Source organism: Cyprinodon tularosa, unplaced genomic scaffold, assembly GCF_016077235.1.
Source record: "Cyprinodon tularosa strain WSP-4 unplaced genomic scaffold, ASM1607723v1 ctg267, whole genome shotgun sequence".
Lineage (NCBI taxonomy): Eukaryota > Metazoa > Chordata > Actinopteri > Cyprinodontiformes > Cyprinodontidae > Cyprinodon > Cyprinodon tularosa.
In genome coordinates, this window is record NW_024038971.1 from 72,738 (window position 1) to 216,916 (window position 144,179).

The 144,179-nt window shown below is 38.1% G+C and overlaps 2 protein-coding genes across 5 annotated transcripts; both read right to left on the reverse strand.

Annotated features, from left to right (window-relative positions):
- Positions 1-3,148: 3,148 nt before the first annotated feature.
- On the reverse strand, positions 3,149-16,666 carry prtfdc1b (phosphoribosyl transferase domain containing 1b). The gene is made up of 9 exons (XM_038289348.1): positions 16,510-16,666; positions 16,181-16,287; positions 13,047-13,230; positions 12,518-12,583; positions 10,133-10,150; positions 6,425-6,507; positions 3,730-3,776; positions 3,539-3,615; positions 3,149-3,366 (listed from the first exon to the last, which is right to left on the reverse strand). Exons 1-9 carry the CDS (start codon positions 16,555-16,557, stop codon positions 3,319-3,321), a joined length of 678 nt encoding a protein of 225 aa, XP_038145276.1. The 5' UTR covers positions 16,558-16,666; the 3' UTR covers positions 3,149-3,318.
- Positions 16,667-32,212: 15,546 nt separating this feature from the next.
- On the reverse strand, positions 32,213-101,387 carry pbx1a (pre-B-cell leukemia homeobox 1a). Of its 4 annotated transcripts, none has more exons than XM_038289268.1 (9): positions 100,665-101,387; positions 98,692-98,765; positions 47,823-48,067; positions 45,631-45,821; positions 44,847-44,982; positions 43,705-43,864; positions 42,035-42,147; positions 39,584-39,682; positions 32,213-32,996 (listed from the first exon to the last, which is right to left on the reverse strand). In XM_038289268.1, the coding sequence occupies exons 1-9, from the start codon at positions 100,847-100,849 to the stop codon at positions 32,904-32,906; spliced, it is 1,296 nt and encodes a 431-aa protein (XP_038145196.1). In that variant the 5' UTR covers positions 100,850-101,387; the 3' UTR covers positions 32,213-32,903. The 4 variants fall into 4 exon arrangements, 3 of the variants coding, with proteins under 3 accessions (XP_038145196.1, XP_038145197.1, XP_038145198.1); XM_038289269.1 differs by having other exon boundaries at positions 39,593-39,682; positions 100,665-101,386; XR_005281153.1 differs by lacking the exon at positions 42,035-42,147 and having other exon boundaries at positions 100,665-101,386.
- Between the last annotated feature and the right edge of the window lie 42,792 nt (positions 101,388-144,179).

Sequence of the window (144,179 nt, forward strand, 5' to 3'; positions counted from 1 at the left end):
ATTGATATGTATTTATATTAATTACCACCAAATGACAGAACTGGAGTATATGTTTAAATTCATTATCTCAGGGTTAAAAGAAAATAACGAATACATTTAAACATAAAAAGAATAATCAAGTAATTTTTTTTTAGGTATGGATAAGTGTCTGTAGACTATTTCATTTTTAAAAGTGCAGCCTTGATAAAGGTAAGCAGCAGTGATAAAAACATTGTGATGAAAAAAAAGATACTGTATAGTTACAGTCCATTTATCCACACTCCCATTCCTCTGTAATCCATCCATTCATTCTTTCATTTTAAAATCCTGAGTTGTGACGTAATGACCGTTATAAATTGTTCATTAACTTTTGCATTAAACTATATAGTACTTTCAATTTTCTATTATACTGGTTACAGTACAAAAATGATAAAACAGAATAAAAATGGAAGTTTGAGCAAAAAAAGGGGGGAATTTTCTGCTGTTAATATACTATAAACAGTTTTGCAGGTTACTTTTGTTTCATTACAACTTCATATTGCCCAAACAATAATTGTAGACACAAAGCTAAAGCTGCTGTCATTCTTTCTTTTGCAGTTTGATATATAGAAAAATAAAGAAGTCACTATTATTAATAGTATTAAACTAACTATAGCATCTTATCTGAAAGGTTTTTAGATTTGCAATCAACATGATTCATTTTGGTCTGGCTCCACAGTTAAATAGATCCCGATTGTCATGATAGAAACAAAAATATTCAATCAGTACCAACACAAATATTTGGACCACAGTTTGAGAACTCTGTGCAAAGAGAATTTTAGTAATAGCATTTTTTTAGGGATTGAATCAAGACATTATTGTGTTGGAGCTCAGTTCTGTTGAAAGGTCAGAGACAATTATCTGTAATCCCCTAAAGACCTTCAGAGCCAAAAGGAAAACCGTTTCGTCCTCTCGGCACTCTATGTTCCCAGCTTTGACGGCCAGCGTCGAATGTCAGGTATAAACAATGAGCAAAGTGCCCGAAACATCAAACCCACTTTTGTTCCTTTATTTGCCCATATTGGGGTCACCTCTTTTTTTTTCACTTATCAAGGCTTTTAACTTAAGGTTTTATATTCTCACTGTAGCCAAAGATTACAATCAAGGCTTTTCTTTTAACTCATGTTTTCTTCGGGTGACAGGTTTAAGGCTACATTAAAGTCCCTGATTTCAAGTCAATCCTCTTTATATTATACAATTTCCCCATCAGGAAGGAGCTTTTCAGTGGTTGGGGGGGGGGGGGGGGGGGGGGGGGGGTTATTTCTGGGAAAACAGATTTTCTGCATCCTGTGCTGTGTTGTTTTGTCAAAACATAATTCCAACAATTTTTTTTTTTTTATAGGAATTCATATTATTATACCAATATATATTGATGGGACTTAAAAATTGACTAAATTATTCGCTGCAAATGATTAAAATACAAGCATTGAAATGAAAACCTATTATTGGAAATCTAGACCAGTTATGGCTTTAGAATCGGAGTGTCTGAAATAAGCTTCCACTTGGTCATCTCTACCAAATGGAGCTCTAGAGGCGTCTCCGTTTGGAGGATTTCTCCAGAACATCCAACTGATAAAATGTCTGGCCTGATCCATAATTTGCTAAATGACTGTATATATATTAACCCATAGTATCATGAAAAAAATAATTAAATCCTCTTGATTCTTTCAAAACAGCCTTTAAAGATGACAGATTAATTAATATCCAAACCAGTTTGAGCCCATGTGAAATGTTTTTAACCTTTTTTTGGCATGTTCAAAAACTTTATCCTTTGTTATTTTACAAATCAATTCTGACACTAACATTTCTTGGTTCAGTTTCCCTATGAACACCAGGCCTGATTACTGGAAGACATTTATTATCAAGAAATACCATAAATGACCCTGTCTGACAACAAGAAGCAGATATGAAGATCTAAAAAATGACAAGACCAAAAACATACTTTATGCCTTATTTTAAGAATTAATCATAAAGTCATGACTTAAACAGACCAAAATTAATGCAAGAATGCATTGAGGGCCCATCAGCGAGGACCCAGAAAATTTAAAAGCCTTACAGAACAGACTTGTTACCATTTAGTTCAGTGATTATATTCAATAAAAACAGAATGGATAAACAATGGTGCCCATATGAGAGCCCCGAGGCCAAAAACCACAGTTAAGAAAATAAAAAATCAGAAACATAAGACCTCAGAAAAACAACATATTTTCAAAAAGAGAAATGTAAAAGACTCCAATAGATATCCTAAGCTCTTGATGGCAGCCGTTCAGTGTTTAGGGTGGCATTGGCTCAGATTGGTTTTGATAACTTTTCTTTTTTTTTACCTTAATGAACCTAGTCAATTTTTAAAACTGAATTTTAAAATTAGTCAGATCATTTAATTCGTTATGTTTGTTTGATGATCTAACCCATTTAAGGTACGCCTTGTGATGCACACTAGTGACTGATAAGAGGGATGTCTAGGTTTCATTTCTAGACTTCAAACCTCCGTCACTCGGTCTTAAATAAGTGGGAGGAAATTATGGATCATCTTCTGAGACCTTAAATCAATTAACCTTGTTTAGTGGCAGAACGCAGAAATGCTCAAATTAACTCATCTTAAAATAGATCCAACTTTCCTTGAGTTGTTAAAAAATTAGCCATCTTAGAATCTGTTTTTATATCCCTTTGTTTTTGTTAACATTAAATCATTCCACACAGAAAATATCACATTCCAAATATTTTTATTTTTTTCCCCGCTCGAATTAAAAAAAAGAAAGAAAAAAAAAAAACAGTGAAGAGAAGCAGACAAAAACAACCCAACTCATATACTGGGGAAAAGGAAGAGAGAAATTCAGACAGTACCCTGTGCGCTGTGTTTTCCTGTGCATAGATGGGATAAGAAAGAATGAAAAAATAAAGCTGTTAAAAACAGAAAAGTGAAAGAAAAATATTTATCTGTGTATACTTTACTAACACTTAAAAGCTTTAATTATAAAAGTATGTATTTTTTTTCCCACAGGCAATATCACAGTATAAAAATGACTATAATCAAGGCCTTTTTTTAAATAGCAGCTTTTTTTGTACATGTAAACAGAGTGTGACTATTTATTTGCTCCCAAAAACCTTTATCACAGATACTTGTGGTATGTAGGCCTACTCAACTAAAAACATAATAGTTCGAAGAAATGTTACTTCAGCTATGCTTAGAAATGAGATGCTATCACAGCCACATGCCAGAGAATGGCATCTCCGTGGAAATGTCTGGGCTTGCTGTTTAAAGGACATCCGGATGACGGCCCCTTCTGTTGCCGCTTGGCTTCAGACTTTATATTTCTTCTTTCCACTTTCACTGATAACACATATATGCTTTAAAAAAAAAAGGAAAAAGCACAGTCAAACTCCAGAATGTAAGCGGGCCGCAGTAGATTGAGAACAAAAGCGTATTTAGCTGATTCATGTGTGACAGTCGGAGCAACTCGGCTATTATTCCGGGGCCCCCTGCTAAACAGAGTCTTTGTTGTGTAAATTGAAGACTTACATTGAGGTCCCTAAAATACTCATTGTAGTCCAAAGCATAGCCAACCACAAAACGGTCGGGTATCTCAAAGCCCACATCTGAAAGAAGAGCAGGAAAAAAGATGAATGTTAGCAGAAAATCTTTTCTAATCAGCCTTAATATGAACAAAGCAGAGACTTATTGCTTTAGTAAATCAGTTATCAGTTCCTTACAGTCAGGGACGCAGGCTAAGCTATGCTGCACTCTCTTCACCAGTAACCTGGGGAAATGAAAGCATATATTCAACATCATCTTAAGACTGTTTACTAGCCATAGTCAGTAGTCTAGTTGTAATTTAAAAAAAAAAAAAAAAAAAAAGAGGGACGTGGAATTCTTTTTTGGAAGCATACCTATCCTGATTAATATAGTCTATCAACTTAAAGCAGTATGCATGGTTGTTACATGTCAGGTACACCTGTCATTGACCTTGACCAAGGCACCTTACAGTAGAACTGCAGTCAGTCCCTGGACTAGCATGGCAATCACTGCATAGATAACTGCATATCACATAGTTAGGGACAAATTAAGGGAACAAATTTCCCACTTGGATCAGCTTCATAGTCATGGTAGGTCACTTCTTTGATTTTATTTATTTTGCTCAGGCTCCTCGTAAGCCTATAGCCAGCAAAATGTTGAAAGGGCAATATTATTGCCATTAATGTTAATATATACAGGTGCTGGTCATAAAATTAGAATATCATGAAAAAGTAGATTGATTTCAGTAATTCCATTTAAAAAGTGAAACTTGTATATTATATTCATACATTACATACAAACTCATATATTTCCGATGTTTATTTTGTTTAATTTTGATGATTACAAATGACAACAAATGAAAATCTCAAATTCATCATATCAGAAAATTAGAATATTACTGAAGACCAATAAAAACAAAGGATTTATAGAAATGTTGGCCAACTGAAAAGTATGAACATGAAAAGTATGAGCATGTACAGCACTCAGTATTTAGTTGGGCCTCCTTTGGCCTGTATTACTGCAGCAATGCGGCGTGGCATGGAGTCGATCAGTCTGTGGCACTGCTCAGGTGTTATGATAGCCCAGGTTGCTCTAATAGTGGCTTTTAGCTCTTCTGAATTGTTGGGTCTGGTGTATTGCATCTTCTTCTTCACAATACCCCATAGATTTTCTATGGGGTTATGGTCAGGAGAGTTTGCTGGCCAATTAAGAACAGGGATACCATGGTCCTTCAACCAGGTACTGGTAGCTTTGGCACTGTGTGCAGGTGCCAAGTCCTGTTGGAAAATGAAATCTGCATCTCCAAAAAGTTGGTCAGCTGCAGGAAGCATGAAGTGCTCTAAAACTTCCTGGTATGTGGCTGCGTTGACCCTTGACCTCAGAAAACACAATGGACCAACACCAGCAGATGACATGGCACCCCAAACCATCACTGACTGTTGAAACTTTACACTGGACTTCAAGCAACGTGGATGAAGTGCCTCTCTTCTTTTCCTCCAGACTCTGGGACCTTGATTTCCAAAGGAAATGCAAAATTTACTTTCATCAGAGAACATGACTTTGGACCACTCACCAGCAGTCCAGTCCTGTTTCTCTTTAGCCCAGGCAAGACGCTTCTGACGCTGTCTGTGGTTCAAGAGTGGCTTGACACAAGGAATGCGACAGCAGAAACCCATGTCTTTCATACGTCTGTGTGTGGTGGTTCTTGAAGCACTCACTCCAGCTGCAGTCCACTCTTTGTGAATCTCCCCCACATTTTTGAATGGGTTTTGTTTCACAATCCTCTCCAGGGTGCGGTTATCTCTCTTGCTTGTACACTTTTTTCGACCACATCTTTTCCTTCCCTTCGCCTCTCTATTAATGTGCTTGGACACTGAGCTCTGTGAACAGCCAGCCTCTTTAGCGATGACCTTTTGTGTCTTGCCCTCCTTGTGCAAGGTGTCGATGGTCGTCTTTTGGACAACTGTCAAGTCAGCAGTCTTCCCCATGATTGTGTAGCCTATAGAACTAGACTGAAAGACCATTTAAAGGCTTTTGCAGGTGGTTTGAGTTAATTAGCTGATTAGAGTGTGGCACCAGGGGCCATCAATTTTGAACCTTTTCACAATATTCTAATTTTCTGATATGATGAATTTGAGATTTTCATTTGTTGTCATTTGTAATCATCAAAATTAAACAAAATAAACATCTGAAATATATGAGTTTGTATGTAATGTATGAATATAATATACAAGTTTCACTTTTTAAATGGAATTACTGAAATCAATCTACTTTTTCATGATATTCTAATTTTATGACCAGCACCTGTAGTAGAACTTTTACACATTCAGTAATAGAATGTCACAGGGGATGGTATGGGGGGATGGTCATTTAAAGGGGACCACTGTTTTTTTTACATTGGCCCCTTGATCTTACGTTATTACATCATGCTCTACTCACCCATATTAGTTTTGTGTCATTTGGAGCTGTTCTGAAGATATTCGGTTTTGGTATATCCAAGTAACGTCTTCCTATGGGCAACAAGTTGAATTCATAACATGAAGGTGAATCACTTACCCCCAGACATCCGCGGTTATATTTTTCTGTTTTTATTTTTTTTTTTACAAAACTGAGTGTGTATGACGTCACAAAACTCATATAGGTGAGTAGAACATGATGTAATAATGTAAAATCAATGGGCCAATGTAAAAAAAAAACGGTGTTCCCCTTTAAGAAGGGAGATGTTTTTTAAAATTTTTTTAAGAAGGGGGATGGCATCCCCCCTCATCTTGAGTATTGGTCATAATTAAAAATAATAAAAAAAAAAAAAAAAAAAAAAAAGAGAGAGAGCTCAGTCTGTGTGTGTCTAGACTGAAAGGTAGGATCTGGGTGTTTCAAAAAACAGGCCTTTACCCTGCGACTTTGATCATTTTGGGTCTGAAGGCTTGGACATGCTTGAGGAGAGTCTCCATTGTCTTTCCAGTGCCAACAATGCCCTGTAAGGAAGGAAGATGTTAAAGCAATGAGTTAGGAAAACCGGTAAATGCCAATCTGGAAATGCAGACAACGAAGAGCTTCACATCACACTGAAATGAAAAGGATCAAACCGTGTCTCACTGTGCTTTTATTACACAACATTTCCTGAACATCAATCAATCTTTTCCAGAAATCATATGATATTTCACATAAACCCTGATAGGCTTTATGCATTTTTCTGCTGATTGATATGATCGCCAGCTAAAACAGACTACATTATAAACACAAAGTCAATTCAACTCAGTTTATTTATATAGAGGTAATTCAAAAAACATGTCATTTCAAGGCGCTTTTCAGAGATAATTTAATCAGATCACACTGTCTGAAAAACCAGCTTAAAAAAAAAAAAAACAGTTTTTTTTTTTAAAGCTGGTTTTTTAATACAGTTCTAAATCGATTAATTTCGATCTGTTTTTACAATACAGGTGCTGGTCATAAAATTAGAATATCATGAAAAAGTAGATTGATTTCAGTAATTCCATTTAAAAAGTGAAACTTGTATATTATATTCATACATTACATACAAACTCATATATTTCAGATGTTTATTTTGTTTAATTTTGATGATTACAAATGACAACAAATGAAAATCTCAAATTCATCATATCAGAAAATTAGAATATTACTGAAGACCAATAAAAACAAAGGATTTATAGAAATGTTGGCCAACTGAAAAGTATGAACATGAAAAGTATGAGCATGTACAGCACTCAGTATTTAGTTGGGCCTCCTTTGGCCTGTATTACTGCAGCAATGCGGCGTGGCATGGAGTCGATCAGTCTGTGGCACTGCTCAGGTGTTATGATAGCCCAGGTTGCTCTAATAGTGGCTTTTAGCTCTTCTGAATTGTTGGGTCTGGTGTATTGCATCTTCTTCTTCACAATACCCCATAGATTTTCTATGGGGTTAAGGTCAGGAGAGTTTGCTGGCCAATTAAGAACAGGGATACCATGGTCCTTCAACCAGGTACTGGTAGCTTTGGCACTGTGTGCAGGTGCCAAGTCCTGTTGGAAAATGAAATCTGCATCTCCAAAAAGTTGGTCAGCTGCAGGAAGCATGAAGTGCTCTAAAACTTCCTGGTATGTGGCTGCGTTGACCCTGGACCTCAGAAAACACAATGGACCAACACCAGCAGATGACATGGCACCCCAAACCATCACTGACTGTGGAAACTTTACACTGGACTTCAAGCAACGTGGATGAAGTGCCTCTCTTCTTTTCCTCCAGACTCTGGGACCTTGATTTCCAAAGGAAATGCAAAATTTACTTTCATCAGAGAACATGACTTTGGACCACTCACCAGCAGTCCAGTCCTGTTTCTCTTTAGCCCAGGCAAGACGCTTCTGACGCTGTCTGTGGTTCAAGAGTGGCTTGACACAAGGAATGCGACAGCAGAAACCCATGTCTTTCATACGTCTGTGTGTGGTGGTTCTTGAAGCACTCACTCCAGCTGCAGTCCACTCTTTGTGAATCTCCCCCACATTTTTGAATGGGTTTTGTTTCACAATCCTCTCCAGGGTGCGGTTATCTCTCTTGCTTGTACACTTTTTTCGACCACATCTTTTCCTTCCCTTCGCCTCTCTATTAATGTGCTTGGACACTGAGCTCTGTGAACAGCCAGCCTCTTTAGCGATGACCTTTTGTGTCTTGCCCTCCTTGTGCAAGGTGTCGATGGTCGTCTTTTGGACAACTGTCAAGTCAGCAGTCTTCCCCATGATTGTGTAGCCTATAGAACTAGACTGAAAGACCATTTAAAGGCTTTTGCAGGTGGTTTGAGTTAATTAGCTGATTAGAGTGTGGCACCAGGGGCCATCAATTTTGAACCTTTTCACAATATTCTAATTTTCTGATATGATGAATTTGAGATTTTCATTTGTTGTCATTTGTAATCATCAAAATTAAACAAAATAAACATCTGAAATATATGAGTTTGTATGTAATGTATGAATATAATATACAAGTTTCACTTTTTAAATGGAATTACTGAAATCAATCTACTTTTTCATGATATTCTAATTTTATGACCAGCACCTGTAATGAAAGTGGTTCAACTGTTTTTCAAAATACTCATGTATTTTATTTTTTCCTGTCACATTAAACACAAAATGCAAACTTGTAAATCAGTCTAAACTTGAGATGTGAACAAAACTGTCTCATAAGTGCAAACTTGTTTGTGAAAAGTGAAGCCTCACCTGACCAAGCAGACGTAACACAGCGGGGACACAGCAGACATGCATGAGCTGCATAATCTTCGCTGCACAAACCATATTTGCAGCACTGTCTGTAACAACTAAAGGGTGTTTGCTGTTCAGCCCCCATTTGTTAATGTCATCAGTCAACCTATTGGCTATATTTGCAGCTGTCTGGCTTGAAATCATCTTGAGAGCATCTCTCCTGCTCATTTAAATGTGAAAGTTACGTGCGTCTCATTCATCGATTTTGCAAAAATGTAAAAGAATCGATTCAAAATCGATTAAATCAATTTTTTACTTTGCCCTAGTTGATACTGAAGTTAAATGGTATAATAAGAACTGTAGTAAAAAAGAAAATCTGTTTATCAGCAGATAATCAGTGTCCTGCACTCTCACTGGACCATCCCCTTTTAATTTTGTTTTCTTAATTTTCATTTTTTTCACAGCGATTTATTGTCATTACATTGTAACAAGTACAGTGCAATGAAATTCACTCTCTGCTTTTAATCCATCCCCATGAGTAGCAGTGGGCTGCCATCGTGCGGCGCCCGGGGAACGGTGTGGGGGTTAAGGGTCTCCAACTCAGAACCTCTGGATACCAAGCTCTATGCCCTAACCACTAGGCCGCCACTTCCCGACGACAAAGGTATCTGTGTAAACTGTTGCTAAAGACAAAAATGGGAATCTTCTCCAGGAGTGAGCTGTCGTTACCGTTTAAATCTCGAGTCTTCATCGGCTTAAGATTAATTACAAATCTCTAAAAAGAAAAAAAAAAATGATCACCTGAAAACATTCCAATAAAGATATGCTTCAATTGAAAATATGGGAAATAGGAGTGTAAATACTAGTTGCTTTCCTAAAATAAATGAATACATAAAATACAACCACATGGAACCAAATAGTCCCGAGAAAAACCTAAACTGTTTACTTTAAAAAAAGTTTCAAGAAACACAATGCTCTAAACAAAATAGTTTTCCAACTACACAGGAGATCCTCCTACTGATTACTGCAATAAAAAAGAAAAGTTTCACCTGGACTGCTGAGACAGACTTATCTTGTAGACTCTGTTCTCTGTAAGCAATCATCATAATTTAAGTCAGAACTTCTTCCCTATGCAGCTTTTTTTTTTTTTTGTCCAGCGCACGGATTGCTAATATAGAGCTATTGTGCTTACAGGACAAAGTTAATCAGAAAAGCAGACCTCTCCATTCTTGAAAATAGGTCAGGCTATTAAAGAAGTTTTCCATAATGTTTAAACCCAGTTTTTGTGGTAAACGAACATTAAATGGCTCCTCACAACCGGGAAAAACTATCATGACGGTGCACATACAATGAGTCCATTTTGCAAAATGGAAAAGAAAAAAAAAACAATGCAGTAACGAGGCGGACTCACCTCAATAATCAGGACGTTCTTATGAGAGCAGGATGGGGAAAGAAGAGAGGAAAGGAAGCAAACAAAGATGCTTGATTAGAAAAACAATATTTTTTTTACATTAAAGTTACCATATGACAAAACAGCTATGAATCACTACAGATAAGCATGTTTGGTTCCTTAATGAAAACAGAAAGTAAAACATTGTTTTTCACAATGACTTAATGGAGAAGGTTTGAAATTTAGCAACACTACAGTCAGTCACATGCAATGAAGGCTTTTAGTTTCACTTATATGCCCCTTTTTCTCAAGATAAAGACTGCTGCAGAGGAATAACTGCATCCTGCTGATTGTAAATCTATTTTTCAGCAGTATTTCTCTTAATGTCAGCCAAATAGCTGAAATTCTGCAGATGCTCATCTAATCAAAAGAAGACTTGACACAAATCACAATCTAGGGAAAATCTAAAAAAAACGCTTCTTCTTTTCTAGGTCTCAAAAAGAGATTAAACCCCTTCAGTTTTCAAGAGTTTTGAACAAAAGGCTCATCCAGGCATGCAATGGTGCTATGTTTACGTCTCACTATTCCTACAGATTTATTCAGGGTGCAGTGAACTCAGGATAAATATAAACTAACGAGGTATGTGTAAAGTAGGCAGAAAAAAGGACAAAAAACAGCTCCTAGTTAACTCTCACCAGTGTGAGTAACAAAGCTGCTGCTAAATATTACTTTATATGTCATGAAGCTCAATAACTTCACACACACGCGTAAAATACTGCAAGGAAATCCCACAGCGGGGAGTCAGACTTAATAGCTGTCGTGGTTTTTATGCTGCAGGCCTCTGCAGTAGTCTGCACCTGGCTACAGGACGGACTGCTGTCCAGCTGAGCAATAAGCCTGACTGTGAAAGATCAGATGAGGTGATGACACTTTAGACTAGCCCTCTAAAATTAAGATTCTCTTACTTATGACTCCTTTAAAAGAAATCATATGAGTCACATCCTCATTTACATTCAAATGAGCAGCAATCTGTAGTTAATCGCTGGCAAAGGAGCTAAAAACACCAGTATGGTCACTGCAGCAGATAAATAATAAATCAAACTTAAAACCGGCTCTAATGTAAACTTGTTAAGCCTATATTTGCATGAAGGCAGCTTGAAGGTTTGTGTCTCATCAGATGTTTCCAAACATCTTAGGAAATGTCTAAATAAGTGCTGGACCAAGTCCTAGAAACTGCAAAGACATAAACGAAGATAAGTGTTTAAACCGGATGTTTTATGAAGAAAGGTTTCGCTAAATGCTTTAATAAGCAAATGTGCACAAAAAAAATTGCAGAATAAAAAGGGAATTTAGTTTTATAAGCAACTTCTGTTTGCCTGCATCTTATTATCTGTTCCTTGGAAACAAAAGTAAACATTCTTGGCGGTTTAATGCTGTTTATGGTTGTCACACTGGGTGTCTTTCTAGAATACTTTGATGGGCACTTTCATACAATTATCCACTTAAATCATAAATAATGAAAACTAAAATGATTTATTTATAAAAAGAATCTCAGCTTCCATTTGACTTCAGCATTTTTGTCAAATACCATAAATTATGTTTATTTTTCCCACATTTTCCACATAACAGGTCTAAACACACCACCCTCTTAACATAATAGCTGTATTCCCAACATGGCTTGCAGCAAACTGCAACTAAAACCTATTTTGCCTGTTTAAACCAAATGATATATGCCCGTCTTCATGATTTACATTTCTGGTTGTTACATGTCTTTTTATTTTAACATTGTAGTATGACCTTTTTTTCCCCAAAATTCATGTATAAATTTGTCTTTAAATGCCAAGCAAGAGTGCTAACTATGTCCCTAAAGAGAAAAATATGTTTAAAACATAAAACAATATAAGAAATATCCCATGGGCTCTCAAAATACTGGTCTTGTGATCGCTCGTAGTGGTGCTGTTCAATAAAACCCATTTAGGAGATAATATAGAGACTATCTGAGCTTTGTTAACAGTCAGAATGCACTCCAGTTCAAAGGGGCACAGACTGTTGTTAGGTGATAACAAGACAAGCAGCTGAGGAGGGAGCCTAAAGCAACAGGACTACTGTCACCCATCTACTATACATACTCACAATGTCTTTACATTTTCACCTCCTCAACACTTTGTAAGATAATATACAGCAAACCTTTAAACAACTGCATTAGAACAGCTGGTATCTGATTAGAGCTGTCTGACCCTGCCATCTCTGATCTGCTTTATGGAACCATGTTGTCAGGTTGAAGGAGGCAGCAAATTTAGAGGAAAGGCTGCCCTCTGGAGGCCGTTCTCAATAAATGCAATCATTAAACTACTATCTAATAGTGAATGGTTTTATTTGTAATCTTTTCTCCAGTAATAATCTTACCTTTCCAGCTAAAAAAGACAGATCCTCTGCTCCCAGTATGTGAAGATCTTTTGTCGACTGGTCATTCTGCAGAAATAAACGTTTTATAACCTAAGGTTAACCAGTACATTTTACCATTAAAAAATAAAAATGAAATTTTCAATTATAACAAATGTTTTCAGTTACTTTTTTTATTACTAGTATTAGTATATATTTTTTTTTTTTGCTTAAGTAAAAATTATGTTCAAGTAGTTCTAGTCTTAGTTAAGTAGAATTTTCGGCTACTCTGCCAAGCTTTGTCATTGGTTGTTTTTTTTTTTTTTTGGTCTTTTTCTTAACAAACAAACTCATCTGTGCTACAGTTGCACAAAGATGCCACTGTCATATTGCTGACACACAGATCCTCTGACTAAGTCATGAGACTCAGATCCATCACTGTGGATAATGTCAACCCTTAAAGCAGCCTCAGCATCCTTGCAAACAGGCTACCTCAGGTCAAACGCTGGGTGATCTCCTTTTACTGCAGCACAGAAATGATGGGAGGGCTCACCAGGTAGCTTCTGAGCCTAATGAAGTGGACTCTCATGGGGATTGTGTGGCTGGAGTTGCGGCTGAGAGCCTTGATCCGTTCCACCAGGTCGGCGCAGAACTGGTAGCCTCCTTTTAGTACGCACAGCACCACAATGTCATGGTCCCCGAGGTCATCCATGATGTTCCGAGCAAGACGTTCTGTCCTGAAAAAAAGAAGGAGAAAAGGACTAATTTGGAACTTCAGCTTAAGGTTCAAAGATCCCTTATTACTATGAAGTCTAAAAGAAAATAAGGTGTACTCTTAATTCAAACTGTCCATAAATTATCTAGGACAGGTTGCGTAGATCTAACTTTATTGGATATTATAAAGGTTACACGACAGCATAAAATCCATCTTAACACCTTTTATTTTATTCATTTTCCCCATCTTTTGTAAAGAACAAGTGATAGATCTTATATAGATCTTTGCACAACTATGAAAACACCAAAATTATAATGATCAGTGCAAAACAATGTTGTGTAAATACAGGTTTTATATTATATTATTAAATATTATTATTATTATATATATTTAAAGGTTAACTTAAACTGACTTAATCAGCAGCCAAACAAGTGATTGATGTTACAGGCTAGGTTGCCAAATAATGTAAATATTTACAGCTCATTCGGCTTTTGTTTACAAATCCCTTTGTGTGACAGGTTCAGAGCAACAAAACTAATCAGCTTGGGTGCAGGGACCCTTTGCAAATAGAGAAACGTTTGTCCTGGGCTTCCCAACTGGTAGGTCAACGTTATTTTTAGTTCATTAGTTATTCTGTCAAATGAGTAATCTGTTTTTTTTTGTCCACTGACCCTGTGTATGCACACCTCCAAATTGCACCCATATGCAGACTGTTTAATGTGAAAACTTAAGATCAAAAACCAAATATTTTCAGTTGTGCTTAAAGAACACCCAAAGAGACTGGCATATATTTCTCTTTACCATTATTTCATCTCTAAAGAGTCTAGGTAGAGAAAACAAACTACTGGTTTAATATTCAGCAGGCAAAATGGTGTAAAAAAAAAACTCTTAAAATAAGTTTGGATTACAGTGGCTGTGGAATTCTATTGTTGTGACCAAACCTTTAATAATCACATTTATACACTTATTAAAAAACATATTTGAACTGGGCTCCACAAAACAAATACAACTGCTGCATCCCTTATCAGAATTAATTTGATCCATTAAATTATTAATTTATTCCAATGTAAAGTTAAACCGAAATATCACAACGAAAATGTTATATTGGAAACATGTCAAATAAAATAAAAACAAAAATCAAACTACATTTCTTGTCTCGATCTAAACTTAGCAGTTTACTTAAACAGCTTCTATCCCTGCATTAATTGCATGGGCAGGTTAAAGGAAAATTCCGGTTTTTAACACTTTTAGCCCATTTTCTGTAGTGTACAGGATGAAATCGAATGATCGACACCAAAATTTTGACAATTGGTCCTGTCTCTGCTATTTGGCTCATGCAGAATCCCCCCCTGGCTGCTTCAGAATGGCTTCCATAGTGCATGTCCGATAATGTCCTTAAAACAACCTTAAACGTTCTTTTTTTAAAATATGCTACTCACCGGGTCGTCAGCGCTGTTCAATGACGTTCAAAAACAAGTTTCGTAAAAAAAAAAGGTTCCTGTAGTGTTTTATTTAGCATTTTGTAAATCCCATTGAGTTCTGTTGGAATAGTCAATATCCTTCCGCCACCGGAAACGGAAATGGGGCCTGTTTACGCTTAGTTGTAGTCTTTTCGCAAGGCCAAAGTGTTTCTGCTTCACTCTGTGTACTCCGACGTTGAGGTGCTAACGTCTCTGTTAAACACTTTAAAAAACTCTGAAAATGGAATACGAAAGGTGGATTCTTGAGGAGGACATATTGGACTTTGAGTTTGACGGTAGAGGATACTGTCGCCAACTAGTGGTCTGGAGTGTGCAACGCTTCAGATTCGAACGGGAAGCGGAAGTTTATAAGCGGTTGTGATGTATCGGAAAAAATAGTTCTGGGATTTACAAAATGCTAAATAAAACAAGACAGGAACGGTTTTTCTTCACGAAACTTTTTTCGGAACGTTATTGAACAGCGCTGACGACCCGGTGAGTAGCATATTTTAAAAAAAAGAACGTTTAAGGTTGTTTTAAGGACATTATCGGACATGCACTATGGAAGCCATTCTGAAGCAGCCAGGGGGGGATTCTGCATGAGCCAAAAAGCAGAGACAGGACCAATCGTCAAAGTTTTGGTGTCGATCATTCGATTTCATCCTGGACACTACAGAAAATGGGCTAAAAGTGTTAAAAACCGGAATTTTCCTTTAAATAGCGCATTTTTCAAATATTCAGACATCTGGTTTATCATTACATTTATCAGATTTTCTTATACTGAAAAGAATATGGAAAAATACATTGACATTTTAATTTTATTTAGCAAATAATGTGTAAACACATGCAAAGTAAAACTCTAAATATGTTCATCTCTAAATGGACTTCCACCATCTATGGGTTCCTCTATTTTTCCCCCCACTGGTTACTTTGAAACTAGGCCATGAACAGAAGACATTCAAAAAGTATACAAACACAAATACAAAAGAATGTCTATGTGACATACTTTCTAATCTCCCCCCTGATGATCAGTTTTTAGCTATGTAAAACTTTAATTAATCAGTTAATCTACAACAATCAATTTAATTAATCAATTAATTAACAATTAATCAAAATATGGTATCATAGAAATAATCATAAACTAATTTAGTAATGGATTAACCATTAACTGGAGTATGGAGACTCTAAAACATGCTTTAAGCTGATAGAGCAACCCACTAAGAGCAGTAATTATATGAAAATTGTTTAAAAAAATATTAACACTTAATTTAAGATAAAAACATTTTCATCTGTCAATATGCTCTATCCTTAACTCCTTAAGTGTAAAAGTTTTAGTTTCAGCTGGTTTAATTTTATAAAAAGTCTTCTTTAAGGAAATTAATCGATTAATCAAAAAATTAATCGATTTGCAAAATAATCGTTAGTTGCAGCCCTACTTCTATGCAACCAAGAAAAGAAAAAGAAAAACCATGAGAAGGATATTTGCTTAGGGCCTCAGGAAGCTGCAGTTACCTGTCCATAATGACGCCATGTGGGATGATGACACAGTCTAAGTCTCCGCAGTAATGAGCTGGATAGTTGAAGAGATCTAGACTGTATCCTGGCCAGTCATCTTTGATCTAAGAGGAAAAGGGAAAACATAAACATTATTCTGAGGATGCACAATGGAAAACTAAACTTTTTTTTCACACGAGCTCCCCCACTAAACTCTTTGCAGAGCAGAAATGCATGCTGCTGTGCTTCACATAAAAACCAATCTACTCTAAAGTGATCGTTGAAATGATGCCTCTATCTGAGCACTGGTCCATTTCCTGTCCGTTAGAGTTCCCTTATTAAATTACCACAATGCCCTCGGTTCTTCTGTCGGTCTGAGCGACAACTTCAGCCATGTTTTACTTCGAACACAAGGAGGGAGAGGTGGTGGAGCAACGCTACAGAGGGGTTTGGCACCGTGATGAGAGGAGGAGCATCTGAGCTGAGGAATGTGGAGTCTGTCCTGCAATACTGCGGCCACTAGAGGCGCTCTAACACAAGATTTCATCACAGCACAGTCAGACTACTCTGCTCTCTGTCAGAAGGTCTGAGCTGAGCTGCTCCAGGCTCAGCGGGAATAACAGACATTACCTACTGGGAAACTTTGCTTTCAGATATACTGTTATTAGCTTTGGTTTGTGTTATTCAACATTGAGATTTAAAATCAAATGTTAAACCTTTACATTTAAGCACAGAGTGTTGTGGCCATTTATGCTAAATTCTTGTAATTTGTTATTTCTACAAATTTATTTTTTGTCTTTTGGTATATAGAATATATTTAAGTTAATTTAGAACCAAAATGTGTTATTTATTTTTTACATTTGGAGTAGTTTGGAGTAAGTTCTTAATTGTTTGTCCCTCCCATTAATTTGAGTGATTAGGAGCACACCAGGTGTTGGAGGATGTTTGGTAAAATGTCTAGTGTGGATGGGAGGTTTTGAAAAATGATTTTTTGACCACTTTTTTGGAAGTTTCAAAACATTAAATTTCGTTTCTACTAAGTTCCAAGACACTTGAAGTATTTTTTCCTTTTTTTTTTTATATATTTTTTATTCTTGCCTTTTAAGCCAAGCTGGAAGTGTGTACAAAAACAAAACCACCTGTTACCACCCACGGCCTTCATTGGAAACTTTGGTACTTTATTTTTGTTGGAACAGAAGGCCGCGACATTTAAGTCAAAAAATCATTTATTTTTGGTTTTTTGGACCTGCTTGGAAAGTTTGGATTTTGGAAAAGCTTGGAAGATCGGATGATCAGACTTGGATGACTGAAACTTCATGGAAAGAACTTGGAGAAGACCTGCAAAGTTTGTGAGTAAATGCCATACTTTGTTGGAAAGAGCAAAGACGCTGAACTGAAAGTGAAAAGTTTGTCTTGGAAAATTTTCTTTTGGATCTGGAGAAACGAAATTTGTGTTGAAGATGGAAGAAGATGAAGGTCTTCAAAAAGAAAAAGAACTCTTTAATGTAATTAAAAGGCGTAGAGCCAAACTTGGCGTGCTGACAAGAAAGAGAAATGACATTCATGCTTTAATTGATGCTGGAGAATCAAAATCCTCCATAGATGAGCATATGATAACCTTTAATAATTATTTAGCGGAGTTTATGGACTTGCAATCTTCAGTTCAAAGACTGCTTAATGATGATGAAAAAGAAACCGATCACGGTGATTGGTACGAACCAAAGCTGATCAGTTTTAAAGAGTTTTTGGATGAAATCGAAAAATGGATGGATGGCGATCCAGATGCACAGAAGAATGAAGTATGTTCAATGTTTGATGTTGAATTAAAGGCAGCATCTAATGACAGCGACATTGAGCCAGATGACAGCATCTCACAGACTGCGCAAACGATCGGCAAAGACTCTGAAAGGCTTTCTGGGTCCGCAGCTAAACCAGTCATGAAGAAAACCAGCACGGCGTCCAGTAAAGTGAGTAAAAGTAGTGCGCAGAGTAAGAGTTCCCGTGCGGCTTCAGTGGCGCTGATGGAAGCTGAAGTGGAAAGAGCCGCTCTGAAAGCAGAGGTGGATGCGCTGCAAGAAAAACATGCGATCGAGTTGGAAGAACTTCAGATAAAAGCAAGAAAAGAAGCATTGGCCTTAAAAACCAAGCTGGTGAAGGCAGATGCAAAGATGAAATCCAGCGCTGGTGTCGCCAATACAGCAGTTTCTGCGACATCTACTGAGTTCATACCTGCTGCTACAGCTCAAAAGGCTCAAAGAACACAGAAAAGATTGTCTACTCTTGCATCTTTGCCAATGCCCCAGGAGTCGCCTTTTAATGAAACTTTAAAAGTGAAACCAGAAGGGGAAAACCCCAGACAAATATCTTCTCAGACTGATAGTAGTGCATTAACAGAGATTATGAAGAAGCAAAATGAAATCACTGAGATGCTTGTTAAACAGCAAAGACTGTCACTTCTGCCATCTGTAGAAATCCCTGTTTTTAGTGGAGATCCTTTGCATTTTAGGTCCTTTCTTAAGGCATTTGAGCAAGGAATAGAAACTAAGACGGATAACATGCAAGACAGGCTGTATTACTTAGAACAGTTTACCACAGGCCAGCCTAGAGCCCTAGTGAGAAGTTGTATGCACACGAGTCCACAAACTGCTTACTTGGAAGCAAAAAGACAGCTTGAGTGGAACTTTGGTAACAGAGCAAAAATAACATCTGCATTTATAGATAAAGCTCTGAATTGGTCGGTTTTAAAATCTGATGATGCTGCAGCTTTAAGAGCTTATACATTCTTTTTAAGAGGTTGTTTCAACACAATGGATGAAGCTGGGTTTATTGATGAGCTTGAAAACTCAACCAATATGAGAATTCTTGTTTCAAAGTTGCCCTTTAGACTTCGTGAAAAATGGCGACTAATTGTGGTTGACATAGCAGAAAAGTATGATCGCAGAGCAAAGTTTAAAGATCTTCTTGATTTTTTAGAAAAACAAACAAAAGCTGCATTAGATCCTGTTTTTGGAGAAGGTCAAACTGCAAAAGAAAAGATGGCTTTAAAACCATCAAAACTTCCTTTTAAAACTAAAAGTAGTAGTTTTGCCACTTCTGTTGATGTAGTGTCTACAGAACAGAAACAGGTTCAGCTTAACCATGAGGTTACAAAGGTAGCTCAAGCTCAGTGCTTATTTTGTGATAGAAATCATTGCATGGAAAAATGTGACTCATTCAAGCAGAAAACCAACAAGGAAAAGGTGGAATTCCTTAAAAGTAAAGGTTTATGCTTTGGCTGCTTACAGAAGGGGCACATGAGCAAGAACTGTTCACAACGTCTAACATGCCTCACCTGCAATAAAAGTCACCCTACTGTTCTGCATATTGAACCAACAGAGAAACGGTATCAAGCAGTTAAGGCTGAGAGTAAAGGGTCACCAGTCTCAAATGCTCTAGTATCTTTGAATGTTGGTAGTTACACTGGGGCCGGGTCTAGTGAGTGTGTTCTGTCAGTCGTCCCAGTAAAAGTAAAGTTGGAAAAAGGGACAAAGATTGTGGAGACTTATGCTTTTCTAGATCCAGGCAGCTCTGCAACTTTTTGTACAGAGGCTTTGATGATGCAGTTAAATGCACCTGGAAAAAAGGTTGAAATCATGCTAAAAACCATGGGCCAGGAAAAACCTGTAAGTAGCTATAAAGTATCTGGTTTGGAAGTAGCTGCTTTAAAAGAAAATGAGTACTTGAAGTTGCCTGATGTTTATACACAACAGTCCATTCCTGTGACTAAAGAAAACATCCCAAAAGAGGAAGACTTAAGAAAATGGTCTTATCTAAAAGTTGTTGAATTAACACCAATAGATGCTGGCATTGGGCTGCTCATTGGTGTAAATTCCCCCAAAGCTTTGGAACCTTGGAAAATAGTTAACAGTAGAGGTAGTGGGCCTTATGCTGTGCTGACACGCCTTGGCTGGGTTGTTAATGGTCCACTCAATCAGGGTAGTGAAGAAAATGGACGTGTTGCAGGTTCTATCCAGGTGAATCGTATCTCTATAAGCAGTTTGGAAGAAATGCTGGTCAATCAGTATAACCAAGATTTTGTAGAGCACAAGTGTAATGAGCTTATTGAAATGTCTGTAGAAGACAAAGAGTTCATAGACATCATGTCAAAGTCAGCAATGCTAAAAGATGGTCATTATCACTTGAAGTTACCTTTTCGTAATCCTGAAGTAAAAATGCCCAATAACAAACAGGTGGCCCAGCAGAGGGCGCAATGTCTGTTAAAACGGTTTCAGAAGGATAAGTTATTCTTTAAAGAGTACAAATAATTTATGCATAATGTTGATGTGGAAGGCCATTCAGAAATCATACCACAAGATCAAATCGAACATGAGGAAGGAAAGGTGTGGTACGTACCTCATCATGGTGTCTACCACCCCCGTAAGAAAACACTGCGGGTTGTTTATGATTGTTCTGCAATGTTTGCTGGAACATCACTGAACAAAGAGCTGTTACAGGGACCAGATTTGACTAGCACCCTGTTAGGTGTGCTCATTCGTTTTCGGGAAGGTCCAATAGCCCTTATGACAGACATTAAAGGGATGTTCCACCAGGTCAGAGTTGCTCAGGAACATGTAAATTACCTACGTTTTCTTTGGTGGCCCCATGGTGACATCACAAAAGAGCTTGTTGAGCACAGAATGTTGGTCCATGTTTTTGGTGCAGTCTCTTCACCTAGTTGTGCCACATATGCACTTTTAAAGACTGCTGATGATAACCAACATCTGTACCCAGAAGAGGTTATTAATACAATCAGACACAGCTTCTATGTAGATGACTGTCTTAGGTCTGTTCAGACTGTTGAGCAGGCTATTTCTCTTTATCAGCAACTCACTGAGGTGTGTGCCAAGGGGGGATTTAGACTCAATAAATGGGTGTGTAGCGAGCGTTCTGTCCTCTTGCAGATCCCTGAGGAAAACAGAGCAACAGGTGTCAGGATGCTAGATCTTAACCAGGATCAGCTTCCCACTGAAAGAGCCTTGGGGGTGCAATGGGATGTTGACATGGATGTTTTCACCTTTAGCATTGCAAACAAGCACAAACCACTAACAAGACGTGGTATTTTGTCCATTGTCAGCTCTATTTATGACCCTTTAGGTTTCTTAGCTCCAGTTGTTCTCCCTGCTAAACAGATTCAAACTCAAGTTTGGTTGGGATGAGACAGTTCCATTAGAAATGGCACAAGTTTGGTGCCAATGGGTCAAAGACATAGTTCTTCTTGATAGCTTTAGTGTCAGAAGATGCATTACACCTAAAGGATTTGGGGAAATAGAAAGTGCACAACTGCATCACTTTTGTGATGCCAGTGAAACTGGATTTGCTGCTGTGTCTTATCTTAGGCTATCTAATAGCAAACAGGAAGTGTGTGTTTCCTTTGTTATTGGTAAAGCAAGGGTAGCACCATTAAAGCAAATCACTATACCACGACTTGAACTTGCTGCTGCAGTTTTAGCTGTGCGACTGGACAAAATGCTGTCAGTTCAACTTGGGCTCAATCTGAGTGAATCAGTCTTCTGGTCTGACAGCACAACCGTCCTGCAGTACATTGCAAACACAACGACACAGTTCAAAACATATGTAGCTAATAGAGTGTCCATCATTCGTGAGCTTACAAAAGTTATTCAGTGGAGATACATCAGCTCAAAGTTGAATCCAGCTGATGCAGCCTCTAGAGGCATGAAGGTTGGCTCTTTTTTAAAGTCTTCCAACTGGATCAGTGGGCCAGAATTCCTCACAAAATCTGAGATCCAATGGCCAGCAGTGGTTAAAGAATTACCTGTCCATTTGGAAGCTGATCCAGAGGTTAAAGATCCAATCTTGACATGTGCAGCTGTGCTGGAAGAAGTGTGTCCAATCACCAAGCTTTTGATGTACTTTTCTAGTTGGACAAAGCTAAAAAGATGTGTAGCATGGATCCTGAAACTAAAAGAAATGCTACGAAAAAAGTTGCTAATTGCACACTGTGGAAATCAAATGTGTGATAAAGAGGGCAATAAATCAGATCAGCTCACAACTGATGATCTGTCCGAGGCTTAGGAAGCCATAGTGGGCATTGTGCAGCGAAAACATTATGGTAATGAAATGGATGCCCTAAGCTCTGGTGCAGTGAAGAAGTCAAGTAGTCTGTACAAGCTTGATCCTGTTGTTATTGATGGTGTGTTGAGAGTGGGTGGCAGACTGAGCAAAGCAGCATTACCTGAAGAAACAAAACATCCTGCAATACTGCCTAAAGGAAACCATGTTTCAAAGCTCATTCTTCAACATATTCATGAAAAGGTTGGACACGGAGGAAGAAATCACATGCTTTCTGCCCTTTGACGACAGTACTGGATCCCTCATGCTAATTCATTAGCCAGAAAGATCATCAGAAACTGTATGGTGTGTCGAAAACAACGACAGAAGCCAGGTGAGCAAAAGATGTCAGAGCTTCCTATTGACAGAATCTCAACTGATCTTCCACCATTTACCTATGTTGGTGCTGATTACTTTGGACCAATAGAAGTGAAGAGAGGAAGAACTATTGTAAAGAGATATGGAGTTCTCTTCACATGCCTAACCTGTCGTGCAGTTCACCTTGAGGTGGCACATTCTCTCAACACAGATTCCTGTATAAACGCCATCAGGAGATTCATTTGCCGCCGAGGACAAGTCAAGGAAATCCGGTCGGACAACGGAACCAACTTCGTCAGCTCAAATCGTGAGTTAAAGCAAGCCATGTTAGAGCTAAAGCAAAGCAAAATTCAAAAATGCTTAGCACAAGATGGAATAAAGTGGACTTTCAACCCTCCTTATGGAGCCCATCATGGTGGTGTATGGGAGCGCCTGGTGCAGGAAATAAAAAAGGTACTGCACTCCATCACAAACCAGCAAGTACTAGATGATGAAAGTTTACACACAGTTTTATGTGAAGTGGAGGCTATATTAAATGATCGCCCGATTACACCTTCTTCTGAAGATCCCAATGATTTGGAGGCTCTTACTCCAAATCATTTGCTCCAGTTAAAAGGAAAGCCTGTGCTGCCGCCAGGTTTGTTCAAAAAGGAGGACCTTTACATGCGAAGACGTTGGAGGCAAGTCCAATACATTGTGGACCTGTTCTGGAAACGGTGGGTGAAAGAATATCTTCTTATGTTGCAAGAACGACGGAAATGGAACAAGACTCGCAGGAACTTTGCCATTGATGATGTAGTGCTTGTTGTTGATGAGACTGCACCAAGAAATTCTTGGCCTATTGGACGCATTACAGAAACCATGGCAGATGCAAATGGATTGGTTCGACGTGTTCGAGTCAAGACGAGAACAAATGAGCTGGAAAAGCCAATCAACAAAATATGTCTCCTGTTGGAGGCTGTGTAGAGACAAGGAAAAATGTTTGTCTCCAACTGAGCTAAGTTCTGGAACCTCTGGCTCTACATTTACACTGATACTCATTTACTGACATGCTAAACATTTCATTCTGCTACATTTACTTTTTACACACACACAGACCTTGCACATGAAGAAACGAAGAACTTGGAAAAAATGGAACACTGACTGTTTTTGCCTTTTTTATTTTCTAAAAGGACATATGTACTCAAAAAAAAAAAAATTGTATAATATTGACTACTGCATAAGTTAATGTTTAAATGAAGTATTTTTGTTAACAGAAAAATATTGAAAAGTTATGTCTAATGTTATTCATTTTCTATTTTTAATGGCCACTTAAACAAATGTTGGTTATAATTCTTTGACATGAATTAGGGGCCGGGATGTTGTGGCCATTTATGCTAAATTCTTGTAATTTGTTATTTCTACAAATTTATTTTTTGTCTTTTGGTATATAGAATATATTTAAGTTAATTTAGAACCAAAATGTGTTATTTATTTTTTACATTTGGAGTAGTTTGGAGTAAGTTCTTAATTGTTTGTCCCTCCCATTAATTTGAGTGATTAGGAGCACACCAGGTGTTGGAGGATGTTTGGTAAAATGTCTAGTGTGGATGGGAGGTTTTGAAAAATGATTTTTTGACCACTTTTTTGGAAGTTTCAAAACATTAAATTTCGTTTCTACTAAGTTCCAAGACACTTGAAGTATTTTTTCCTTTTTTTTTTATATATTTTTTATTCTTGCCTTTTAAGCCAAGCTGGAAGTGTGTACAAAAACAAAACCACCTGTTACCACCCACGGCCTTCATTGGAAACTTTGGTACTTTATTTTTGTTGGAACAGAAGGCCGCGACACAGAGTTTTAAATAGAATACAGTAGAGCAGAATAGATTGGAATAGAATAGATTAGAATAGAATAGAGTAGAATAGAATAGAATAGAGTAAAATAGATTAGAATAGAATAGAATAGAATAGAAAATAAAAAATAGAAAATCCCTTTATTGTCCCACAATGGGGAAATTCTGGTGTTCAAAGCTGCAAAAAGATTATAGAAAAAATTGTCACACAACTGTGGACCTTAGAAAAGTGTATAAGAATAACATAATAGTGAAGAGTAAAAAAAGAAAAAAAAAAAAAAAGAAAGAAATACTGTACTGTAAACTGTTTTAACAATATAAAAAATGTGCACCTGGAGAATAAATAACCAATATACAGCTATGGACATTTTTACAGTAATGATTATTTGAAAATATCAGCAACATCATAGATGTGCAAAATGACATCAGAATGTTATTTAAACTAAGACAGAAACTGTGCAAAATCAGCATGAATGTAACAATTGAGGTTATTGGGAACAGTGGTGGTTATCAAGTCTTACAGCTGCTGGGAGGAAGGATCTGTGATAACGCTCCCTGGTGCATCTAGGGTGCAGCAGTCTTTTACTGATGGAGGTCTCCAGTTCAGCGTCAGCTTCAGGCATGGGGTGGGAGACATTATCCAAAAGAGATGTTAATTTAGTTGGATGTCCCAGAGGGCATTCACAGAGCTGGCCTTCCTGATCAACTTATCCAGCCGCTTTCTCTAAGCAACAGATAAGCCACTGCTCCAACAGACAGCTCCATAGAAGATGGCTGATGCCACAACAGTCATAGAAGGTCATTAGGAGTGCCCCCTGCAGTCCAAAAGACCTCAGTCTCCTCAGCAGGAAGAGCCACTAGCTCCTTGGTTTTTCCTGCATTAGTTGGAAGGTACTTCTGCTGGCACTAGACCATGAAGTTACAGAGAAACAAAGAGAAATACAAGTACAAAGTAAAGGATAAAAAGTAATAGGATTGAAGAAACATGCAAAACTATTCACAGTCCTTAAATCTTTTAATTTTTTGTCACATTTAAAGCACAAAGTTAAATGCAACATCAGTCAAATTATTATTATTATTATTGTTATTATTTTATTTTGCAGCAGACCAATTCAAATACTTCTTGCTTACAAAGTAAAAGCAAAGATGTTGCACAGTATTATAAATGTTTTACAAAAAAGTAAAGAATTGTAGGCTGCATATACATCCATATGCTTTGCTTAGAAATAAATTATAATTAACAAAGGGATGATCATTTCTACTTTGGTTGTCACCCAGTAATTTGGGACAAACTTAAAGATTTAGCAAAATTTTAAACCTTTTTTTGTAATAATTTGGTGGTGTGCCTTAAAAGATTATTTGTCCAATCACAAATTTCCTCAATTTTTCCCCCCCAAACTTAAATGCTATAGTAATATATATAATATAATATAATATAATATAGTAATATATATAATATAATGTTATAGCAAGTTGGTGCGGTTATGACCATTCTCCAAGATAAACTTGGTTTAATTGTTTGCACACCTTCTAAAAAGCTCCATCTTCTTCTCTCATTGTAAGTCTGGGGGGATCAACATATTTTGATTTTTCAGTTTGCTATATGTGGGTTAGGTCTGAGTGTTTTTTAATGCATCTGTTTTTTCATACTTGCAATCACCACCAACTGTACTATATTTGTTCAATCGTCAACACAAGTTTAAGGCTTTTAGATTTTAGGTGGTCCTGGAGTAATTTTGGTAATCACTCCTGGGAAGTTTTTATTTACTGGATGTGTTGAATTTCTTTAGATCATGCATGATGGGTGGCATTTGAGGTCTTTTATCATTCTTCATAATGAAAAAAATTATTTTTGATTATTTAGGATCAGCTATTTATCAGATGTAAGTTTGGATAACAAAATTAAACCAAATAAAGGAATTATTTAATGATTCAACAAGTACAGAAATTATATTTTCACTTATTGTCAAGTTGGCTTTTATTTTATTACGTTTATTGGTAACATTTGCTCTCATGCCTAAGCTCCTCCTACAATGATCCTATGTTCTGTAATCCTATGTTTTTCATTTTTGCTATTATAACTTACTGGTTTGCTAAGAAAAGATGTTTTTGGAGGAATTTTTACTCTGTATGCTTCTGGTGCTCACAAAAATCTATCCCTTCTGTGATAGCCTTAAGTCAAGTGATGTTAGCTTACTACTGTGCGCAGACTTTTACCTGACAATAGAGAAAATTCATTGGGATGGCTTGTAATTTTTACTTCTTTTGTTAAGCTTATCTTAGTATTTATTTATCCCAAAACTAGATAATGATTAATGATAAATAAATGATCATGATGGAGAAGTAAAAAAAAAAAAGACTGTCTTATAGAAGAAAAATGGATCATTCTGCCTTTGACTAAAAATTACACAAAATAATCCCACCCTTTTTTCACACTATCTAGTTATAAAAATAAAAAATAAACATAAAGAACATGGGAAGAGGGAATTTTCTTCTCAGTTGAAGGAATTGAGGTGCCACACTGTACAATATAATCTATGACAGTGTGGGAATGACTATATTTTCAAGACCACCCAGGAAACCGTGTGGACAGCTTGTCCAGCAGCAGCAGCAGGGTCTGGGCTGTTGTGTCACTACACATTAGAGAGGTCTGCTGGCCGCCGTTGAAAAGGGAAGACAAGGTGTCTGGGCCCTTCCACCCGTGCAGCTCCATGGAGACTGCCTTTAAACAGCAGTACATTGTCATCTTGGGAGGCAAATGTCAACAGCAACATTAGATTTCAATCACCCTGCACATTCTCACCACCTCAAAGGGAACAAGGAGGTGTTAAAACTACGCCGCGTGACCGAATCCCTCAAAAATAGGATGAAACACTTCCTCGCTCAGTTCAAGTGATTTCACTTCATGTTTTTGTTTCAGTTGCTGAGCTGCAGGGTCCTAGCCGGAATAATCAGGCTCATCCCCAGCACTGTGGCGCTGAGCGATGCTTTACGAGCCAGAAGATGTTTTTGGGGTGAAGTCTTGTCAGATTGTTTTTGATGCCCTCTCTCTCTCTCTGCTGGTGAGAGCAGGCTGGCTCCTCTGGTGCCCTCAGGGTGCACGGGAGCAGTCTGGCTTTGGCATTTCACACTCGCTCAGCAGTCAAAGCCTGTGACCGTCCGCAGACTTTACCGCCAACTGCTCCCTTGCACCCTCGCTTGCATGTTGTTTGGCCAATTACAGATATTCAGTTAGTATGAAAGTAATTCTGTCAGACATGCAGATGTCCAGCCAAATAATGTCACAGGTCTGATTTGAATAAAGGCTATTATCATTCTTTCTGTCTGTTGTTTATACAGATATCAATGGCAAAAACAGACTGACGTTTTGACCTAAATGCATTAAAACAATTTTTATTGCAATAGTAAACTGTTTTTTAAAAATCCCAATAACTATATAATATTTAAAAATTTTAATTGTAGCTCAGGTTTGATTTTCTGCTTACAAATAAGTTAAACAAAAACAGATTGTTATTTTTGGTACAAATGCATAGTAAAACATTTATTCAGGAATTAATATAAACAAACCCTTGCAGTTAAAAAAGATAAGCCCAATATATAATTTGAATGTTTTTTTTTTTTATGACATTTCCAACCTGCCATACTGTGTTGTAGATGTAAATTGCTGAAAATGTTTTAGAAGCTTTTTTCTTTTTAAAGATATAAAACTCTTTGTAATATTATGATTAAGCTTTTCTGTTTTTTTTTTTTCCTGTGCTTATGATTGAAAAAACAAAAACAAAAACCCAACAATCTCTGTGATCTTAAAGGGATGTGTAATATTCTGGTGGTAATGTTCTTCCAAGTGATTCTGGTTCATATCTTACCTGCAGCAGATAACTCTAGACATCATCAAAGAGGTAGTAAGGCTAAAGGTCCCCCATCATGAATGCACAATAAAATGTGAAGCATTTGCATTCAGAGTAACTGCCTGATATAAAGGTAAAACATTGTAGATAGCATGAACATTTTAGCATCTTGACTTTATTGATTTTTTACACAGCCTTACTTTTCTATTAGTCATTCACCTTCAGTTGAAATGGTGCATATTGATGATGCACCTAAATGACCATCTATGTCCTGTGTAAAGCATTATCTTTATTCACTAACAACCTAATGCAAAAAAATCTGTCTATTTAAAGATTTACAAAATAGGTTTGATGTGATGTTTTTGATTTTCAATGCTTTGGCCTTGTCTCCACTCTGACTTATTCTGCAGGAACAATAATCCGGATTAAATAGAGACATGAAAAGTCTAGATAAGATATTGAATTCTTATGATCTTTCCTTATCATTGTGTCGCTTTTAGTGCTGATGAGGGCGGCAAAGCAGGAGCCTCCTCAGGTTCTCAATATCATAAATATGGGAAATTAAACGGGTTTCTTATTTGATTTCTGTGAGCACACTTCAATGTACCTACTAAAAGGAGAAACAGAACTGTCAGCATTTTTTTGTCAGCTCTGGCAAACCTATAAATAATAATGAATAAATTCTTCTTTTATTGCAGTATCCAACTCTCACTTGGAAAAAAAAATTGGAAGAATCCAACCATTAATCTTTTTTTTTGTGTTGAGAATTTCCCCTGCAAGAAATAATTGTCCTGTAACACAATCGACAGTGCCACAATTAATGACACCCCCCATTATATATATATATTTTTTTAAATGTGTCAGAACTATTAATTCTTTGCACTGCTAATCAACACCTTCTTCCTTGTTTTGTTGTAGCATTACGTAGCTACTTATTGACCTAGTATAATAAATTCGTTATTTGTATTGTTTTAATATGATAAAGTTATATAAAGAAAATAAGTAGCATAAGCCAGGAACAGTTTAGCTGTATTAAAGGAAAGATGTTTATTAGGTGCCTGGGCAGAAACCGTGCTATTCAGCAGTCTAATTCATGGATGTTTTACCTGCTCTGTAGTTTTCACATGTATCATCCAAAGGGAAACAGTATGATATAAATGTCCAAATGTTTTGCACAGTTTCAGCCTTGGGTGCACGTAGAGACTGTGATTTGGCAACCCCAAGACAATGTCTGGAGTGACTGTCGCTCAGTTTAAGAGAAGCCATCTTGCAATCCAAAGGTGTAGAGTTGATTCCCTCTGTGTACAAATGTCTGCATGTTTGTGCGTGCAACTGGGTGAATGACTTAAGTGTTAACTGCTGCGATTATTCTATAAATTCAGTCCATTTACCATCTTTTATTAACCAGCTTAAGGACAAAAGGAAAACATATTCCACATGTTCATGCAGATGGTCAATACAAGTTTAAAAAAAAAAAGAAATGGTATAGCCCCTCCGGAAGAGCAAGTTCCAAACATTATTTTGTCTTTTCATGTATTTTAGTGTTGCAGTGCCTGAACCTACACAACATTGCTGAACACATTTACTCTGCCGTCGTACAGCTCCCATTTTTGTGACAACCTATTTCTAATCGGGGGTTTAGTATGATGTCAAAAGCTGTGACAGCTTAAGTTCCTACTGGAAACTTTTTAAAGGTTGATTTGGATTTTTCTTATCGGAATTTTGACCAGTTTTTCAGGCTTGCTTTTTTGAGGTCAGACACTAAGGATGAACAAAAATGCCTGGCTCAAAGTATCTGCTCTACTTCTTCACAGAGTAGTTAGACGGGGTTCAGGTCAGGACTGCGCAGGCCAGACAGGTGCTTCCACATCAAACCATCCTAACAAGACTTTATGGGGTTTGCTTTGTGCATTAGAACAGGAAGAGACAATCTACCAACTTTCTGCTCCAACAAAGCTGGTTGCTGAAATTATGTAAAGATAAAAAACAGAGTACTGTTTGCTCCCTCACTGGGTGAGGAGGAGGTAGAGTGAATGGCCTGATCCAGACAGACATTTCTCTTTGGCTCTACCTTACTCATTCTTCATCTAAACAGGTTATCCTGAACAATTTTCCATATTTATGCTTTGTATATTTAGATTGCTGGAGGACACAGGGACTGCTTTTTGTCATTCTTCTTCATTCTATCTCTATTCTCCAATTCTGCAGTATTTGTTAGTTCCACGCATAACTTCATGTTCTCTGCTTTTTCTCATCATAATAGCTTCATCTGATCTGCTCCTGTTTGACTCTTTAACTGAATGTGCTGTTTCTTCCTTTGATGTAAAAACTGGTTTAGAGCTCATCTGCTTAATTGTTTATTTCGTAGAAACAGCCACCTGTGGAGCTGGTTGACAGTTACCTTTTGTATCTCTGCGTCCTTTTATGTCTACTTCTGTCTCCTTGAACCCCAGTCGGCCTCAACAGATGGCTATCACACTGAGCCTGGTTCGGCTGGAGGTCTCTTCCTGTTAAAACTGAGTTTTTCCTCTCCACTGCTGCTTCATGCATGCTTGGTGTGAGGGTGGCTGTAGAGTCGACGACTAAATGTTATCATCGCCGCAACTCATCCAGATGCAATCAACTGGTTTTCCTTGGCAGAAACTTTGAACCAGTGTAACTGTGTGATCTGATTGAATTATCTCTGTCAAATGCTTTGAGATTACATTTGTTGTTAATATATAATATATAAATAACTGAATTGAACTGAATATAGGTGGCATCCCGTCTATGCATCAATGTACTGAATCCATCCTTTTAAACCTAAAATATCATATACCCAAGGCCATGGAAGTAGTCGGAAGACCTTAAATTAATATTTAAGCCAGGACAGAAATATGATTTGCCTTAAGTAATTCTGAATATTTGTATAATATTTCTAGAAACGTTTATAAAAATGAGTTAGGTATAAGCCCCACAATAAAAAAAAGAAACTTATTTGACTGCACTGTAGTACATATTATTTTAATGTGCTGAAAACCCTTTGCAACAAGGCAAGTCAAGCACAACAGGTGCACAGAAACACATGTTGAAAGTTCATGAGCTAAACCACGAGAACAGAGGACCCCATCGCACCGCCCCACCCCACCCCCCCATTCCCCAGCCAAAACAAAAGCATTAAGCATGCCAATAAAATCAAATACAAAAAGATAAATCACACAACATAAAAAAATAATTATAAACAAGGTTGGGCTGCTTAGAAAACACAACTATTTGACATATCATGTCCAATCTTGGATGTGTGATGAATAATATTTGTTTATAAGTGACAAAATGTTTTATTTTTTGTATGGCTAAAGTAGCCGCTGAATGATATAATTGAGAAGCTCTGGATTAGCTCCAGAGGATGAAGGGTAAGAAAATGAGGAATGTACTCTTCTTTAAATGTTCATAAAGCTGAGCCGCACTTCATACGTCTTTTGTTATGATAATCAGTTACTTCATGCTTGGAGCAGCTCTGAAGCTGTGGTTGAGAATCAGGAGCAAGGATCCACTGTGTGGAAAAAACATGCCCTGAAAACTCAGCTAACATTAAGATGTCTCTGTATCTCTTGATTCTGTCTGTCTATCATAAAATATTATATCTTAAGTCTCCTAAAAGTACAGATGCTTTTAAAGGAGTCATGTAAATGAGCTGCTAAAGAAAAATATAGGCAATATTTGATGATAGGATGCACTGCATGTCAGGTCTTGGATTTTGATTCGGTTATGTGAGCATTTTGGCAACATCAGACAAAAAAAAGACAGTATAATGTGATAAGAAAATGTTACAGGAGATTCCAAACAGCTTTACAGTACTGCAGACTTCACTTGCATCCTTCTTTGTACCTATGTGCTGCAGAAGATCTGTCAAAACTGCAATACGATTTTTATCCCTCGCATCATAATGAACGATGTCAAGCTTGTCTGATTTGACGAGAAGTATTTATTTCATTGTTTTACAGATAACATACTTCACAGGGTTACCTTAGAGGTAAAATCTCCTGACAGAACTCCGTTTTGACTTGTCAGGGACAGAGGGGGAGGATGAACATACTTTTATAGAGCACACATTGTAAACAACTGAGCAATATTTAAGTCTAAATGGCGTACCATAGAGTCGGTGAGAGACAACAAAATGTAAGAAGATGTGCCTCTTGTTTGCAAAGACAAAAATTTCATTTTTACAAAAAACAAATAATGGTCACTGACATTTTTTTTTTACTCTTATTAGTGGCTGAGAGGTAGAATGAAGTATTTTTAGTTAAACCAATGATTTTATTTTGTAATCTACTTTTATTTTATCATCTCATCATACTGAGTGAAAACAATACAAGTGAATGAATAAGGAACCCCAGCCCTCGGATTATAATGTGAAAGCTGTACAAACCCTTTGCTGATTGCAATGTTATTGGATTTTTCTTGTGAAACTTCTCATTTGTATCCCAAAAGTCCGACGTCATAAGCTGAGAAACATTTTTGTTTCAGGGTAAGGATTTCACAGGGTCTCGTCGAAATGTGGGCGAGTGAATTCCTTGGTTTTAAACACTGTGAGGAGCGACATCAGAGTATGTTTTGTTTTCTTTTTTCGTGGATGAGATGCAGAGATGGAGATTTTCAGTTGGAAGTATCTGAATGGACGCTCCCGGGTCCTTCTGTTGGCGATGTCACTGATGAAGGAGTCGGAGCATCTTGCCAGCCGCCGTTTGTCTGTGAATACAACCAGAATAAGAAGTTAGAGAAAACACAAGGCCACGAAGAATATTTCCGAAAAACAACCAACCAAGGAAGGATTGTGGTTAGTAGAATGCAAAGACTGAAAAAGGATAGAAAAAATAATTAAACAAAAAAAAGGTAAATGATCGGTAGCTGATTTGCCAATCAAAATCCAAATGTTCATGTAGGAAAAGAGCTTTAAAATTAGTGTAAATGGACAGAGAGGAATAATAGAAGCAGATTTGAATATATTTGAAAGAATAAAAGAATCTCTACCAGAAATGTTTAAATCATATATAAAACTAATGAGGGATCTTTAAAAGATTTGCTCATGCTGTATTCCTCACAATTTTGCAAAAATATAAAAATTCACTTAGGGATAACAATGTCTAAAAGCTATTTTATATTAACTCTGCTGCATTAAATCCCTCACTATTCTGTTTTCTCTTTGGATAATATCACTGTTTAATATAAGGAACAATTTATTTATTCAAAATTTAAATATGCTTTAAACAAATGCCTTTAAAAGCAGTCAGTGAATATAACAATCGGTTTGTTTAAGAATTATCTACACTGGTGAAACTTTACCTTGTAACTTTAATATCAACCTCTAGGTTTTATTTTAATATGACATTAAATACATGAGATTTTCAGCCTTCCATATTCTTTTAAAAATAAATGATTAACATAGTGGGCAAATAGCAGATTAAATTCTGATGTCATACTGATCACTGTCTTGATGAAACCAATAAAAATAAACAGACCTTAGTTTAATGCGTTGGGCCATCTGATACAAGCAAATATATGTACCTATTCATAATATTTATATTATTCTTTTCATTTATCAAGGCAATAATCTAGTGCCAGGTATATCAGCATCTCTGCAGTTGTGGCTGTTCATGTTAGAAGCAAAGCTGAAAGGAAATAGTTAAAAATGGAAAATTCAGCAACACTTATTAAGAGCAGAATCTAAATAAATAAAGTAGATTGAAAAGACTTCCTCTAAAATGGAACACAGGAATAGCAATAAAATACTCCGGTCCTTGAGGGCCAGTATCTTCAACTGAATCAAATGGCTGAATTATGTCCTCGGAATAAAAGGCATCCTTCCAAATCGAGTAAATAGTAGCTTCTACCTGCTGCTCCTAGCTCACATCTCTTCTGATTTCACAGGAACAACAGTAAGAACACTATTCTGGGTAATAAAGATAATCTTGACTCCTGCGGTTAAAGCTTATGGATTTCATTACACACATTGAATTATGTCAATTTCAAAATACAATCTTATAGAAAAATCTCCAAATACACAAATGCAGATAACAGCTGGAAACATATGAGGATGTGTACAGTAGCTCGTGTCACACATATAGATGTCTTAATAATATGTAGTGGTTTAGTAAAAATCATCCTGTCTGCAAAGCATCGTGGGTAACCTTATAGCTCCTATGTGGTGGATTGGAATGTTGCAAGGTCCTAATGGTGACTAAAGCATGCTGCTTCCTTTTCCTATCTCTTTCCTTACTACCAGCACTTTTTGGTCAGCTCTTATCATGATGGTTGCTGAAATACTTCCCCTTTGGCTTAACGTCCTTAGCTATTTGCCCGATACAATTGGAGCCAGGTTCTCATGAGTACTGGTAATTATCTCATTATTTGACTCAGATGTGTTGGAGCAGGGACACATCTAAAAGTGTCAGGACACTGACCCTCAAGAACTGGAGTAGCCCTCTCCTGCTCTACAGGCTTCAAACCCAACAACAGCATAAGACAGTCCTTTGGGCTGACTGTACCATGAAGTACTTTGGAAATGCTAAAATTAGATAAAGCTTGCTTCTGATAGCCAACTCTGAAAGTTTCAACCTTGGCATTAAATGGGACTTCCTAATTAGTTCCCAAAACACTGATACATACTCAGCAGGACCAAGGCTGAAATGGTTAGGGAGGCCTGACAGATTCCTTACACCCTTCTCTCAGATGTCTTTTTACAATCGCAATAGCATATGTGAAATTTATGCACACAGGAGCACTATGTTGATTAGTTGAGAAGACTGCAGAAATATTCCTCTTCACAGCTAAATCCTTTAATTAAAAATAAATATTTGATTATTCAGTGATCAGGCTATAAAGGGGCAGGAAGGGGAATCAACACAACTGCAAACTCTCTAAAATATTTTATTAACACAAATCTAAAACAGGAAACACTATTCTTTATTAAGTAGCAGCTTTTTTTACTTACAAATACTTAAAGTTAAAACTATATAGCTGCATATACTGTATAAAAACAAAAGTTAGGATTAAAGAGTTGCGAAATCTTTTTTTTCATTATTTTAATCCTGAAGAGAAGCAATCCTTCAGAAATTAACAATACATCTGTTTACTTGATGTAAATGCTTATAAACTATTTCTTGTTTTGGATATTCCTCCAAAAGCTTCTCACGATAGTTTTTAGCGTTTTGTCCAATTCCTTCTGATAGATCTGGTGTAACTGGGTCTAAGATTGTATTTCCTTGCTCACTCGCAGATTATAGGTTTTCACCACAAATGTTGTGTTTACCTGGGTATTAAAGAGTGTTTTAATGGAAATTCTGAAACACTAACTTTTTTTTTCCTTCTTTATAGCAACTTTATATCTAATTTGTTGGTATAACTAAGTAGGTCAGACCTTTGCATTAACTTTCTGGCTAATGTTATATAACTTTCTTTCTCTGTGGTGTCATTTATTTTGCAGACTGTCCATCCTGCAGTAAAATTATAATGCTCCCTCAATATTTTGCAGTTTGGTTTGTGTTCTGAAGCGTCCAACTTTCCCCATTTTTCCTCCAAATCTAGGGATGACCATCATAAAAAAAACACTTAAGTCTTCAGAAATTAAGTTCTCTCATGCTAGTTGCATTAGAAATTAGTTAACTGTGAATAACAACCCTCTATGATGACTTTCATCCAGCTTCTTTGCAAGCTCTGCAAACATTTTAAACAAAGTGATGCAAATTGCTGAACACAGAACCCATCTCCTTCTGGAATTCAGTTAATAAATAAAGACCTTAGAACTCCCAAACGGTTATGAAAATCGTTTATAGCTCAAATTATAGAGGATTCTTCAATGAGTTGCTGTAGAAGCTGCTGTCTTTAGGCAGGAAGGATCTCTTGTAGTGGTCTGTCTTGTAGCAAATCAAGAGAAGCCTCTGACAATCTTTTATTGTATAACATTGTTTGCGATTTTCTGTAATGTTCTTAATTTTCTTCTCTGTAAAATCCTCTCCAGAGGTTCCAGAGATGTTCCCAGAACAGAGATGGCATTTTTTTTACTTTTTTATTGAAGCTTCTTGAGCTCCATTAAAGCTGCAGTAGGGAGTTTTGAGAAGATGAACATAAGAGCAGTTCTTAAAGGTCCCTTCTCCTTTCTCCCTGCAGTGCTATGGCCCTTGCTCCACAGCTCCTCCACCTCAGAGGAGCCTGTTGCGAACATGCAGGATAGTTACCAGGGCTACTGACGACGGCAGATATACAACTACATAATAGCACAGTCATATGCTTTACATTGACCCACAGGGGAGGGTTTGAGCAACCAACAAAAGCACGATTTACACTGTTGCATTACCTGTCTCTGATTGGTTGTTTCTGACTGGGAGTGTTGTTTTTCCGCAAAAGGCAGTAAGATGCTACTGTCAGGAGATAATGACACTTTAAGCTAATGTACAAAGTTAGCTTTCGCACCTTTAATTTAGTTGCTCTGATGTCATTACCCAACAGATGATTGTAGAACAGATCTCACGGGGAGGTGAAGTCACTAACTTTCTATTTATTTCTTACACGATTGCTAGCTCTCTCCCAGATAAACAACCAGCGCAATTTGAGAATGTGAAATTTAGAGCTTGTACATGCAGAACTAAACACATAGGATTGCATCGTGACAAAAGAAAGCTGTAAAACTTTCAACTTTATTCACTGTGACAAGGCACTACTACAAACCAAATATTTCGATGAATGATGGAGTTCTGCTACCATTTTCAACATAGAGGAAACCATCATTTCAGTTTTTAAGACGTTTTTAAAATGTATGATTTCAATTGATTTGGGTAAAACCTCTCCTGTCTTTTTAGCCTTGTTTTCGTGTCTGTCATGGGCTGCTTAAAAAAACCCGTAAAATCACTTAAAGTTCATAATTATCCATATTTCTAAGAGACAAGCGACACGAGAGCGGGATTTGCAGCTGTGTCGTCACTGTCCTATCCTGTGAGGTGGGTTTCAGGATGGCAGCGACGACAGCTTTCTGTCGCTGTCGTTTGTTGCCGTAATTACAGAAGATATTTAGCATCTTTCTGCAAAAACTGAAAGACTTAAAGTAATAGTAGATAGATTGAGAATCCCATATTGATTTGACTTGCACATAATTGTTCAAACAGAGAATGCATAAGCCCCTTTAAGCATAAACCTGATCTTTGAAGGACCCTATTTCGCTCCCTGAACTCTATGTGAATATTATTATTATCTTTTCATAATGCAACAAAAGCTAGCATGTTTGAGTTGCTGCCTTTAACATGTGTGCCACGATTCTACTCAGATTCCTTAATGTCCCCTCTTCATATTGGTTTATTTAGCTTCTATAATATAACAATAAGAATTCTCTTATTATTTTGGCATTTAGCAAACAGGCTAATGTGACCCATCCTAACTGACCTAAAACACCAGACAGTGAGGATTGAGTGTGTTTTTATAGAGCTTGTGTAGATAACATCCCAAAATGTCCTACCCACCACCGTTCTTTGCCTCTCCTTACCCCAACCACTCGCGTATTAGTGATGTCAGCTGATCAAACTGGGTTTCTGTTTTTTTTTTTTTTTTTTTAAGGTTTAAATGTGACAAGGTATGATTATGGATTCCTAACCCTTTGAAAACCTTCTACAGATAAACCTGCATTTTTTAGGAATATACAAAACAAAATCCCATCAGATTCAGTAGATTGTGTTTTGTTGTCAGGATTTACAAAAGGTAAATCCTTAACTTTTATGTAAGCATGAAATACTTTGTCTAAAGCAGATCACTGAAATGCTAAGAAGCTTTAAAAATCATTTTTGTGCCACTTCTCTCACTTTCCTCTTCACACGACTGACTTAATGTGAAATAAACAGAGGAGATGAAACACAGAATACACAGAGCTTTCATGTGTCTAGAATATACCCCTGAGATGCTTGATAAAAGAATAAATTATCACAATAAAATGCAGCTCTTCAAAAATGGAAGCCGTCTCAAATCGCGATAAAAGGTCGACTAAGGACCATTTAGGACATTAATTGCAATTTCCACGCTATTAGTGAGTGCTGGGAATGTGCTTTGGCAGCCTCTTATTTCCAAACCCTGTTATTTTGCGTAAAGACCGTCTGTCATCTCATTCAGAGAGGAAAAAGAATAAAAAAAACACATTTCCAGTCTACGAGTGAGGCGACACCCACCAGCAATTTAAGGGGGTATAATTGCTGTTCAAGGATAAAGAGAGAGAGGTGAGCCACGAGAGCTCAGTCAGTAAATTGTACAGAGCAAAATGACATCATTTGGGCTCTATAAATATAAAAAACCTCATTCAAACGAACTATGCAAGCAATTTTAGCTTAAACTGTTTTTCGATTTTTGGTTTTAATCTAAACTTGCCTTTTTGTATTAGACTTCTCTTGACCCAAACAGGATTTCTGGTTTTCTTTCAGGTCTTACGTGCTGATGTGGGATATATATATATATATATATATATATATATATATATATATATATATATATATATATATATATATATATATATATATATATATATGGCACTTTTTAAATTTGAGTTAAAGGCTCCTCCCTCATTGGCCTAAATCACTAAAATTACATTTTTTACTTTTGCAAGAAAGACAGCTTGGACACCTTTTTAAGTAGAAAATCATTGTTTAGATACACTGACACTGATTTATCTAGCTGTTATACAGTGAAACTTCAAATCTATGGTTTTAGATTTTGGCATGAAGATATTCTCAGTTTATCCTCCATGACTCCCATCTTGTTTTATATCTGAAAGCAAAAGCATCTAGCCTGTTGCGTTTTGGCACCAAGTTGAATGAATTGGCACTTCCTGTTTTAGCAGGAGGCATGTCAGAGGCTTGGCTGTCAGTGCTGCTGTTCCTGTGGATGACTGATCTGGTCAATGTGCATGGACTGTTTGCCCAAAGCCCCGCTCTTTCTGTCCCTGTGACTGTCGTATCGATTCTGCTCAACCCTCGTGCAGCCTGTCACCGTGGATCTGCACGCTAACACGCAGCCTCCAGTGCTGAGCATCCCGTTTAGTGCAACCCTGACCGTAGTCCGGAAAGTGGAGATCAGCTGCTGGTTCTGACTTTTGATTGGTTGAATAAGAAGATAGCTTCAGATTCAGCAACATATTACATTATCTATAGGTATTTTTTCCGGACGCAAGTTTAATATGATAAACTACATGTCAATTACGATATGCACTTTGATTTAAACTATCATGCATCCTGCCCCAAATCACTGCAGAAAAGTGAATAGAACAGCATAGGGTATGTCAGGAAGAACAGAGGGAGATTGTTTACAGGTCTTACGTTGATGCCCTGCGGACTGTACATCTGGCTGGCTGCAAGGCTGTCACTGTATCCTCCGGTCTGGCTGATAACATGGCGAAGGGTATCCACCTGGAACAGCAGGGGACACAGACAAAAGACCTTGGTCAGACAAAAGCTCTGTACAACAAAGACAGCGATGTGCAAGGAAAGATCACTCTGATAATAAAAGGCTATCATAAACAGGAAAAGGTTACAAACAATAAATCTGAAGGATCTTGCAGCTAATACAAGCTCTTTAATAGAAGAAGCGAAAGGACAAAATGATAAAAAGAAACAAAATATCAAAGCATTTCTTGCTGTTGGTTAATAAGTCATCGAGATCTGAAATCTTGCTGCAGATTCTTGTAAGTTTTGTTCACTATCTCTGAAGTCATCCATCAGAACTGTCAGTATTATTTTTTTATTGAGAAAATGAATAATCTTGGTTTACCAGTATGTAATATGAATCCGGTTTTTAGGTCTCAGATAAAACAATGTAACCTAAAGTGCTGCAACCAAAGCCTTAAAGTCTCAGTGTCACAAATTCAGGTTCAACTATTCTCTTACCAAAAAAATTGAAATATGTTAAGGTTGGCTGAAAGTGAAAATTGGTCAGCAGAACTTTGACTAATGCTCATTTCATTGCAGAACTATGATCAAAAGTTTGTATTTCTCCTAGATCTATGAAGGCTAAAATGAAAATCCTTACATGTGTTCAGTATTAGTCACTAAAAATAGATGAAATATGTAAGCCCCATGTTGTGCAGCAGACTGGTCGTTCAGTGTTTTGACAGATCCCTACGACTCTCAGAAATCTGAGATTGATTTCACATATTATCCCGGGAAAAAGAAGAAAATCTCTTCAAGAAAATTCTTCAAATGTCGTAAAATTGACAAACATAAGCTCAGAGATTTCTAGGATTACAAGAAACATTTTTAGACATTTAAACTAAGATGTTTGCTAAGATTTGAAATCAGATACTTGCGACAAAATGCCAAAAGTCCTTTTAGTCTAAGTGGTAGCTTTCATACGGGCTCTTTCTGTATGAGAAGGACTTGCTTAGTAGTTCTCGTACATGTAGTAAGTAGCTGCTGACCTACTGCAAATAGTAAATGTGGAAGGACACTTGTTTGAACCAGGAGGAATCGTTTTTTATTACTGAACACAACTACAACTCAACTCAAACCATGTGCAATGCATACATACAATACAGCAAATTTCTGCCTTTTTTCTGATAAATTTACCAATTATTTTTTTTCTGTGCAAATTTCAGACTTTTAAATGTCAGAAAATATATAAGTTTAAATGTCAAAATCTTTTTTATATTGGAAATTTCTGATTATATTACTTTTTGAAATCAGATAGATTTCCAATTCTCTTCCAAAAATATGTGAAATTAATCTCAGCATTTGTAAGCTTTTGTCAAAAAGTATATCTCTGGAATGTCAGAGATGAAAATCTCATTGATTGGATTAAAGAATTATTAATAATTATTAAAGAATAAGAAAATCAGATTTTTTTCTTTCCACCCTGATCTCGTCCTCTCTGAGTGGGGTGGCATAACCAGTTTCTCATATCTTATCATAACCAATTTCTTGAGCACAAATTTGAAAAAACTGCCACAGTTACATCTACTTTATAGTAATTTAGACATTTATTACCTATTAAACAACCTTTATTCCTTAGCTTTCTACTGAAAATATGTTTTCAAATGAAAGTTTAATATTTTATGTTCATAGTTCTAATATAGAAACGTTTTTTTTGTTAAACATCTCAGCCAAAGGGACACCATAACAGCTGCGCTAAATAGGAATTATAAACAGCTCTAAATTTGTTTAAGATGATAAAAGCTGCTGGTTATTTTATTAAAGCTTTTATGTTAAATCAGATGGTTTAAACAAGAAAAAAACTTGAATTCCACCAAAGACAAATTTAGACTTCTATCTTCAATACATAACACAATTATTGCAAGCCTAACTTTCAAATAAAGCCAAAGCTAGAAGACATCTTTATCTCATTAAAAGGCCTGTCCCCTTCGCATATTCATGAGTGACCTCAAGCATTTGTAGAACTGATCAAAACTGAAAAGAAGTGGTGCAAAGAATGCTAAAAGCATCCAAACTACCAAAAGATACCAGCATGGGTGCTGATTTCTTAATCCGTTGTGAAAGTTGTAACACTGTAGTGGTCATAACTGTCCACTGGGGCAAGGTCACAAACCACAGTGCACCAGTGGCGATGTGAACCCATGTCACGACTGCTGATGAGTGCTGCAACGTTTCCAAAACTGTCTGCCGTCGTCTATTCAGCTGCTTGACAATGCTGCTATCTACATTAATGCACTGCTGGGGGCTAAGGGTAACCTCAGTTTCAGCGTGAAGGTCAAGCTGGGCACTCCCAGACTGGTCAGCGACTGCTTCAAGTCTCAGAAATGTGCCTACCTGGGACTGTATGTTGGCCCCAACTTGCCCCCCTTGGTACGAGTCCCCATTGAGGGACTGCACACTCATGAACAAGTCTCCGGAGTTTGACATGTTAAAAGAGCCAGCAGAACCTGAGAATACAGAGAGGTGCAGAAGAAGACAGAAAGAACAAGAAAAAAAGGTAAGAAAGGCAGAGAGGAAGGAGTTAAAATGAACATGCTGAAGCAAAACAGCATTAAATTGGTTAGTCTGAGAGGGTCGTGCAGTGCTTGCTAAAACTTTACGGTGTTATTTGACAGTTTCTGTCGCTTATGAAGGTTTTAGTTTATTAAAAATGTTTAATACCAGACAAAGGTAAACACATGAAAAAAGAACAGCTTCCAATTGTTATTTCATCCATTAAAGGGATCTAATTGAGCCTTGCCCTACGTAAAAAAGCAATTGCTGCATAAACTAAAAGAAAGATTTTGGCATATAAGCCAGCAACACCTACTGCCAAGTGTTTATGACAGCTTTAAACAAATATTTTACATAAATGGAAGGACATATTTTCCCCACTCTTCTTTGTATTTCTTTTTATTAAACCTCATTATAATATTGTCAAGCATCATTGACCCCAGACTTTGACTAGGCCGCTCCAAAGTCTGTCTATTTTGTATTTTTTTTGGACTTGCTGGTGTACTTTAGGTCTACACCAAGTCGTTTAGGTTGTAAAGCAACCCCTATTATCACATTACCATGTTATCTTTTTAGCCAGGGGTTAGTGTTAGGTGCTTAGCCCTTCTGCAGCATATCTTTTGATATCCTTTAGCCTACTTAATGTTGCCAGATAAGTTACATTTAAGTGATTTCCTAAATCTACCGGTCTAGCAGTAATCAGGAAAGAAATTAAACTCAATGATGTTAATCAAATGTAATAAATAATAAAAAACCTAGTTGAAAAAAAAGCCATTTTAGTTTGGATGCCTTTTTTATACCCTCAATAACGGAATAATAATTGAAAACTGCATTTAGTTTTGATGAAAAGGGCTAAAACAGACTGAAGCTGTTACACGACTAAGATATTTATTTTTCAACAAAATTGCACATGACAGGCGCTGTAGGTCAGTAGGTAAAGAAAAACATCCCCCAACAACAACAATGAGACAGATCGTCATTGCTAAACTGTTTAAGTTAAAACAAGGCTTCTAGATTATATTACTGTTAAATGTCTATGCTGCTAGTGTTTCATTAAGGAAGTAATAATTGATGCGCAGGAAGACCAAAAGAATCTTCTTCGTTCTTTAATGGACCCCAGCTCCCCAGATGTAAAGAGAGCATCAGGTAACTTGATTTCAACGCCCGGTACTAATCCAATACAGTTGCATAGTCTCTATATGACAAAAGACTCCGCTTGCCCTCCGAGCGGCTTAATGGCATACATGAGGTCAACCGGACAAGAGGCAGGAAAAAATTAACGTCCACAAGAACCAAGAGGTCAATAACGCAGAGAGGGAGACAGAGTGTAAAGGCGGAGAAGAAACGAGAAGCGTTGAAATTACAGGCGAGAAAGCCAAGGCAAATCTCTTGGTTAGTTAAGGAGAGGAGAGCTTCTGTGTGTCAAGAGAAAACTCAACCAGAAGCTGAATTATTTAGCTGTGGCTTTTTTTTAAACAATAAATCTTGTAAAACATGACACTGAAGCTTACCTGCTGAGTTGGGGGTTGACGGGGAGTTGGCCTGACTGCCATGAGCCGACACACTGGTTGCATTGACGGCGGTCCTGGCTGCGTACATGTTGGCCTCTTCTTGGAACTTGCCGATGTTTTTCTTGTATCGAATTCTCTTATTTCCAAACCAGTTTGATACCTGTTACACCAGTGGACAGGGGTTAATGAAAGAAGAAACATCAGTTTTACAATTAAGATTTAGTTATGCTTCTTTTGAGTATCCCAGAGGTTACAGTCACCAACTTAGCATAACTACATAACTGCTTGCCTAATTATTTGTAGAACAACTCTACATCAATCCTGTAGATGGGATAGGAATAGCAAATATCGAGTTTTATACCTACAAAATGGCCTTCAAAGCATTGCTACATTTGACGTTTAAAGGACAATGTTAACTGAAAACGCAGCCAGGGTTGTCATTATCTTTAGAGCTAAAAGTAGGAAATATTTAGCTATTATTTTCAGTACAGCAATAATAATAATAATTATTATTATTATAACAAGAGGATGTGGAAATAATAAAATCACATTAAAATTTCATACTAAAACTACTTCCGAACTAAACTAAATGACACAATAAGTGAATGTAAAGAAGCTACATTAGATTAAAAAAAAACAAATACTTCTAAATAACGGGGATCCTAAAAATATAGACTAAAGGTTTTTTTTATTAAACTACTCATAACCTCTGTATGTTATAGCAATAATTCCAAGAGATTTTGGATGTTTTTGGATTTCTTTTTCTATCTGAATTGCTTTTTTCCCCACAATCTGATCGATGTCCAAGACTGAGGGTAAAGAGGTTCTTTAGATCTATGGTGAGGCTGAGAAAAGCACTAGGAGTGACACTAAGAAATACATATATCTACTGTATATAAACATTGTACATATGAATTAAATAGACTGTGAAGATGATGACCTAAATAGACTTTCAGAAGTAACAGTTAAATTGGCAAGAAGATAACATTTGTTACAAGCTTTAGGAAATGTTCCTGAAACTGGCAAGTTTGAAACAGACAGTAGCCCAGTAAACCGTTATGATTCCTACATGGAAGAAAACTACTTTAAATCCAACATTCCTCAGGATGCCTGGGGAGCATAGATCAGATCTATCTGATTACCTGTGACACAGTGATGCCACACTTCTTGGCCAGCTCTTCTTTGGCCTCCTCACTTGGGTAGGGGTTACTGAGGTGGGAGTAAAAGTACTCGTTCAGGATCTCTGTGGCCTGTTTGTTGAAGTTTCTCCTCTTTCGTCTGTAAGATAAAAAGCATAATAATAATTTTTTTAGCTATTCATTTCTCTTGGATTTTTTTCAGTTTCACAATGAATAAAGGCTGGCATCTCTTTAATCTTTATTTAAACAGCTGTTGCAATAATATTATATTACAATACTATTGCTGCAACATGAATTTGTGTCCTATGTTCTGCTTTTACAATAGATAGTACCCCTGGTTCAGTGCCTCTCAATAAGCCAAGATTCTTTCCAGTCAGATAATTTAATTTGGTTCAAGTAGCTTTTCCCTGTGATTTTTTTTTTTCTTTGATTGTATTCGCCCTTTTTTTTTCTTTCCCTGAGAAAGTACTCTTGCTCAGTTTTTCTGCATTTCATTGTTTTTCCTTTCTTGGATTATTATCACATCTATTACTCCATCTGAAATTGACTTTATGCAACATAAAGACTGAACAGTTCTAGTTTGAGATGAACTGGCACTGATTTTGCACTGAAAAGCTGATTTTGAATAACTAAATATATATCAGTAAAAAGGGAAAAAAAAAATTCTTGATTCAGACAAAAATGTAAGCACAGAAATAAATAAAAATTAACCGATTAAACTACTAAAAATACATATTTCATTAGTTCCTAGCAAGTCTGCTCTAAAATGATGGTGATTCACACAGACCTGGCGTCCAGAAAGCGAGAGCGCAGGATCATGACGGCCTCACAAGTGCTCTGCTTCAGCTGCATCTGGATGGAGCTGAATTTGCGGTGGATGATGCTGACCATGCGCTCAATCTCTTTGGGCGAGATGGGTCGTGTTCGAGACTGCTCCCTCAGCAGGTTCATCACATGGGTGGTGAACTCATTGCACGCCTGAATGAACAGACAGACAGGATTCATAAGAGAAATAACTATCTCAGAGGCTCGACAGCTTCACACAGAACAAAGGGGTGAAATTGGATTCTGAAGAAGCTGCGTGGTTGCCCAACCGGCCCTGAATTCACACGAGAAGCACTGACAGTGAAACAGCAGTGGTGTTAGAGGTAATAAGAATGGTCTAAATTAAAGCGGCAGACACAGCGCCATGTTTCAAGGCAAACAAATGTGGCAGTGGAGTCATACAGCGGAGGCAGTGATACTCGCGGTGCTCTGCATATTAAAAAGACTTCTCTTCAATGGAAGAGAAAATGTGACAAGTGAGCAGAAATGTAAAATGACAGCAGGCTTTCAGTCCCGTTCACGTTCAAGAGTTTTAAGCTGTCTCCCTCTCTTCTCACTCCATCTTTCCGTCTACCTCTGTCTGTGTCGGAATCAGTCACTGGATATGACTGCATTCAGAGTCAAGGTGTCTGTTGCTTGTCAACACCAGGGTTACGTCAGTCAAAGTGATCCGGCGAGCAGCCGTTCTGCTTGCACACACACGTGGAAAGACACTACTCACTCATCCCAATGCAGGGCGTACATAGCACGGTGACACAAAAATGCTCAGGTGTATATCGACTGTGACAGTTAGCGATGACTAGCCTTCCTCTGAGAAGATGACAAACCCAGAAACGCTTTGACTTCCGAGGGAATGACAATACGTTACAGTCTTTGGAGGAGAGCTGGTGTGTGACTGATATAATGGCTGCTTGCCTGCTAAAGATAGCGTTGCTAAAAGCTTGGCATGTCATGAGTTGTCCTGTGAGTTCTCATTTGAAAAGCGTCACACTGTTATACAGAGAGAATGAGCTCCACAGTGCAGCCATTGTTTATGTGAACTTATTTCTATTTAGATTTGAAGATTAGACTTTTGTCTCAGCTTGCAACAGATAAAGAGGGAAGACCTAGTTTGCCCACCACAACAGTCACTCACCACATATATAAAGGTATTTAAAAGGCCTCATTAGAACGTCTTTTATTGCAGCTGTAGTCGGTGAAAGTTTCTTAACTCCTTTATCATCTCGTTCACTATTGATGGAATGCAGCATGATTTCTATGAGCTTCAGTAAAACTTGGTGAGTTATATTCTCACTAAGTTATATGGGATCAGACACTCAGTAAAGATGTAATAGCTTTATGTCCAGAGAAAAGCCGGAAGGAGCAAAAAAAGGAAGTTTTCCTTCCTTTCATTCGTAGATGTAATCTTTCAAATTGTAGAACAGCAGAATATTTATACAGAAAATGCCCCATATGAGGTGGTGGTGGACTCCTCCAGTGGTCTGGGGCTCTTCTGTTCTGTAAAGCAAGTTTTCTTTTGCATCTTTCTTTTTTAGCATATATATGTGTATGTTTGGTGTTTGATTTTTTTCTCATTTTGTGAGCTTTTTAAGTTTGAACCAATTGTTTGTTTGCAGCATGATCTGTTGTTTTCTGCATGTTTGCACCAGTTGGCCACTGTACCACTATGCCACCATACTGTGACATTATGGTTTGATCAAACCTTCCTTAACTTAAAAAACAAAACAAACAAAGCTAAATGTCTCCTTGTTGACACAAAGACCAATAAGGATCAATTATGATTCCTCACTTTTTCCATCCCCCCAGCCTAAAAGTCTTGGGTCATCCTTGATTGCACTCCATCTTTTGAATCTCATGTTAACAATATTACTCTGCAGCATATTTCCACCACGAAATGATCAACTGTCTCCATCCATCTCTCACACCCACCTGCCCAACCATTCTCATTAATGCACTTCTCACTTCACAATTATATTACTGTAACTCCCTTCTTTCAGGGCATTGAAAATTACTTAAGCTTAGTGTCTACATGCTGTATGTAGCACTGTATTTCAAAAGAAAACAGTGTAAATAAAAATGAAGTCGGTGAAGATGCTGGATCAGAGAAGTGTTATTGGATTTAAGGTCACCGGGTCAATAAAGACTATTTCCCACCTGTTCGTACTTCTCCAGCTCTGTGTGGTAGATTTGTCGGATCTGAGACAGCTTGGCTCGGTAGTCGGAGTGTTCTGCCGAGTTGTCTGCACCGACGCCACCAGTGGCTGCCGCGGCGGCAGCAGCGGCTGCAGACCCGCCGCCTTTCTCTGGTCCGGCCACGCCCTCTGCCAGAAGCATATTGTCCAGTCGCATCAGCTGTGGATCTGGAGGCTCCTCCTCCTGGGCGCCGCGGATACTGAGCACTGCAGAGGACAGACACGACATACATTACTAAACACACCTTTTTAACTGAAACTACAAGAGTTTGACACACATAAAAAAGCATCTCTTACTGTTCCCCCTGCTGCAAATTGCAGGCTGAACTTGCTGAAATATGGCTGTCATTATTAAAGTTCAAGCCTGTGCTATAAAAATCTGCAGCTTCAGAGTCTGGCAAGACAGTAAAAGGAGAAAATTTCATCGATTGAATCTATAAATTCATTTAAAATGAACAGAACCTTTACGAGAGCTCATCTTTTACTTCTCGCTGTATTTAACAGCCCCGGGTTTTAGTCTTTAGCTGATGGGTTTTAGCAGAAAACATATTAGTAAGGAAAGCATGAAGCATTGTAAGTGATTAGAAGCACATCACTTCATTATTAATATGAAGGATGTGTGACTTAAGAACAGTTACTAAACAAGAGGAGAGTGAAAATAGTTAAAACTTTATTATTTTCAGAAGCACGTCAAGCGATCCTATCATCCAGTTATCAGATATTTATTATCTTGTTAGATGAAGTAGATTCTACCACATAAAATCTGAATTATCTCTGCAACCGAAATGTGAATTTTGTTTAGTTACATATGACTCCTTCTATACTATAGTAGGCTTGTTTTATTTGCAGTGAAGTAACACTGCAAAATAAGTAGATCATAATCATCAAAATATGAGGCTTAGAGAGAATTAATGTTTTTAAGTGAAAAAAGTTTAAAGGAATGACAATCTGTATCGTCACAGCAATATTTAAAAAAATATCAGTTAAGTCAGGTTTTCCTAATATAGTGTAGTTGAAATGCAACATATGTTAAGCTTGCTTTATGTATGAATTTTTATACATTGCCTGAATCTGTATCGCATGTATCTAATCAGAGGCGAACATATAAGATTAATATGTGATTCAAGGTGTGCCGAAATCAGGAAATTATTTTAGAGCAACAGTTCCTGAGAAAAAAAGAGAATAGATTAAAACTTTATTCACATCATATTTACATTGTGCTTTGTAATCTGAGGCGAAATCATTTGCAGCTTTGCGCATGCGTTATACATTTATAACAGGAGAACTAAGGCAGCTGTCTGTGCCTGTGAGACAGTGCTTAGGAAAGTGGGGAGAGACTAATGGCTGCTCTTACTGCTGTCGTGGGACAATAACAATAGAACCATTGCTGCTTTCACATGAAGTCTCTAAACTTGCCAAAAGCAGAGAGAAAAGTCACTAGATTTGTCTCTACTTGTTTTTTTTTGGGGGGGGGGGGGGGGGGGGAAGATTGCTAGAGGGGTCTGAAAAGTTAAAGTCAGACAAAGTGGCTATGTTGGCAACATAGGACTACTTTCTCTAGTTGCTTTTTCACTACATAAGGGTTCACCTCACTGTAGCCGCCAGCAAGCTTCAAACACTCGCCACCTTCGCAGGGAAACAGACAGGAGCTGGTGGTGTTAGATTTTTAAAAATAAATAGTAACACTTCATGATAGCTCTGATTATGACTCAAACAAGTGTGCACAACTACAGTATGCTATATCATATGCTTTCCCCTGTTTTAATATACTTTTTAAAATTAAAGTGTGGTGGCTTTTATTTTGCTGTGGCAGTTCGCTATGATCAATTACATGCAGGAAAAAGCCCACACTGGACTTTGAATTGTTGCCAGCCTTTAGAAATGACACTGTTAGGATAATCAACATCTTTTAGGATGCTGCTTTTATTAAGTTACCTGCATTAGCACAGTAATTCCCAATAAAAGATAACTTTGCTAATATAGGATGCTTAAAAGACAAGAAATATGTTTCCTAAATTTTTAATAAACTTGAAAAAAAGTATTTTTTTTTTTTTACCATGTAAATCTGGTCTAATAACTTATTTGTAGATGAGATTACACAAAGTATAAAAGCTGACCAAAATCAAACAGATTGAGATGAACTTGGCTCTTCAATGACTTCCAAGAAAATAAAACCAGGTACAGAGACCATATTTATCCATTTTTGCATGATTTAAACAGACAAGTGTGCCCCCTCCTCAGTGAGAGCTGCTGCTGTCCTGCCTGTTTCAGCCACAAGAAGGCTCCCTTGGTACAGAAGATGAGCTTCCTTCCCTCCTTTGAGTTGGAGAAAGCATCCAACCAGGTGCAGCCCTCTACTCCATCTACTGTCTTCAAGGACAAAGACGCCACACTTTTTAACAATGCATCCATCCCACTGCCACTCTACATGTCTGCCGTCTGATGTGTGCAGACAGTGAGGGTGAGTGGCAGGATGTGTGACAGAGCAGTAGAGCCATATTGCAGCTGAACAGACTCCGGTCGCAGCGATGGCTTCTTTGTAAGGCGGATGTAAGGCTCAGGCGCCCTGTGACCTTTTTGGAGAGCAGGGGGTCCAGATGGATTCCAGGGCCGGCACGAGGAGCTCTCACCTCTTTTCATCTAGCCCCCCCCTCCCCGACATTTCTCTTTCCCTCCCTTTTCTCCTCCAGCAACAACATCATCCATTCCCATCAGCTCCGAAACGTGAGCAAGCTCCGCTCAAGAGGCAAATGTCAATGGCCATCAGACGACTGGAAAAGGTCAGGAGTTCAGATGGGGAGCAGACGACTGTGCGTGTGGGTGTGGAGTCTTTGTGTGTTTGAGCACGCTGGTAGATGAATATCTGGAAATTTTTCATGTGAATCACACCGGCGGGAAATTATAACACTCGCCTATTTGATTCTGACAAAACAGTCGCAGCATCCCAACCAGAGGGGGAATCTAATGAGCCTAAGAGTGATTTATTCATTCCTTCCAACTCCCTGAGTGCACAACTAAAAGCATGAAATGGATTAAATAAATACAATTAATAAGGAAAATCAAACAATCCACTGTGCTGTAGCATAATTACCTTAACCACAGCCATCAGCTTTATTTATTCCTGTTCAGTAATGGCAATGAAATTGATTAGACCTCAATGCCAGTCTGAGTGCTTTGCTGTGAACTTTGCAACCACGGTCTATACATTAACGTAATCACCTGACAGTGGGAAGTGGCCTCTATTACAATAAATCACGTGCAGCACAATAACACCAAAAACCTTTGATACACATTTTACAGTCTATCGACACGGCTGCGAGGAGTGGGGGGGGGGGTTCCTTTACTTCATCAGTCCCTGATTAGCATCTATAAAAGGAAGATGGCCATCATCTCATCTTGATCATTACTGACAGGCTTAATTGAACAATGAGAGGACACAATTCCCCTCTCCCTCACCCACCCCCTTTTCCTCTCTTTTTCTCTCCTTTCATTCATGCACGCTCTTGTCAAACTGCTTTCCTGAAATGTGGGACACCAAACTCAAAAAACGCAGAAGCTTTTAAAAAAAAAAAACAAAGAAATATAAACAGGCCCCATAAATGCCTTCTGAATAATAAGCGGTACTCTAAGAATAAGCCTTTTGTTTATTTACTGATATAATTATTTCCTGCTTATGTTGTATTTCCTTAAGAGTTGGCCCGTGCCCGCTGCTTCGTGTTTGCTAACAACAGGCGAACCCCGGGCATAGTGTTGATTGGTCGGGCCATGCTGGACACATACAGATGAATAAAACATGTTACACCAGTGGCACGGGAAGGGGGGTGCTGCGGGGGCTGCAGCCTCCCTCGTCATAGCCTCAGCCCCCCATGGTGGGGGGCTGTGGAGTAACATAATATTGTACTTAAAAACATGAAATTATTTATGAATTTATTTTTTAAAAGACTGTGTTTGATATGGGATTAAAATGATGGGCTGTGTATAAGATATAAACTAATGATTCATTATTTTAATATTTCATAAAAAACTAGGCTACTCCCCCGGAAGCTTCCGCCACCTCACATTCGTTTAGATATGGCTAGCAATAGGCAGCAGAAACGTATTTCTGACTATTTCGAGGTAAGAAATGGTTTCAATTCCCCTATACTGCATTTATTTAGCGTTATTTATTTCTTATTTATTTCTATATGCTGTGCCTATTCGTCGTAGTCCTGTGACTGAAGAAGTCTACGCTAGAATAAGGCTGCATATCACTAAATATTATGTCTGTATTAAGCTATTTAGTGATAAAATATGTTATTTTTTTTGTGTGTGTTTTTTGTTTCAGATATGAAATCATTCCCCATATCCATAGTCGAATGGACTTTCAAGACGTTCATTGCTCAGTTTAGGTTATATTTAGGCCGTGTTTCATTCAAGTATTCCTGATCCTGTTGATTGGGAGCTGTTGTTTGTTTAGAATGATTAAAAGAGAAGAAATAAAGTTTAAAATGTTAATGCTTTGTTCCGAAGCATTTGAAATGGCAGTTTTTGGCGACAAATGTAGGCCTACAATATTATGTTAAAAACGTCAGCCACAGCCCTCAACATAATGACGTCATGTGTTTTCCAACCCAGCCATCAGCCCCCCTCGCTTGAAACAGCTTCCAGCGCGCCTGTGTTACACAAACATACGCTTCTAAACAAACGACAGCTTCTGTACTTTGTCAGAGAATACATATTCCCTAAACTCTGTTAGGTTTTGTTCTTTTACAAACACATAAGACCTGTAAAGTGTGGCTTATTTCACCCTGATACCCCTTGATAAACTCCAGTACGGCCAAATGCTTTAAGAAGTCACAAAATGAGTAAAACTATGAAGGCCTCAAGAACTTTGTAAGAGAACAGCAGCGAAAGAAAACAGTGGCTCTCACCCGATGTGACCTACAGTAGGTTGTGCAATTTGTAAAGAACTGGCAATGATTTTACTCACTAGAGATGTTGATCGAATTATTAAAACCACAGAGCATTCTATTCGTACTGATTCAGATTATAAATACCCAAGATGCTCCTTAAGTTATCACCTAAATAGCTCCTATTAGGGTGTACTGCATTGCCAAGCAGCTTCAGCTTCTCAACCCAAAGTGACCGATGTTCTCAAAAGGCGAGGGAAGAGAAGAGCATCATTTGTAACATCGCTGAAAAAGATATGATAAAATATGTGGGGCCTTTGGTAAGTTAATGTACTTCATGGAGCCAGCTTTAACATTCCTCTGAGAACAGCCATTTAGATGCACAGCAAACAGCAAAGTGTTGCTCCCACTGATTGCTGGATTGCTCTGAAAACAGAGTTATATCAGAGTTACCGCCCACATCACCGACACAAAGTGGCAAATAAAGTCTGACAAGTTTTCCATCTCCGTTCATGAGGATTTACAAGTGTTTCTCTTCTTTTATTCTATTCTTTTTTGTATTGTTCATTATTGTTCCTGTCTTGGTATTTTCTGCGGATACACCTAAGTTTAGTAATGTACAGTATGAGAAATACAAAATGTTTTGGTCATTAAATAAGTATTTAATAAAGTGCAATAAATTATTAGAATTCAATGAAGGGCTTCTTTTTTTCAAATTAAGCAAATAGTAAAATTAAATTGTTATGCTATGTTATGAAAATAAACTTTTGATGCAAGAGAAAATAGCCGCTTATCAATTTAGGATTATTCATTTGATAAAATCAATCAACACCAGATTAAATCTTTATTGACAACTTGCACCTCTACTATGATGCTGGAATAGTTTTGCAAGAAGGGAATCAACCAGATTTGTGGATCTTTCTAAGCTGTAGCATGAGGCCAAATAAGCGCTTTTGAATGAAAACATGTTGAATTAATGATGCTGAAGTATTCTGTCACAATTAGGGAGATTTTAAATCAAACAAGGCAGGAGTGATGTCCCTGACAGCCTTGATGAAAGTTTATCCCCTCTGCCTCTAACTGGCAGCAAAACACTGGACTGGATCCATTTCCCATCAATAAAGTAATGCAATACACTCTGCAGGCCTGTGGTGCAGATATGTGTGTGTTTGTGTGTCTTTTCTTCTCTACGTCACATAACCCCAGAAAGGACCGGGCAGTGGCTGCGTTTCCTATTGATTGTGTGGGCACACGTCATCTAGGGTTTCAGCAGTTAATAAATCAGGCCTGCTCCTGACACAAATCTCTGAGTGTGTGTGCCTTTTTTTTTTTCTGTGTGGGCCTGTCACAGAGCAGTCAGCAGGAGCGAAAGCGACAGCCACATGATAATGTAACATCACCACCATTCATCCCTGCCACACAGCATTCTGAGACAAAACAACAACAACCTGGGAACTAGAGGAAAATAAATAAATAAATAAAAAAACTCAGCACGATTACAACAGACATGACAAGTATCAGTAATTCAAACCCCTTCCCCTCCTCCAGCTCCTTCCAGGAGTTAAGCGCCTGTCTTCCATTGCATCCAATAGCAACACATTCTTCTTCTGTAGCAGTTAGGTTTTAGGCCTGCTCACCGATAAAGGGGAGGAATCTACTAACTCTGTTCTGTATACCGAAAAAACACCAATCAGATCACTCTAAATATATATTTTATGTCAGCTTTCAAACGTTTACAGTATTTTAACTCTTCAGTAATATTATGGATAAAGGGGAGAATTCAGTCGAGACAGATGTTTCTCATTGGCTCTACCTTTCTCATACATCAACTCTTAGTTAGGTAATACCTCTATGCTGCTATAGGGTAAAACTGCTGGAGGACATGGAGACCTCTTTTCGTAATTCTGCTTTATTTTATCTCTATTCTTCCATTCTGCAGTATGTGTTTCCACCCATAGGTTCATGTTCTCTCTGCTTTTCTTGTTATAGTAGCTTCATCTGGTCTGTTCCTGTTTGGCTGTGAAACCATCCCGGGGAGAAATATCAGCTGTGCTGAAGCCATGAACACCTTTATTTATAGATGTTGGAGTTTTGCTTTTTTTTTTTTTTTTTTAGTGGACAGAGCCACCAGTGGAGCTAGTTAACAGTTACCTTTTGTACATCTGGTTCTTTTTGTCTGTATTCTCTTTTCTAAACCCCAGTTGCTGAAGATTCAACAAAATGCAAGTGAAAATCGTCGCTGCAAGCTCATGCAGGAGGAGCATGTCTAACAATCTCATGACTTGATGCATCACAGTGTGACAAGGGCTTTTTAAAAAGATACAGATTAGTTTCAACAATCTGCTCCTAAAGTTTAAATGCCCTTTTAAAAATCATCTTTAGCGCAAAGTTCTAGAAAAACATGATATTGCATGGAATTAAAGAGTGAAGAACCACTTTCATGCCCTCATCCATTGCGGGGCACCGAACGATGAGCTTGCTTAAAGACAGCTCCTACTTTATTCCTGACTGTAGGTGAAAAAAGTTGTAAATACTTTGCTACTATATATATAATATATACTGTATTGCTACTATATATATTATATATATATATATATATATATATATATATATATATATATATATATATATATATATATATATATATATTAGAAAAACACACCAACTGGGAAAGAGCTACAATAATGTTGCCTTTATTGAGGTAGAACTCTTATTTAAAAAATGCAGCAATGTTAAAACCACAAGATAAAAGCATCTCTCAAACAGCTGGCTGGCTATCCAAGCATCTAACCAGATTAATTAAACAGCTGATATCAGCTTGCTGTACTCATGCTACATTAGAAAGAGCAAAACAAGATAAAGGTACATTCTGCACAATGACCAATTGAATATATAGCTGTATATATAACAACAGTTTATTGGGGTGATTATCTAAATGTTATACCATTTTACCCGCAGAGGAAAGGGTTTTATTAAAAAAAAAAAAAGCTTTTAATAAAGCACTTTAAATTAATTGTATTTTATAGTATGAGAAAACTATACTTTTGAGAAAACTTTGCAAGGTCTAAAATGTTTCCCTCCGCCGCCAGCTAATGGGAAGCTGTGCTGCTTCGGTACGCTAGGGCATAGTCATAAAGTACCTCTAAAGCAGCTTTATGTTTTATCAGCCATCTGAGTATCATGTGCCAAAAGAGGCCAGAGTTGAAGTGTTGTATCTGACACTGTGGTGGGGGGATGGGGATTACCGAGGACAAGGGGAGAAAAAAAAAGGACCAAAGAAATAGAGAGACAGGCCCAGAAGAGGAGATGTGGACGGAACAGGCTGGGAGGGAACAGAGGGATGGAGGGAGAATGAAAGGCGAAAAATAGAAATGGAATAGGAAAGCGAGGTGTCAATTAAAAAAATGAACCCCGATGCATTTGGGAGGTGACAGCTGGTGGGAGACGAGCTGACAGGCGTCACATTAGGCGGATTTGGTGGCCGCTCCCCTCATCCCCTCCTTTTTTTACTCCTGCTTTCCCTCTGTCTATTTCCCTCCACGGTTTTCTCCAACTGGCGACCGGCGGTTTCTCATGCGACAGCAGTGGCGGCGGCAAGCAAGGGGAAGAAATCAGCTTGGTGTTTTCCAGAACAAGTTTCCCCTGCAGCTACTCCTAATAACGGTAATTATCGTCATCATCTGAGGCTTAAGCAGGCCAGTTTGAGGCCTGAGGGGCTGGCCTGATAATGAGGCATCCAGCGCTAGAGGAGAAGACCATTCAGAGCACCGCCCCGCCACCAACGCCGAACACCCCCATTTAAAAGCCTTCATTAAAATAAATCATTATTCAAGGAAGGAAATACATTAGCCCCTGGCAGTCAGTCCTTTTAAAGGTGTCTTAAAATATATATATATCATTGATTGAATCAAACTCATGCTCAGCTAGTACAGTTTCTACCAGCTCCAGGCTGTACTGGGAACAGCAGTGGCTCAATAGCTGAGGAGCTGAGGAGTAGTCACGAGCTTGGAGGCTGCAAGCAGAGCCACAAAGACATGTCTGCAGAGGGAGAGTCAGTCAGTGCATGAAGGCAAACATTAAGTATACAAAGGACTGCTATCTCTCTATTTAAGAACAGACAAAGGCTTGGTGACTAAACACATTCCAGGCATCCTTTAAGGCATGCTTTTCTTCAGGTAGGAATTTGTGCGCACTTGGTTGTTTGTCCTGTGTTTCTCTGTGATGGACTGGGGACCTGTCTAGGGTGCAAACTGGCTCCTCCCAGTGACTGCTGGAGAAAGACACAATCCTCCAACCTTGCATGGGTAAGCAGGTATAGCCAATCGATGGAAAGCAGCCAGACTGATTCAGAAGATGGGACTGATGAAAAATATAACATTTTCCCTTCTAAAACTACAACTTCTAGACATTCCTCTTGTTTTTTTGTTTTTTTTTTACTTGTGATTGAAAGATTGAAAAGAGCAAAACCTACTACTAGTACTATGTATTAATAAAATAACAGGTTTTAGTCTTTAATGCCATGACAAAAGGTAAAGGACCATATGGTTTGTTAAACCATTGTTCGTATGTAATGTGGACCTTGTAAAGCTTTATCTTCTAAATTATACTTGGAATGAAAAGTTTGACAAACACTGTTGGACAAAAGATTATTGAACCTTTTTGTTCCCCAATTTCCTTCATACTTGAACCCAGGCATCCTCAAAGTCGGTCATCGAGGGCCGCTGTCCTGCAGGTTTTAGAGGTTTCTCTGCTCCAGCACAGCTGGTTTTAATTGAAAGCTGATTAACAGGCTTTTGCTCAACTGCACTCATCATAATCAGCCAGGACCGACTTTGGGGATGCCTGCTTTAACCCATATAGTACATTTTATAGCATTTTTTTCAAAGAAAAGCCATTGCCGAAGCATTACTAAATGTTTTAGTGGTATCTAATGACTGAAACACTACTGAAGGTAAGAATAGTTTTGCTTTCTTTTAAACTGGCCACAGACAAAACCTCAAGAGAACATAACAAACATCTGCCTGTTGTCTTCTGAAGAATCAGGTTCAATCAGCGTTCACTCCGACCGAGGTCAAAGGCTTATACAGTAGTCAGTCACAGGTGTTTAACAGCTAATGCAAACATGACACAGAGCTGAACACGGTCATTTTCTTCTTTTTTGCTGTCAGAAACAAAAAGCCTCTGGTGGATACAATCAAGCCTTCGTCCTTTATTCTGCAACTACCAAACCTTTGTCATCTTAGTTGCAATTTCCACCTGCTTTTATTAGCAGATCAAATAAAAGGAGGTTAAACCTTTTCTACACAAATCTGTATAGACTTTTAAACTTCTAGAAAATTCTTTAGTTGATTAATCAATTGGTCAGGGAATTTATTCAGATAGATATTGGGATTATTTTTATCATGCACTGAATTGCTTCACAAAGTCATCTACTTTAGCTAATAAATGCTATTCTAAAGTCGGTCGACAGCCAGCATAGGGATGCTGTCCTGGAAAACAGTTGGTGAGGAGGTGATGTGTGAAGTGTTAGGAGCCCAGAGGACACCGCCCATGATAGTTAATGTTGTGCCATAACTGTTGTCCGACAAGTCCTCCCCATGCAGCAGGACAAGCCGTGAAACGAGAGGTCCGATAAAACAATCCCTCCTCTAGTCCGCTCGGTGTGTGTTCCTGCGCGTGGCACATTTCATAAGGCCCCGCTCTTTGACTGTTGATGAGTTTATGCGAAGGTAATTAACAGTAATTAATCCTTAATTACAGCAATTAGCAGAGTCGCAGTAAATTAAGCTACATCTGGAGGCACGGCGCAGGGGCTACACGAGAAGGGGTGGGCTCTTCGTCAAGCGAGTAGGGCGAGGCTACGTGAGGGAAGCAGACTGGGTCTGCCTGAGATGTTTCAGGTTGCAATACCTGCTCTAGGGGCTCTGCTGGGACCTTTACCACACATGGGTAGCTGATAGGGGCAGGGTCTGATAAACATATAGTGCGGGTAGAAAAAAGGCTTCTTTGGTGAGCAAATTGCTTCATCTCCGGGAAAGAGGCTCCCTTAAGCTAGCACGCAAGGACACCTGCCATATGGCCGCTTATTCACAGCAGTGCTTGCAGTTCTGCTTCACTGTGCTCAGTTTCACCCGACAACATGTGAACATGAATTCCCCACAACCATCAACAGAGATCAAATCTGGCTCACTCTAAAATAAAAAAAAAACTCATTACAGCACCTTGTTAAAAAATGTATTTGCAAAATTCTTTTTGGCACTTTGTCATGATACCACTCCAATTTCAGCACAGCTAGTTGGGGTTTTATGTGATACACATTCTCTAACATTTAAGTATGAAAAGAAAATATAAAAAGTGTGGCATTTATATATATATATATATATTAAAGGCTCTGAATCAATGCTTTAAATGCAGCTGAAAATACAGCTGCAGGCTTTGTGCTTCTAGAATTAGTTTCTGTTTTTTCTTAATCAAAAACCTTAAGCTCAGACATGGCCACCACTAAATATCTGAGGGTGGTAACTGATCAGAAATCATCATTTAATTCAGGCAAAAAAAACGGTTCTGTAACCAGATTAAATACAAGCTCAGTAACTTTAATCACCAGATTTCCTTTCAAATTGAAAAAGTGAACATGCCTTCTATGATTCTGTCCCATATTAGTTGGTTTTTACCCATTTGAGCTCAAGCTAATGTTACAGCTCTTAAACTAGATGCCAAACGATACAGTTTTTTTAAGGGTGGTGTGCATACAGAAATGAATCTGTGATGCTGATGCAAGAAAAAAAAGCTAAACACAATCCAAATTATCGCTGGCTAATGTATCTGTCACTATCTAAAACCTGCAATCTCTCTATAAACAAGCTAGAAAATTCTAGAGAAGAGAACAAACATGTTTCATTACTGTCCAGTAACACAAAAATTGGTGTGGATAATATGAACAAATACGGATAAAAAATGTAAACAAATAAATGCGCGTAAGATGCAGCTAAAGAAATGGCTTATTGATAATCAGAGTTATTACTATTAAATTACAGTTTACCTGCTCTTCCTGCTATAATCTTGTGTCATGCAAGTGTTTATTGTCTAATAGTTGGTCTGTCTGTATCTAAGCTACATTTTAGTTTTATAATCCATATCTAAATGCATTGTGATTCTTATTTTGATACAATAATTTAATATTTTTAGATCGACTTTTCCGATTTCTTTAGGGACTGCAGGTGAAAAAAAGCCTTTTAGCTGGCTAATTGGCATATTGACAGAAATGTTATTCATATTCACTGTTCCCATAATAAATAAACAAACAACACACTAAAACAATTTTTTTCGTTAAAGGATTTCCTTTTATTTAGTATAATCCATTCTTACATTAACTATAATAAGCCTCCCTTTTCTCCTAAAGGAAAGCAACCAGAAGAGCATGATGCTGACACCTTTTTTTATTTTTACTGGTGAAGTTTTGTATTCAGGGTGATGGTCCAGTGCTAGTTTTTCAACACAGCCTTTTTATAAAGGTTACATCTGACCTGTTCTGACCAGCATATCTTGTTCGTCATGTTTACCTATGAAAAACAGTTTTGTTATTTAAAGAGAAAGTAGGATTCCTCAAGACTCCTCAAGGAGATGCTTTTTGCTTTTAACCTAGAAGATCCATATTTATGGAGAGAACAGCTCAAGCCTTTCCTGTTGACCACACTGGCCCTAACAAAAAAGCAGTAGTTATGTCCAGATTAAAGTAAACACAGCTGGACAACCTTTAACAGTAAAGTTCTGTAGGCAGCTGGTTGCAAAGGATTTATTTTTGGGTATCAGTTAAAGGAGGCTGAAAACAAATAAACGCAACATTTTTTCCAATTTTTAAAATTGTAATTCAATCTAAAAATGCTGTATTTCTTTCTTTCCTCTTTCTGATAATTTACTATTTCCTCTTAGTCTACTATATAAAACCTCTGTAAAATATTGTAAAATATGTAATCATTAAATGCGACAAGGTCCAAATATTTTGTAAGGCACTGTATTTACAGAATAAACCAAATGTGCTTGTAACAGTATTAAATCTGTAGTATTACCGACCATCAAATAAGACTTTCAGTTGTTTCTTAGATTATCCTGTGATGCATCTTGGATCCACTGGGAGAAATATCTTTCATGATGACAATGCTTCTCTCTGTAAGGCAAAAGTGGTCACTGAGTGCTTTAAAATGGCATGATGATGATGTTAGCCATCTGACATCTGTAAATAGATATCCTGTTGTTCTTTCTATAAATAGCAGGACCTCAAACTGAGAATCTATGTGTACATGCATTACTCGAACGGGTTGCTAAAACTAAGACAACTTCTGCTGCAATGAACGTCAATATTTATTTGCCATTTATAGGAATGACAGATTGGCTAAGGGCAGCCTTTACAAGTTGACTCATTCACAGCAGAGGCCCTAAGGCCTTCCAAAAGCACATATCAAATCCCATGAAACTACAAAGGAGACTTATGTAGTCCTGTGACAAAGTGCAGCAATGTTAAAGACATTGGCATATTGTTTTCTGGTGGGTCTTGAAAAATTACAATTTTAAACTAACCGACCTGAGTTTTAACATAATATAAATTAGCAATTTGGGGTTTTAAAACATTTCTCTTTGTGGTGCATGTGTGTAAAAAATCAGGTCAAACTCTTTTTATAGTACATTTTCAAATCTAAAACACAAAGTGCATTTAACTTATACAGTATAAAATTAAGAGGTTGTTAAATGGCCTCAGTCCGAGTTCACAAGCATCTCAAAATGATGCTCAAGCATTATCTTGCCAACAAAAGAAAAACACAGGGGGGGTTATTACTCATGATTAATTCATTTATGGTTCATACTTAAATTAATTCTGTTTCTGTCCCTTAAAAAATATATATAAGAGGTGAGAGCTATTATGTGTTTAATGATCCTACTGGTCCCCTGCTGCAGTCAGGAGTTATTTATGTCAATCAATCTTTCCTTTAATTTTAACCGACTACCAATTGTTTGGTCTATAAAATGTAAGACATTCCTCTCAACAGGGAAGATCATGTAACTTTTATAGAGATTTGATATTTGGATCTAAAGCAAATCCAACATTTCATTGATTACTCTTACTTTATTGTATATTCCTATTTTTTGACTGAGGATAGCGGCATGTTTAAACATAAGCCCGGATTCAGTAAATTACAGAAATTTTAATAAAAGATTTTGTAAAACCCTTAAAAAGAAAAACAGAAAATAAAGATAGAAAGAGAGCATTGAGGATGGGTCGAGGCTGGGTCTTCCAACAGGACAATGACCGGAAGCTAACAGCCAGGATAACCAGAAATGTGACTGATCTAGAGATCTGTGTGGAGGAGTGGGCCAAAATCCCTCCTGCAGTGTTTGCAAACCTGGAGAAAAAATACCGGAAACATTTGACCTCTAATTGTAGGAAAACGCTACTGTACCAAATGCTAACTTTGATTTTCCAGGTTTTAAAATACTTATTTGCAGCTGTATCATACAAATAAATAGTAAAAAAAAAATCACATAATGTGATTTCTGGATTTTCTTTTTAGATTATGTCTCTCACAGTAGAAATGCACCTACAATGACATTTTATGACCCTTCCATTATTTCTAAGTGGGAGGACTTGCAAAATAGCAGGGTGTTCAAATACTTATTTTCCTCGCTGTATACATATTTCCCAAAATATTAACCTTTAACCTGTGTGTATGGTGATCGAGTTATATGTAGCAAAGGCCAATCATGAATAGTAAAATACATGAACAGATTAGTTTCAATTAGAACCCTTTATTTTTCATAACTCTGTCATATAAGGTTTTGAGCATCCTCATCTAAAAGCTCAACTTTTAAAAGTACAGTTGGTGAGATTTGCTACCTTTAACTTGTTTATGCAAACTCCAAAATTTAGCATGTAACTAAAATAGTTGGTTGGCATTTATACCCATTTAAAGATGAACAGATCCAGTTATTGCCGTTGTAAACGGGTTAAACACCTAGATAAATATCAGAGAATGGAGAAGAAATAAATTCCATATTCAAGATTCTCTTTCATCTTTATCCAGACCTTGAAAATCATCAAAGCAAAAGTCCGACTTTTCCTGACTTTGCAAACTGGGTGGGATCCAACAATATCCCCATAAATGTCCATTAGCTTCAACCTCTCAGCCACTAAAGTTCTAACATTAGGTGAGTCTATCCTACTGGTCAGTTGTATCATAAACATACAGATCATGTCTGTATATCCTCTAGTGTACTCAAGCAGTGCTTTGCAATTGGGAAATTACACCAATTTATATTTAAAGCTGATAATTTTTCAGTACAGAGGACAACTTCACAAACAAGATAGAACGCAAAATGAATAAATTAAAAAAGAAAAGATTTATGCAACTGAATACAATTTAGATTTGAAAATCTGCAAACAGCAAACTTTGTAGGCAAAATAATTGGGATAAACATTTAAGACACCTTTTGTTGTCTGTTTAAGTCTGCAAATCATCTATCATATCAAATAATCTTAAATCTGAGGACTAAAAGACGCTAAAATAACTTATCCATCAAATTCATTAACAGTCTTGGTAATGGTTGTTGCTAGATCTGATCAAAGCATAAATATCTTAAATTTGTCACTGAATTTGAAAGCCTCTGGTTAAAGTTTGTTCTCTTGGAGGCAGACTGACCAGCACTGTGTTTTTTTAAGGTTACAAAGTGCCTCAAATGCAGTAACCCTTGAGAGATTTGTTTCAGCAAACACCCAGTGTCTCTTAGCTTCTGCGAAGGAGCTTACTGTCAAAGAAAAACAAGCCAGACTGCTTAAGCTCTGCACTAGAGAATTGTTGTTCGGATGTTTTCAGAATGATTGAAATTCCTATGAGGTGTACTCAACAAAAGAGACTAAAGACGGTCAGTTTACTTTACAAAACCAATCCAAGCAGTCCAATCCATTGTTATTGTTTTGCGTATGACCTGGGGCATGATAATTGCTTGCTTTCAAATAAAGATGCAGTGGTAGATATTTTGCATAAGCAAAAGGCATCTATAAAAGACAAACAAATGTTTGCTTTTTTTGCTCTGTCACAGTTGTCCTAATGCAGAAATAATGCAAATAATATTCAACCCATGATTGCCACAGGGTGAGAAAAAGTTCATGAGTATGTTGTGTGAATGCAAAGATGCGTGTGTCGGTGTTTGTTGGGGTAGGGCAACGATTTAGAGCTGTAAGAGTGAATATGACGATGCAGAGCCTGCAGGCAGAGAGTGAGACGTAGTGAAACACAGTTGCAGAGAGCGAGAGTGTGTTTACAGCAGAGGTAGTGGTCCAAGCAGTCTAAGTGGCCTGGCTGGCAGGCCTACCACTCTACTAGCGGATAAAGCCTAAGTCATTAATCACAGGCCTGTGGGATCGTCCCACTGTAGCAGAATACTAGGTCAGAGGGAGCTCCTGCTGTCAATCAGCACTAAAATGTGTGTGAGACAGAATGGAGTGAAACTGTAAGTGGGGAATGTGTTTTTGATGTGAATGTGTCATTGTGCCTTCAGCGCAATAAAGAGACACAGCAGCGAGGAATTAATACATTAATGCATGCACCAGTGGAAAAGTGCTGGATGTCATTTACATAAACGTCCTATGAAGTCAGCTGTTGGAAATGAGAGTAGCATTTTCTTCCCTAAAAAGCCGAAGCCTGAAAACGATAAAGACCTAACCTACCTCTTTAAAAAATACTGATGTTCTAGCCAGCTCTGTGAACACATGCATTAAACAGCTATAGCCCACCTTAGCATATATGCTTCGGATGTGTTCCACAGTGGAAGCACCGATGCAAGGGTAATCAAATATCACAGCGTGGACCAACTATGATTATTTTAAACTGAAACTACACTATAAAGAAACTTCACTAACCTCAAGGTGATGGATGCTAAAAACCGAAGGAGTAATACCAGGTGTTATTCACTTTTTAGTTCACCCCACCATTATGCCAGGGGATAGATGGGGGATAGACTGAGCCCTCCTCAAATACATGAACCATAAATTCATAAACATCCACACGCGTTCACAGTTTATTTTAACACATTTAGCAGTAAAATTATGCCAGATTACATCACAATTTTTTGTGGATGCAAAGATTTAGCAGCCACCTGCCAGCAGAGCTTAATATCTCTAGAATAAACACTTTAAAAATTACTAATATGTTTTGCAGGTATGCATTCTATGTTTTGATGAACTCTGTGAAATAAAATCAAAATAGTAATTTACTACATTAGAGATATCTGTACTTTTTGTAGAACAATCCAAATGAGTCAGTATTATTTCAGTGGCATTGGGTTTTGATCAAGTTGCACACTTTTTGTTTTAAACATCTGTGTTAACAGTGTGATCGTGTAAAACTATTGTACCTTTAATGATATCTATTAAACTGTTAAAATCCCATACTAACCCGCATCTCCTTGTCTTGAAAAAAGGCCTAACAAATGAAGACAGAGACAGTGGGTTTAACAGGGTGGGTAAAAAAACGAAGCAGTTATACAATAGGAGCTTTTAGAGGGAAAACATCAAAAAGCAGCTGTCGAGATTGAGCTCTGTCTCTAATGATACACATTTAGAGTGCATTCATATGCAGAGTACATAAGTAGTGAAGACAGACAAAGTGTTATTATTGATAAGAGTGTATCGCTGCAGGTTGGGGACACTTTGGTTATCTGTGCTGAGGCCCTGCACTCAACTCAGACACTCGGACAACATGAAGCACTTGTGTTGACATTGGGCTCAGCTGTGGCTGTATAATGAGGTGTGCAATAGAAGAGCGGGGTCATCCTTGTATGAACGGATAGAGAGAGATCAGTAAACTGGATTCTATCATTTAGGACATATATATACATAGAGAAATATATTATTTAGTTTAGTACATCAGCAGAAAGTCACAAACTAAAATAGTCCTTTAAAGCATTAGTCATCCTAAATGCAGTAGTCTCTGTAAATAAATTGTTCAAAGATGTTCTCTTTGAGCATCCAAAAATCTAATTTTCTTTCTTATACTTAGTCTTGAGTCCATGAATTTTCCTTTTATTTAGCTCTAGCCTACTTCCCATCCGTTTTAAAATCTCTACAACAGAAAAGCATCCTCAAAGCATGATGCTGCTTCCACTATGTTTTCATATATGAAGGGGTTGTTGCAGTGAAGGGTGTCAAAGTTCAAAGCTTGGGATATTGTTTTATGACCCAACCCTGCTTCAAACTCCTCTGCACCTTTATCCCCTGACCTAATCATTGATTTCCTGGGTGTTCATGATGCTATTTGTTTGCTGATGTTCCGTAAGAATGTGTCCGATCTTCAAAGAATTCACATAGGTGTGCTAAATTGCGTGTGCATTTTATTAATTTTTTTTTTTGCACGTGTAATGAGTGGCCGTGTTGTAGCTGATTCAAAAAGATGGCTGCACAAACGGTACGACTGGGAAACCAGTTTGGTCCAGCCCTATTTAAATGAGCGGACAGCTCCAGGCAGTTTGAGCTTGGTCATAAAAGAAAGATGAGGTTCTAAGCCATGTGGTTTGGTAATGACAAAAACTAATAAAATAATAACGATAACAGTAATTGCAATTTATGGTGCACTTCACATATATACTCTATCTCAAAATGGTAAGAATAAAAGAAGAAAAAAATTGAGGATATGAACTAGTTAGATATATAAAATCATAAAACATGAGAAAGTTTTCTTTGTCTGATGATAGATCCTAGTAAAGTAGGAGCCCCAGTTAGATTTACAGCACATTATGTTCTAAACAACTGGATTCATCCCCTTTAAACAGCAGCTTGAACTGATATACCCAAAGCAAGGTAGGCCCACATAAATGTACTGAAAATATATGTTGTGCTTTGTGCAGAGCTTGTTAAAGAACAAAAAAATCCCTTCAACAGTTTCATTTTTTTTTCTTGCACACCGAGGCCATCAATTAAACTGCTTTATTACTACAAGCAAAAAAGTATTTAGGTACTTAAAGACAGGCATTACATTAACGGTTGTTTTACGGACTGACGGTAACATTTTATTGCGTACCAGATCATCAGATGTTTATCCAGGTTGATTATGAGCTGTACTAATCTATGGGTTTCCTACTTTAAAAACTTGATCAAGTACCAGCTTCAACTCGCCTCCCTGTCAGCCCCCTGGGTGCGACAGCACTTATATTCTATCGGTCAGCTTCCACACACCTGCATCCCCAGCTGGACTGCTTCCCACCTCCTCCCACCCACAAACCTCATCCCTCCCCAGCTCTACAGCTCTCTACTCCCAGCTGGCTGGGCTATTTATAGGTGCTGTTTCATTTCCACACCTGCAGGGAGGCAGAGTTGTCACAGTGGGCCCAACGAGCCTCTGTGGATTGTTGCATGGGAATGAAAATGCACCTTGCTGATGCAGAGACTTATTTTTGTCACTTTCTCTCTGCAACCCTGCATGCCACTATTTTGTTGTGCATGTGCAATGCGGTATGTGCTGTAAAGATAACATGCAAAAAGGAATTCATGTAAATAAGATTCCCTGGTGAGAAGTGTGACGGTTATTGACATGGATAAAGCTTTTTGAATAATCAGGTGGGAGCAGGTGCACATACTGTAAGCAGGTGGGTATGTTATCAGTATGCAGTTCCTCACAATACCCTGCATTGACATCACTCCTTTATGAAACCAATTAACTGTAACCAGCCTGGGAGTGTGCAAATAAATTGCACATGAAAGTTGCGGTTTTATTTAACTTTCATATTTTTTTTTCTCTACCTGCCATGCCTTTCTACTCTAGGAGTAGTGGGCACAGGATCCAGTCAGCGGATTACATTATCAGTCTGACCTAGTTGCCAGCTATCTCCTGAGACCTGAGGAGCCTGGCTTTCTGCACAGTCTTCCGCTGCTACAACTCGCACACTGTGTAACTTTAATTTATCAGGGGGAAGAGGAGGGAGAAATGTGACAGGTTGACAGTTTTCTTTGCCTGCCACTCCAAGTGCTCCCTCTCCCCACAGTGTGCTGGTTAAGGGTCCTCGCATACAGTGCATTACAGAGAGTGGCTGTTATTCAGCACCCAGGTAACTTATCGTCGAGGTTGGAACCCTCTTATTAACGTTAACGTTTAAGGTGAGACCTGCAAAGGATAATGCATGGCGCAGGATGTGGGCGAGGAGCTTTGTTCCCGGAATGAAGGAGCAGAAAAGCAAATATGCTGTCGCACGTAATCACACTTAGTCACCGGTAATAGTAGCAGAAATACAGATCATTCACTTAAATCAATGCTCCAATGCTTAGGTGTAAAAATACAAGAAAAGTAAAGGATTTAAAAATATTGCAAGACTGGTTTCTAAAGCATTCTCAAGCCCGACTGACTTTTAAAAGGCAAACTTATTTGGATTATTTATTTGGATTGTTCAAAAGTGCTACACTTAATTATTTTAATACGAAAAAAAAATATAAAACATTAAGAAAAGATGGATGCTTTGGTGGGTTTGTAAAGGAACAAGATCAAAAGAGATGGATGGTGGCCATGTTGTACCTTTTTTGTAGTTTTTGTTGTTTTGTAGCTGCCGTAAGTCAGCCAACAGATGCTGACATATAGCATGGGACACTTCCTAAAAACCCTTTGTCAATGATTTTAGTTTATATAGATATATTTTCATATGTATTAGTTTTGTTAATAATAATGAAAAGCACCAAGGTGTAATACAAAGTTTTTTTAGAGATCAATAAATAGTTAAAATAGATTAAATGTACGATTTTAACATTAAAATTGGAATTCATTTCTAGATTTTCTAAAAAATATTTAAGAAGAATGCACAATAAAGCTTTAATTCAAAGGTATATCTTGGTTTGTTTCCAACAGACATTCTCAAAGTTTGGGTTGTGTTGTTGCAATAGGTCCTGTGGGGACCCTCCAGATGCCTATATATTTATTTGTTTTTTTACAAGTGGAACTATTGTATAGCGTTACAGTGCAGAAACCTAGATTTGTGTCTGTGTTACACATTTAAGAATAAAGTTTTTCCATGATGCAGGAGGTGCTACAGCACCTGGCTGCAGACTGGCACAGCTCCATCCATGGGGAAGTTTATTTCCTTAATAGTTTTGGAGAAAATCATATTTTATGCCATTGTTAAAACCAAGTAAAGAATTTGTCAGAGTAATAATGACGGCATGTATTTGTGAACACACAAAGCGAGGTTGACAAACAGGTTTTCTGCCTGAAAAGTCTGATTACTACATATGTTTTAAATGGAAACACAACGGGATGAAAAGTATGAAAGCGTAAAAATCTGATCATGATTTGAGAGAAAAGGTCAGTAAATGGATGAGTTAAAAATGTAGATATAAAATGAGATAACATTTAAAGCAAACTCAATCCCATCTCGATTATTTTGACAACCAGACATCAACAGCAGCTGGATTTAGATTTAGAGATTATTTTACCAATTAGCATCATGGTGTTTTAAGGACACTGATCTCATGCTGCAAGATCTTGTAGCAACTCTAGTCTTAAAGGCCATTTCTAGCTTTATCATCTCCTCTTTACTTAATTTTGTTAATAACCAAAGTGTCACCGACCCCAACAATGTCTTTTGTTTATTATTTTCCTTTTTATTTGTATCCTATGTTGCTTTTAATATATTTCCCTTTGTGACAAATTACCTGGACAACACCGAGACTTTTGTCTCCTTCGGGCCCCTGCAGAACCATTTAATAATTAGTCTATTGGAGCAGAAAACAAAAAATATCAAAATGCAAGTTGCTGTAAATTGACCCAGTTTCTAACTACCAATAAACACCTTCTATCATAATTATACTAAAGCACAGACCAGCAGGGCTTTTTGCATAAAATATTAGGAATATGGCCTCCATACTGAGCAATAACAATAGAGTTCCACTAATTTCAAAAAGTCAGTCATGTGGCAATTAGTCTAGTTTGGAGTGCTATTCTTAAAGAACAAAGAACCTCCAATCACAAAGCGGTTTTCATTGGTGGAATAGAAATTATGACACACTCAGTCATGTGAAAGCCAGCACGAAGGCAATATGCTCTGAGAACAAAAGGTTGAATTAATCTGCCTGCAGATACGAAAAAAAAAATGAAAGTTTCCAACAAAAGGAGCCGTGACATCTAGAAAAGGAAGGAAAAGTTCAGTGTTGAATTGATTCTTTGCAACTAAAACCTGGAAAGAAGAAGGACGCTGGGATAAAAGCATTCTATATTCCTCTAACTGGGAAAAAAAACGGACAAAAAGCAGCTGGTATGAGTTTGGATTCACAATTAGAAGAAAAAAAAGTAAACATCACAGACTTGTTTTGTAGGTAAAACAAAATCAAATATGCACAGAACAGATATAGGCTAAATCTTAAACTCTTTAAGGTTTTTCACCATTTTTCCCCAGTTGGAGAAGAAAAAAAAAACAAAAAAAAACAGCGAATATGTTTTTTTTTTCTGTGAAAATTTGGGGGGTTGGACGTGGGGAGAGATGTGCTACTGCCAGATTAGGCTGCGGTCTGTGCCAAGGTTATAAACAGGCTGTTATCAGGCTTCCAAACAGAATAATCCTCTCTGTATCAGCGCCCAAACATATGGGGCCACACAAAGCAGGCTCAGCCACTGACAGACACCCCTTTTTAATTACACAGAGGAGGGGGGCAAGACCTTTCTACCAGCGCCTTTCCATTTTCCTGCAGAAGTTTATTTTTTTATGAGGAAGCGTTTGAGGAAATGCATTCTTTCTATTTTACCTTCGAAATTGAAAAAAAAAAAGACTCTAACCTTCTGTACTATTAACAGCACAGAGATGTCTAAAGTAGGTGAAAATGGAATCACTAGTAAACACTAAAGCAGAATTGGGACGTGATGCCAAACTGGGCGCAGAAACTAAAATAAGCAAAGTTTAAACTGTAAGTCTTAATATTTGTTTATTGTTAGCTTCAATTGAAAAACAGGCTGTATTTTGTAAAGGTTTAGTATTTGTTAAAGATCTAATAGACAAAATTCTATTATGACGGCTAAAAAAAAATCTATAAACTTCATTGAAAGAAAAATTTCCTTCCTTTTTCCTACTCTAAGACTTAATGGCATTAATGATCATCATAGTAAAACGTGGTATTTAGGTAGTACTATCATTAAAAAGAAAATCTCAAATAAACTAGTTCTTAGATGATGTTTGCATAAAACCTCTAGGTTATGATTCTCTTTCAAGAATATATGGAAAGACTATTAGATGCATTTTTCAGAAGAGCACCATTTTATGCCAGAATCATCACTGGTGATGAATAAAAACATAATAATTATCCTGGTAGCAGATTTTCAATCAGTTAGCATACTGTTATAACTGTTCTTGCCAAATAATAGACCCATAATAAAGAGTAAAAATATGCATTTAATTAGAAAAGTTTACAACTACTATCTAACAGTGGGAACTCACCGTTAATTAAAAGATCAACATTATAGGTTTGTTGTGATTCTTCTTTAAATCTACAAGTTCCTGAAGAGATCGCTAAATAAAGAAAGCCACATCAGTCTGCTGGAGTCAAGCTCTAAGCTGCTGGAGGACCTTCTTCCCATCTGAAAGGAATAAATTGCAGCTTTATAGACTGCATACAGATTTTAAAGTCCTGTTCAATAAAGTTTAAATGTCACAGAGGTGTAATAACTGGGATCATATAAAGGCTAAGCTTTGAAAAGCAATGCAAAAACGATGGCGTCCCGCTCAGCTTGCGCAGTAAAATTTTATTTGGCTGAATCGGCCAATAAAAGTGGGTTTTTGAAGGTTGTCAATTGGGTATAATTGGCCCGTTTTATAGGAGCGATCATATTTCTCAGAAGCTTTTTTTTTTTCTTTTCTTCTTAAGGCCTGACAATGTGTCGTCTTGTTAGGGATGAAGCTCCCTGAGCGGTCTCCAGATAACACAGAAGGGGCCATGCAAAAATGCTCCCGGAGCATGTAAATGACATCAAAAGATGAACATGCAGCTCTGGTCATCTCTGCTGCTTCTAAGTCTGTGTGTGTGTGAATTCACATGAATGATGGAGATACACAATAACAGGCCACGCTTTTGGCAGCAAAAAAGAGCCCATTTCACACACCCCTAGATAGCGGAAGGACTGCAGACCTTAATGACATCCAATCTTCTCTGTCACGGCGGAGTGGAGGCTCACCAGGGCAAAAATCGAACGCCGGCTCAAAGTGCTGTTAACCGGCAGTGAAGACTCCGCATAGACGCACAAAAGCACACCTTTGCTTCAGACATTTCACAAAATGCTTGCAAAAGGTCTGTCATCGTTTTCTTTGCTCCCAGTATATATTTTACAGAAGGCTGCTGCTGCTCCAGGCTGACAGATGGACATTCCTAAAGATTCAGCTAAACTTTGGCTGAAACCACTTCTGGACAGAAATATGCTTAGACAGAAGGTCTATGGTAAACAAACTACCAAAGACACAAGTGAACCCAAAGGAAAAAAACACAACAAAACTTAGTAAATCATTTAAATCTCTAAGGGCTTTATCAGTTGTTGTTTTTAATATTATTATTCAGCAAGACACCTTTAACAACAAAGAAAAAGGATGAACATTAAATCCAAAGCTAAGCATGATCAAAATTTGAATACCGTTTAAAACTCAATATCTCAAAGGTTTTACCAGGTTTTCCTTTTTAGATGACACCTGTGTACTGCTTGTCAAAAAAAAATCCAATGTAATCTAAGATCCAGTCAAAAAAAGTTTTGGCTTTTGGCTTGAAAATAGCTGATGCTGGTAGGGAAAATTATGCTTTCAAGAGCACAGAAAGTTTCCATCACTCGGTTCCTACAGATTCAAGTCTTGTTTTATATCCTGTAGGTTCAAGTCTTGATTGGTAGCATTTCCAGTCAAATAGAAATGACAAGAAAATTAAAGAAACACCACCCTCCTGATTTATTATGCTTAGACCTGTCACAACAACACATTTTGCCATAAATAGATGTACTTTGCAATTTACTTTTAATCCCAGCTTTGGCACATTGAAACCTTTTCCAACTCTGTTTCTCCAAATCTCAACCAGAATTTCTCTGGTTTGCTCCTCTTCTGTCACAAAGGTCTCATGCTACAGTTGCTATGCTAAGGCAACAATGAAGGGAGGACTGAGTGGAGACAGATGAGATGGAATGAAACCTTTTGTCATCCAGACTCTTTAGCAAAAAGAAAGGGAAAACAAACAAGCATGCAAACGTAAATTATTAAGCTCATTTGAATTTATAATGCGATCAATTTCTATCATGCTATTAAGTGATTTATGTTTTATTGTGACAAGCCTAATTATGGCAGCACTAATTTAAACCTACAGTTAGTGAGATCCTGCTAGCATGTCGGCTGTTATCCTACTGTCCATATTTATCTACAGTGACATGCATGAAAAATATTTTTAGTTGTTTGTTGTAAAGCAAATGTTAAATTACGCTTCAGGTTGTTAACTTAAATATCAGACATATAATTAAAGTGAAGCAAATTTGCTTAATAATCTGTAATTTGTTGTTAATTGGAAAGTTAAGGGGGAAGAAACGTGTCATTGGAAAGTCTGGAATATGAGTCAAACCGCATCAGAGGGCAACTGGACCTGAAAATATTTGATGAGGGTTTGTGACAATAATTTACAACTGGTTTAAAGCTACTGAATGTAGGCTCCCTACCTGAGCAGACAGCCAGACTAATTAACTAGCTTAGACTTCCTTTTTATGGGCTCTTTTTGGTTTAAAGTTCAGAATGAGAAAAAGTTACACTGTTCTGAACTGAATGGGAACATTTAGATGTAGACTACGGCCACATTTGGCAGCTGTTCATTCTAAAACACTGGGAAGCTCAATGTATCAAGATCAAATACATTTGCCAAACCCATAATAGTAAGTGTAGAACTCAAAAGGCTTTAATATTTTTATTGTAAGAAGAATAACTGTTGCTTTTCTCTTTCAATTAGGATCAATTAGATCACTCATGATTTCTATTTTTTATTAAAAAAATCATGATACTATGAAAGGGCAAAGTGTAAGAATCCCATATTGTCCTACTAAGCAAACTAAGCAAAATACTTAAAGATTAAAGGACTTTTTGTGTTTGTGTGATAATTGAGCTAAAGGCTAACGAGCACAGAAAATTGGCATCTTATGCTTCTAATTATACAAAGCTGTATTTACTTTGAAGAACCCTAAGATGTTGGGAGACTTTGATCCTTCCTCATTTTTAAGATGACAACTCTGTCTCTAACAAATAAATGAGCTCATAAAGCAACACACAATTACGCAAAGAAACGTCCCTAAAGTTTAGGTATTGTCATCTTTTATAGTGTCACGGACAGGATAAAGAATGAATAAAAGAAAGAATGAATGAATGAATAAGCTGAAGTGTCTCTGTCTTCCTGGGAGTGACGCTGGTGGAGCTGCAGGAAAAAAAACAGACAGACAGATACAGTGACTATCTCCACACCCTTTGCTCTGAGAGGGGGCGCCGGCGGAGTGGGGAGGGGGGTAAACGGACTCCACCATGCCGCACAGCAGCCCCTAATGATCTCCCCTCTGTTTCGGCGGACTGAGAAAAGCCATTACCTCCCGCCACATTACCCTGCCATCCCTCACATGGTGGATGGCTCCTCTCTCCCATGAGCACCTTGCTCCAGTCATGGCTGGCAGTGCTCACCTCCTTACCGCCTCAACCTCAACACCCCAACCGCCATCCCCTCCTCCCCCTCTGAAACCCCAAGCTCTATACATCACATTTAACACTTTGACACTAACAGTCTATAATGTTTCTATTCTACAAAATCACTCTGCCAGTTCTAGGATAGCGAAGCGGAGTGTGAGGAAAATAAATACCACTCTCTGCCATTGGCAGTAAATTCTAAAGGAGGAAGAAAAGTACAAAAAAAAGAGCCTCTTATACACTCTTCACTCGGCATCTGAGGGGCCGTCTGGCTGCGGCGAGGGGTAATTTCAATCGATACGCATTACAGCTCGCACTGACAGCAACAGCTTTACATGCAAAGGAAAAAAAAAAACAACATACGACCATGTTTTTCAGGAGAAGTCGACGCTCCTTTGCGAGCACTTTATTGCTTTATGAAAGAAACATTTCACAGCATTAAATTATTAAAATCAAAAAGTGCCATGAATAAATAACAACTGCCTGAATAAGAGATGTGACAAGACAGAGTCGAGGCGTGACCTTTGAGAGTGTCTCAGTGTCTCAGCAGGCGAAAGTTGTGGGATATGTTATGAGAATGTGGAGGAAAAAAAGGAAAAAAAAAAACAGCAAAGATTTAAAAAAGGGAAAAGCATAAATGAAGCCCGTCTGGAAGGATTAGCCGACTCAAAAGAAGCACCCACACCTCAATGCATTACAATTTGCTTCTTTCCTCTTTAATATAAGTGTTTACTTCGGCAAAATCCAATCATTTCATTCTCTGTGAGTGTTTTTCTTGTATATAAACAAACATTTGCTCGACCTCGCTGGAGTATTAGTTTTAATGTATCGTCAGCAAACCCGGCTTTGAGGGGGCATTAATTTCAATTCACCAATTTAAACACTCCAGTTTGTCGCAATCTTTCATCGCAGTAAGCCACCAAGTCAACACACACAATAGGCCTATTTTTCAATCTAATGGCAGAGCTTACTTGCCATTAGTTGAAAAAAAGAGAAAGAATAGAGGAAAAAAAACATCTTGAGCTTTGAACAAGCCAATCAAAATTTATTCCTGCATTTCAAAAAGAATTTGAATAATTGATTACAAGTTAAAACTGACATGAACCCAGGCAAACGGTATGGGGATGAGAGCTGGGAGAGGGGAAATATATATTTTTTTGCCCTCAGGCCAGTGGATGTCTTGTCTTAGAGAGCTGGAAAATCCACTCTTTGAGGTTGGTGTGTAATCTCCAGTGAATCTAATGAAACAAAGTAAAAGATAACGCCACATTTCATCACGTCGGAGACAGAGTGCTTCCTTTAGCTTGCCCTGGAGGTGGCAGGAATCCATAATGTGAGGAAATCAGTCTTTTTACGCCATTGAAGAATCACAAACCCTGTTTGACCCGACTCTCTTGACGGCTGATTTATGAGCAGATCGAGCCTTGAGCCAAAAGCAAACACCTCTCTTTCAAATGATTTATTCTGAAGAAGCTTCTATTTTTGATAGAATATTACAAAATAGAAACCTTTGTTTAATTAAATGAAAAAATACTAACAACAGCAGAAACAAATAAGTCATGGAAATGTCAAATTTTTTTAGGAGTATCGGTATGAAATTCACATCAGATATTGGTAGCAACCAACAGTTAATCTACAAATAAAAAAGTAAATAAAATACACGAAATGAAGCTTTGTTACGTCTAATAAAGAAGACTGGTGTAAGGAGTTCATATTGAAAATACTTTCAAAAAGGCATTTAATACATCTTGTTTAATGAGGAGCTGGTGGCATGCATTGCTAAGGTGTTATTTCAACCCATCTATCTACATTTTAGACCGTGAGTGATCTGGGAGACCACCTCTCTGCACTGCAAACTATTTCAAGTTGCAATACTGATTTTTTGCAGCTTTATTTTCTCCTTGGATTCTTCTTTAGATTCTAATTGAACCTTTCTCCATTTCAGCTTCCAGGTATTATATTAAGTCTGCCAGTATCATGTGATCTCCTACAAAGCTGCAAACTACCTACTCATATAAAACTTACATCTATGGGTAGAAAAAAATCCCCATATTATTTCATGGGGGCGGGCATGGGTATATATGAACAAAATGTGTGTATCATAGGGTTACAACATGAATTAAACTTATTTATATTTTCCTGTTTATTAACTCTACTTCTCAAAAAATAAATTGATATTGATTGAGTATTGAGATAACAGTATTTCAAACCTTCTTACTTCGACAAATTTACAGCTAATGTGTGTTCAACAACATCCCAAAAAATCTAATTTAAGACTCATCTGACCAAAAATATGGTCCAGCTGGTGGAAACTTCTCCATGCTTTTTTTAAGCAGTTGTAATGAGATGCCGTTATGAGTAGGTTACTTTGCAACATTTCAAGCTTATTTCCCATTCTTAGAATGCATTCATTCAGCACATACTGATTCCAGGTCAATGGAATTGGCTGCTGAATGACTCCTCTGATCATTCTTTTCTTTCTCTGAGAGCAATCTTAAAATCAGCTCCTAGTTGTGGCTTGTTTTATGAGAACATGTTGTCCCCATGTCCCCTTCTAAACATAACTGAACAGTTAGAGGTTTAGAAATGGACCTTTAGACAAAAGCATCAGCTTTTTAGTGATCATAATTGGTTATGGTCTTCAAAGAGCTTTTTTTCCTTTCTCCATTATGAACTGCTTTGTGTGTCATACCTTGGAAATGGGATAACAGTATTTCGGCCATGGTTATAAAATTATATCAATCTGAGCTAATACCGCCCATGATTGCTGTCTAAATACATGTCTTTGATCTTTTGTCGGCTTTTTATACCTCTTTCTTTTTTTTCATGTGTTACTTTGCTTGTTTTATTCAACTTTATTATACAAAACATAATTTATTTACCTTTTTGTTTTTATTTCTTTTTGTTTGTGCTGTACTTGGGATGTTCCCAAATCAAATGCTGTATATTTCAAACAGAATTACTTTTCCCCAGAAAATATATTTATCATATTTCTTTTTTTCTAGCTGTGTTTGTTGTTGATGAGACACTTCTGTTAGCAAATGTTATTGTCTTCTCAGTATGTCAAAACCGCACATTTAGAGAAGTCATCCCTTCCCTGACTCGTCCTTGTACCATTCCTTCGCAGTGAGCTCTTCTTTATTATTTAATTAAGCCAGTGCGGCCGTTACATTAATAATTGAGTGTGAGAAGAGACCCAGGGCAGCCGCAGGCTCTGGTGCATTGGGCTTCCTGGTGAGGAGTGTATTAAAAATGTGTGTGTTTATGTCCCCAGGGCGTCTGTCCTGGCTGCATAAAATTGAATTGGTTATATCTAATATATCATCCCCTAAGGGTGGCTGGGTGGTTGAGGAGGAGCAAGGAGGAGGGGGGGCTGTGGAGAAGCTGGGATGGTCGCATCCTGCCAGCAGGGAATGAGAGTTTCAGAGAGAGAGGTGTATGAGGCTGTGACGTTAATGTCCCTCAGAATCAAATCGATGGCTGTCCGAATCCTCATTGAGCATAGCCTTAAGCTAGGAGGCACAAGACAAGCCCAGAACCAGATTAAACCCACTCGTTACTGCAGTCTTTGTTCACTTCTGGAGTCTGCTGATGCATTCTCTGTATCGGTGAGAATTGGCTGGAGGATTCCTTTTTTTTTCTCTTTTGTATGAAAACGGATTACAAGCATAAACCAAACACATGCAAAGAAGAAAAAAAAAAGAAAAGAAAGCTTATGGCACTCGTATGGATACTGAGAGGATGAATGCTGGTGACAATGTGAGAGTGTGAATGTAGAGGCAGGAAAAACATCACTCATGATCCCCTCCTTTTCACTAGTCTGAGAGGCGGGCTGCAAATACCCTCTCCCTCTCCCGTCTTTCTTCACCTCTCACTCTTATCTGCTTCGCCCACCATCCCCCCACCTCCACATCCAGCGCCTTTATCCACCTCTGCACCTTTAAGGCCTCCAGACTCTGGGAGAATAAGCGTTTTAACACCACCATTAAGGTCAGGGCCTAAATTATTGATCTGCCACCTCTATCAGCATAACAGTCACGTAGCTAGTATCACAATCTAACCCCGCCGCCCTCGGCCAGCTCGCTGCAGCTCCCTCAATTAGAGAAAGATTCTCATTACGAAGGGAGACAGCAAAAGGCGAGAGTGCAAGAAAGAGGCAAGGTGGTGGTGGAGGGGGGGGTCCATTTCAGATGATGAAAAAGAGGGGGACAGCAGGCATCCTCCCCCCTCCTACTCCCCTTGAAGTCTCCCATCATCACCCCCGACTAGACCCAAAGCTGACAGGTCTTATCCTCACCAAAATGCAGGCGATAAGGCAGCTGTAAAAGAATAATAAAAGAATAATGCATGGACGGTGGAAGAGGAAGGCAGGCAGAGAGACAGAGAGAGAGAGGGAGACAGTGGGGTGGGGGGGCAGGGAGGGCGCAGCAACATAAATAAAGATGCAGCACGGCCAGGGCTGGATCTCCTAATGAATTCGGAAGGTCCTGAATCAATAACATCAGCGCGCTGACGACACATCACAAATTCCAAAGAAGCTTTCTGTGCTTTGAGCAGAGCTGGAAGAAAAACAGGCGTTTGCTGGTAAATGTGGTGAAAATGACCAAAAACAACAACCAAAAAATGGCCTTCATAAAGAATCCCTCTCTGCAGGCTGACTGAGACGCTATGTTTGTGTGTCTGATGCTGATGCTGCGAGGAGCATCAGGAAGCAGGAAGCAGCCCTGATGCTTGGTAATGGGGATGATTTCCACCTAGGAGATGAGGTGATAGTGGTCGTGCTATCACTGCCATTAGTGGCGCCAATGACAGATGGTTTCTTTGTCTCTATTCAGATTTATTTTCACAGCTGTCAGAGGAAAAACAACGCACTGAGTACATCATTAGCTGCTGCAAACAGCCTGAAATAAAACAACCTTTGACATAACGGTCAAACTAAACAGGTTTGATGCACATTGCTTACATTCCTGTTAGAATTCCAAGTCCTTCTCACAGGTTTTAAAATATGGATACAAAAGTCACTCTGAATTTATGGTTTATGTTATGTTAGAGGCTTTAAATGGAACCTGAAAAAAATAATTTTAAAGACAGAGGGGAGCAAAGACACGAGTCAGAAACAAAACTAGGGATGGAGTTAGGGAAGAACGCTTAAAGGGATAGGAGGAGCTAAAAAAGACTACCTGTGAGGGAGGAAGGACAAAGACAGGGATGCAAGACCCAGGTAGGAAGTAACAAAGGACACAAGGAAAACAGTAAAGATATATAAAAGGAAATAAAAGATGGATGATAAAGGTACAAGGAGGGTAAGAGGTGAAAAAGGGTGGAACTTTGATAAAGAGAAGGAACCAAGAATGGAAGGAACCAATAAGTAATGGAAGTAAAATATGGGGTCTAGGGCATAATATCAAGCCAATGGAATAGGAAGTAAAGTCCAGAGTAAACGTGTAAACATGTTTTTAAATACTTATTGTCTTTTTCCATACCTGTCCATATCCTTTAAAAATAATTAAATTGCCAACTTTTCAAGACTTCGTGGGAATTCGACTGTTTCCTGTACAGCAGATGGGTGTTTGGGAAATTAGAGAACATGTTAGGGTGGAAATAGTCTTTTAGAAGTGGATCAAAGTGTACGTTGACTCAGGCCTCTAGAACTTGCCCTCGCTCCCCATTCAGTCATACACAATCATGGCCTAATGGCATTCCATTAACATAATTGCCAACATAACTAGTGTTCCGTAGCTTGAAGCCATTCCAAAACTACACAGAGAAGAAAGAAAAATGAGAGGAGATGAAACTGAGCCAAACTGGGACCATCCCCAAAAAAACATATTGTGGGTGTTGAGGCTTCCTTCTCGCAGGCTTTTCAGAGCTGCAGCTCTTTGTGGAGACCCCCTGGGAAGAGTCTGGCATCTCAAGGAATGTGATGCCAGTGGATGTGTGTGTATGTGTAAGGGCACATGTTTGTATGCAGTGCAGATAGTGGCGGGTAAAAGAACCAAGCTTCCTTCACATGCTTGTGTCTGCCTCAGCGTTCAAAGATTGAGCCCCGACGCACCAAACACAACCTGCCAGACAAAATGAAATTCCCATTATTTTTAATTAATCCCTAATTAAAATATATTACTCCACAGATTCCACAAATCTCTCTTAATATGCAAATGTGACCAATTCAAGGATATTTACATATCATTAATTAAGGCAAGTGCATTCTCTTGGTCTAATGAGCTGTGGCCTGGCTCTGCCAAGGAAAACTAAATGCTGGGCTCAGGAGTGAGTAAGCAGAGCCACGAGGAGACCTCTCTGTTGAGTCAGGATTATCAACCACTGATGCCTGGGTGAAAGCACACAAAAACATTTCTGCAAGACTTGCAAGGAAATCTGACTCCAAAGCCACAAGACAAAAGATGCGGGTTAAATCTTTTTGTGCATTCTTGGGCATAAAGTGGCTGAGCTCCAGCAGATACTGAGCAGAAAATGGGCAACTATCTCCACAAGGACATGCAATCACCATCGTCAGGACTATTACTTTGTCCACCCACACTCACACACAGTCGAAGCAACAAGTTCACAACCTCATCCAGGAGACTCTGCAGCTCAGACAGCTAAAACAAATATAGACGAGGCAGGCTGGGGTTAAGCCTCTCAGTACCTCCAAATGTTGGTCACAAATCAAATCAGTTTATTCCCACTCCTAATGGAAGCCACCTGATGTGACCTATTAAAAAAACACTGTTTTAATGGCCTTGGCGTTTAATTAAACGGAAACATTCAATTTTATCAGCAAGCTATATTTCATATCTGACTCTGGGATCTAAAGTAGAATATAAAATAATTGTTTGAGTAGCGTTTAGTTTACAGCTTCGGCTGCTAATGAACCTGCGGGTGCTGCGATATGAAAAGAAAGGCAATGATGTTATTGAAAGAGGAAACCTAGGGAGACTCCACCAAGGCAACAAGAACATAATACCTTGAACATTTTTTTAGTTTATCAAAATGTCTGCAGAAATTGGCTGTTTTTTTTAATGGGCTGCACAGTAGGGTAGTGTGTAGCACTGATGCCTAGCAGCAAGAAGGTGCTGGGTTTGATTCCAATCTGTCCAGGGTCTATGCTCTTGCCTATTGACAGCTGGAGATAGGCACCAGCATCCGTCGTGACCCCAGCAGGGATAAACGTGGTGGAAAATGGATGGATCGATGTTTTCTAATGAGCCTTACATGACTGCTTTCAAATAAAGTAAAGTAAAAGGTAAACTTTTTTTTGCAAATAAAAATAATAAAAAAATCATTACACATTTGCAATTATCTCCATTTACACTGATGCCCTGAATAAAAAAAATTCAGCCTGCCTACAGAAATGACTACACAGTTTTCACTTGTGTGTAAATTAATCCCTGTGTAAACCAAGATGTTTTCTGAAGATGTCGGGGGTTGGTTAGAGAACATTAGTGAATAAACACCTTAATTAATAAAAGGATGTAAAAAAAAAAAAAAAAAAAAAAAAAAACGAATAACAGCAAAAATTCTGACAGAAAAGGTACTAAATCAAATCAAATTATCCGTCCATTTAAAAAGACAATTACACATGAGTTTGTTATTGGGTGGTTCAAACAATATCTAAGATAAAAAAAAAAAAATCTACTTAAAAAAATAATTTATCTAAGATTAAATTGGTTGAATTGGTAAGAATCAGCCCTAAAGAGAAATGCTTGTCTTCATAATAAAGCCGCCTCTCCATATCTGGGTGCCATGACAATTAATGACATTGCCATGTCACATCACACCAACATCTGTGACCAAAGAAAAGGTTTTCCCAACTTTAGTTGAAAAAGAACCGCTGCTGTCACTGTGCAGATTACCTGCTAATACATCCACTTTGAGTGGAGACAGTGGGCATTTGTTCACAGCACCATTGCAGTACGTTTAAGAAGGCGCTTCCTACAAGAGACAGTTCTCCCTAGACAGTTCTACCTAGACATGCCTAATCCATCATGTCCAATTTCACAGGACAGGGAGGGGCTGCTGGTCAGAACTCAGAATTCATGAGGATTACTTAGACATGCTTGAATTAATCAAAATTAGTGTTGCGCCGATGCCATTTTTTGGCCCAGATACCGATATCCGACACCTGGCTCTGCAGTATTGGCCGATACCGATACCATACCGTTACCATCTGTTTGAAATTGATGTGTGTGTGTTTACATGAAGAAATGCATACTACTTGGATGTAAAATGATAGCCATCATGGCTTTGTCAAGGCACTACCATCCTCTGTGAAGCAGGAAAGAGACTAATACAAAGTGAATCCAGTAGAACTCTTTTTTGCCTACCTGGAATGGGTGATAATAGTTGAATAAACTTTTGGCACTCAAAATGGTATCGGTGCCCTATTTGTCGGTACTCGCCGATATCAATACCACTATTTTAGTGCTGGATCGGGGACCCCTGTGATACTGGTATTGTTATCGGTGCAACACTAATTCAAATGCCACTTTTCATGACGAAATATCATTATAACATTGTTAAAGCTCAAAAAAGTTTTTTGCTCAATATAGACCCTTTAACTACTCTAAAGGTTTTTTCTGGTCTGATCAGCTCTTTGTAAATTGAAACCGTGAAAACTAATATTTTTACGAAGAACATTAGAACCTTTCTAAGACATGGCAGACCACTTCAACTAACAGGATTGTCCACAGTTCCTGTGGGAAGCTGCAAAGATTCAAACCACAACAGTAGAATTAAACAGCAAGACAGCCTTACATTTATACTGCACAGATATAGTCTTTATGAAAGAATAGCAAGAAGAAAGCAACTTCTGAAAGTTCCCTAAATAGTAAAAAAAAAAAACGAATGGACAGTTTATATGTGTGAATGCCCATATTTGCACATGGAAGGACATCAAAAAATGAGGGAGCAGAATGTAAAAGTTTGAGGCTCTAAGCTACAAGAAGATGTTTAATGCTTTCCCTACATTAAAATATATTAAAAATATATTTTCATAATTCTAAAAGGTATCCTCAGAAACATGCTATGACTGTACTGGGTAACCTTTTTTTCTTATCAGTGCACAGCAGTGCATGAGTAACATGTTATTAACTGCCCTACCGGCTTTATGAAGGTGGAATATGTGAAGCGGATCCAAGCATTTTTCCACAGTTGTTACACAGATAACACTTATGAATATTAGGTTGTATTAGGGTGGTTTGAAGTAGAGTCTGGAAATGAACTGTGGGTGCAATGTTCTTTGCTCATCCCCCTTGTTCTCTCCTTTTTTTTCCAGCTGCTCTAATTTGACACCTTGAGCACTAGGGGGGTTAACTAGGTAGGGGAGTGCAAAGACAAAGCAGAATTCATTAAGAATAGTAACTCCTCTCTTGCCTCAACCTTCCTCTATACCTGCTAATGACATCAGAGGTTAGCAGATGAGCCAGGAAGGAGCAAGGAAAAAAAAAGACAGACTGGGGGGGAGAGGAAGAGAGAGAAAAGGGGATTAGGAATATTCACAATAAATGTATTTTCAGTCGAGGTGAGTTTATAGCTCAGCTCGCACACCAGACGCTTTGATTCAACAACCTCAGGAAAGCCTTGTTTGCCTCCAAGTGTATTTCTGCATCCTTTTAAGATTCACAGAGAGGTTTCAAAAATTGCTGTTTTGCTCCTGACAGTCCTAATGCACTATGATGGCACACTAACAACCGACTTCAGACTTTCAAGAAAGCCCATTTATGCCACACTTTGTAGGTTGGGTGGAATGCAATCAGACCTTTTCAACATTGTGATTACCACGTACCGGCGCGGTAATCTGTGGCTGAGGAATTGGCCGGCTAATGGCAGTTTCGCATCAACCATCTATAGGGACCTTGCAGACAGGTAAAGTGGTAGTTGCAGGATATTGAAATGGCCAATGCCAGCTGGGATGAAAAGCCTTTAAAAAAAAGTATTAGGAACTTATTTTTTCTGTAAAAGGGGGGAAGCAGAGTGCTTAAAGACGAGGGAGCTTTATCTTTTCAGTGGCTTAAAACATCAAACGCCTTGCATTCGCTCACAGTCACCAAAGCTGCCGTTTGACTTTAGAGCTGAATAATGCAGAGCAGCAGAGAAGCAGAGTATCATACAACTGCTGAATTTTAGATGGCAACATCGATTAGGATTAACCTAAATTTTCTGGATCCCTTCCTTTCTTTTCTTTAATGTTCCAGTCACTGTTTGGGGCGTGCATTCAGGACCAAAACTAAACCAATGTAAGACCATGATGTGAAATTCTGTCTGCTGCTAATGCTTAAAGATGATAGAAATTTTTAAATTTGAATTTTGATATTGCACAAATTGGGTTTACAGTTTACATTTATTGTGCAGCTCCAGATTATAATAAAAAAAAGAAGATCTAATGTCCAATTCCCCCCAAAAAATCCTTTCAAATGCTTGTTTCCATTAATCTAAGAGAGACTTTTTCAAGATGTAATCTCTGGCAAACAACTTGACTAATAAATCCAATTCAAGCCTATTACTAAGGAACTTTTAAAGTTATCCTTCATTAATGTTAATGGGTTTTTTAGTGGAGGCCAGTGGTAGTTAGGGCTACATGGCTGCTTTCCCAAGCTTGTTTAACAGGCACCAGACAGAGATGGATGCTTCTCACAGTCTGATAGGCTCTGTGAGCCATCTATCACCCAGAGGACCCACCCACAGAGCTGGCGTTCCATAACAAAAGGGCAGCAGAAAAGCTCCTGACTGACAGCTCTATGTGTGTGGCGGCTGATCAGACAGCAGACAGGGGATGTGGTAACCGTTTCCTGGTTTCTCCTCTGAAAATGAGTTGTGAAGAACGGAGCAAAAATAACGAGCGAGAAAGGTGAATCAATCAATATACAGACACGTGAGATAAATGAGAGACTCAAACAGACACAAAAAAGCTTCCCTAATGTTGCTGAGTAGGTACAAAACTAATCAGGCAAATGAAGCTTCCCGAGCAACATAAACTGTGAACGGAGTGCGGTGTTAAGGCATAAACTGTTATTATCTCAAAGATTATTACCCTTACACCTACAGACTTGCTAATTAGCACAATAAACAGCCTTGCTTTGAAATGTATGGGCCGAGCATGCAGTAAAACCCACTGCAACATGTAGACGCCTGTGCTGCACACAGAGAGCAACAAACAAAGGGCTGCTGCCTCTAAACTCCAGTTAAAACACATTAAAAATAATAACATAAGCACATAAACTGCTTCTGTTACAGCTGTAATCTTTTTACGACAGGGCATATATAGAGATGTTTTTTTTCTCCTTTCTTCTTTTTCCTTAAAATGCAGACATAACAGGGAAGGGAGGGTGGAGGAAGCAGGGTTCAGAAAAGACACACTAAATTTGGACAGTAAGTAGTATCACCCCGTCGGCGCGGTACACCGCACATTCGCAACGCCCCATTTAACCGCACACGGCGCTTCCCTCTATTGCCTTCATTTGCATACTTCAGCGGGGCCCTGACGGATGAAGACGGATGGGGCGAAATCAGCCTCACTGAAACAACTGTTTTATCAAGGTTAAACTATCCAAGAAGCTCTTAACCCCCGTGCCTTTATCACACTACAGCTCTCCCAATATCAATCTATCAATATGATCTTATCGGAAGGCGGGGCGGCTGAAGATGCTCTCCGTAAACTCAAGTAATAGGAACATAAAGGAGTTTTATGTCTTTAGGGGCAGAAGACTGCTAAACACGGCGCTGAAGGACATATCCAATAAAGCAAGCTGCACGGTGATGCCAGCAAGCCAAATAAAAAACCTAATGGAAGAGGAGGAGGTGTTTGTCTTTAGGGGTGAAAGACATCCATGTTGCAGTGAGGATGTGGTTCAAATCTTAGGGAGAAATAAAACTGAAACCTAAATTCTTAACAACAAAACCAAAAGGAAACTTTTAATAGCTTTTCCAACATCAACCTGCATGCCTGGAAATGCTTGTCTTTGTGCCATCTGGATTAACCTTAATGTAATATGACAGCTCTTGTCCTATCAGTTTAAACTATCACACATGCCCTCCTATTTTGGGAGTGATAGTATGTAGCGGTTCTCTAGGCAGTCTATTTGTGTTCGGCAGACAACCACATGGTGCATGCTTGTATTTATGTGTGCAGAGATGCACACTGAAAGTAATTTCCAAGGGAGTCACTTAGCTCTTCACAGAAAAGCATAACATTAGAGATAAAAGTGTCAGTAGTTAATAAAAAAAAAAGTGGGAAGCTTTCCAAAATGTCTTTAATGTAGAATTAGAATATTATTTTTTTAGAGCTGGTGTTAGTAAAATAAATCTCTGTAACAAAAAGGGAATCCTGGATCAAAGCTCTCTGAAATAATTTGTGTTTTAGCCTCTTTTCAAACTCAAACTCAGGTCCCTTTTTTTTTTTTTTGGGTAACTGGCTGTTATCGTGCATCTTTTTTAAAATAATCTACCAACTCAGTGCCTGGTTCTCTCATCTTCGTCGTCAGTGGGTTAAGATACGGCCATGTTTTTAAATGCTTTCATTTTGAAACTGCAAATGTTTCCATTTTGTAATTTCTATTATTACTTAGTCTTATGCCAAAGAAGGTATTCAACTGACGAGAGCTTTATCATGGCTTTAAAATAATAGAGATTTTGTAGATTATTTTGTCTGAAATAGTTATGATTTTAGCTACAGGAGAAAGAATTGTTTATTTTCTTTTGCCGAACATGAAAAAATACATTGTTTTGATTTTTTGCTTAAATACGTTTAAAAGTATGCCTATTCATAGATGTAGAAAAAATTCACTTTATAGTCACTTTATATGCTTATGAACGGTAAGGAAGCTGAGCTTTTTTGTTTGCATGCAACAAACTTGAATAAATGAACAAATGATAATTCTTTACGTCATAACAGAGCACATGCAAGCATTTTGCACATCTCTGATGTTATTGCTATTTTAAAATATCCATTACTTTAAAAATTTTCATAGCTGTATATTGGCTATTTATTGTCCAGGTGCGCAGTTTTTATATTGTTAAAACACTTTAAAGTACAGTATTTAATTGTTCATCTTTTAACTCTTCACTAGTATGTTGTTCTCATACATTTTTCTAAGGTCCACATTTGTATGACCATTTTTCTATAATCCTTTTGCTGCAGTAAACACCAGAATTTCCCCATTGTCGGGCAATAAAGGAATTTTCTATTCTATAATAGAGTCAGCAGATAAAAGATGAAGACTGTATGAATTGGACTTACAAATGATTAAGAAATAAACATGAGCAATAAAAACATATCTGACCACAAAAGGTTTTTCAAACATAGGTTTTACCTTTGCACACAGACATACAGGATGCCAGTGGCTAATAGTCAGGTTGACAGGCTGAGCTCTTCTCTCAGCCTTGGCTTTGTTTTGTAAGTAGGTTCCATGTGTTGCTGTTTGCATGTGCTCTGTGCCTCCCGTGTTTCCCTGCTTCTTCTCTGCATGCTAACCCAAGAGTTTTAGAGGAGTGCTCTGTTCCTGAACAGTCAAAGAGCTGTTAAAAGCAAATCTTCCTTGTGCAGCATTTCCTAAAGCAATCTTTTGTGACATAAAGCTTAACTATGAACAACAACAATGTTATTACACTCTTCCTAGCATTTAGAAAGGCAAGCAATTTATTTTATGAACGGATTACTTTAAAAAGCATTAGAGATAGTTATGTGTGTTCAAACAGCACATTTAAAGATATCGTACGGAGTGCCAGTGCTGGTGAAATTAAGAGGCCAGTTAAAAATTACTCTGTGAACTCATGTCTTCACTTAAGTCATAATATAATGATGTTTACAATACAATTCTTATGATGGTGCTATTAAATTGGGTTAATAACTGATATGCTGAGTTAGTGTTTTAAAAAAAATGTCTTACTCTCTATTTTCTTAACAGTGAAAGGGGGAATCTGCTTCTGAAAAAGCAGATATCCTAGATGAACATAGTCTGTTTGAACTATTTATATTCAACTCAGCTTTTTTGTATAGTTAGTTTCCACTCCAGTATTCTATTTTTGTCAAGTTAGGCCTGTGTAGAGGGAGCTTATTGAGACTATTCTGCAAAGACTCCAGTTGGAAGAAATGTCTGTTGCTGTCAAGAAACCCTATAAAATGTAATGCAGGGGAAATGTAGTGTTCTATTTTTTACTATGCTTTAAAGCTCTGAATGGATATATCTTGTATATGTGTGTGGCATTGTTTTCTTATCCGTGTGTGTTTGAATAAACCTCAAGTAGCACTCCTGTTCAGGGATGCACAAATACAACAGAACAGAAGTTAGTTGCAAGTCTGTTATTCTGTTAATTCTACAGCCTGATATAAAAAGAAAACTAAAGTTATTGCATGTGTAAAACCTGGATTTCTTTAAATTTCTTTTTTCTTTTTTCTTTTTGCCACAAATTACAACTCTAAATCAAGGTATATTGCATTTGATTACACCATGATTTCTTTATGGCACACCAGGGTTGTTGTAATAGCCAGCTCATACTTAACGGAGCAAATGAGTATACAAAGCAAAAGAGCAAACCACCTTCTCTCCAACTTTTGATCTTTGAAGGGTAAAAACCCCGTTAGGAGTGGCTCTGTAATAAATGAACAGAAGTATATAATTTGCTGATTATGCTCAAGTAGAAAAAAGAAAATGACAGCAATTAACATAATTTCAGTGGGAGTTAACTGTCCAGAACTAACATCGCCAAAGGCAAGCTGGCAGACAGCAGGCACAGAGGAAATCCACAGCTTTCACTCTTCGGGTTAGGGATACGGATATATAATAGCAGCGGAAACCAGCGAGGGGGAGTCGTCATGTTATCAATCCTTGTTGGTGTTACTGGGGTGATGGTTGCATTGTAAAGAAAACGCTTAAGATTTAAACGCTGAACAATACATAGTACTAGATCATTTCCGTCAAGCTTTAAAATTAATTGCAAATTATTGACTAATAGTATAATGATGACAAAAAGACAAAACTTTTTTACCACTACTAAAAAATCTACTTGTTTTGGAGTAATTTAAGGTCTCCTATTTGGTTTGCCAAGAGGGTATTAGCACTGCCAGGCAATCAGAGGATAGCCTGACCTCTCTTAACATTCATGCTTTTGCCCCACCGTGCTAAATGCTACCTGTGGTGTCGCATCTGCCCTGGGAAGTGATCCAAAGCTGCAGCATCCAGTGTCTCATCGGAGCCCCGCGAAATTAGCAGTAACGAACCCGGGAAACATCCCGCCTGCCAATCACTGCCCATTCCAACACGCAATCTGACACAGAAATAGTAAACACCGCACACCAAACTTGAAAATTGCAAGCATGAGACTGTTTGATTCCACAGCCACAAAATAACTCTTTGTGTGGCTAAATTTATCATCGCTCTGTTCCTCAGTGGGAAGAGTATTTCTCTTCAGTTCTCTCTCCACTCACTGTTTTTTTTCTCCTCGTCTGTGTTTTTCCTTCAAGTAAAAGTACCGAGGTTACCGAGGCTCATCTCTGGCCCGTTTGTCTCTCACAGCAACTGCAAGGTTTATTAACATAAATTAGAATAGCTCGCCAAGAGAGTACCTTGTCGCTATGCGTTACCCAAGGCAACCTATCCTCCACTCTAAATCCACCTGAGTGCGTGTATGTGTGTGGCTGCATGTGTCTGTGAGTGATTTAAGGAAAATGTGAGTGTGACTTTGTGTGTGGGTGTGTGTAGGGGGTGAGGGGGAGTGCACTTCCTTGCATCTAAATGTGAAACTCCCTCTGAAGTGAGGGAGTCACATCCACACCCATCTCTCCCCTGTCCTGATTAAAATAAATGGTGCTATCTGCACTGCATGACTCACTACACCATGGCATTACTATCAGTAATTGAAACATCCAATCACGACTGAGCCATCAGCCTTGCTGCTCTTCCCCATCTGACTTTGTGGCACCTGATTGAACATCCTACTGGAATTTAATACATGATATGCGGTACAGTTTATACAGAGCAAAGCTGAAGAGAGATGCAAAAATAAGGAGAACCTTTGTGCTATTTTTAGTATTATTTGTGTGTTTAAAGCATATGTAAATGTGCGCACCTGTGTGTACCACTCATCATTGTAAGCAGATATCCAGTGAGAGTCGGCAGCTTCATTGATTGGTGTTGATTCCATCTGGGCAGCGAGCAGCGACTGACAGAGGATCTAAGCCGCTGCGAAAGGCAACCATTAATCTTGGTCCTGTTTAAGCAGCACGTATTAATTTGTGTCATTTTTACTAAGTCAGCCACGGAAGAGAGCTCGCTGTCTTACATTTGACTGTTCATTCAAGTCGGGTAGTGGGGAGAGGGTTTTTTTTTTTTTACGACCCCAGCAAGCAGCCAACATGACACTTACATCTTAGCGGGGGGTCCCCCTATCAAACTGAAAAAACAAAAGCACAAATACATCTATAAACAGCATTTTGGGGAACAAAGATTTTCAGCCTATTTCCCTACCTGTTGCTTTCACAAGAGAATCACTGCAGTTATTCCATGCTAATGAGACTTTAGTGGCCAAGCAAAGACTTTAAAGCACTGAGGTATTGGACCAGGGTAGGATAATGATGCACTAATTGTTACCCAGGCTGTGTCCAAATGTCCGCCCTAATAACTATATAGGGCACGTCTAGTGGATGAAAAACTAGTGGAATCAAAATTTCCTACATTGCACCTTGAATAATAGGGATCATCCGTGGTCAACAGATCAACAGATGTATCCTAGAATGCTTTCTCGGATTTGTTGTCTCAGTGGCTGTCACTGCCCGACAGCGGCAACAAAAAACAAAGATGACACCGTGCGTGGAGGCAGAGTTACGTGAACAACGGGGAGGACAAATTAGTGATCATCTGTCCAAACGGTCAGTTAACTGAGTCCACTATATAGTCCTCGCTCTCTATAGTGATTGAGGGATCTAGGGGTTAGGGCGGACGTTCGGACACAGCCTTGGTCTGATTAAATATAATCTGATTTGTCTAAATTCTCAGTCATCTGGGTCACGACAACAACAAAACAAGCTTAAATTGAAAGATATGGGATGCCTTTGCCAACTTATTTTGTTTCCAAGTTATTAATGTCCATTTAAATTTGAACACTTGATAGAACTTTGCTACTTCAGCAGTCGAAAATTATTTCCCGCTTCCTGATGGAAAACCTGACCCAACACAGAAAGGTTCCTACCTAATTCTATATAGTAATGACCCCTGTTTACCCACATGACCTGGTATTCACAATACAAATAAATATTGAAAATACAGAGGCATAGAAAATAGAGACATTGAAAAAAAATGTGTCCTGGTTTGTTTTTTCTTTTACTCGTGGCATGAAAACGAAGTGATAAAAAAAATCTATGAATTGAACTCATTTGAATTACGTTTAACTGAACTGAAATGAATAAAGGTTTCATACATATAGATCTATCTCTGGGCAAAAGATAAAACGGAAGCTTAAAGGCTGTGGTTTCAACCCTGCTGCAATTTAAGATGATTCACTTTCTGAAGTTACTGAACTGTAGAATATTTAGAAATTAAATATATTATATATATATATAAATGGCAGGATATCATACATTACAATCATCTTCATACTGACCCATACTGAAAAACTATGAGAATGTGTGTTTTAACCAGTTAAACTGTGTAAGACAATTCTGCAACACTGCAAAATTCAATTAAATCCAAACAGCATCAATAAGGAAAAATAAAAACAATGGTTGAGGCAATTAAATTGGCAATAATGTCACTGGAGCTGTTGTGTAGACACTAAAAGCTTGCTTTAGAGAGAAACATCCGATAAAAAAGAAACTCCACTCCAGCCGCGGAGCAAATTTCCTCTCTAAAGCAATTTTATTTTCGATAAGTGGGAGGGCATTCTTAGTGTAATGGATCCAAATATGATCTCTGCCAGAAAAGTAAGAACAAGGCCGTGTACAGTTTAGAGCCTGATGTTCAGAACGGCCAACACTGCTGGATCAGATGACCAGAGAGACAAGCACAAGCAACAGAAAAAAAAGAAAGGGTCTGAAAAAATTAATAAAAAAAAAAAACATGAGATCATTTTTGAACATATAATCAGATACATTTCTAACTCCGTTAATTCAATGGATTTCTCTGAAGTGTAAACTTGGAGAAATGTAACTTCCATGCAAGAAAATCCAGTTGTGATCTGCATGTGGCTTTGGCTGTTTGGGTGGATTCTGAGTAGAAGCCTTGGAAAAAAGCGTGGATATTTCAAACTTTGTACCTATTTTAATGTATGACCAAGACCTTTACTTTGTATTGTTACAGTGAGGATTTGTTTTTGAACCTTTTGCCGGTACCCAGCGTCTGGCTAAGTGCGTCTGGCCGCTTGTAACTAATAAATTAAACAGTGTGGCATCTACGAAGAAGCTCGACACCTGCTTTAAAACATTACACTCTATAACACTTAAACTGACCAAACTTTAACTGTATAATCATTAACTGAACAAAGATGGTCTTAAACACAATTTTAGATGCATGATGCCCTTTTTGTGGATAAAGTGAAAATGAAGTATTTTTAGCACTCATTTGTCATTAGGACCACCTTAGAAATTTCACAAACAAAACAAAAGGCCATTTCTGACTTATTTGAACTATTCTACACAATTAAAGTGTAAAATAAGTGAAAATTCATGGAAAAAGAATTTTTGGAACAAAAATTCTAATTCCTAGAGATTTGCAATATTCTTTACCATTGCAATTTTTAATATCACGATTCACCATCCTGTGATAGAAAATACAAATTCAAATTGATTTTGGAAACCTCTAAAATCAGAGTATGGCTGAAACTCTTATTTTTACTGTTTGCAATATTTTCCTGCTATTTGGTTCATGAGAAAAACAAGGTGTTGTAGTAAAATACCCCTTTTTTTTAATGGCATATCAGATTTTATAATAATTCTTAGCATAATGCTTTCCCTGTATACAGTAACCATTGTTTATACCACTTGTCATCACTGTATTGCCATACAACAAATAAAGCATTATTATAACATGGTGAAATGTAAAAAACGAAATACTCAGGTATCTTTAAACATGCACACAGGTACCCTCTAGTTAAACATTGCAACACTGAATATGACCACTCTGCAGCCAGATCTGTTATCATGGCTAATTACTACTCCCACCTCAGATATACAGGGCTTTAATTAGCCTCTTAAAACATGATTAACATGTCTCAATTAAGCCAGTCAACATTTGCATAATATATTAGCTGTTCTAATTGCAAGTGAGTTTATGCTGGAGGACAGGGAGGCAGCAGAAATAGTTGCTGCTTCTTCTGAAGTGCATGAGTAATGAAGTACAAATATAAAGCCAGACATTAAAAAGGACAGCAGATTATTTTTATATCCTGTAGCTTACTTTAAAAGCTATAATCTGCACAGTCTCTGTAAAGATATATCACATGGTTATTATCCCGCACTTGGATGAACATTTCTGGTAAAAGTAGGAAGAGGTTCATATAAGCTCACAAATCAAAGCCCACTTTTCTCAGAAAGAAAAAAAAACTTCACTCTCATTTTTGAAGTTATTTATTTTGAAGTTATTTATGAGAGAGCAGACAAAGTCCTGCTCAGTCTTATTTCCGTGGAAACTAAAACATGAAGGGGCTGGGGGTGGTGGGGGATAAACTGCTGCTTCTGCACTTCCAAGCCAGGGACAGATATACAGTCTCCCAGCTAGCACGGGGAAACCAAGGACATAGCCATTAGTTTCAGGACAGCGCCACATTGGAGACTAATGCCTCCATCTGTCACTGGATATGAGAGGAGAGTAACAAAGAGAGGCAACACTAACCCCTGAACTCATCATGGACAGCCGTGTCAATTAAATACTGAAAAACAGCAGCACTGGGAGCCATAGTGACCAGTTTATCCACTGCTGCACAGGAACTCAACGAGTACCTCCATCATCGTTTAGTGTTGATATTAAAGGAAATGCTGAAAATAGCCATTTGACATTATCACCATGCACCTGCAGGTTTATATCAAACCTATCCAGAGAGTTACGGTGTAAACTGTTTATTTAAATGCCAGGAGACAATTTCATCGTCAGCTTCTTTTAATTCTTGTTTTAGTCTTAGTTCAGTCATTTCTAAGAATTTTTTAGTCCTCGCAAAGACTCTTTATTTTTGAAAATTGGCTGTGATAATCTATCTATCTATCTATCTATCTATCTATCTATCTATCTATCTATCTATCTATCTATCTATCTATCTATAACAATGCATATATATATATATATATATATATATATATATATATATATATATATATATATATATATATATATATATATATATATATATATATATATATATATATATATATATATATATAATTTAAAGTCTGCATTCTTATAGATGGATAGAGAGTAAGAGAGAGACATCTTACTGTATATTCAGCTAGAAATACTACCAAAAACTGCATTTGACTTTGTAAGTGAGTTATTGGAGTCTTGTTTCAGTCAGCTGTCCAGCAGTGAGCAGCAGTAGGCAGGTGTTGGGTAAGGTAATCTATTGTATCTATCTGCCACCGAGGTTATATTCTTAGGAGAGGTTGTGTGAGTGTGTGTTTGTCTGTTTGTGTACGGTATAGCTTGAAAAGTTCTAGATTCTAATTATTTTTTTTATCAGAGGTGTGCATCGTGCCAAGGAACAGTCCACTCAGTTTTGGTGATGATCCAGATCATAATCTTGGACCTTCATCTAGCTGTACCAGATTTCAATGCTGACCTACAGGCCTTTGCAGTAGGTCACTCTCCCTTCTTTCTCATTCCTGTTTCCTGTCCAGGCGGTATCTGCAATAAAGGCCACTGGAGCCTAAAACTTTTTTTTTTAAAGAAATTATTTTTATTCAAGAATGGCTGCCATGTTGTTTTTATGAAAACATAACTTCATCCAACAATTGTCCTACAGCTTCAATGTTTAATAAAACTATTGATTAAAAATGTATGGTTACTTCCACAAGTACGGTACAAATATACTATATTTACAACTATACACATCTTTTTTTTACCTCCCAAATAAAAAATAAAAAATATTTTTTAATAAATGAATATTAGACCACACTATTGCTTTAAAACAGGATATAATTTATTCATACTAAAATGAATTAAGCTGCCTTTAGTTTTCAGTACATACTTCCGGATCTTTTTGCATGGTTTACAGATTATTTATGAAGATCTTTCTACCCTAAAGCTGAGCTTACACCACTTTTAAGGTTTCCTCATGTCTTAATGTTATGTATGGGTTGCCTCAACATTAAAATTTGATCTTCAGCTCACTGGATTATTCAAAGGATATAAAAAAAATTAATGGGACTGTTTTACCAAATCTTTACTTTTAACTGTTTTTCAAACTAACTTAATCAAACCTTGCCTTTCTTCCCTATCTGTGAGAAGTCGACACCTACAGCATACCGTTCAACGATAGCAGCTCTAGTCTGCTTCATGCCGAAAATTTTCGGAATATTTTCTTTTGCATTCTTATTCCTTTAAGAAACCTTTAAAACGTCCTGATGGCTGTGAATATCTCAAATGTGATGCCCAATTATCCAGTGCAGGCTCTGGGAGGGTTGCTGTTAGCAGGACAGACTGATTCAGCAGGTCTCTAGCTTTGATAAGTTCAAGCGGTGTAATGCATTATCCGTCTGATCACATTAGTCATGCAGGAGCTCTCCATCTGACCCAAGTCTGCATGGATGTAATGTGAGGCTGCTCACACAGAAAGGCCTGACGAAAGAAAAAGAGTCCCAGGCCCCGCAGATAGGAAGAAACTGGTGTGTGTGGGGGGAGGAGGAGGGTGGGGTGAGTTGGCCTGAAATTTGACTCCCAGAAACACCGACTTGGTGTCTGGCTTCTCTTACTTAGTCAACCTGTACGTGCCAGTTTCCCTCGGCGTAATGGTTCCAAGCAAACAAAGACGCTTTCCAGCCCTAGATACAGGACATGAAGGAAAGCACAGTAAAAAACGTAAAAAAAAAAGCCAAACACCAAGTGCTTTCTTTAACTTTACCTGTAACGCTAATGGTCTAAAATGAGGTCTCAGGAGGTGGGAGGAAAATGTTTCTGTGAAACACAATCTCAGCTTCCAAAATGAACATCTCTATGCGAGGTAACACAAGCCTTTGCCGTTGGTTTTCCATAAGTCAGGCATGTGGACCTGAGCTTGTTTAAGCTTGCTAAATACTCCAACGCGGTGACACAGCAACGGCCCCTGCACAAATCAAAAGGGGAGCAAGGTGGCGCAGGGTCATCAGTTAGGGCCCTCCTCTGTCTGCTATTGGCATGCACTCCCGTTTTGTTTGTCAGCTGCCTGCCAATGGACACCTCACTGCGGCAATGACCCATATTGCTGCTGTCAACACTCACGCCGCCAACACAGCGCAAAGAAGAGGTGCGCACGGCTCATATGTGAAGCAAACAATCACTAATGTGGAGAGACTTATCATGTCTTTGGTAAAAGATTGAACCGGAGCGGCTGGGTTCGTCATCTTATCTCGGAGATGCTCTGACTGCAACAATGTAAAAAGCAAGGAGAAGCTGACTCTTTATAAAGAAAATAAAAAAAGTCTTGACAAATTACAGGCTGTACTCCACTCGCATACACTGCACTCAGCACATTTGGCTGTAAATGCCATGGTGAAGGTTTGAGTCATTTTCTCTGTCACTGCAGTGAAAGGATTTTCAGTTTCGTCTGCACAAACCTCCTATAGGCGAAGATGAGCCGCGGCTCAGCTCTTCAAACCCAGACAGGGTGGATTTTTATATTTTCTAGTCATCTCTAGGAGTGAGTGCATGTGTGAGTGGGGGGTGTTTATGTTATTCATACATTCTAAATGCTTTTTTGTCATCATAAAGCTGTGGAAGACATCAGAAGATTGGTGAGTGTTCGCCGAGTAAAACAGAAAAGAAGAGCAAAGCAATAATGGAAAAAATAGAAGCTGTTTTGAAACATGTTCATTTCCAAACTTGGTACTAAGCAGAGGGGAGGACAATTTGCAGTCTGACGGGAGCCTTTCTCCTGTCAGAAGCCTGGTTGCCAAGAACGGTGGGATGAGGGGAGAGGCAAAGGGGGGAAAAGCCAGGAAAAGGTCCAAGTCACTTTGTTCTTCTTTTTGGAAACGAACTCTGGTTGAACCCAGGGAGACGCCAGACAGTTTACAAAGAGCCAGGCATTACTCTTTCACTTTTCCAAGCCTTGCAATTTAAGAGCGCGGGCCCCCAGTCTGCACTGTAGCTTCCTCCACAGGGGCCCTGCGCTCTTTGTAAATCTGATGAAAATCTCAAGTGTCTACATGTTTCCTCTCTTGTTTTTAGAGAAACCTGTGCCAAACTCTGACTCATACAGATGAAATGTCAGTGCAGAGAGGTTCATGTTATATTAATGAAAACAGTATTGCCTCCATACAGCTTGGTCCCTGTGTTTCTTCTGCTGCGACGCTACAAGCCAGCCGACAAAGTGACAAGGCTTCCTCTCAATAACCTCGCAGACAGCCTCAAAGTTGTGCTCTTAGATAAGCCCATATTAGATTTTTTTTCCCCCTCCCTTGAAAAGCGCTGCTCTGCCACTTCCCTCTGAAACAACTCACAACCTTTCATCATGTGAGCTGCTCTCCTTTCTTAATCTGCTGTTAAATTTTTTTTAATTCACACATTCTTTATTGTGGCTTTGACCCCTGTTGTGCACATAAACAGACGATTCCTCTGCATGAAAAACAGCTCACCAAGCAGAAGCTATCAAACCCAATGGAGAGAAGTGAGAAAGTCTAAAATGCCAACACTGTTACCCAATATCAGTAGGTTTTATCAGCCTTTTTACATAGAAAAACATGATACATCTAAGGGAAAAAATTTAAATATATATATATATATATATATATATATATATATATATATATATATATATATATATATATATATATATATATATATATATATAGAGAGAGAGAGAGAGAGATAGATAGATAGATAGATAGATAGATAGATAGATAGATAGATAGATAGATAGATAGATAGATAGATAGATAGATAGATAGATAGATAGATAGATAGATAGATAGATAGATAGATAGATAGATAGATAGATAGATAGATAGATAGATCCATCTATGTGTGTGTGTGTGTGTATAAACCCTGAACGCAATTATGAGGAAAGAAAGTCATGGTTAGACACAAAGAGGGTGCTATTGCAGCCAAAACATTCTCGGCTGTGAGTCCTTACCTGTTTTCTCTTTTATTTCACACAAGACATTGAAGAGAGCAGGTTTCATTCGATGGCAATTGAGTGCATGTTTCCTAAAAAAGAAGACAAGACATTTATTACCAGGTCAATACTAAAGCAAAAAGCAGAAATGGGAGGAAAGATAGACGTAAGCATGCTTTTTATTATCTATTACGTGACAATTGGTAATTTAATAAAGCATCACTGGAAAAAATTATTAATGCATCTTTTGTATCTACTTAAGAATTTTTTGTTATTTTAACACATTTTTTAATGTTCTACCTTGCTAGCATTAAACAGTTGTGTTAAAGGCACTAAATACGCTTAAGTAGATGCAAAAGATGCATGAATTATTTTTTTGGGTTGTGGAATTATACACAGTAGTCTAGTTGTAAAAAAAAAAAAAAAAAGAAGAGGGACGGTGGAATTTTTTTTTTTTTTTTTTTTAGAGGCATACAAAGCCTAATTAATATAGTCTATTAACCTAAAGCATTATGCATGGTATGGTTGTTACATGTTAGGTACGCCGGTCATTGACCTTGACCAAGGCACCTTACAGTAGAACTGCAGTCAGTCCCTGGACTGGCACTTATCACTGCCCCTACATAGTTAGGGACAAATACAGGTAAGATAACACTCGTAAGCCCACAGCCAGCATAATGTTGAAAGGGCAATACTACTGAAATTACTGTCAATATATTGTAACATTTTACACATTCAGTAATAAAATGTCACAGGGGGTGGTGTTTAAGAAGGTGCTTTTTAAGATTTTTTTAAGAAGGGGGGATGCCATTCCCCCTCATCCCCCCTACTGGAATACTGATTATACACCATTCAGTCAGTCAGTGAGTGGAATCAACCAATCTTCATTGATTGACTCTGATGTGTGCAAACAGATAAAACTTTATAAATTCAAACAGTTTAATCAAATATTTTTTCAGATAGAAGAGCTTGATAATATTTAAACCTAAGAGTCAACTAGAGATTAGTACTGGTCAGTTTTCCCTAGATTGGCTTTGATAGGTGAACAGTTGGTCAAATACTGAAGAATTTCAGATCAGATTTTACCTGCAAATCACAAGGATTTGCAGGTAAATACAACATATTTGGAAATGACAAAAAAAAAAAAAGCCCTAACCATCCTCTGGAACCAATTTTCATGGATTGACTCTGATTGATATATATTTTTTTTTTGCTCCAGTTAGCTGCATCAAAACTATGTTTTTTCCCATCACAAATCTGATGCATTTTTTATTATTAAAAAAATCAAATATATTTTGATGAATAGACGTAGATAGTTGACCAACCCTATAAATAGAGCAGTAACAGATTTATTCTGTATAGTTAACAGAAATTTAAAGTCAATAAAATCGGTATATGGAGTGAAGAATCAGCAGGATATTTCTCACTATAACTGGATATCGGCACCGGTCAGGGTAACCCTCAGTGCATCTCCACAAAACCCGACTAATTTCTTTAAAATTAACCATGTTGTAAATGTAGCTATTTCATGACCCATAGATTAAAAAAATATATTTATTTACACCTCACCTGTTAAACATATATTATTTTTATGTGATAACTTTTTGCGTTTTGTGCATGTGGTAAACCATAGAAGATGATCTGCATCCTGTTATTATGGCACAGGATTACAATGTAAGCTCCTTTGTAACAATTAAGGCAAAATACTCTGAGAGTGACTGAGCTGCCAAGTCCCTCACAGATAAAACAGGTTCTTTTCCTAATCCGCTATAATCAGGCACTAATTAATAATCCCGATAGGAAATAATCACACAAAAGTTGCCAGATTGTGAAATCTTTAAGTTTTCCAGGGTTTTTCTGTTGCTTGCGCGCAGATCGACACTTCAGTGGGCGTCATTGCTTACAGGCGGTTCTATGAAGCCACTATCATCTTTCCTCTTCCTCTGTTTGTCCCCATAAATAAAACCATTTTTTTATTAGTTGAGTCTTACCTCGCCTGCGCTTCGTCTAAGCTTTGGTCTGTGATGGTCATGATTTGTTGCAATATGTCTCCGATGTCCTGCTTCCTTCCCTCTCCGTCCGTCCCCGCCGTGCCATCCTGCATATGCTGCGCCAGGCCGGGGTGTCCGGCCATGCCTACCCCGTGGGAGTGCATCAGCCGCGGCTGCTCGTCCATCCCAGACCACGGTCCCCGCTGCCTCCCCTCCAACTTTTTCTTCTTGTTGTTGTTTTTTAATTTGACGTGCAGAGGGGGGAGGAAGGGAGGGAGGGGGGAAGGAAAGAAGACCAAATATCCTCGGGAAATTCCTCTGGATTCCTCGCGTCTATCTGCGCGCAGACACTCCTCCTTTTTTCCTTGGTAAGCTTTTCTGGATTTGGGAGGAGGGAGACTGACAAACCCTCTGCTCTTCTCTTCTCTCCTCTCCTCAGCTCTCTCTCTCTCCCAGCTGGTTTAGGTGAAATCTGATCTGAATCGCTGCTTTTGGCTTTGGCCACTCCTGCACCGCTACTGTAGGGACGAAGGAAACGCAGGACTAATCTTAATCTGATTAAAAGTGGAGCGCGTTATGCTCCTGCGCTGCAGGATGCATAGAACTGAGAGTCTGATGCGCAAAAATAAACAAACAAACAAACAAAAACGCGCTGAAAGACTTAACCTGGACCTGAGCGCAAACCAGCCCACCAACTGTTATTGTTTCGCTTATGTCTGGTAACTGACTCATAATCAGAGTATTGGATGAAGAGCCTCCGCCCCCTTCAAGCCACGATTGGAGAGAAAGGAGCGCGCAAGTCCCACCTCGGTCCTCTGACAAAGCGTCAATCATCCTCCTGGTGGAAGGTGGGACACTGTAATAAACATTAAGAGATGTGACCAGGCCGGGTGGCAATGTGGTGATGGATAGAGAGGGAATATGTAGCCTAATAAATAATTGTGAGTGGCAATGGAGCTCTGACCCAGCAGGGCGGCATGGTGGTGCTTGCAAAAGACACTCTGTCACCCAGACTATATATTTTCCTACTGAATATTTACATTCGTATAATCAGTCAAAGGAATAATAAATCAAGAGAGATTTATTGAAACATGCTGCTGTTTGTGGAGAGCATCTCGTGAGCCTTGGGGTTGTAACAGAGACCCACAACAGGCATCAGCTTATTTATTCACCTCTGGTATCCACAGCCAGGGGCAGACTTTAAAAAGAAAATATACATGGGCGGTGGTTTGGGGATCCTGTGAATATGTGGTCCTGGGGTTGGGTGCTAACTGACTTTAACACCTTTCAGCACACCTAATGTAATACTAGAACCATCTGTGTAGATAAGCCTTTGGTTTATACATTGGCTATATGTCGTTTTAATTATTTGAAGGTGGGGATAACCAATTAAACACAAGATAAGATTTGTTTTTTATCAACATATTGCTTACTCTACTTGAGGAAACATACAAGCATTCAATATTGCCCCCAAGATTGGCATTACTTTGACTCTTTGATTTTTTTCCCCTTTCTTTAAAAAAACAATGAATATTCATCTCAAAAATGAAAACCTGATTATATAACATGCTTTACCTAATGTAACTGTTGGGTGTGAGCAACCCCAGTATTCAGCACTGTGTTTAAGGAGAGTGGAGGCCTAGTAGTTAAGGCATATAGCTTGGAATCCTGAGGTTGTGAGTTTGAAACCCACTCCCATAGGCTGACTCTGGCTCCCTGAGCAAAGACCCTTGACCCCACACTGCTCCCCGGCCGCATATAGCAGCCAACTGGTCCCAAAGGTGACGCAAAGAGTGAATTTCATTGCGCTGTACTTGTGACAGTGTAATGACAATAAAAATAGATAGATAGATAGATAGATAGATAGATAGATAGATAGATAGATAGATAGATAGATAGATAGATAGATAGATAGATAGATAGATAGATAGATAGATAGATAGATAGATAGATAGATAGATAGATAGATAGATAGATAGATCTCTTTGTAAGGGACAGTTCATATGAATCAACAAGTACATTGCAAAAACAATGTACAAATTAGAAAAAATGTCTTCCAAGAATAAAACAAAACAGAAAATTACTTTTTTTTTGGTTTGAAGTCCTTATTTGGCCTTTTAACAAAATATGTAAAAAGAAAAAACAGAAATACATTTTTGATATTAATAATTTATTACTATGCGATAAGTCAAGATTATTTTTGTGTAGTCTTCTGCCCTCTGTTATCAGGTATATCTGATAGGATTTTGAGCAAAGTTTTTACCATTAAATTATGCAAAAGGTGTCAGACGCAAAACATTTCAGAAACCGTATGTATCAAATATGATACTTTTGGCATTACAGGGTTAAATTAAGTGTATTTACCCTTAATTTGAGCAGTTAAATAAGGTTATTTGCCAATTGAATGAGTATTTTTACTCCTAAAATTAGATAATTAGGTATTATGCAATGGAAATAAGACAATGCGATTGTTTCTTCTTATTTTAAATGTGAATTGTGAATTGGCAATGTGTCTCACTTACCTCCTCAATTCAAGAAAGAATGCACTTACCGTAAATTCTCTAATATAGGCCCGGGCCTTTATTTCACTCAAGTGCATCGCGGTCCAGGCCTTTATTGGATAGAGGCCAGTATTAGAGACAGGCCTCTATCGCTATTTGAGCAAAACAGACTACCAGTGGAAGGAATAAAAATGAGATTTTGTGTCTATTTGAACCTATAAAACACTAGGTTCATTTATTGAAAAAGTACAGTTACCATGTTTCGCTTGGTTTGAAGTAAAAAAAATATATAAAAATCCTCCAATTCTGTTTAATTCTCCTCCTCAGTTTTTCTCCTCCTCTTCATCTCTCCCTTTAATCTCCTCATCACTCGCGCTGCTCCTCCTGTTCTGCTGCGTGTCTGTTCTCTTCCTCGCGCAGACGGGCAGCAGCAGGGCCTGTCGTTCAGCTGCGCAGGGCTGTGGTACTTGTATGTTACTACCACAAGTATAATGTTGAGGTATGGCCAGAAAAAACGTTTATAGCCCCGGCCTGTATTAGAGACCGGCCATTATTTACCTCCTCTGACAGCGAGACCGGCCATTATTAGAGACCCGGCCGCTATTGGAATACAGGCCAATATTAGAGAATTTACGGTATTTTAAGAAAAAATTACTTAAAGAGATTTGAATTTTTTGCAGTGTAAAGTAAACATGTCAGACTCCCTCCAAAAAATAAACACCAACATGCAATGTAACAGATACTATAAAGAGAAGATAACAATAGAATACTGTGCCGACGTTTTCTAACTTCCAAAATGTATTTCACCTAAATACTACATACTAAGACCCCCAATGTGGCATTCACTTGTGTTGACAATCCCGATGAGTTAACTAGGTCTTTAAATGATAAAGGTTTAACTAAACTACCTGTCAAACGTCTGATTTGACAGTGATGGAGCTTTAGTGCAGGTTTGCAGGAGGTGGCAGTAATGGTAAGGTTACACATTGAGAAAAGGGAATATTAAAGGTTACCTTGAAGAAAATCAACACAGAACCTTTTTCTGTTTCAGATATATGTGAGATGAATGAAGAGTGTTGTCATGATTCTTCCAGCTGGTGCCTGCATGGTGAGCATGCTTAGCACCAACAATTATTTTTTATCTAAGCACAATATCTGCTTCTTTGTAATCACTAATGATTATGATGACAATCAGAAAACGATAATAAAAAAAAAAAACTGCTAAGTATCAAGTAACCAAGTGATGTTTTGTATTTATAAAAATTACAAACTGAAAAAATACATTGAATGCCCTTTGACATATTTGGGGGTTTGTCGAGTTTATAGGAAAAGTTAATTATGAACGCCTCTCACCTTTTGGCATTCACAACCTTTTAAGTGGAAGTTTCTGCAAGCTTTAAGCTCTAAATTCATGGTGTGTTTACTGACATTTTCAGAAATGACAGAGGCCACACAGGTGCATTTAGTCAGTGAATGCTAAGTTAATTAACCTCTTAGCATCCAATCCATTTGGTTTTGTTTTTCTTTATTTGTTTGATTCTTTATCACATTAAAATTATAAATTATGACCAAAACAATGTTAAAGTCTTTTCCATCATCTGCGTATCTGTTTTAAAACCTTTTTTTCTGCCTTTTCAGTAGTCAAAGTTGCCACCTATGTAAATAATTTTTTTTATAGCAATAAAAGCAGTCTTCAGCATATTGTAAATCAGTGTGGTCTGTGTGTTTAACAAGCTATTTTGCATGTTGTGCCAGAGAAGGTGTTAGCAACAAATAGCCTAGGAAAATGTTGTTTTCATAAGCTTAAATATATTGAAGGGAAAATATGATGTTATTTATAACATAGAAAAAGTTCAATCATCATGCTTTTTTACTGTGCTTTAACATAACAGAGGGCTGATCTTTTTAAATTTTTTTAAATTTACTATTATCACAGCTTTTGCATTAAATATAAAGTCTGGTTAGAAAAATACCCAAAATTAGAGCATTTTGATTTACCGGTATTTAAAAAAATATATGATAGCAAAGTAAAAAAAATTGATAGGGGAACATTTAATGGATGAATTAAGGCATAGGACAATATAGTCCTGACCTTATTCACCGCTTTACATAAGTAAACTATAAGACTAGAGCTGCAACTACTGATTATTTTGCAAATCGATTAATCTATGCATTATTTTCTTTATTAATTGATTAATAATCAGATAGCAAAAGGTTCCTTAAAGATTTTTTTATGAGATTAAACCAGGTGAACTAAATCTTTTCCACTTGAGGAGTTCTGGATAGAGCATAGTGACAGGCAAAAACTTTTTTTTTATCTTAAATTTCAAATGTTTATATATATATATATTTTACAATTTAGATATAAGTACTACTAAAGGTGGGTTGCTCTAGCAGCTAAAGGCATGTCTTACAGTCGCTATACTCCAGTTAACGATTAATCAGTTATTAAATTAGTGGACGCTTTTTTCAATAATCGATTCATTGCGATTAATCCGATTGTTTCACCCCAAGACAAAGAAAATGTTATTTACAGAAACAGAAAAAAAATAAAAAATAGGAGAAACAGAGGTGTTTAATTCAGCACCTCTTTCTCTTTGGCATACATTTTTATCATGTTAAAGAACAACACTTTGTAGAGTTTTTAATCATAAATCAGACAAGACCTGAAGTCACAATATATTGACATTAATAAATGAAATTATGAAATTAATGAATTTTAAATATTCCTCTAGGGTTTTTATTTCATAAAAAAACATGCAGTAATAACAATTTTTAAAACACATTACATTTTGACGATGCATCATTTCCACAGTCAACACAAGTTTTCCATACTTGATAACCAGTGGAGATAACTAGTCCAAACCATTAAGTAAAGTGTATAAACTTGCTCTATCCCCTTGGGTTGTTTCACTTAAAGCACTGGTGCTTTACCAGAGGTTTGGGAGCTTTACTTAGCTTTCCTCAGGACTGCACTGTTCTGGACAGAGAGTTCAGAGATGTTTTCCTGGATTCTGCTGTAGCCACTCCTCCAGTCTGGATCTGAAAACCCCAAAAGATCACAGCCCTGTTTCTCTTCAAACCTCTATGTGGTATTTCCCGCTTTTGAGTTGGCTGTATGTTATTGCAACTATAGTGGCACTCTGTACAGTTTATAATATGATAACATGTTTCAATATATTAAGAAAAGCTCTAAAGATCATTTCGGCGAGACTGAAGAAATTACATTTTTAAGTTCTCTATCAAAGCAGAGATAGTGGTTTGATAAACAGGAATAGCACAGATCCACTTTCTAATCCAGAAAAATAATTATTTCTGTGTACAATTAAGCTTCTAGGTTTAAAGGATTTTACACATAAGGTTTAAAAATGAATGAAAAAATATAAAATAAAACAATATTGAATCTACAATAAACTGGGGGGAAAGATATTTGTGACTGAAAAAAAAGGAGAAATGAAGAACAACAAGTTCTACAAAGCTAAAGCTGGCTTCTTAAAAGCAATTATAGAAGAAAAAAAAACACAACTTTATTTTTAGATTTTTTTTAGCCTGTTATCAATAAGCTTCTACAGTGGGCTTAAAGAGACTCTGGGCTCCAGTGGCAAAGGTTGCAGACCCTTTGTCGAGTTTAAACCTACCACTTCTCAAACATTTGAATCAAACAGTCAGTTTGTTTAAGTGCTTAGGTTGGTTTCTGGCTAATGTAGGTAAGAATTAGGAGGAAAAGACCAAGGGTTTCTGGCTAAATACGGTTTTATTAACTGCTCTTTAACAACAAATGACAAAGCTGGAGAGATCTTATTAAGAATAAATCCCAGATAGTCTAATCCTGTTTAGATTTTAGCTCTGTCCTAATGAAAATATTTGCAGGTTTTCACAAGTAAATATTTAAATCTTTATCTGTAGAGACCAGCCATGAACATTTGCACCCTGGTTATTTTGAGTTTTTGGAGATAAAATAAGGAAAAAAATACAAATATTGACTAAATACTTTTTTGATTAACCTTCATTAAAAAGGTAGAGTACTGATACCAATTTGTGCCAATAGATACATTTTCTTGCTTTCAACACTTGGAAAAAAAAAAGGCAATTCATAATGTGGACACTGTGCAGTTATGTGCCTCAGAGGTCTGACTGTGCCTTCTTTCACTGGGCTGACAGAAATCGATCAGTCAGTTTTCTCATTACATGCTGAATAGGGAGGTAGGCTAGTAATTGTCACAAGGGGCAGGGTGAGGTTGAGGGTAGTGGTGGTGATAATGTCTGACACTTAGGAGTGGGAAGTCTGCAGCACAGCTCTGAAATGGAAGATCACACTCCGGCTTTATCTTCTTCTCTGTTTAGCAGGGTCAAAATGGGAAAAGGGCTCACTAGTAGGTTGTAAAGAGATATTAATGTGCCAAAAAAGCAGTAAAGACATTACGACTTTAAACTTCTCAAGATATTTTGTTTGTGAGAATTTTCCAAGTTTAATTCGCTTTAGTGTCGTTGACAAGCTCCCACCCTGCTTTTTTAGTTCTGTTTTAAAATCAAAACAACATTGACTATTGTGAAAGATAATCTAAAGAGTTTGTTTTTTTTTCACTTGAAATTCAAATTTATTCTAATATAATCCAATGATCAACAATGGCCTTATTACTCAGATGCTGGTGGGAAAATAAATTCCAGGCAGAATAAATAAGGCCTTGTTTATGACTCTGATTGCGGTATTTCAGATAAAGCAGCACTTGCGCCTTTAATGAGTGACGAGGGAGAAATATCATTTGGCATTGCATATTTTAAAATATTAAAACCACATGTGGTGTCTAAGCATTAATATTTTGATAAAAAGTTGAATCTGATTTTAATTGCAAATGAATTTAAATGTAAAAATGATGTCTATAAATAGTGCATGTTTTTCCACCAGGAGTTGCAGAGTTGTTCTTCAGAGCAAAAAAATGTAAATGCAGAGCATGACGCTATTCCCAACAGAAACACAAACTAGTTGAATTACTGCAGTTGTATTTACCAGGATTCAGCAACGCTGTTGTGATGAAAATGGAAAGATGCAGATTATATGCAATTGAATTGAAAACTAAACAGTGTGTTATGGGGGACATTTATGGGGGACAGTCTAGTCTTCTGTGGAGAAGTTGTTCTTTAACAGGTAAAAGAGACCTGGTCAGGGTGGATTGATAGATAGGTAGAGGTAAATCATGCTATTAAAAAAAGAAAAAAGAAAGTCTTACAAGGGTTGCAATGAATTTGAAACAGAATGAATCTTTTAGTAGGACTACAGCAACACTGAACACACAACCAGAGCTAGAGAATCTCTGATTTGACTAAACTGGCTGATGATTAGGAGGCTTCAGGTGTGGGAGCTCGGTTGGGGCAGCATGGGTCTTGGGTTGGGAGACTGGGTCATTTGCATATGGTCCTGGCAGGTACAGGAGTGTCTTAAGACTGATTTATACTTCGAAACTAAGTTGTCTGCGTAGGTGTCATGGTGAACGCAGAGATGTACCCGCCCCCTCCACAGACACTTTGCTGCACCTCTCCCAAAATGAAGGTGACCGCAGACAGTGCCGCAGATAGGAGGCCCCTGATTGGTCAAATCAAAATCCGCTCTACACAATGCATATCTCCTGTTTGGTACTGTACCAGCTTGTTTTGTTTGTATGAACGCCATTGCAGAAAACAACTCGTGAAGTTTGGACCAGCTAGAAGAGCGAGGAGCGCGAGAACGCTGGGACCCTTTTCCCACCTGGATCCCAGCTCTTTTTCGCCCTCATGTTCCCCTGTTGTCACCCAAACTCACCCCCACTTCCTCACCACCTTGGCCTTATCTAGACCCACAGCTAGTTCATGATTTCCCCCTTTGCGTTGTAGCGTGGACATAGCGCAGACCACGCTTCAATATTGAGCATAAATCAAAAAGGTCTGCATCATACCTGCGACAAGCTCAGTGCAAGATACTGCTGCGGGAGCATAACCAGCCCTTTAGGCCTAGCCTGCCTGTCTGGAGATGGGTTGGAGCTTGATCAGGTAGGATTCTCTAGATTCTGCCTGATTCTCTGGATTAAGGCAGGATTCTCATCACCCTATGGTGCCCTGAGGTGATTCCATCAGTCCTGTCTGCCTTGGGATGCTGCGGCCTTCTGCACCTAGGTCCACATGTGCCTTGCTACTCTGCTGCATGTTGTGTGTTGCAATCCTTTTATCGTTCTTGCCACTCTAACAACCATGTACCTTCAGGTAACAAACTAGCTCACATAGACTCACTTACTCACCCCCACACACTGACATACAAATCATGTAGAAGGCTGAAGGTCAGTAAAAAATAGGTAACTGTTTTATCAATGGGGCCATGCTACATTGATCCTGGAATGAGTCTGAATTTAATAAAGTCAATCATACAACACATTCTCACACCCCTCAAATTCAGCCTACAAAGTGATAGTGTAGTTTTAGGAGTGTATGAGACATGAGTGCTAATATTTCTTTAGGTTTAGAGGTTAGGGTAAGGAATTGGCTAGGGCAATTTTTTTGCTTTGCAGTTCATGGAAAATTTTGGCAAGTTCCTGCCACAACCTGAGCACATCCTCGACTCCTGCTTTGCCTTCTGGATTGTCCTGCCTTCCTTCGTCTGCCCGGATCTGGTCTCCTGCTTGTTCTCCATCATCCGGGCCTGTGGCGTCTGTGCCTGCAGCAGCCCACCAGCTGGACCCTACTCATTCTCTGGGCATGGACTGAACTATGAAACCAGGTTAGTGACTTACACGTTCTTAATAATCCTCTGTAAGATTAACATGTTCACTAACCAGTGTTTTCCTCCTGCAGAGTTTCCTGCTTTAGATGTTCTTGCTGTTATAGCAGATCCACCGTTTTTCATTAAATGCTTTTGAATTATCTGACTGTCTGCCCTGTTCTGAGCCTTGACAAGCTCTAGATGTGTGTTAGTCTAAAACATTGGATTGGTTATGCTGTTAAATATCAGGAATCAAGTCACCAAATTTTAAAGAACTAGCCCACATTTGACTATCATTTGCATATCCTATACTGTAACTTTGCATGTGTAAAATCAGCTGAGTGACCATAAACATGTCCAGCGTGAAGTATATGCACCATTCTATCATTATGCTTTATACTTAAGCCTCGTCTTCTATCAGGGCCTGCCTTGAGAGGAGAATTTTCGCTTTTCTCAGCTTTCCAAAGGCAAGCTAACCGTTTAGATGTCTGCTCCTAAGGATTTGTTAACTTAGTGTCTCCTTTCTGTGTGTTTTTCGTGACATATTCTGCTGTGAGAGAGGTAGAAAAAAGTTAGTACACCTCTGTGTTATCAGATCAGCCCGATTAGAACAGGGGTTCCATCACTCTGTCTGTTCTTATTCTTGCAAGAAATGTATAATTATAGTGCCACTATGATTATTCACGCCGATCTCCTTTGTTAACTGAATTTATTCAGGCGCATATTTTATTTTCCATTTACAATGTGCAAATCTTCAAGAACCAAATATCAAAGACTACAAAATGTTGACTGAAGCAGACAGAGCACTAAGTAAGCACCAGAGTTTTAATTTTTTCTTTTAAAAAGTATTTGTAAATATATAGATTTTACAAATTTTGTTGGTCTGTTAAAAAAATATATAATAAAATTTCAATCCAATTCAGTAAAAATACACCATATTAATTACAATGGGGAATTACATACAATGCATTGTTGTAAAATAACAAAATGTGATTAAAGGGTGTAAATACTTTTGCATATATAACTACAACCAACCCTCTGTTTAAAGCAGATTAAAAATAATTTCTATGTTTAAGAAGTTGATATAGAGTAAGTATGACAATATGTACATCAAAAACAACTCTTGACTCTTTAGGCTTGATGAAATTCTAGCCGCCCGAAATTCTAGTCGCCGAAGTGGGGTCAAGCAGCTCCTCCCAGAGAGAGCTGCAGGTCAGAGCAGGGTAAGTTATGTATGAGGCAGGAACACACCTCGGGAGAAAGCAGGGACTGCCTGGCACATCTCTCCAGGAAGTAACCTTGATGAAAAATTCAGTTGTTTGCAGCTCCTGGTGTCCCTCAGGCACGAATAAAGTGGGGCCCAGACAGAGAGAAAAGACCTGGGCTCAGCTCGACACTACTCACTGACCCACTGCAGAGACGCACACACATTGGTCAGCATTAGGAGATGGCATGAATTAAACTTTAATCAACGCTCAAATAGATTAAGCGACAGCAGCAGAGTCAGCATTTCTAAGCACTTGCTTTTCTGTAGTTGTCCATCTATGTCTGAACTCTTGCTATAATAAAAATTAAGTCTATCATCACCCATACTTCAGTTTTGCGTTCCAAAATTATTTTTTTCTTAAATGCAAAACCAAAATACTTTGTTGGTTAGGTTTATGACGTAAGAATGATATGTATAAATATTCTAAAGTATGACATCTATTAAAAATAAATCGATGATTAAATTTGAACATGTCCAAAAAAAAAACTTCATCCAGCAACTACAGTAGCAGCCATTTAAAATGGCCCTTCCCAGTTAAATGCCAGCCGAATGGTAGCCACCTTCCAGCCACTGGAGTGACCCCCTCCTTATCCTGGGCGGGCATATTTTTAAAATCTGACTTCACCCTTTACCTGAATCACATGGTCTGACCAGGAGAAGGCGCTTTTCTTTAGATCTTAATTTTCACAATTCGTGACAGAAAGAATATTTTAGTACAAAGATTGATGTTTAACAAGGAATCTTAAGGGACCAGCCAAATGCCCATCAAAGAAAGTGGGAAAATTTTGAATGGTTACTACTGTATTTGTTCACCACACAATTTAACATTTATTTTAGTCCATACTTCTGTTTGGGAGACTTTAAACTCTTAAAGCTTTCATGCTTTTTCCCGTTTTCATAGACATATAATTGGTTTTTGCCTTCCTGGAACTTTTATTTTGTTACTATAAGTCAGCGACCATCCAGTATAATCTATCAATATTTGGAATCTCACCTTTTGGTCATGATCCACTTCTCATGACTAAAATCAGAGTCAGAGGTAAAATGTTAATGGACCAGTTAACCAAACAATAATTTTTTAGTTCAACTATTTTTCATGAACTGTAGCTGTGGAACTGATATCCTATTGGCAAACTCTTGACCTGGAAGATTCTTGTTAAATACAATGACCTAAAATTTAAAAGACCTGGATGTCATTCCTGCTTTTTCCACAATATGAGCCATTTCAGTTCATTCTGAAGGTTATAATTTAAAGATAAGAACAGAATCACATCTGTAAGCAACTAAGTAGAAACCCTGCAGTTCCTAAACCAAGAACCTTCCTTACAAATCTGTATCGAAATACCATCTATGAACATCACAGACAAAGTTAAGATCTAAAGTGTAAAAGGCTACAACTCGATGAACAACATTGTTTAATGGTTAAGCAATGTTTTTATGGTGTTGTTGGTGTCAGTGTCAAGTTATGCATAAGGCAAATCTAAAAAAAAAGAAAGGTAGAATTATGTTCTGTACAATCGTATGAAACTATCTATTCACCTATCTATCCACTGTCTTTGGTCCTTTAAGCCCATCCACAGGTGCTTATGCCCAGTCTTCCATAATTTTAAGCAAGGTACACAATTGGCAGGTACTACTACATCACTGAGACAAATATAGGGCAGATAACCGCATACAGATAAACACTCTTAGCAGGCAAATTAGCTAAATATATTTTTCCTAGCACCAGAAGAAAAACACATGCATGCATGGTTAGAACATGCAAATTTGATGCATAAAGGTCTTTACCTCAATTAACTTCCAAAAAGGAAAGATGTTTTCCACAAATATCCAGCCCCCTTAACTATAAAAACTATTTGGAAAATTAAATGACGATAATAAAAGCTTGTCTAAAGGTTTTTGTTTGTTTGTTACTTTGTTTTTCAAAGTCTTATGGACCGTTGCCGATGTCCATTTACTCTGGAAGTTGGACCTTGAGTCTGGGAAGGATGTCACTCCTATTCTGTTCCAGCAGCACATTTGAAAATTTTGTGTGATTTATTTCTTGTTGCAGCATCCATATAAAGTACCACATGCAGGGCAAGTCAATAACAATGTGCCGCTAAGCATTTCATGCTCTAAAGCCCAAGAGTAACACATTTACCAGCACAGGTTGCATACTACTACTGTACATTTACTTCTACTACATTAATGTTAATTACTGCAGGTATATAAGCAGCGTAATATGAGTAGCAGCCACATCTGATTTTACCCAGATTCTGTTTCCCTAAAGGAACCTGCCCTATTGTTTTTGTTTAATTTAAATGACAGAACTCCAACTTTTGAGATGCTCAATCAATTAGACTGTAGATTAGTGGTGATCTGAATGTGTCCAAACAGTTTTGTAACATTTCCCAACACAAACTCTATCAGTAACTCAGAAAACCCTCACACCAAGGCAAACTTCCACAACAAAAACTTTCCAGTTTTTGAAAGTAAACACCGTGTATGCTTGCAATTGTCATTCTGTGCAAATCCTAGAGATTTGCATACTTTTGCCACTCGCACTTATGAAATATTCAATAAGTTTCACATTGAGGTTTACTGAACTGAAGGTTTCACAAACCTCTGAGCACCACTTTTATTCAGGTTTCCGATGTGGAGGATGCCGGTGTGTCTCTTTGCAGCTGAGGTCGGGTTGGGGTGAAGGATGACTGATGTGAAGGGGTTGACCTGTCACATAGCATTTGACTTACTATCCTTGGAACATGATAAAAAGGGGAGCCAAATGTCGAGTGATACAAGCGATGCATCCTCAAACCATGTATCCACACAGAGAGAGGGATGAGGAGATGAATGGTTTATAATAAAACCAAAAACCCAGCAGCCATTCTGTACATGGCATGTAAAAATAGTAAGCTTCTAATTTTCATGGAAATTCCAGTCACTAGTGGTTCTTGCTGTGTGTGTTGGCTAAAGGATTTCCATGAGTATCTCTGCTCTTGCTGTAGGGCCCTGTAAGCCCTTGGACCTCTTGGCAAAGCGTGGGTAGCGCCTGGCGGGGGGAGATGTGACGGATACCGGAGCCTCAGAGCCTGTTCTTTGCTCTTTGAATTTTCCCAGACTCATTTGCATTCATAAAGAGCCTACTCCTTGTCACAGAGTGTTTTCTCCTTTAGACTGCCTCCAAAAAATCCCGCGCGACTCTTCGTGGGAGTGCGCCGGGAAAATCCGACTGTCAAAGACGACAAGACGAATGAATCCTTGTGTCAGACGCGTGTGTCTTCAACGATGACAGATGGAGGAGAGCTGTCCCTCTGTCGATCGGCAGGCTTCATTTTGGAATAAATAAATCTGAATTTCGCCCCCGCCCATAATTACAAGTGCTGCTTTATTTGACAGCTCTCAGTGTTAGTTGAAGGCAGTGTCTCTCCTGATGTGTTCATGAATTTGGTGGGTGGTGGCGCTGACCAGGTGACAGCTTGATTTAATTTTATGGAGGCGTTAGTGCAATGTTGTGAACTGGTTTTGAATGGTGACATTCAAAAGGATTGACTTTTAATCAACCCTCAGCATACACGTACAGCAAAAGTGTCGAAGACCATTAATTTATAACTTTTATTCCTGAACTTGAATAAAAATGTAACATTTTCCATGAATCCTTAGCATTTTCTCTGTAAACCACCTTAAATCATTATTTATTATTAATATCATTTTGTCATGCTTTCATTGGGTCTCTGTATACAATCAGGAGTCATCAATCTTCTATCCTATTCGGTTTGAGATTTTCATCTCCTAGCACTACTTCTTGAACAAATGTCTTCCCCAGTAAGCCATTTTAACATAAAATTATTCAATCCAGGTTTAACTTATCGTTTGTGGTCCTCTCACTTTACTCAATCTAAATTTAAGCTAAAGCTAAAAAAAAACAGAAGAGGTAAACTTTTCCTTTCTTGATTGTTTCAAAAATAATAACAGATCAAAGAAAAAATGAATAACCTTTTAATATGTTTTAAAGAACTTGAGATTACTGTTCAATAATCCAGTTCAGGTTTACATTAAAATGTCTAAACAAGACATTTTTAACTGCACTGTGATATCCTTAAATTCTGTAAAACGGAAAAGTCAGCCCCTGTGGGGCAGCAGTAGCTCAGATGAGCTGCCTTATTGACCAAGCATGCTATTGAGGCATACTTTCTCACAGAGCTTAAAGTGTTCATATTTCAGCCTGGTATCTCTTTGACTGGAAGTATAAAAGCATAATGAAAATCTCACTGTGGATGCAGCTAACCTTTTTTTTTTATTCCTTTCAATGCTTGTTCCTGTGTTGCATAGCGCCCTGCATGGAGAGCCATAATTGCCTTCAGTAGAAAGAGTGAGTCCTGCAGTACATTACATTTTAAAGTGCAAACATTATCATCAAACAGGATATGAGTCAATAAGTAGAGAATTAACTGAATTTAAACAAAGGTTTATAGTGAGGGGGATTAATATGCTTAAAAATTCCAATATTACCCCTTTCTATAAAATAGAAAAAGAGTTGCTTTAGCCTTGGTTGACAAGAATTATACCCTAATGTTAAATTGGGACAAAATGTAAAATGATTTAAAATGCTGTATAATTATTTTGTCTTTATTTTTAACCTTTGTTTCACTTTTTAAAATGAGCAAAAAACTTATTGACCAGCAACAGAATACCCAATAGATCAACTGAGTAATGGGATCATTATTATTATAATTATTATTAAGTGCATAAAGAGATATGGTATATTCTAGTAAAATGCTTTTACAAGAAAAATATTTTGGCGTTAAAGACAGCCTGCCTTTTCCAAGGGAAAGCCTTGATTTCACACATATGCTTGTTCAACATGAAAATAAAAACAAGGCTTTGAGGAGCTTATTGTTCCTTTTTTCTTTTTTCAACAAACAGCAGGAAACAATAGAGCAAGTTGAATGTCAACAACACAAATTCCCTAAACCTCAAAGAGCACCGTTCAAGTGGAGGATGATAAAAAAGGAAAACATCTGGTGAGGCGAGCTCGGTGCCAGGACAAGACAAAGCCAAGTGTCTGGCAGGCGCATACCTACACACATATAACGCAGGCACACATGGACACGCAGCCAAACATTCATTCAGGCATGAATGCTTAAAAGCGGCTGCCCCCGAACTTGCAAACAAGCAACAAAACAAAAAACAAAAAAAAAAAATCCCCCCCTACACATGCACAACCTTGCACATAACATCCTTTGTGCCAGTTCTGCAGCACAGCAGGGTGCTGTAAGAGCAGAAAAAAAAAAGTAGAGGAAAAAAAATCTTGGATTTGGTTGGAGAGATCACTCTTCAAACAGGACTCATCTGCATACGCAAAGGCTTAGAAGTGAATATGCATGAGAGAATAAAACGTTATGCCTCGAAGCAGACCACCCGCTCTCTTTGGATTATTGTGCCCACCTCCAAGCCTTTTATCTCCCTTTTTGGCAAGCAATCAGGCTGATTTAGTGCATACTTGCTGGTGGCTTTGCACATCAACTTATAAGATATGAACCTGTTGAAAAGGAAAAGACAAATCAAGAAAAAGAATGATTTGTGACCTAGAAATTTCAGCGGAACATGTAAACAAGTGTAACTAAAATACAAACAGAAAGTATAAGCGAAACTGACAAAACGAACATTTGGAGGCAGTGCACAGTATTAAACACAGAGCTCTGATGACCTATCAAATATTGAAGAAATGTCTGCTGGAACCATGAATTCACATTTCAGACAGACTTCCTCTAAGACTGTCCTCGCCAATGAATGAATATTTCATTCTGGAAAATAGAGTGGCCCTGAAAGGCACCATTACCAAAGCCTAATGTCAGGGGAAAAACATTCTCCATATTTAGCTGAAAGTTACAATGAAATGATAAGAGTCATCCATGCATAACACAATCTGATGGGGAAATGTATTGGCATCACATTAGCATGACTGCATTTGACTGGGCGTTGTCGCAAGTGTGAAGGTTTTCCCAAAATGACTGAAATAAGAAACTGCAGATCTTAGAGCACATGGGTTTTCAATTCATCATCTTGTTCATTTAGTAATAAGACACAATATTCAGAATTGTTTAAAAAGTCTACTCACGACAAGACAGTGTGTTAACATGCAGAACAGCATTCTAATGCTTTCAGGCACTAATCTAATTTAGAGCTATAAAGGTACGTAGTCGTTTCCTTTTTCCTCAACTACATCTGGAGCCACTGCAGAGGTATAAGACCAGTTTTATTTGTCCGTTCGTCTGGCAGATTTTTAGCAACTTCAAGCAGATTTAGAAAAGCAAAATCTGGTAGGGAGCAGTGCAACCACAAGAAAATAACTGTTTTCAGCTGTTATAATGTGAAAAAGATTATTAATGCTGAATATTTCAAATTCACCAAACACAGTTTTTGCATTTAAAATGTATCATCCGAAACACCTTTGTTTAATCCCCATCCAGGCAACCATTGTTGGTTTCTTTTGTTAGTTTTCAGTTCCTCTGTGACTTGGTTATTTTTAGGCTATGCTGCATGAAACTACTGTATATTCCTATGTCTTTTGCTGTTATCTCCTGTAACCAGATTTGAAAACCAAACTGTTGTGTTAAACATTAGTTCCTGTTTATCTGCCTGTTATTTCAAATGACAAAAAAAAAAAAAAGTAGCCATACTAGTCGTCCCTCAGCCATACTAGAGACTCCCAGACTTCACTTTCCATTGACACCTCTTCCAGCTTTACTGGGGGAAGCTCAAGAAGCTTCCAGGCCAGCCAAGAGGTATACTCCACCCTCCAGTGTGATGTGTGCCATCTTGTTGACCTCCTCCCGAATGAGACAATCATAGAGACCAGAGCATGTGAGCTGAGCGAAGTGTAACAATGGTGAGTGAGTTTACAGAAAGTGATCGTTGTGGTAAGAGCCTATTTTTGAAAATAATACCCTATTATCTCGTTTGCAATGGGATGCGAAGTGACCTTTTTTAATGTAGTCTGGTAACATAAATTGATAATTAAATAGGAAACATGGGGCAACGTGAATGGTGCGATAATTTAACAGCCAGTTAAATAAGACAATAAACATGTATCGGTCACATCATTGAATCGTGTAAAACGTCGTGTGTCCCAGGACCCTGGCATCATTACATGAAGGAAAAAAGTCAGAAAATGCCTTCTCTTTAAAATTTGAGTGAGTGTGGAGCGATTTCGCCGGAGCAGCAGGAAAGTTAAGGTGAGTGCGGAGTGGATTTTGAGCGGAGCGTCCTGGCGCAACTTTGAGCAGCAGAGCGAAAGAGCGAACATCCTCCTGAGCAGGAATTGCGCTGCGCTCCGCTCCGTTCACATGCTCTAATAGAGACATCTGAAAAAGATGTTTGAGCTGGGTCCTCTTGATGTGGAAGAGAAGCATCTGTTCTACAGGCCCCTGCAGGTTGACTGAACCCCCCCATCTCTGTACCAGGTCAACCTGTGAAGAAAACTTTTTCTAGGATCTTGTTCTTTTGGTCATGTTCCCAATTTCTTGACCATAGGTCATAGGCATGTCAACCGTGACAGCTGGACAACATCCAGACACCTGGTACACCTGGTACTCACTTTTCTTCCCCTTTGGTGACTACAGCCTGGATGATGACAAGTCCATTTCAGCACCCAGTCTCTGCTCACTTCAGATAGGACATGTCAGTTGAGGAGATCCTCAAAGTGTTTCTTACTAGTTCTTACAATGTCCTCATTCAATAGGCAAAAGTTTTAGAAGCACTGCTTCCCCATTCAGAGTTGCCGGCTAGTGTGCTAGCTTCTTTTAGGTTGACTGATAATCTTTGTCCATAATCTCTTAAAACTTCCTCAAGGTCAAAATTTTTCCCCCTGTGCATGTCCGCATGATACCTCCTTGCTGCCTCAGGAGTCCCATGAGCCAGGAACTGCTACCACAACAGGCAGTCTGTCCAGCTTCATCACCTTCCAGCTTTCTTTTTAGCTCTCTTCACGTGAGTTTCCAAGAAATGTGCCAAAGGCTGAAAGATACATACAAAATCAATCAACGAACTTGAACCCTGATCATTCTCAGCATGCATTTAAAGCAACTGTCACAAGGATTTTGTTTTACAGCTGGAGCCTACTTATAACTATTGATGCACGCAAGGCAAAACAATAGAATGAAATAGTACTACATTTTTCTTGCGGTAGCCTAGTTGTGTTGCTTAAGTTGCATTATGAAGAATGCAGATTTCTACCTCGGCTATTTCAAAACTATTGATGCACACAGGGAAAAATATTATAGCCTAGGCCTAATCAAACAGTCTGGGATTGTTTTTGAGATTAGTAAGCTGTGTTGCTTATGGTGCATTATAAAGAAAAAAGATTTCTTCTTCAGCTAAACGGAGCAAAAAATATATAATCACTCACTCACTCTAATTTTGTGAGTTTTAGATTTGGTATAATAAACATGGTCATATTCACCTACTTGATGGCTTGTCATTTAACTATCTTTATTCACGTTACCAAAATATATTTTAGAAAGTCACCATATTGGGATGTTTTTTTTGTCAAGTAAGATTTATCACAATATTTGACCTCGGTATGTCAGAAATCCTTGTTAAGGCCCGTGGTTGTACCACTCAGCCTCTGAGATGCAGGACTGTTTTTCCCACCCCTCCTTCCTCACATTTGTTTACCATATCAAAGTCCCCAGGAATCCCAGAGAGGGGTGTTATCTACCAAGTGTCCACACTAAGGTATTCCATAACTCCATGTTTGTCTGAAGCAGGAAATCAGATTTTAAACAATAATCTAGGTAGAACTAAATTAACTGTTATATGTCTTTAGTTTAAACATGAAATTACTTATTTTTTCAGAGTGCCTTTCAAAGTTTAGGACACATTTGATACACAATTATTTATTGCAGATATTTACTATTTTGCAAAGTTTCACATATATACATTTGGGATTGATAATATAATTTCTCTAGGAGCATGTAGTGGGGGAGCATTCCATTGCTTCCCCACTAAAGCTTTGTTAAATCTATACAGGGCAAGTTGCAAATAAACCATATGCCAAAGGGATGAGTGTGGCAAGACTAATGGTCATCTTTTAAATTAGAAATGGTATGACTCATTTAAGCCTAATGTTAGACCGATTTATTCTTTTTAAAACAAGTTTCTTTTCACTTATAAGTAAAATAATCAAGGTGTTAAAGAACAGTTAAAGGAAGCTTTGACCGTCAGGCATATGATTTGACATAAAATGGAGAGCGGTTCTTCAATGAACCAGTACAAAATAAAAAACAAAACAAACCAAAAACATTTGGTTGAACTTCCATTTTCTTACTGACAGACATCAGAATATTAGTAAAAGTGCACAATAAAAAACTGACATGATCTTGGCTCTGATGGAACTTATAGCTCATTTCAGTCACCTGCCCAACTCCGCCTGGTTTTTAATTACTGCTCATCTAGTCCACGTGCTCCTGCTACTATTAATACTGCTCAGTCCCATTCATCATGGCTAGATTATTACTCATGTTCTCGTTCTCGGGGCCAGTGGAGAGTTTAGCACGTGTTTTAGCGCTCTGTGGTGTTCCTGATATTCTGACCTGTTATGCCTCTGAACCACTTAGCATGCCTGTTCCCATCTGAATGTTATGTCACTACTGTCTTTGGTCTCCTGGAACCTTGAACCAGCCTGTTCCTCTCTGATCGGGATCCTTGACGGGCTTCGGATTCCTGGACTTCTGAGCCTTCCTGTTCTAATCTGTTTCCCTGACCTGGCTCGACTCCTGCATGTTCTACACGGCTGCAGCATCTTGGAAACTCTGGGCGGTGCCCGCCGCATCTCGTTGGCAGTCCAATGGTCGCATCCTACCTCGTTCCATGACGATGGACTGAACTGTTACACAAGGTTAGTGACTAAATTTGATAATCATCCTCTGTCAGATTATCATGGTCACTAATCTGTGCTTCTCTTTAAACACACTGTTAAAAAAGTAAATGGCAATTGTTGTTCTAACACACAATTGTATTGTAATCCGACTCAGAAATATAAATTTGACATCTAACAAATAAATACACGTTTGCCCAACTCAAATTCTCAGAAGTTGGTTTAACAAGGAGTTTTAAATCGCCTATACAAGATTTTTTGAGTTCCCTCAACTGTAAACTCATGGGCATGCGCACTGCTTATGTTCATGGACACGCCCACTACGGTACGGGGTTTCCTATCCCTTTCTTCAAGGGCACAGCCTTTTTCCCTCGTGTTTGAGAAGATTGGCGGACATTGTGATTTTATGCATCTGGAGAACCACGGAGGAACGACCCTGGGACCTTACCAGTTTTCCCGGTGAGTGCTGCAAAGTACAGACAGTTAGCGGTTAGCTCCGTGAGTTAGCATTCCCTTGTGGTGTATTGCCACCGAGTTGAAGCATGAGTTCACATGTTTTTCACGTTCTGATGAAAGGAAAAGCAGCGCACGTGCACGTGTATAATGCGCGTGTGCGCGTGCGTGTTTATGCCGCGCATGTGCGGGTGAGTGTTTATGCATAGAGAAAAGAGTGTGCCTGTTATTTTCATTGTACAAATGAAAAGAGACATTAAGTTGAGTGTAATAACTTATTAAATTTCTAAATTGTTTTATGTAGTGCAGTGTTGTTGCACTCAGGCACAGAATATTACAAGACTACATTATTTTACTTTCTTAATCCGATGTGGGTATTTACTGTTATTTACATTATTTACATGTGGATTTTTTGCTTTCATGATTTTATTTGCTTTACAAGAAAAACAGTGACATTAACATTTTATATGTTAACCCTGTAATGCAGCAGTTAATTCGTAATGAGTTAGAAAAGTTACATTACACACTGAAATTTATCATACTTGGAGAGATATAAACTGTACAGTTAAGAACAAGAAGGGCCGGATTTATCAAGATCCAATTTTGCGTGCAGTAATTTGCGCTCGCAAACTGGAATTTTGCGCGAGGGGCTGAACCATGGTTTGCGGGTGATTTAACAAGAGTGATTGCGTAACTGGTGGAAGGTGCAAAACTGTTGGAGACGCCCTATTTAAATGATGGTTTTGCGCGTTTTGTGGTTTGCGGCAAAGTAGTTTGTAGTCTGTACAAACTAGTGCATTAAGAAATTTAAATCTTACAGTGACCCCCAACAAAAAAAATAAATAAGTAAATATATATATATATATATATATATATATATATATATATATATATATATATATATATATATATATATATATATATATATATATATATATATATAAATTGGCAACCTTTATTCCCTAAGGTGGTATGTGCTGCAGTAAAAAAAAACAAAAAAAAAAACAGGTGTTTTGTATTGGCCTGTGACTGTGGATGAGATCCCCGCAGCATTTGGTACGTTGCTCCACAGGCGCAGGGGGAGAACCCCGACCCCGTCGGACAGCACTTCTGAAAAAACGAGATTGGGAGATCCCAGCTCTCGCTGCAACCGTACGCTGGAATGACCCAGATGCAAAAAAGTGCAATGTTGCAAGGAGTTTTGTGATATCTGGTATTGCGTGGGTCCTCCTTGTGGCTGGCTCCAAATCCATTCGGAGTTCCCCCAACAGCTCCAAAATGGCAATGCTGGATAAACGATATGTTTTGATGATCGTTTCCTCGTTCATTGCAAAAATATTCACACGGAGTGAAAAAATGCGTTCTCTGCGTCTCCTTGCTTTATTTCCATGTCTCCTTCTTGCGACAATAACCGCTGCCATGTGTGCGCAATTACGCATACAGACCATTTGCACCTTCTTTTGAAACGTGTTAAATATAGAGTCAGATACCGTTAGCAAAATTGCGTTCAGGTTTGATAAATCACTTTGCGAGTGCTAAATTAATATATTTACATGTTCTCCTCCCACAAGACGCACTTTAGCGTGTAAACGCCCCATATTGCATATTCATTGCAGAAAAAGTACTAAATAGATAAGAGGCGCTATTTAGCACGTTTTAAAGACCAAATCCTTTTAGCACGCTGTTGATAGATCAGTTTTTACATTTTTTAGCGTGCGCAGTGAAATAGCTCACGTTTTAATACACGCAAACCTTTGATAGATCCGGCCCGAAGTGAATGGATTTAACTAAGCCCTGTTGTGCTATGCAGGCTGGGTGTTTTGGATACCCTGGATTCTGGATTCTCTCCTTAAATGGAGATGGCGAGCCAACCGTGTGAACATCTGGATTTGGATTGAAGAGAAGGATTTGGACTGAAGAGGACTTTCTTTTTTTGCATTCATCGTCCTGTCGGAGTGGTAGGACTAAAAAGAAAAACTCAGAGATAAAAAGAGAAAACCTTTTTCTTTTTCCGTTGGGAAACAAGACATTTTATTTCATTTTATTTTTTTTAAAAGGGTGCACCCAATTTAAAGAGACTACAATTGAAAAAAACAAACTGAAGGCCGTCCAAATTTGTAAAACTGTTATTTTTTCATATATGTTAATACACTTACTTCACAAAAACCTGTGTGTTTTCCTCTTACTAAAATGGTGTCTTACTGTTTTTTCCCTCATCATCACTCTTACGAATCTAGAACATTCTGGTCCAGTGTCAGGTTACTTTGATCTGTGCAGTTAAGATTATGTTGTTGAACATGGTTTTATACTGTATCTATGCAATGTTTGGCTTGAAGCAATAAAAATGTTGTATTAACATAATTTTTTGTGTGTTGAATGATTGGTAGTGAAGACGATTGGTAGGACTAAAAAAACTGAGTTGATAGAACTCAACTTGCAGATAACACTACAAAATCTATATGTCAAACTCATAAAACAAAGTTGATAGAACTCAGAACTTAAAGGTGAAACTCAAAAACCTAAGTTGGTAGAACTCAAAATTTCTATGTAACACTCCAAAAACCTAAGTTGGCAGAACTCAAAAATCTTTGTAAACTCAACCACAGTGAATTTAAGTAAGGAAAACTCAAAAAACCAAATGCATCACGTTGCCTAGAAAATGTAAGTTCTGTCAACCTCTATTTTTTTTTCAGTGCAGAGCTTCCAGTCATAGAAGCCCTTGCCCCAGCCGCTACAGATCTGCAGATCGGTCTAAGATTTTAATAAAAGCTTTTGAATTATCCCACTGTCTGTCTTGCCTTGAATACTGGGTCCTTCTTTCCCGCTTCATGACAAAAATGAAACTAGTAAAGATTTTGGTTATTTCAAATTTTTAGAATGATTTGTTGTATAATTATTTTTGTCATTTCTTTAATCATATGTTGTATTGGAAAGAATGGATTAAATGCATAATCAAAAGCCTCAAATTAATGTGACATTGATGCCAGTGAGTCTATGTAATCTTTTCACCAGCATTACTTTTCCTTTGTTTTCAACCACAGAGACATCAATACCCTTGTATTTTATTGGTACTGAGTTTCCCAATTAAATCTGGTGGAGTTCATCAACATATTCTTGTTCATCTTTTAATTTTCTTTGGATAAAATGTCAGAAAAAGAAAGACATAGTGGTGTCGAAATAGTTAAAGCCATTAAGATGTACAGTATCTCAGCCCTGACCCGATGCCCTCCTAGGTATCCCTCTGCGCAGAATTCTTATTCCCCACCAAACTGACAAAGTGTTTTTAATCTTTTCTTTCCCTCTCTCTTGGAGATTGGGGAAACAAAAATCAATAGCTCCTGGCAGGCGATCTAGCAGGCTGGTGAATTACAGGGTGTATGCTGTGACCGGAGCGCTGCATCACTGGGACCTTGGAATGAGAGACCTTGGGAGAGGCATCAGAGACAGAAAGGGTTGCAGGGTCACTCTGGGTCTGCAGTCTGAGGAGAGGGGTATTTACTGCCTCCACCGGCAAGCCACCATGAAAAATAACTAGCATGTAACACACAGGCAGCGATGGCAGAGGTGAGAAAGATGGAGGGAGAAGGAAAGAGAGATGAGACACACACAGAGGGGGAAACAGAGAGCTTTGGGGTGTGTATATGATCAGTCTTGGGGGAGTCCAGGTTGATGTCTATCCACATTATGTGCTTTATGCAATGCAGGTACAATGTCAAGCAAAAGACTGATGCTTTTTTCCCCCCCTTTTCTCCCAAACGGAAAATGATTCATTAGTGTTTGGTGATTTAGAACATGGCAGTGCTGGACGATCAATATGCATAGGCCCATCTGTCAATATGTGATTTCTGTTGGTAATTAGCTGATGTGGGCCAGTGGTTGTGAATATTGCCTGGCAACTGACAGCCTGGTTGTTTTCTGTCATCACTGTCAGGGTTGGTGGAGTGTGCACAGGTGGTACTGATCAATAAAATGCAGCTCCAGACCAGGTTAATTCAGATATCTGGTCTAACAAAAACTCCAAAATGTTCTATGTTTACATGTTAGTGTGGGAACAACTTAGATGAATTCTTAGGCTAACAATCTTATGAATGATCAATTGTAACAGGGAAAATATTTACTTGAAGTACAAAGATAGATTTTTCAGCGGAGAAGATTTCATCCGAGGATCTATCCAGAGAATATGTCAGATCGCTCAATTATACAGATTCAAGACAGCTGGCAGCAAGACAATTAAGACTGTTCAAATGATAATGATGATTATGATGGAAAAAATATATTTTAATTGCTTTGTTTTCAAATGAACACACATTTCCAAGCTTTACTCTGCATCCAACAGTTTGTTTTAAGCAAAGTACTGTTTTGTTCTTGTCTTTACCAGATGATGACACATTTGCCAATGCTTCTGTGAGTTGAAAATTCCTTAGTATATATATTGTATTTTTCAGACAGATTGTTAAAAAATATTTTTAAAGCAGCCTAAGAGATTTTACAAACAAATAAAAAGGAGACAGAAATCTTTGTCCTTACAATTTCATTATCTTTATCATAAAATAACAAAGTTTGAATAAAGATTATTTATAGCCAAACTGATAGATTAAAGACTAATCTAGCTCTTGTTCTCTCAGGAGAACAAAGAAAAGTATAAGTATAAGTGCTCCTCTTGGGTAAAATAGGTAGAATAGGTAGTCGTGTTGGTATTTTATTTGAAATAAGCTTTCTGATTCAACTGCTGATAGTTTTAAGAGTTTTGACTGAATGCTAATGCTCACTGCAGACTGAATGAGTCACGTGTTGCTGAAGGTAACTGCTGCATTGGACTGGCTATGATTGTAGCTCCAGCTACCTCATGTTGAACACGTTATAGAGGCTCCATCATCAGCTAACCCTTTCTTTGTTTCAGTTGGACCTGCCCAGACCAGAACCCATGGGGCAATCTAAGGTAATGGGTCTTTCAGTCTTATTGCTGTTTAATGCATTCCTGAGTCATTATTTATTCTTCACCATAAAACTAAATGAAACTTTATTGTTTTGACTGCAGTTAATATCTCTGCATCAGGGTTTATTCACATTTTATCGGCTGTTATTTTTAAAGAACACTTTCAAATGCATTAAGCCTTATAAGCCTTTTGTTTCTTTATTTTTCTTATTTTCAGTAGTGTTTAGTAATTCTGTAGTTATTGGATATAATACTGTGTGAATGTTGCTAATAAAGGTACCATTGTATTTTAATCTGTGCTCTTTTGTGTACGTTTTACAAAGTGAACGATTTAACACACAGGCTGGATACACTATTCTTTCAGTAGCATCTGAATGAAAAGAGACATATTTATTTGGTTGACGATTAATAACCTTGCTGATAGCCATAGTCTAAATTATTAAATTGGTGAAATACAACTGAATTTTTAACAGCCGCATTCAGGAGTCCAACCCTTTAGGTAAGAGGCTAAAAACCCTGGTCAGTAACCAAATAATCATTCATCCATTTTTTTCCCCATCACACTTTATCCCAAGCGGGATCGCAAGGGGTGCTGGTGCACATCTCCAGCTTCCTACGGGTGAGAGGTGGGATACACCCTGGAAAGGTCGCCAGTCCATCGCAGGGCAACACAGACACAAACAGTACAAACTATAAACTCACACCTAAGGAGAATTTAGAGGACCCAATTTAAAATAACACTCATGTTTTTGGAGTGTGGGAGAAAGCTGGAGTACCCGGAGAGAACCCTAGCATGCTCAGGGAGAACATGCAAACTCGATACAGAAAGACCCCGGGCCGTAAATCAGACTTGGAACCTTCTTGCTACAAGGCAGCAGTGCTACCCACTGCTCCACTGAGCAGCCCTATAATCATTCAACTGATAATAATTAATTAGTTTTACCCTTGATTTGAATGAAGTATTAATTACCTATAACTTCTAACTCTAGTTATTTAATATATTCATTATCTTCTGGTAAACTCTCAGAATATGACCAAACTACCAGAGTTAAGAGACTTTAACAGCATATGATGAAGATGTGTTTGTTAGACAATAAAGCTAAAACTGCATGAAATATGTTTGCTTTTAAAAGTCTATTGTCTCTAAAATGTATTTTATTTTAAATCCTAACTTGTTTATTCAACCAGGAATTATCAAAACTAAATAGAAAGTCTATTTTTAAAATCCATAACCAACTGATTAAAATTATTAAAATAATTAGTAACCTTTAATTTTGAGGTGAAAAACTTTTCAAGAAGTGATGGCTGTGGAATATACTTTGCACCAAATGTACCAAATGTAACCAGGTTATTGCAAATTGTTGCTAAAGTTATACAAAATGTGTTCTGTCACTAAATTGATAATATTGCTAATCTTTTCAATTCCCTGAATACCTGGAAAACAACTGTTTTTCTCTGATCAACTAATAACTAATTAAACCCTTTTTCATCATTTATTTTTTTTTATGGTGTAAATATATCTTTTTCATTTCTTTGATCAAAATCTGATTATTTTTTTGCCTACTGAGAACTTTCCCATCTGTTGTCCTTAACATTATCCTTCCTCCTGGTGTGCCATTGATATTAGTGTTCCTGACTCAGATTCCATGTAAGAATTTTTTTTGTATTTTTTTAGGACTAGAGAAAACAATATTGGCTTAAAGGTTCGGTATGATGCTTTTTGTAATTCATACACACATGAACAATATGTATTATTCCCATGTCATGATGTCACAGTATTGTGCCGCTTCTAGCAATTATGCTTTTCTTTCAGAAGGCTAAAGAAAATCTGAAACCTGAAAGATAGTTGCTGTCACTGTGCAGATTAGGTACTAAAACAGCCACTTCATCTCAGCTTTAAGCAGAGAGGATCACATCATTGCTCACTGATAGGAGCAAGTGGGCAAGTTGTTTAATCAGCAGGTACGGTGTAGTCAAGATACGGTTGTTGTGGAGAGGTGTGTTAACATCATTCTCCATAAAACAGTGTTGAGCTGCTGCTCAAAGCAGAATTCAAAAGGTTTAATCGGATGTGCTTGAATCAAGTGAAACACTACTTTGGGCGGGATTTCAAAAGAGGAATAGCATTATGTCAGAAATAAAAGCCCCAAAAATAAGATTTTGCATGATATAGGCCCTTTAAAATGGCATGCTGGAAGTAGAGTAGCTTTAAGCCCTAACTGGGCCTCCAGAAATCAAGTCTCTTAAAATTCTAAGCATGATTCATTGTGTTTAGTCATAGAAATATGTATATCACGTTGTCTCTGTTTTACAAAGAAGCTACCTACTGGAGCTCAGCCGACATAGACACACTTTCATAGGATGCTGGAAACATTTTTTCCATTGGAAAGCAATGAAGCCAAACCTGGACAGGAAATCAGGTATTGCCAGGTGATGTCATCATGTGACATTTGCATTCAGCCTGGTATCGACTGGGATTTGATTCTCTCCTACAGAGTGTGCTGAAATATGGTGTATTTTAATAAAGCCAAAATTCCCACAATGCTCCTCTCATTTACATATTTTTCAGTTTGTGTTGTCAAAACCTGAAAGGAGGCCCATTAAGACAACACATTAACTCACATTACACTAGACTCACCAGTCATTTCTAAACTTTAGCTTTGCTGAAACCATGATGCTCTAGCAGCTGTGCTATCATTTTGCTTCTGAAGAAAATTGGAGGAGATATCACACAGCCTTAGGTAGTGTAAAGCAAAATAGTACATTGTGTTTCATTGATAAAGTTTAAATACTCAATATTCTAGTGATTTAACTTCTATGAAGCCAAACAAATCTGATCTCATGTTCTTTGTATGAAAAGCTTTTGAGTTAAATTAGAGGTTTATAATATCTTTAAATCTTTTATTTTTTTTACCACAAGATGTCTAAGTTCACAAGAAAGACCAAAATGCAGAGGAATTGTGATCCCCTGCAGAAAGATGCCTCCCTGTCTCTCGTTGGCATTTGCATATTAGAGTGTTTTCTGGGGAAAATGAGCTGTAGAAATTAATTCAGGATTAATTGGTGCCTTTATCTCGTTAGGACAATCTAATTTAGGGGATGATGGAATTGTTTAGACTCCCTTTTGCATAATTGGATTGCGGTGAATGGCTGTCATTACCGTCTTTTTAGCATCGTCTGCGGGCCCCCTCTCCCTCTTGCAGGCCCCAGCCTCATAAAGAGCGATCATGTGTTACACCAGTGTTTTGCTAACCCCTGGAACACACCAAACATGCTGCAAGAGGCAAGCGTGTGGCTAACCGCGATGCAGTGATTAACTCTTTTCAGAGTCATTAGCGTTACAGCACACTGTTGTGAGGATATCATAGGAAGCATGCAGGCAAGTGGCTAACAACACACCGATCATTGACAGACAGTGATTAGATTCATGTCATGGCCTGCGTCGTTTTGTGGTTTGTGGATCTTTAAGCTGCCTCTAAGACCAACTGGACATGATATCTGAGATTATATTGTGCTTTTTGAGTTTCAATTCTCTTTCTTTTTTTTTGGCCAGTTCATTTCAAGCCTTTTTTAACTTCCACAATATCTCAGAGCTGGTGTGCAATGGGCTGAGCTTTTTTTTCTGCTAGGGATGAAATCAATAGAAAAGGGAGCACAGCTCATGTAAAAGATCACTCGCTGGAATACCTGATCTTCTCACTCTAACAACATCAATGTAACTATGGAAACGAGTTCCCAGGATGAGCAGGGATGCGCCTATCAGCTAACAAAAAATACTTCTTTATATCTCTCCTAGCCTTTCACCCAAAGCCGCACGGTGCAAGGAGCTTGTAATAGACGCTCTGACTATCATCATTTTTCTCAGGGAGAAAAAAAAAATTCTATATATTTATTCTGCGGACCGTTCTCTGGTAAACAGGCAGGGTGAAATCTAATCTATAGTGCTGATACTCAGGCTGTGCCAGGCTAATTGAGTTGATGTAGTCTGTCCCTGGAGGAGCTGGACATACAGTAAAGACAGACTTCATCAAGTCATATAGCTCTGTGCTTGTTGGAAGTGACCTGAGTTTATATTGTCAGTTGTCAATGGCGGCCAGGGACACCAAAAGGCTGCTTTCTATTCAGCTCTAATCTTATTACTCACATACTGTTAGAAATGTGCAGCAAAAAGAAACAATGCGCTACTCTGTCTTCTCTTATGTCCGCCGTCACTCTCTACACCCTCCTTTGGTGTTTTCGATGCATACCGTGTCATGTTTTGATGCATTTTAGTCACCCTCTCCCCCCATGTTCTTGTGCCATTTCCATTCTTTGCATAAATGCAGCCTAACAGTATTAAGTATTCATGCGTGTTGGAGAAGGTGGTGCCTGTCCTTCAGGGTAAGTGTCAGGCCCCGCATGCAGCACAAGAAAAAGCCCTGGAGAGAGGAGAACATTAGGATCCATCAGCCTGACAGACAAATCATTCTCTCATGTAAACATAAATATGAGGGTATGTTTCCATCGCCATCCCGCTATCTGTTGCTAGGCTACCTTGCATTAAGCAGTGTAGCTGTCCCTGTTCATTTTGCTCCAGGGATTACAGCAATACCATCATATAACCTGCTGAGTCTTAATGAGAAGGCCTGCTCATATGAGTGGATATGAACATGGTGAGATGTGAAATTTATTCAAAACCCAGGATTTGAGCTGTCTGTCTTTCAGTGCCGGTGCAGCGCAGGGCTGTTTATGAATTTGAAGTGTTTTGGAAAAAGGAGCTTTGAGGGGGAAATATTTTTCTGCCTGCATGCACACACACATCCACACACACCTGACTTGAGAAAAGGTCACAGTGGAGCAACACACTTTTGTGAGCGCACGGACACACACAGTAAACAATATGTGCTGCTGAGCTCCATAAAGGTCATTTGTTGTTGAGAAATCACTGATCCCCAAAAGCATTAACAAAGTCAATTAACTGTTCTCCCACAAAGAAGAAAGAAACCCATCTCCAATAAAAATAGAGCGTTGTCCAGGCACCCCCCACAATTACAGCAACTGCGTCCCCAGATAATTACACGAGGCGTAAATGGGGAAGAAAGACGGCGTGAGGCAATGGTCACCGAGAAGAAAGAGGAGGGAGATGAGGGAAAGCAGTGCCAACAGCTGGTGTGAATAGATTGTGTGCGGGATGAATTAAAAAGTTGAACCTTTTCCCCGGTTGTATTCAGATGTCTGCCTCTGGGTGATTAATCATGGCCGTCAGGACCTGTAATCCCTTTCACCGGCAAACAAACGCAGCCACTGTCCTCTCTTCTCTCCAAGGCGCCCCCGGGCCCAGGTCCACCAACCTGCCTGCTTGGTCACAATACCTGAAGCATACAGAAGCTACCCTGGGGAGCGAGGACGTTTGGACACACTGTAATCTGCTCCAAACAAGATAGGCTGAACAAAACCACAGGATTTCAACAAAACTGTGAGGATGTCCTTTACTGGTTTTGTTTCCTCCAGTCAAAAGCTGAGAGGTTTGGCACAAGAGCGTGGATAACTGGTGGAAACAAAGATGAAGCAGCTACATCTGCTGTAACTTTCCTCTATAGCATCAAGGACATTCAGATGGCTTTTAAATGGTGACAGGACTCTTTGTAGCAGGGGAGCTTTTCTCTCAGACGGATATCAGTTCTCCATGCTTGAAGCTGCTTTTGTTCATGAACTTTGTGTCATGTCTCAGCATCCAATCCAGTTTAGATAAGATATTGATAAAGTTAAGATCCAGAGAAAAAAAGTGAGAAACTATGCCATAAAATAAAAATAGAAGCCCAGAACGGATTCCTAATCACTTTTCCTCATTTCCTCCAGAGGGAGGACAGACCATACATGAAGATATGGGTTATATTTGTAAAAGAGATTATGTTTTGTGGAGTTTCTTAATACAAATAAAAGGACGACACATGAAGGTCCTCTATGCAATATGCCCTGATAACAGAAATCATCTGTTTTTCCATTATTTTGATTATTAAATTACATCTAAAGTTATACGTTAGAAAGAATTAAGTATCATTGCATTATAATCCTTTTCAGTGAGCACAATGTACTTCATGTAAACATGCCACACCTGCTTCAACAGAATCAACAAACACCTGGTGGGTCAGTAAAAAAAACTAAAAAGACAAGAGTCTTAACTTTTTGGAAGCTGTGTGTTCCTGTTATATCTTTCACATGTTGTGTAAAAATAGCACATTATTTCTGGAAAAAAAAAAGACATCTGAAAGACTATCACAGGGGAAGTGTGATGGCCTAGGGACAGCTTTGCTCCTTAAGGATATGGGCAACTTGCCATAACTGATGGAACCATGAATTCTGGGATAGGATCCTGAAGGGGATTGTCCAGTGATCTATTCAGGATTTCTGTGGCTTGATACATAACACTCAACAAAAATATAAATGCAACACTTTTGGTTTTGTTCCCATTTTTTATGAGATGAACTCACAGATCTCAAACTTTTTACACTTACACAATAAAACCATTTCCCTTATTTTTACAAACTGGTCTAAATCTGTGAAAGTGAGCATGTCTCCTTTTCTGAGATAATCCATCCCACCTTACAGGTATGTCATATTAAGATAGTCATTAGACACCATGATTAGTGCACAGGTGTGCCTTAGACTGCCCACAATAAAAGGCCACTCTGTAAGGTGCAGTTTTATCACACAGCAAGGTGCCACAGATTTTGCTAGATTTAATTCCAATTGGGGATTGGGGGAGCTAATATTGGGTGCTCTATTGGTTACTAAAAATATTGATACCCTGTGTCAACCAAGCAGAAGAGTGGCACAAATGAGCGTTTAATTGTGCGTGGGGGATTTAAGGACTGCATATTTCTGTTATATTCCATAATATCCACCAGGCATTTAATGCATAGATTCAAGAAGTTTTGCTTCCCATCTTTATCACTGTAATCTATCACAGGAGCATGTGTAAATCCAGCAAAAACACCACAACAGGGGACACAACCAGTTATTAGATTTACTACATTTTCACATTGGGCCACTTTGGTTCGAGTAGCCTTTTTACCCTTAGTAAAAGAAATCTTCATTTAGAAACATCTGTTGTTATTTCTTTAAGCTATTTCTGTCTAAAATAAGTTTTGATGAACTGAAAAAAGATGAGTGTGACAAAGGGGAAAAAAGGAAGAATTCTGTATGTTGGCTGATTTTCCCAGGACTGTAAATGCTGAAAGGGCAACATTGGAAAGTAATTTCTCTTCAGATGTTAGTATGATCAGGGTTGTTTTTATGTACTTTGTCAGGAAGTGAACTGAAAATAACATCTTAAAAGCAACAACCGGCACTTAGATATAAATAGTGGAGGAAAATCCATTTTAAGTTCTCCATTTTTTTTAGTGCTTGTGATTTTTCCAGCTGAATAAAGAATGCCCCCACAGTGAGTCTATAGTGTATATGACCTCTAAGTAATCATGTAAAAAAAAAAATTGCATTAAAAACCCTTTGTATGTGGCATAAAGCAAATGTCAGTGTTCCCACAGAGTGAAAGAAAGCCTTTATAAGTGTGAAAGGTTGTGAGGGTAGTAATTCAGCCTGGCTGTGGAAGGTGCCGTATGCTGGCAGCACAGCAGACTGTGGAGAATGGGCTGCGGCCGTCCGTTTCCAGAGCCTTTGTGTGCCTCTGTTTGACCAGGCGTCTCCTGGTCCACAGGAGCACAGCCTCAGCACATCTAGCAGGGTGAACAAAGCAGCCATTATCAGCTGTATCACATTGGCAATCGCTGACACCCAGGGACAAACAGTGGCAGGACCCATGCTGCTCAGTTCTGCTGGGGAGGGAGGAAGACGGACACTGATGCGGACTGGGAGGTTCATAATGCACACAGAAGACGCCTTAGCTATGGACAAACATTGTCACAAAAGCAAGCAGCTCTGGTTGCCACAGAGATGAGAAAAAACAGAGTTCAGCGTTGGAGCTTGCAAGAATAGGGTGGGGTCAGAAATCACGAGGCATCACCAACTGAAAGTAAAGTGACCTGTAAAACCAAACGGTGACTTACTTTGCATCACAAATGCTTTCTACTAAAATCATTCATTCAGTCGACAAAGAGAAAAATACCACTAATGAGTCTCTTACATGTGGGATCTCTAAAGAAATTACAAGTCTTATTGAAATTATTTTGCCAATGGTTTAATCTTTTAAATGTGATAGACCTTCTGTTATAGCCCAGTTATGGGAAAATAATTTTTCAAGATGGCCATATGATCATTAGCTGTGCTCGGATAATTAAAAGAATATATAAACTAAAGTCTAAAGATGTTTTTTTTTTTTTTTCTCAGCTGCTGGTAACAATCATTGGAGCTATAAAATTACATAATGACAACTTAAACCGTGCATTATCTTAGTGTAAATAACTATCATTGAGAAAAACAAATAATAAGAAATAAAACTGACCAGGTTTATTTTCCATTTCTCTGTAAATTTAGTCTAATTATGTCAATTCAGCCAGTTCAACAACAGTCTGTTCTCTATAAATCCACTTTAGAGACTCCTTACCTTTAAATGGGGCCATTCACACACTAAAACTTTAAATTAGTGCACTCTGGTTGCATAAACATGCTTCTTATTTCTGAGTTTTAGACATAATTTTTCAGTCCATTTGCTAATAGACATAAGTGATTTTTGGTATTTACTGTAACAACACAACATGAACTGGGGTATAATAATGCTCATACAGTAAACAAGGAAGGAAAATCCCCTGGCGGGCTGCGGAAAGAAAGAGGAAAAACTCATGATCTGATGTGACAAAAAGGGACAAAAAATACTGGATGCCAAGAGGGATAAGACATAAGTAGCGATCAGAATACAACATAAACATTGGTGTTCACTGAAGCAGGAGCTAAAAGATGCTGAACCTTCCAAGTTGATGAGTCAGTAGTGCATACCAAATGCCACAATGTTTTTGTTTTCTGATGCTGGCCGTTGCAAAAATAATTTTTTGGTCCAAAAAGAACTAAGTCAACACTATCAGGAAGAACCCTTTACATATATTGCTTTATTCTAATATGTATTATGGGTTTTGGAAGATATTTATAGGCACGTATGTATGGTATGAATCTGAGCTCCTTATGTAAATGTAAGAGCAGCAGATCTGTATGGTGGAACAGTTTGTAGCACTGTTGCTTTGCTGCAGGAAGGTCCTTTGATCTGGAGTCATAGAGTTTGCATGTCTCCCTGTGCATGTGTGGGTTTTCTGCGGGTACTCTGGCTTTCTCCAAAACATGATTACTAGGTTAACTGGTGTCTCTGAATTGTGTGTGTGTGTGTGTGTGTGTGTGTGTGTGTCTCTATGCTCTCCTGGTGACCTGTTCAAGGTGAACCCTACCTTATGCCCATAGATTGCTGGAGATAGACATTAGCCCCCATGACCCTGGTGTGTTGGGATCTGGGGATGTACCACCTTCCTCCAGCAGAGCGCGCCGTGGGTCTCCTGGGCTGGAGCCCTCCAGCACACCTGAGACGCATCTACTCATCAGGAGACCTTCCCTTCATAAGCAGCTGCCAGACCTTCCTTCAACGCCGCAGTGTTGACCTTAGTTTGGTTAGCAACCTGAGCCTCTGTTACCTGAAAGAATCTAAGTTCTCTCTAAGTGAGAAAACTGGTTCTAACCTTCCTCTGTCTTTGCTCACAGGGAACCTGTCTCAAGCCTGAAGCTCTGGGTGAGCTTAACCTGCCTTCCAGCCCTGGTGAGCTAAACCTGAAGATTCCTATTTGGATTTCCCCTGCTGCTCTCTCTGTGAAGAGCTGGAAACTCTGATCAAGGTCTGCCATTCAAAGTCAGAAGCTGACGCTGCAGCTGCTTGTGTACTCTGCTGAACCTACAGTCTCTGGACCCAACTGTTCCCTCTCTCACAAGAGAAGCCTGGACCCCGTCAAGGTAGAATCAGAATTATCTAAAAGGACTGATTAATCATCTGCCTGCCCAGCTAATCAAACTATCATCTCTGCAGACTTCAGTGAACCCAACCCGGACCTGTTCCAGATCCAGATCCAGTTCATGTTTTTGTTTGTCAACATCTTAAATAAACTCTGTTAAACTTTTACCCAGCCTCTGTTGTGTTCTGCATGTTTGATATAAAACCAATCATGACAGGTGGACAAATGATAGAAGGTGGATGAATGGAAATGCAGTAGTAGAAAATTATACAAGTTAAATTCTCAATCTTTAATCTATATTATCATGTATCCTCCACTTTGCCCTCACTGTCCAAAAACATGCTTGTTAAATTCTCCCCTAGTGGCCCACTATTCATCTATTGCCCAGTGGAAATAGAGTGGAAATAGGCAACTGTCCCACTACAACATAATAATGTATGGTTAAAAGAGAGTTAATTGTCAATTATTTTAATTACTCTTATAACAAACTATGACTTGAGGAAGTAACACAAAATATCTACTTAAATCTTGCTACATCAACAGAAAATACTAAGAAATGATTAATACAAATAAAAAAATAAGGACAAAAATAATAGCAAAGTAAATACATGACTTGTTTGAGATTGGTTTTATATTTTACCTTGTTTTACCATAAATGTAGCTCAGGATATCCTGTACAACATTTCTTATTCTCTACCTAAATTGTGAGAGCGTAAATGAGTGCAGGGAAGACTGAAAAGCTCAAACACGTGGCATGAAATTGTTTGTACATTTCAATATACACAAAGAAGAGTTTACATGTTTCTGTCATTCCCCTCACTGCATCGTGATTTGAATATTATAAATCCAGTGACTGATCCAAACACAAATTGACATTCTCACAAACAAAGCTGAAGTAAATCAAACCCTGTTCATTTCCTATGGCACTGTGTGGTTCTGTGCTCTTCATCTGACGCTAAAACACTCCACAGCTATGTGAAAATGCAAAAACAATATATCCATAAATCATAATCAAAGTATTTACAGTTTAACAAAGTTGAAATTTTGCCCTCTGACAATAACACTAAGCACTAATTTACTTTAAAGCCATGTGGACCAAATTAAATTGGACATGTTATCTAATGGAGCAAATATGCCTGAGTTAATACAAAGAGCTGAGCAAATTGGCCTCATTCAGCAGGTGTTTCTTGCTTTCATTTTTCATTCAGCATGAACTGCATGTGGTGATTTATAGCATGTTTCTGCATCAGAAGCGTTTTCTGCCCCTGCCTGCTTTCTGACTTTTTTTTTTTCACTTATAACCAGCAAATAAAGCCTGTCGATACAATCATCCCCTCTAACCTCTGAGTCTGACAGCATGTCTGCTAAACACTTCAAGTAGAGAGGACTCTTGTTTTTTCCCCACTACCCGTTCTCTCCTCCTTTTTTCCTGTAAATAGCCCTTTACTTTTCTCCACCTGCTTGAGCTGCTGTGGCCTTGTCTGAATTCTCCGAATTCCCAGCCCACTGTGGTGTATCCGCCTGGAAACAACGCAGATGCCAACAGTTGATAAGTTAGAAAAAAATCTATACATGAAAACACAAGAAAAGTGATGAGATGAAGATGTCCGTTATGGCAAATAGAACTCTGTCACAGTGCTATAACATCTTTGTCACTGATTATTAGACTGGGAAATTCCTAGTGTCTCTAACACACTAACAGATTTAATTTTTAGTAAAAAGATGAATGCTTTTAATTTTCCTTTTCTTTTACTCTCATAAAAGAAAAAAGGAAACCTACAAGTAAATGACATCTGAAGGGAACAGCAATGCAAATGAAATATATGTTAAAAAGTTGTTGAGGTTTTTTTTTTAGTTAGCTCCCGTTTAGGTTTGATTAGATTTAATTCAAGCAAGTGTTTGGAAAACACGTACAGACTGGAAAAGCACTATAATGCTAATTTTAATAAATATAGCAAATTACAATATAACTAAATTTATGATATATATGATGATGTTAATAGTAAAATTAGTTTTCTTTAACCAAATAAAGGCATTAGTAAGAAGAAGGGTAGAACTACAGTCATATTATTAAAATTTAACATTTCTGCAAAAACTGATGAAAGGTAAGAAACCCGCCGGGGCTCTGACCGTAAACCTGGAAAATCTTCAGATGATTAGCATTGGTGGTGTTTTCAAAGTGACAGTGGTTCTCTTTTGTAAAATATTTCTGGACTGAATAGTAAGCATGAAAAACAGAGGATTTCTAAATATTAGTCATTTGTGACCAAAAACATTGGCTAGTTGACTGCAGAGAGGCTGCAGGTAAATGGAGATTCCTTTGTTTTAGCATCACTGTGAGTCCCAGCATAAATCAATATCATCAAAATGATCACTTCCAGAAGAAAGGCAACATTTTGTAAAGGGTAAATTAAGTTTTCAAAAAAAATCTCACTTTGTGGAGTCTTTTTGTTTTCAATCCTGGTTCTTAAGAGCCACTATCCTACAACCATTAGATGTGAACCACATAAATGGCACAATACCAGGCCCTACAGAAACTTGTTGAGACAGGCTGAGAAGGTAATTCAGCCATATGATTTTGTTGGGTAGGAGCAGACATCTTGTTACGATGTTGGATGCTTATTGATGCTGAAATGGAAGCTTTTTTTAAATGTAAATAAGATGAGTGCAAAACTTTACGGAGCTTTTTGCTGCTACAGTAATAACAACTTTTATCAGTTCGTACTTTAACGTTCTGCTGCAGAGCCTTGGGTTGTGGCATTCATGCGGATGTAACTTTGACATGCTCCTCCTAACATTGTCGCAGATCGAGCACATCCCTCCATGGCAACAGTGCCCACTGACAGCAGCTCCCCGTCTCCAGGCAGGGACATACACACCACAATTCAACAAGAGGGCCTAAAGAACAGCTCAAAGATCATATCAAGAAGTAGGTTTTTTTAAAACAATAAAAATGGGGTTTAACCCTAAATATTGTCAGCCTTTGACCTAACAATGACGAAAACAACAGCAATGATTTAACTTTTATGGGTGTTGCAAAAAGAGACTGCTAAAAACTCTACTGATCTCTGAATGGAAATCACGTGTTATGACAGGTTATCAAAACAGTGCCAACAAACTTAGAAGTTGTAGCTTAAACCTCGAGGTGGCCAAGCAAAATTCGAGTAGTTGAGAATCTGTCGCTAAGTTTTTTTAGGAAGACTTCAACAAGGTTTTGTAACTTTTTATTTATTTGAATTTTAAGTATGCAAAAAAGAGCTGATAAGTTGGCAAGAGTAATATTTTTCACACAGATTTTTGCCAACAGATCCAGAGGGAGAGGCAGAAATGGAAGGAATTGGGAGTTATAAGAAATGCACAACTTGGCACAGGATGAGAATTAAAAAAAAAAATGGTGTCACGTCATATTTGTGTAATCTGTATCCTACTGTCTGTTATAAATCAAAAACCGTATTTAAAAAAATCAGACATTCAGACAGACATTTCTCCCTTGGTTATACCGTAGTCATCATTACTCCAGTAGTTGTTTCTCACAAAATAATTTTCTACAATTAATGACATTTTAGCTGCTGATTCAGGTCATTAAAAAAGGAAAAACACTTTATGGATCCTAACAGGAAAATCTATGTCGCTGTGACTCATATTAAGGAGGTTCATTCAATAAGTTGATGTAGATCTTAATAGTTGTAGGCAGATAGGACCTCCTGTAGAGGTCTGCCTTACTGCACATCAAGAGAGGCCTCTGAATGAAAACTCTTTATTTTAGAACAGTGATGAGGAGGATACTTTGTATACGCCTTTCCCTCTTTTTCAAAAATGATATAACTTAGTCATTTTATGAATGTTACTTGGATTTTCACTTTTAGCTTTTTGTCTGTGGATACTTTGGATATGTTCTTTTTGTTTTGTTCTCTCTGGCTCTCTCAACAAGTCTTCTCCTGGATTTAGGTGGAAAGGACAAAGTTCTTCATAGATGGGACATTTCATACTTTACAAGAAGTCAAGTACAACCCCCTTAATAAGAACTTATCCTATTCACTTTCTTTCTGTGTCACTACAACAACTTCAAATATCTGGCCATTTAGTAATATATGTTGGAGCCTACACAAGAAAATTCAGATGGCATCTTAAGGAGGAAATAAAGAAACTTTCAAACCTGAACCGAAGGAAAATAATAATGTTTTATAAATTTTTGCTCTTGAAACTTAGAGAGAAAGAACAATTCGTCCTGTCCTTGTACACTCCTTATGCTTGTGATGGCAGAACAAGAAATCTGTTTAGTTTTTTCTTTTTGGTGACACAGCCTGCTGTCTTATGAAGCATTCAATGGTTGTTATGAACAATTGGTGACCCTAAGATGTCAGACGTTGCAGCATTTATCTGACAGTAGGGAACTTTGAATGGTTCTATTTACCCTCTTTGTTGGTGGCAAAATATAAACCTCGTCTTCATCCAGTAAAGTAGTTGGACACAAAAAGTAAGCCTATTTGTAATGTCATAGTTACATTCCGAGGGCACAGAAAGTCATTGATAACTAAAGTGAAGTTCTGATCAACTTAAAAAAACACAAAGAAAAATGAAGTAGTTATTGTAAAGTTTGATAATCCTTTCCTCTATTTTATTGCTTTTTATTTAGGCCGATTCCAGGCCTGGGGTCTTTCTGCATGGAGTTTGCATGTTCTCCCTGTGCATGCATGGGTACTCTCTGGGTACTCCGGCTTCCTCCCACATTTAAATTCTGGTGTGAGTTTCAGCAACCTGTCCAGGGTTGCAGCTGGAGATTGGCACCGGCACCCCTCACAACCACAGCTGGGATAAGCATGACAGATTGTATTTTTTATCATTCAGAGATTGTACTGAGATCCAACTATTGCTGTAATTTATCTTATTTTATTTTATTTTTACACATTTTTATCTGGACTCCAAATGACTATGAAATGTGCTGTTTAAAAAACCAAAGTAGAAAAACAAAAAAACTGGGAACCTGTCAAAATCTGGATAGTAAAATCAGTTTAGGCAAATTATTGGTCACATTAATTTGAGTTAAGGCCCAAAAAGGCTTTAAAGGAATAGTACACCCAAAACATGATTAGCCTTCATTTTCTACTCACCCCCATGCTGAACAAAACTCTGGAGTACTTTTTTGATATCTCAAATGCATCTGGAGATCTGGGAGGCCTCTTGCTGTCTGCTGACATTCAAATAATGGAGGTCTATGGCGCCCGAGGCAGAAAGGTCCATAAAAGTCCACAAAAACGTGTCAATATTCCTCCATACTGCTCGTCCAATGTATTCCAAGTGTCCTGAGTGGGTAGCATCCAGAATTTACTCGAAACGAAGTCATTTAGAATGTTTTTAGAGCATAAACAGTAGTCTATAGGATTTCCTAATAGCGCCCCCATGCGCGCTCACGATTCTACGGAAGCCGGCAGACCAAACCGGAAGAAAGTGCGCATTCAGCATCTGCTCTGCCGATAATGCAAGCGTAGAAGAAGAAATGTGCTGTTTACCTGTGCAAAGAAAGAAACAACGAAAGAAAAATGTCTGAGGACTTCAGTGTTGAGGAAGAGCATGAGTTATTTGCCGAGCTGAATGCGCTGGTTTGGTCTGCCGGCTTCCGTAGAATCGTGAGCGCGCATGGGGGCGCTATTAGGAAATCTTATACACTACTGTTTATGCTCTAAAAACATTCTAAATGACTTCGTTTCGAGTAAATTGTGGACGCTACCCACTCAGGACACTTGGAATACATTGGACGAGCAGTATGGAGGAATATTGACACGTTTTTGTGGACTTTTATGGACCTTTCTGTCTCGGGCGCCATAGACCTCCATTATTTGAATGTCAGCAGACAGCAAGAAGCCTCCCAGATCTCCAGATGCATTTGAGATATCAAAAAAGTACTCCAGAGTTTTGTTCAGCATGGGGGTGAGTAGAAAATGAAGGCTAATCATGTTTTGGGTGTACTATTCCTTTAAGGCTTTTGGGTAGGTAATTTCTTTGCTTTGCCATAAAAATGTAATTTGCCCTTTCTTGAGGTACAAAAGCCTTTTTAAATCTTTAGTTTTTTATGTGTAGAGGATCAGTTGACAATTTTTCCATTTAAAACCAATGCTAAAACTTCTGTTTTTTTTTTTCTGTCATCCAAGCAATATTTTCCAAGAACTTAAAAGTCAAGTATTATAGAAATGATTTTGCATTCTTTTTAAATGTTGAATTAAGCAGTTAAAGCTTGACCTTTTCGTTGTCTTTGTTTGAAAAGTTTCTCTGGGTCTTCGTTTGAAATCTGCGCTTGAAATGTGTAAGAAAACAGAACCCCTGATTCCATGTCTAATTTATTTCTGTCCAGACAAGAGTTGGAGTGCAGGGAGGGTCTCAAGCACCAGGATTGTTTTTCTTGGGCCCTTTGGGGTGGGAAAGGAGGATCACAGGGTGAAGAGTCAAGGGGAGGACAAGGTGACTGATTGAGCCGAGGCGTTAGGTCAGCACCGCACAGCCCAATCAAACCTCAACATGACCCTCCCCACAACCTAACTATGATCAAATACATCATCCAGCTCTGTCAACACATGCGTCCAGCTGGACGCCATATTGCTTCCACATGTGTGTATGGGGCCTGGCTGTGCAGCAACACACATTAACATGCTTATCAGCACAGAGCTCACAGCAGATTGCTGACAAAAGCAGCATTTTGGTTTGAAATAATGGGCTCATGAATTCAATCTGTGAGTTTCAAAAGGTCAGCATTTGCAAAGGAAAGCGTATCATCTCAAAAGGAAAAAAAATGAAAGTCGACAAAAGAAGCTTCAACAAGAGGACGTTAATTGGAAACGGGTGAACATGAGTTGTTTTTCTCTTTTTTTTATTATTATTCAGAACGTGCACTCGTTGTACATTAGCCAGAAAATTAATGTGTGGCAATCACGACTTGTCGCTATTGGGATGAGAATTAATCTACACCAATCACTTGGTTTCAAAGGAAATGTATGACAAAGTGCCTGATTTCTTTTCTTTTCCCCATTCCTCCAACATTTAGCCGCAGAATTTTCAATGCAGGATTCAATTATGTGGAACACCTGAACAAACAATATCTCGCAGCCAATTATTCGGCGCCTTGGAAACCATTGGCAAACAAATTAGCAATGTTAATGTGAGAGAGCGTCTTGATATTTTTGGCTGCATTTGCTCACAAAGGGATCTGCACCATCCCACCTCCCCTCCCACTCTATCATTTGGGGGCTATTGTTGACTGATGAATTAAACAGGTTGGATTTGATTTGAGAGCTGAAAAAGGAAATTTCAGGTGTCAGTCTGCACCCCTCCTCCTCTTCCTCCTCGGGCATTTTTGGCATTTTCTGTGTTCGTTATTGTCAGAAGCTTCTGTGTCATAAAAGACGGATGTTTTTGACTGCAGACAGCCGTATTTCTGCTTCAGTTTGAGCAGTGCTATTCTGGTTGACATTTCGGCTTCCAGACAGAACAATCAAAAGTTACCATGAGGTATCTTGGCAAGGCTGTTACCCTCTGTATCGATTGGGCAAAGGTCCAACGTTTCCCAACTAAAAAGAGATTAAAATATCAGAGTTGTCTGAGGCATTTATGGAGTCTGTGACCTCAGTCAACGCTTAAGTGGAGTACATACATCATAGTCCATCGCTTTGAGTCGTGCAGTGTCTTGAATAACACTGACAGAAAGAAGGTGACAATTCAGCTGTCTTCATGGGCTGAGAGTAGGATTTATTTTCTAATCCTGGGTGCAAAACAAGCTTAGTTGCTGCTTGACAAATATCTTTGCATTTATAGTTCAAGGTAAATTTGTATATGCTGCTCATTAATAAGTTTCAAA

Bases quoted from the DNA above. Each gene is read 5' to 3' on its own strand.
- prtfdc1b (XM_038289348.1), bottom strand. From the start codon at position 16,557: ATGGCTGAAGTTGTCGCTCAGACCGACAGAAGAACCGAGGGCATTGTG. The intron at 3,777-6,424 runs GTAAAGGCCTGT...TCATTTCCCCAG, and splicing joins AAAATGATCAAAGTCGCAGG to GTTACTGGTGAAGAGAGTGC. The intron at 3,367-3,538 runs GTAAGTCTTCAA...TTTTTTTTAAAG, and splicing joins AGTATTTTAGGGACCTCAAT to CATATATGTGTTATCAGTGA.
- pbx1a (XM_038289268.1), bottom strand. From the start codon at position 100,849: ATGGACGAGCAGCCGCGGCTGATGCACTCCCACGGGGTAGGCATGGCC. The intron at 44,983-45,630 runs GTCTGTGTGAAT...TTTATCTTACAG, and splicing joins TCTCGCTTTCTGGACGCCAG to ACGAAAGAGGAGAAACTTCA. The intron at 42,148-43,704 runs GTAAGCTTCAGT...CTGTATTCTCAG, and splicing joins GTCAACCCCCAACTCAGCAG to GTTCTGCTGGCTCTTTTAAC.